General features: G+C 38.6%; 6 protein-coding genes across 7 annotated transcripts in view; 3 read left to right on the plus strand and 3 right to left on the minus strand.

The window, feature by feature from the left end:
• Positions 1 to 2685: 2685 nt before the first annotated feature.
• On the plus strand, positions 2686 to 22864 carry PYROXD1 (pyridine nucleotide-disulphide oxidoreductase domain 1). 2 transcript variants are annotated; one of them, XM_079774631.1, is made up of 12 exons: positions 2687 to 2865; positions 4971 to 5051; positions 5811 to 5930; positions 8109 to 8237; positions 10296 to 10369; positions 13240 to 13400; positions 14112 to 14212; positions 14567 to 14702; positions 15928 to 16040; positions 18852 to 18974; positions 21471 to 21608; positions 22612 to 22864. In XM_079774631.1, exons 1-12 carry the CDS (start codon positions 2782 to 2784, stop codon positions 22858 to 22860), a joined length of 1509 nt encoding a protein of 502 aa, XP_079630757.1. In that variant the 5' UTR covers positions 2687 to 2781; the 3' UTR covers positions 22861 to 22864. The 2 variants fall into 2 exon arrangements, with proteins under 2 accessions (XP_079630758.1, XP_079630757.1); XM_079774632.1 differs by lacking the exon at positions 21471 to 21608 and having other exon boundaries at positions 2686 to 2865.
• An 861-nt stretch (positions 22865 to 23725) lies between these two features.
• On the minus strand, positions 23726 to 50000 carry RECQL (RecQ like helicase). Its single transcript, XM_079774628.1, has 15 exons — positions 49927 to 50000; positions 47294 to 47341; positions 38486 to 38683; positions 37015 to 37194; positions 35008 to 35114; positions 33619 to 33817; positions 30981 to 31147; positions 30157 to 30238; positions 29026 to 29174; positions 28817 to 28934; positions 27966 to 28104; positions 26150 to 26241; positions 25154 to 25373; positions 24441 to 24570; positions 23726 to 23885 (listed from the first exon to the last, which is right to left on the minus strand). The coding sequence occupies exons 2-15, from the start codon at positions 47307 to 47309 to the stop codon at positions 23733 to 23735; spliced, it is 1950 nt and encodes a 649-aa protein (XP_079630754.1). The 5' UTR covers positions 47310 to 47341; positions 49927 to 50000; the 3' UTR covers positions 23726 to 23732.
• A 100-nt stretch (positions 50001 to 50100) lies between these two features.
• Positions 50101 to 67038, plus strand: GOLT1B (golgi transport 1B). The gene is made up of 5 exons (XM_079774633.1): positions 50101 to 50295; positions 59723 to 59814; positions 61036 to 61214; positions 62121 to 62202; positions 64524 to 67038. Exons 1-5 carry the CDS (start codon positions 50271 to 50273, stop codon positions 64560 to 64562), a joined length of 417 nt encoding a protein of 138 aa, XP_079630759.1. The 5' UTR covers positions 50101 to 50270; the 3' UTR covers positions 64563 to 67038.
• Positions 67039 to 72247: 5209 nt separating this feature from the next.
• Positions 72248 to 77648, plus strand: SPX (spexin hormone; the record flags this gene model as incomplete). The annotated part of the gene is made up of 6 exons (XM_079775527.1): positions 72248 to 72253; positions 72644 to 72724; positions 72935 to 72992; positions 73569 to 73631; positions 75149 to 75232; positions 76444 to 77648. 6 exons carry the CDS (start codon positions 72248 to 72250, stop codon positions 76500 to 76502), a joined length of 351 nt encoding a protein of 116 aa, XP_079631653.1. The 3' UTR covers positions 76503 to 77648.
• A 4232-nt stretch (positions 77649 to 81880) lies between these two features.
• GYS2 (glycogen synthase 2) lies at positions 81881 to 123505 on the minus strand (the record flags this gene model as incomplete). The annotated part of the gene is made up of 16 exons (XM_079774534.1): positions 81881 to 82102; positions 84401 to 84481; positions 85993 to 86156; positions 87152 to 87247; positions 88787 to 88913; positions 99456 to 99569; positions 100767 to 100845; positions 101913 to 101972; positions 102640 to 102746; positions 104850 to 104970; positions 105155 to 105272; positions 105770 to 105914; positions 111248 to 111430; positions 113686 to 113877; positions 116133 to 116314; positions 123385 to 123505. The coding sequence occupies 16 exons, from the start codon at positions 123503 to 123505 to the stop codon at positions 81881 to 81883; spliced, it is 2112 nt and encodes a 703-aa protein (XP_079630660.1).
• Positions 123506 to 135891: 12386 nt separating this feature from the next.
• Positions 135892 to 144179, minus strand: part of LDHB (lactate dehydrogenase B) — a 22287-nt gene continuing 13999 nt past the window's right edge. The window contains exons 5-8 of the mRNA XM_079775216.1: positions 142802 to 142975; positions 139232 to 139349; positions 137551 to 137674; positions 135892 to 136249 (exon numbers count right to left, since the gene is read on the minus strand). Of these exons, the coding sequence (XP_079631342.1) occupies positions 136082 to 136249; positions 137551 to 137674; positions 139232 to 139349; positions 142802 to 142975 (584 nt within the window). The 3' untranslated portion in view covers positions 135892 to 136081. The remainder of the gene's footprint in view (positions 136250 to 137550; positions 137675 to 139231; positions 139350 to 142801; positions 142976 to 144179) is intronic.

Raw genomic sequence — 144179 nt, forward strand, 5'->3', positions numbered from 1 at the left:
TGGGCCGTCCGCAGGCACCTGGGACCCGGCTTTGTCAGGAAGGACGTCCAGAATGATGTCTGGTTTATCCAGTCTAATTAGCATATTATCCTTTTATTAGTATAGATTATAAATTTTTTTTATTTTTATTTTTTGTCTCTGTTCTAATATTCTCCTCCTTTTGTATCTATAACCTAATCTGTTGTTTTCTTTTCAAATGACTGTGCTCTTAGATGTCTTGTAATTTGAGCCTCGGAGCTCACTTTACCCCAGAGTTGTTGGCTCATCTGTCAGGCAGTGTCAGTAGGAAGGGCAGACCTCATTTTCTATCAGCCACAGTTACACCAGAGGTGGGAAATGATGTACCTCTGGATATAGAATCCAACACACACACACAAAAACAAACACACATAATAAATATTTTATGTTTATAAAATAAGTCATCTTTTCCTCAGGTCAAGTTTCTGTTATTAGTTCCCCAAGCAAAAATAGCATTAGGAGTAAATAATTTTTAGATTATAATTTCCAAAACCTCAGAATAGAGCCAGCTTCATGGATGTGTGATCCGTGCAGTCACACAGGGCCTCACGCTCAATGGGGCCCCAGGCTTGGTTTAATGGTCTGCTGTCCCTCCTGAAATTTGAGCAAAGAGCCCCAATTTTTCATTTTGCACCAGAAATACGCATCACAAGTAAGGATGTAAAACAAGGAAAATAATAAGTCATTGGATTTAGGAGACAAATGATCCAACTTAAGTGAATGAAATTTCTGTGATGACGATGAAGAGAAATTCCCGTGCAGCAATAATGGAGAGTATAAATTATACTGGATCAGAATGATGAAATTTTAGGAGGAACATTTCCAAGGAACAAAACAAAACAATAAATTACTAATATATTTGAAATTATTGAGCTAGAATGCTAAGTGTTTGAACTTAGTGATTTAGAATATTAAGTATTTCAACTTACTGATCTAGAATGTAAGCTTTATGAGGGCAGTAAGTAGCACATAGAAGATACTCAGTATATATAAATTTGAAGACCAAAATCTAGCAGAAAATGTGATATAATATTAGCATTCAATCATTCAGCGCTGCTTTTGAGCAGGCATTTTTTAAAAAAATCTAGGATACATAATTGTAAAACTGATCTATTTCTGTGGAATGTGGGCATAAAAACCTGACTGGGATGTGCTACCTAAAATATTTGGTTTTTTTCCAGACATTTTAGTAGCTGAAATGGCCACGTGACACAGTTCTGGCTAATGACTGAGTGAAAATCCAAAGTGTATAAAATACACGCCCTTTCCTCAAAGAGGAAGCGCAATAGGGACACACCCAACTCTAACACAATAAACCTTCTTACATGCAATAAAGTACTATAAACATGATTATTTCTGCTTGAGAATGATGGGGAAGGTAGCATTTGAGCTTGCTGTTCTAGATTCACAGATTTCTATTGGTGGGACAAGAGAGCCTGGAATGGAAGAGACAAGCCTGGATGTATTCAGGAAACTGGAGTTATGCCAGAAGGAAAAGTGGTGAGGAGGAAAAGTAACCACACTTCCCTTTTGGTGAGGTAATTCTTAGGGTGGCATAGGAGTACATTAGAAGCAGAGGACAGAGGAAGCGAGGCCTATGAGGAGCCTCTCTTAATAGTCCAAGTGGGAGGAGAAGGCTTCGCGGAGGGCAGTCACAATAAAAACTAAAATAAGGGAACTGAGGAACACTTCTGAGTTGGCAGGACTCGATACATTGACTTTTGGGATGTGGGGGTATAGTTTAAGAAATGCCTCCAGTTTTCTAAAAGGCAAAAATCAGATATTTATAGAACAAAAATGGTATACCGTGGAGTTAAATGTGATTTTTTAGTTTGTTCTGTTCCAAAAGCTAATAACAACATAGTAAGTACCAAGTACACCAATGCCTTTCTCACAAGGTACTAGACCACGCTGAAAGATCAGAAAACAGGGGAATGCTAAGAGATTATAAAACTGGTTTTTCCAATGTTAGCCTATCATATTCCTCGAGGCTATACAAGGGAAAGGAAAGAATTCATTGATAAATTGCAGAAGAGTGCAATAAGGATCCTTTTGGAGAAAGGTGTATACATGCTTGTAGGAAACAATCTCCCTCACCCCTGCCAGCTCCAACACACTCACAGTCCTGGCATTGGCCCCTGTCCTAGCAGAAGGGAGGAAGACTTCAGGAGTGTATGGGGAGAGCTTTACCTGAAGCCCAGGAGCCTGAGGTCACAGGAGCTGGCACCCCATTCAGCTAACGGCAAAGAGATGTGGTTAGCTAGGTGGTCCGACAGCGGAGAAAATGCCATGTTAGGTTGGGATGCACTTTCAGCGTTTGCTGCGGGGGAAGGATGCGTGAGTTGCCCAAGAACCCTCTATGGACCCTGTGAGAATATCAGTGCAATTCATTTATTTTAAGAACGCTCTGCCTCGTGAGGTCATTGGTCCGTCTTCAGACACTTCGCTAAGCTTCTCTTGGCCACCCATCTTCTTTACTTTCTGTTTCCTGTCTTCTCTTTATCAAATGTACGTGGGGAAACTACATTCCGCTGTAAGGACCGTCACCGCCAGCCCCGTCACCAAGTAGACGCCTCGGTGCTGGGCAGCACGCAGCTCGCGGCCGATCGGCGAAGGGACTAAGTGTGACCCGCTCGGCACCCGTAGCTCTGGTTCCCGGGGATCAGACACCGGAAGCGGCGGGGCCGGCCCACGGCTGCTTTGGGAAGGCGGATTCCCGCAGCTCCCCGGCGGCCGTCAGCGAGCCCTCAGCAGTCTGGGAACATGGAGGCAGCGCGCCCTCCCCCGACGGCGGGGAAGTTCATAGTGGTGGGCGGCGGCATCGCGGGCGTGTCTTGTGCGGAGCAGGTAGGGCGGTCGGGCGGCTCTGCGCCTTCCTAGACCCCGGAGGTGGCGGCGCTGCGGGCTCCCCCCCCTTTCCTCCCCCACCCCCACCCCCACCCCCATCCCCAGCAGGTAGGAAGTCCGGTCCTCCTACCTGGTCCCTCTCTAGACGCTTTCCCCCCATCCCCACCCCCCGCTTTCTTTGCTCCCAGGTATTAGGGACTGCGTCGTGGCCCTTGATGTCCTCAGTACCTCGCAAGCTTCCTCTGAGGCGCCTAGCCGATTTGGGGGGGGGGGGGGGGGGCAGTGGGGAGAGAGCAAGTTGTTAGTTAGGGCCTGGGCCTAGTCCTGTCCGAGCAGACCCGAGGCCTTGTAACTAGTTCAGGACTTAGAAAATGCAGCGCCCTTTGTCCGTTTGATGATTGGAGGCAGCTTCCGCATTGGGGCCAGGTCCTTGGTGCATCGGAACCCTTACGTACGTTTCCTGTACTTGGAACTCCCGAGATCGAAGATATTTCATCTCTAAGTAATGTTTTATAAAACAGCCCGCCCGCAAGGTATATGCGGAATGCAGCTAGGGAATGCGTTTCTGCTTCTAGTGAATAATGAGACCATATGTATCTACACCTATATGTATTTTAATATTCTGAAAGGCACTAAATTGTCTTGATATAAACAGTCAATCTCAGAAGTAATAAGAAATGGTACAAGAAATTCAAGACTTTTAAACTTTTATATTGATTTCAGAGAGGGAGAGAAACGTCAGTGATGGGCGAGAATCACTGATTGGCTGCCTCCTGCAGGCCCCCTACTGGGGATGGAACCCGGGACCTCTTGGTCTATGGGATGACTCTGAATCCACTGAGCCATCACAGCTGGGCTAAACTTTTAATCTTTTAATCTTAAGGTGTATTTTCCATTTATTCACCAAGTTAACACCTGTGATCCAGGCACTGTACTAAGGGCTGATTGGTCAAATATAAACAGCATGGTCCCTTTTTAGGGATTCACAGCCTAGTGAAGAGGCATGTAAATAAATCATTTCATTGGTGTGTTTGCTATCTTAGGGGTGCCAGTTGAGTTGGTAGGGAGTAAATGAGGGAAGAGGTATCCTTTCTCCAAGGAGATACACTTTTGTCTCAGTGTAGAACAATGAGTAAAAGTTCACCACTCAAACAAGAAAAGACAGATGTTCCAAAGGGAAGCAACAGCAAGCCTCAGGTGAAGCATAGCATCTTCTGGGAGCAGCAAAACTTAAAGCACATGGTGCTTGGGGGAGGTGACCAGAGATGAAGCCAGGGAAGGTTGGTAGAGACCAGATCATAAAGGATCTTATAAGTCATGCTAAAAATTTACCAGGAACTTACAAATAGGTGATTTTGAGCAATGGAGTAATGTGATCCAATGAAGATATGTACACATGTAATACCTTAATAAAATGGAAAAAAAAAGGGATAGAAATAGAGATTGGTGGAGTTGAATTAGAGCATGAGTTAGGAAAATGCTTTCAAGAAGTGTAAAGTGAGAAAGAGAGGTTTGAAGCTAGAGGAAAATGATGAAACAATGGCAGGTTAAGGCTAATATTAAAATGGCTTGGTCTTCCCAGGATATCTGCTGGTTGGCATTTGGAAGAGAAAGGATGGGAGTGCCAAAGCGCTTGGGAAAAGGACTAAGATTCTAAATGTTTGTTATTGAGGGTTTGCTGTAATTTCATCCTACTGAAGGCAAATGAAAATATTTTACAATAAATAGAAGTTGGTTTAACTGTTAATTAGAAAGATAATTTCTCCTTAGCCTCTGCACGATAACTTTAAATTGGCATGTAAAATAGGTTAAGTAAATAAGGAATACCTCGTTATGCCACTTTTCTTATTCAGATCTTTGTTAGTATTTAGTATAAATGTATTACTCATTTTAATCAATACCACAGTATTGAACACTGCTCATCACTACTCTATAAATACGAACAAGGCTCAGGATAATGGAAACTTTAGATGAGGAACAATGATTAGTTTCGTAGGTTAATAACTTTATTAAAATTGTACTATCCCTTTCTCACACTCCATGCCATACATACTAATAACTAAAATTATTTATCATATATTTTCCCTACTTTTTTTTTTAATAAGTTGGCAATTCACTTTCCGTCAGAAGAGATTCTCCTGGTAACAGCTTCTCCTGTTATTAAAGCAGTTACAAATTTCAAGCAGGTAAGAATCTTTGTATAACTTCCTTACTATTAATTTTTAAAAATTGCAGTAACTTGCATAGCAGGTAGTGTAATTGTACTATTTTAATTTATTAAAATGACAAATGTTCTTTGGATGTTCATTTTAAAATTGTAGTTCAAAGTTTAGAATTATATATACCAAAAGCACCCAGAATGATATTGAATTTCTAGTCTTCTCTTTTTTTCCTCCTATCATTTCCCTCCCACTCTGAATTACTTTTCAGAAAATTTAAAATAAGGTTCTTTTGGGGAAAGTTGCTATTAAATCTAAATATGATTGCAAATATATACGTATATATGTTTTTATTATAAATATATGTGTACATGTGTATTTACAAATCAGAAGTGCTTCTGAGCCAAGTTTACACTTGTAGATAATTAATGTTGCAGATGTGTAATAAGCATCTCAGAATACTTTATAGTTCCACGAATTTCTATTCCACGTGTCATAACATTATAATAGGAGTCTAAGATAATTTGGGTCATAGTATGATAGAAGAGTGGTCTCCAAACATTTTTGATCCAGGAAACTAAGGTGGTGACCTAAAAGGCTTGCCCAAGAGTGGTAGTCTTAAAATGCGAAATCTTCTTTTCACTGTATTTTGTGTAGTTCACCAACTTTCTTGTTTTATGAACATAAAATAAGTAATGTATAGAAAAAAAAATGGAACTATTTTTATTATTTAAAATTCTTGAAAAAGTTTTTAACATATATTCTTACCTCTTTGATCTAATACAGATTTCTAAAGTATTGGAAGAGTTTGATGTTGAAGAACAACCTAGTACCATGTTAGAAAGCCGCTTTCCCAACATTAAAGTTATAGAATGTGGAGTAAAGCAACTGAAGAGTGAAGAACATGTAAGAGAATTTTTCCTTAAGGACGTTTTGCTCTGTTAAATCTGGGTGAGGTTTTTGCCTGACTTCCTTTTAACCCACCTATACCACCACCAAATTCCCTAGCATGCAAATTTTGTGACATTGATTTCCATTACTAGAAAAATTTACACTCTTTTGTGAGTTTATTGGGATTGTGTAATTAGTTTAGTGTTGCTATTGAAATTTTATATTTCAAATTAGCATTAACATTTATATAGTGTCCACTGTTTTCTGGGCACTACATTAAGTGGTAGGCACCATAATGTAAGGAATAAGCAATAATATAAGGAATCTATTCCTGGGAGCTCTCAGTGTCATAGGGAATATAGACATGCATACGTATAATTATATGGGCATGTGAAAAGCACAGTCATTGAAATATTACCAAAGTACTGCTAGTAGATATTTAGGAAGACTTCACAGATTGAGTAATATTTGAGCTGTGTTTTAAAATATGAGTGAATTAATAATTAGTGAAATAATAGATGTAAAAGGACATTCCAGGAAGAGATTGCATCTTCAAAGACCAAAAGAAAGGAAAAGGGGCAAAAAGGGGCAAGTGGAACAGTGAGGTGGTCAATGGGATTTGGGACTAAGTAAAGGAGATTGGCAGACAGGGCCTGAGAAATAAGTAAATAAGATTGTGAAGAGCTTTTTATGTCATGCAAAGAAACTGAGTTCAGTTTCTAATCAATGAAAAAAACTAGTAAAGAGATTTTAAGTGGAGGCAGGATGATGAAATAGATGTTCTTTTAAGAAGATATATAATAATCTCAATGAAGATTTAAAAAAGGAAGAAGATATATGTGACAGTAGTGTCAAGAATGAGTAAGTGGCTAGTAGCCAACAACCAAATTAGAAGGGGTTTGCAAGAGTCCAAAATGATATAAGGCCAAAACCAAGGCAGTGTGAGGAATAAGGCAGTCTCAGAAAAGGATATTATCAGGTGATTAACAATATCCTCAAATGAGCTTTTTGGCAAGATGTAAACTAGAGTTTGTACTTGTTTCTCAAAAGCAGCTCTAATAAGTGAATTCTCCCTTAGGGATAAAACACGTCACAGTTGACAGGAAAAAGAAATTAAGAAAAGGTACTGAGTTTTATCAGAAAATAATGAAAAATCTGAATCCAAAAACCAGAGTAAGTTTCTAATACTTATAGTGGTAGTACTTAACTCATTGTAACATCCACGTGAATTAATTTGCAAATTGAAGTAGGCTTAAAAGTATACTAATGAGTTGTGAGGAAATTTTACATTAGGACATTTGAATGAATTAGAGTGCTACCCATTAACATTTGAAAAGTGTCCCACATGAGGTATATGTCTGCATTCTCTTATCCATCCTTTATATTCCTTAGTGAATTAGAAATAATGTGTTTTATCTTTATTTCTACTTCCAAAAATTTAACAGTAGCTAATAAAGAGCTTTTGTGTTTGTTTTCATAGTAGCTAAATGAAAATTTATTTTTTAAATTTGGTCAAAGCCTATAACTAATAAGTCTTCCTTTAATGAAGGAAGACTTGCATTAAATTTCTATATGGATTACACTGTTGGGTTATTGATTTTATGTATTTGTTATGCAGCTAAAGAGTTAACATGGGTGGCAAATGTCTCAATGGGTAATAAGTGCTGTGTTATGATTTGCCAAGTTTTATGATTCAAACACATGGCACAAACGTTAACCCCTAAACCATTATAATGAAGTCCAGCATCTCTCATGTATATCTGCTTTCTAAATGCTGCTACTAATCTATAGATTTTCTTCAATATTAAGAAACAGAAACATGTGTTTTAGACTCATTGAGGTTATTAAAAATTAATATAAATATCTTTAAAGCCAGTACATGCTGGATTTAAGTTTAACATGTTTGTCACTTAGGTGAAAATATAATCCCCAAAGAGCGTATAGTTTGCTGGGACAAAGGCTAGTTTTCATCAGACTCGCAAAATAATTCATGGCCCTAAAATGATTAAGAACCACTGAATTGAAGAATGTATTCTTATGCTTACTTAGCTTTGCATTTACTGGGACAAAGTATTGAGTGCCACTAAGAGGCAAGCTTATACTTTTTGCTTTTGTGTTTTTGAATGTTTAAAGTGAAATTGTACCCACGTATAAATGCTTCTCCTTGCCCCTTCATTGCTTATGTTTTTACAGTGCATTTTAACAGAAGATGGCAGTCAGCATGTATATAAGAAACTCTGTCTGTGTGCTGGAGGTAAACCGAAGTTGATATGTGAAGGAAATCCTTATGTATTAGGAATTCGTGATACAGATAGTGCTCAGGTAATACTTTGGAATCATGGGGAATAAACACGAATATTTTTTTCTTAGACATCTTTTGCTACATTTGAATGAAAGTGTTTCACTAACAGTGCTAATTCCTAAACTGTAGGAGCAGAAGGGAGGTTTTTTGTTTTGTGGCCCATAAACCAGAAAGGTTATACGTTCTATTATAACCTATAAAAGGTTATAGGTTCTAATAGCTATAAGGTTCTATTATTGTCAATTTTAATTTGTTTTCAGTTGATAATTTATCTTGTTTTTTATTCATGGTGATGTTCTGTGTTCTTTCTGCTATATGATGTCCCAAATTTAATGACTCTGCTGAAGGGTACAGCTTATATTGTGCACACACTTATTCTTGTGATTGGGAATATGTGATTTATAACCTAAATAATATAATGATCTCTTCCCCAAAAGAATAAAGCGTATCCAAAACTTACTGAACTTACTCCTCAGCAAATAAATTAATATTCAGAAGATCTTTGTGGTACAGAATCATGACAGACCCTAAAACCGGAAAAGTCACTTGGTTTATTGTTCTGCTCAAGTGATAACTATCCCAGTAAGGTGAAACTCTATTGTGGAACCTTATACAACTTCTTTTGATAATTTATTTCAGGGTTTGTTGGCCTTATTGCCAAGAAGTTCTTCCTGATTTCAAATCACAATACTCTGTCTTACTTCAAGTTCCTTGTTGTTCTGTCCCATGAGGTGATCATTTTACACTTATGTAACAATATTTTGTGTCCTTGAAAATTGATAGTTTACTTTCAAGCTATTCTTGATTAAATAATTAGGAATTTAGAGAAAACTAGAACTTGGTTATCTTTTGGTAAACCTTTTGGGTTCATATTACCAAAGATTGCATTCATAACTAGATTCCAGCAAAGCCCTCTACATACATGAACTCATTGAATCCTCATGATAATTCTTTGTGACAGTCATTACTGCCACTCTTCAAATAGGTCATTGAAATAAAGAGACTAAGTAATTTATCATTACTAAGGTAGTTATTAAACTGTATAAGAAGTACAGTTCAAACTCATGCCATTCATCTCCATATCCAGTACTCTTTATGGATCTTTCTTAATTATCTACTGCCTTCAATGAAGGACAAACTAAAATTAACCTAAGGTGGGTTTTTTTTTGTTGTAGAAATTTCAGGTCAGCACGTATATAAGAAACTCTGTGTGCTGGAGTTAAACCAAATGTCAGTGGTTATTTATTGAATATTACAATAAGTTTTGGGGTCAATTTAAGAGGAATGGTAACTTAACATAGTAGGCAGAGGAATTGAGCTATTCAGACGTCATCCTGAAGCAATGGTACTATTCTGCACTTTTGAACGTCTCCTAAGAGTGACCCACTGGCTTTTCTCCAAGTATACTGTGATCTTTTTAGGGAGGGTGGTGGTAGTAATTAGCTGCCTTATAATGGTAATAACATTTTTAAAAATAAATGTTAGACATTATTATGTGTCTGCTACTCCTAACAGCCTTATCTACATCATCTTACTTGATGCTTACGGAAACCTCGAGATTTAGTCACTTCTTAATTCCATTTATACTTTAATATGAGGTACAAGAGGATAAGCAATTTGTCCATCATCCCGAGTTAGAAACTGCTAGAACCAGTTCCTCTAGCGTTTGTGCTCTTAACCACTATGCTGCTATGGCTCTCATCCTGCAATTTTAAGTGCTGAGTGACTGCAGAGAGTATCAGCTGAGGAACTAGAAGTGGAAGAATCCTGTTTCTAGGGTATAGATCAATGTTATGTTAGTAAATTGATTTGGTAAGTAGTTGGGAATTTAGTAAACTAAGACAGGGCCTCCTGCTGAAATTCTGAAGTAGTACTCTAAACGTAATGACATAAAAACAAGGAAAATCAGGAGAGGCATTGCTGTAAAGGCAGTGTAGGGTGAAACTAGAGAATTTGTATTATTAATTGGAAGGGTCCATCCCGAAAGAGTAGGAAAGTGAGATTTATTATCAGAGAAGCCTCTTGCTTCCACTATTGCCCCCTATATAAAACCCTGTGTCATTTTCTTTTTAATACAGGAATTTCAGAAACAGCTTACGAATGCTAAAAGAATCATGATCATAGGGAATGGTGGTATCGCACTTGAATTAGCGTGAGTATATTTTTTGAAAAATTGCTCTGTGATTCATGTGGTTGTTGGCAGACTAGAAAAGACCTTATTATCCTAAAAATCATAGATAATATCATTGTTTTTCATATATTTTCAAGAACAGAAATCCACTTAATTATTTTAGCTATCATGGGATACATAGTTGCAGAAATATTGTTAGAAAACATGAGTTTAGGCAGTGCTTTAGGTGTCAAAGGGTCATTAACTGGTAACTGGCTAGATTTGACCCATTCTATATAATAAAAGCCTAATGTGCTAAGTGTCCGACCGTTCGTTTAACCAGTAGCTATGATGAGCACTGACCACCAGAAGGCAGACGCTCTGACTGGTAGTTGAGCTTGCTGCTGGGGTCCAGCTGATCGGGACTGAGTGAGATGGGCCAGACACATCCTAGAGCCCTCCCGCAGCCCCGCCACAGCCCCGATCTTGCATTGGTGGGGTCTCTCAGTCTGGCCTGTACCCTCTTGCAATCCAGGACCCCTCAGGGGGGTATTAGAGAGCTGGTTTCAGCCCGATCCCCCCAGGGCAGGCCGAGGGACCCCACCAGGGCACAATCCATGCACCGGGCCTCTAATCCTACATAATAAAAGAGTAATATGCAAATTAACCATCACTCCGCTACACCCACCAGCCACGCCCACCAGCCAATCAGAGCGAGTATGCACATAAACCCAACCAAGATTGCTACAGCCACAGAAAACAGGAGGGAGGCTTGGGTTTCCCAGGCAATGGAGGAAGCCAAGCTTTCCGCCTGCCCTTGCCAGCCTAAGCCTCCACTCAAGGCTACAAAGTTTCAATTATAGAAGGTAAACAAATCCAAACAGAAATGGTGGCAGCCACAGAGCTGGAAAGAGCAGGAGGCTAGGGTTGCCCCTGGCAATGGAAGAAGCAAAGCTTTCCGCACACCCTGGCCAGCCCAGGCCTCCGCTTAAGGCTACAAAGTTTCAATTATAGAAGATATATACAAACCCCAACAGAAATGGCTGCTGGCCACAGAGCGAGCAGGAGGCTTGGCTCCGCTCCAGGCTACAAAGTTTCAATTGTAGAAGGTAAATAAATTCCAGATACCAGGGCCTCCGCTTGGGTCACCAGGGGGCGTGGCTGGTCTGCAAACCACCACAGGCCCCTTGTTCAGGCCACCCCATGCCCCAAGGGAACCCCCACCCTAATCCTGGACACCCTTCAGGGCAAATCAGCTGGCCCCCACTCCTGCACCAGGCCTCTATCCTATCTAATAAAAGTAATATGCAGATTGACCATCACTCCAACACACAATATGTCTGCCCCCATGTGGTCAAATATCCTGCCCCCATGTGGACACAAGATGGCCAGCAGGGGAGGGCAGTTGAGAGGGACCAGGCCTGCAAGCGAGGGCAGTTGGAGGCGATCAGCCCTGCAGGGGAGGGCAGTTAGGGGTGACCAGGCCGGCAGAGGAGGGAAGTTGGGGGCAAACAGGCTGGCAGGGGAGCAGTTAGGCATCAATCAGGCTGGCAGCGGAGTGGTTAGGGGGTGATCAGGCTGGCAAGCAGAAGTGGTTAGGGGCAATCAGGAAGGCAGGCAGGCGAGCAGTTGGGAGCCAGCAGTCCTGGATTGTGAGAGGGATCCCAGATTGGAGAGGGTGCAGGCTGGGCTGAGGGACACCCCCCCGCCCCCGTGCATGAATTTCGTGCACCGGACCTCTAGTGTTTTATAAGCATGTACTATATTAAAAAAGAATTTGAATGTGTACAACTTTAGAGATTCTAATCATAATCCCCACCACTTTTTATTGCTTATACCCATCCTGTTTCACTCAGTTATGTGAACACATTAATGAATATGAAATACTATTTTAAAATATTTCAAGTTCAGAAATCATTGAAGACTCCTGTAGTTTACAGAGCATTAATTCACTTTCTTTGTGATTTTATCTTCTAGCAGATAGCTGACATGAAATAGTATGGGCATTTTTCAGATTAGAAAATTGGGTCCAATTATAGATAGAACAAATTTATATTAAAATAAGGAATCTGCTCAAGCCCCGTCTTTGGTCAATTTTATCCATTCCAACTCTCAGACTAGGTTTTTGCCCCTCTTTTTTAGAGGATGATGAATACCATTGAAAGCCTGTAAGAGTTCTTCAATTGCCTGAATACCAGGAATGGCAGTCATTATTTTAATTATGAATTTTGTGGCAGCGTGCAGAGAAATGCAGAGGAAAAACTAGAGCATCAAAACCAGACTGGGCCTTAAGGGAGGAGACACAGATGTAAGAGGGGCTTCAAATTCTTAGTACACGAGACAAATTTTCTCCATCACCTATCGCCAAAACTATAACTTAATACTATTATTATTTACAGTGAAATGCTTTCTTACCTTAAAAAATGTTGAAATTCTCACATTTGATCTTATTCCTTCTGTAATATTTTTTAAATACATAAAATATCTGTTATCAAATAAGTCAACTATTCTCATTATGGTAGCTGTGTATCATCCATCCATCATCGATTACACTATAACCAGATAAAGCATTTCTCACTCCTGGGAACCCTGCGGACATTAAATAATAACTATGTTGTAGAAACTGAATACTTTGACATGATATTTATTGTAATGAAATTTTACCTGATGTCCAGTATATATATTTGTCACTTATATGTTCTTGGTAAACTGGTTACATTCCTTTTATTATTTATTCTCCTTTAACTCTTATCCTGAAAGAGTGTTACATTCCTCTTTATAATCATTTTTTCTGAGTTTGCCTCAAAATACTTTCTTTACCTGTGCCGTAGGGGAGGATTGTTATTTGCAAGTACAAAGATTTCTACTCATACTTTTGAAATTGTTCTAAGTAACTTTAATATTCCTTTTAGGTATGAAATCGAAGGGTGTGAAGTAATTTGGGCCATTAAAGATAAGGCTATTGGGAATACTTTCTTCGATGCTGGAGCAGCTGAATTCTTGACCTCAAAGCTCATTGCTGAAAAACCAGAGGCTAAAATTGCACATAAAAGAACCAGATATACAACTGAAGGTAAATATAGAATCTGACTCATTAATTCACAGATAAATCTCTATTTTTTTAACCATATAGAAAAAGACTATAAGAAAATTTAGTAAAATATATTTGGGTGCTAAGAATATAGATAAATATTTATTTCTATATAACCTTATGACTTTAGATTTTCTAGAATTTAATATATTTTATGAAAAATATGTATAATTAAAATGAAATTTAAAGTGAATTAAATAAACCAGTCCATCTGCATCTTTGTAAACAGATGCTACAATTAGATAAGACCTAAGGTAATTTTATAAAAATGCAATGAGTTTGAAAGCAAATACAAGCTTCATGATTTTTTACTTTAAAGAGGTTTAAAAAAAACCAACAACATAATGGCTTATAAAATTCAAGAATTTTATAAGTTTAAGGCATCCCAAAAACTGACCAAATTTTCAAAATCTGTTGGCTAATATTCTTACCCTTCATATTAACCAGTAAATATAACATCCCAAAACACTATGTTTATACTCAATACTCGATTGAAAGATTATCCATTTTATATCTCTACATCACAAAATATTAAAATAAATGAAAATATTAATACAGGTGACTTTGTTTCGTCATTTGGTATGTACTTATGCATGAGAATCATTATATTGCCTAAAAGCTGCAGAACAAGCATAATTATCTGCCTGGCAATTTTTATATCATTTGAATTTTGAATTGAGTTTATCTCTTCAGGAAAGAAAAAGGAAGCAGGAACCAAAATTAATGCTGGTAATATAGGCAGTGCCTTGGGACCTGATTGGCATGAAGGCTTAAATCTTAAAGGAACAAAAGAGGTATGTTTTCATATATTTATTAAACATGTCTAAATGCAATTTTAAATTCTTGAACCATTTTTTGAAGACTGGTTACAAATATGTAGTCAAAGAATTGCTAGGTCCCTTTCCTTAAACTCCATAGTGCTAAGAAAGGAGTTGGCCTACATGCCCACCAAAGGTAGGTGAATATTAAATTCATCTAAAACTCACTCTCTGCCTTCTAACTCCCCAGAAGTAGAGATTGCCATACACAGACCACAGTGAAAACACCTGTCCTATTTTAAATGAATGTTTTCTCAAAGGTTACTTCAGATGCATTTCAATATTTTAAAGGTTAATAGGTGGATTCTAAATAAAATATTTCTCTTTTAGTTTTCTCATAAGATTCACATTGAAACTATGTGTGAAGTAAAGAATATCTATCTTCAGAAGGAATTTAGAATCTCTAAGAAAAAGTCCTTGACATTTCCAAGAGACCATCATAATGAGTTAGTTACAACTGATAAAGGTAAGTGATAAAATAAAAAGCTATTTAACTTATTTAAAAGGAAGGCAGCTTAATTTTTATTATTATACTAGAGGCCTGTTGCACCGAGGGGAGGGAGGGGGGAGTGCTCAGCCTGGTCTGCACCCTTCTCCAATCCGGGCCCCCTCGGGGGATGTAGCAGTGTGGTAAGCAGCAGGTGGCCAGGGTAAAGCCCTGGCCCACTGCACCTGCCACAGCAGCTTGGTAGCGCTCCTGCAGAGTTGAGCTTGGAAGAAGCTCCCACTGCTGCAGCTGCGCACGCCAGTTGTAAGCCCAGCTTCTGGCTGAGCAGCGCTCCCCCTGTGGGAGCACACTGACTACCAGGGGGCAGCTCCTGCGTTGAGTGTCTGTTCCCTGGTGGTCAGTGCACATCATAGCGACTGGGCATTCCGGTCTTTCCGTCCGAATGGTCGCTTAGGCTTTTATATAGATTAAAAATCAACTTCAGACTTCCATATAAAATTTAAATATGAAAAGTAAAAATAAAATGATAATTTAATAAGTAATCTCATTTTTACAACTTAAAGTTTTCTAATAAATTGTATAGGGCTTTACTCACTGTATTTTGACTGTCATAACCCTGTGAGTCAATCAGAATATCTTGCAGATCAAAACAAAACAAAAACTAAAAACCTGATGTTCTCAGAGGTAAAGTAATTTCCCCAAAATCAAATAGGCTGAAAATGTATAAATTTGGAACTGAGACACAGTTCCACTCTTGTGAGAATGCCATTTGAAGAAAAACACTCAGCCAAGCCTAGTGTATGAGATATTCTAGTTCTAAGTTATTTGAATTTTTCCATAGGAAAAGAGAAAGTTTGAGTATGAATAGTTAGGGAAAACATCGAAAAGTGAATAACCTAATTGGACTAAACTCTCAGAGGAGTATACTCTATTAATAAAGATTTTTAAATAATTTGTAAAATGATTATCAATTTAAATTTACTTGGTTAGATTTCTGTGTCTAAATTTGAAGGAAAAATATTTAGAATGCCATAGTTCTGTAATCATACCCAAAACAAGAAGATGGTGTTAATTATATTAAAAATTGTGTTAACAAATGTGCCTTATACAAAATATTAAGGGATGTTGTTTTAAAGTCACCTCCTGCCTTTTTATTTTTCTTTGTTCTAATTATTATATTCACATATGTTGTAAACAGTTGGTGGTGATTACATTTGAGAATAAATTTCTTTTTTTTTTTAAGAAATATGGCCTGTGTATGTGGAACTGACCAACGAAAAGATATATGGCTGTGATTTCATTGTCAGTGCTACAGGAGTTACACCAAATATAGAACCTTTTCTCTGTGGCAACAATGTAAGATGAAATTTTTGGTCCCACTACACATATTTTTTTTTTCCCACTACACATATTTTTATTTTTTTGGGTTTCTTTGTTTTGTTTTTAAGTTAATAAATGTTTATTGTTCAGATTATTACAATTGTTCCTCTTTTTCCCCCCATAGCTCCCCTCCACCCGGTTCCTACCCCACCCTCTGCCCTTACCTCTCCTCCCCACTGTCCTCATCCATAGGTGTACGCTTTTTGTCCAGTCTCTTGCTGCACCCCCATCCCCTTTTCCCCCAAGAATTGTCAGTCCACTCCCTTTCTATGCCCCTGATTCTATTATATTCACCAGTTAATACTGTTCTTCAGATATTTTATTCACTTGTTGATAGATACCTATTTGTTATTCATAATTTTTATCTTTATCTTTTTCTTCTTCTTCCTCTTCTTAAAGAATACCTTTCAGCATTTCATATAATTCTAATTTGGTGGTGATGAACTCCTTTAGCTTTTTCTTATCTGTGAAGCTCTTTATCTGACCTTCAATTCTGAATGATAGCTTTGCTGGGTAGAGTAATCTTGGTTGTAGGTTCTTGCTATTCATCACTTTGAATATTTCTTGCCATTCCCGTCTGGCCTGCATAGTTTCTGTTGAGAAATCAGCTGACAATCATATGGGTGCTCCCTTGTAGGTAACTAACTGTTTTTCTCTTGCTGCTTTTAATATTCTCTCTTTGTCTTTTGCTCTTGGCATTTTAATTATGATGTGTCTTGGTGTGGTCCTCTTTGGATTCCTTTTGTTTGGGGTTCTCTGTGCTACCTGGACTTGTAAGTCTATTTCTTTAACTAGGTGGGGGAAGTTTTCAGTCATTATTTCTTCAAATAGGTTTACAGTATCTTGCTCTCTCTCTCTTCTTCTGGGACCCCATAATATGATGTTGGTACACTTGAAGTTGTCCCAGAGGCTTCTTACACTACCTTCAAGTTTTGGTTTCTTTTTTCTTTTTGCTTTTCTAGTTGAGTGTTTTTTGCTTCTTTGTATTCCAAATCCATGACTTGGTTCTTGCAATCCTCTAGTCTGCTTTTAGGTCTCTGTATAATATTTTTTATTTCCGTCAGTGTATGCTTAATTTCTAGTTGATCCTTTTTCATATCCTCGAGGGTCTCGTTAAATTTATCGGCCTTTTCTAGGAAATTCTTGAAAAACCTTATAACCGTGGTTTTGAACTCTATATCCAGTCTTTTGCTTTCCTCCATTTCCTTCATTTGTGGCCTGCCTCTTTGTCTCTGCATTTTGGCTGCTTCCCTGAGTTGATGGAGTGGCTTTGTGTGCTAGGTGTTCTAGCAGGGCCCAGTGGCTCAGCCTCCCAAGTTACCTGAGGTGGACACTCTTCATGCACCCCTTTGTGGGCTGTGTATGCAGTCTTGTTGTAAAGCCTAGATTATTGTTAGTATCACTGGGGGGAGTTGACCTCCAGGCCAATTGGCTGTGAGGATCAGCTGTGTCTCCACTGGGAGAGCTTCTGTGCTCAGCTTGGATGGGGCGGAGTCTCAGGGTGGAGCAGATGGCCTTGGTTTCCCATCAGCCCCGCCCTACGAGGCCCCTGTGTCTCAGTGTCCCTCGGCAATGGCTGCACGCACCTCTGAGAGAAGGCTGCCCTCAAGTTTCGCCTGCTGCCAGACAGTCCAGTTTCTCCCCGAATGAGTCTGGGTACCCAAATTCTCACCCGGAGCTGGATTTCAGTGCAGTCGGGAGGTTTTGTTTCCCTCCTGAACAAGACAGCTAGCCGCGTGCTTACTGCCCGCCCTCTCTGTGTGCCGCGAGTAAGCCAGCCGCGTATTCAGCTGCCTGCCCTTTCCGCGCACGCACAGGTCTCTGCACCTCTGTCTTCCACAGCTCCTCTGGGTCTCAGTGTCCTTTTATCTTTCCTTCTAGTTGTAGAATTTCCACTCAGCCAGCTTTCTGGTGGTCTGGATGATGTCCGCTCTGTCTTCCAGTTGCAGTTTTGAAATTGTTGTGTGAGGCAGCAGTATAGGTGTTTACCTATGCCGCCATCTTGGTTCCTCTCTACACATATTTTTAAAGTATTAAGTATTTATTAAGCTCTAATTTTCAAGCCTGAATAATTATTCACTGTGTGAGTATAAAACTGTAACTTAATATGACTGAAAAGAATTTTATATTCATATATTGATTTGTAATACTTTTTTTAAAATAAAGTTTTATTGATTTCAGAGAAGGAGAGGGAGAGAGAGAAACATCAATGATGAGAATCATTGACTGTCTGCCTCCTGCACGCCTCCTACTGGGGATCGAGCCTGCAACCAGGCATGTTCCCTGACTGGAAATCAAACATGACCTCCTGGTTCTTAGATCAATGCTCAACCACTGAGCCACAATGTTCTTAATCAGTTAACATGCCAGCATAGGTATCATTATTGATGTGACATAATGCATAACTTATTTATATAAATATTGGTAAGAGACTGATACCTCATGAATTCTTAAAAGTGCTATTTTGAAAAAAAACTTACAATTTTTTTCCTTTTAGCATTTGAAGCTTAGAAAAACTGAGGAATATTCTTGTAATTATGAGTGTGTTAGTTGTATGGTTATTGGGCATTTTTGATGTTGAAATTCTCAGAATTTTATGAGTTTGTGTCTCATGAGGAATTTGATTCCCTGGAAACTCAGCTTAGTTCCCTAAACTTTCAGCTATTTTTCACTCTCTCTTCAAAGATCAGCAAATCATGATGTAAAAATTTCACTTGTTCTTTTACTGTAGATTGAAGTCATGTTTCATTTTTCTTACCTTTTATGCTTATGAGGAACATTGTTTAGTTTGATCTAGGAGAAGACGGTGGCCTGAGAGTGGATGATCATATGCACACATCCCTTCCTGATATCTATGCTGCAGGTGACATCTGTACTGCTTCCTGGCCACCCAGCCCATTCTGGCAGCAGGTAAGCCGCATACATGATCACGTTTTTTCAGATACTCCATCTGAAAACAAGGAGTTGCTACCAGAATATCCAACTTTCTGGTTTTCCAAATTTTCTACTTTAAGTAGGAAGCTATCATAGAGTATTTTGTGACATTAAAAAAAAATCATAATGTTTCCCTTTTGGTGAGTTGTAATTACAGTGATAGAATAAACTGAGATATCTTTCCATTTAAAAAGTCATGTGCTGTTACTTTTTCATTCTCAGATGCTTATCAGCACTATCCAATGGTCTATGATGACAAAAATGTTCTGTACTTCCGCATTGTCCAGTCAGGTAGCCACTAACCACATGTGTCTGTTGAGCACTTGATTTTGCTTACTTTTAGTTAATTTAAATAGTTACATATGGCTAGTGGCTACCATATTGTACAGCACAGCTTTATACTAAAAAAATGAAGTTACAGAGATTATAAGCCATATAGATTAAGCATGCTGTTCCTGATGACCCTGTTCTGACCTGTGGGAATTACTACTGAAAAAAAATGTTCCTATAGTGAACAGCCTTGCTCAGCCTTTAGCCTAACTGCTGCTTCCAGCTGGCTCTAGTCTTCCTCCTGTCCTCACGTGTTATTGCCTACTTCCAAAAACACCAGAGGAAGATACTCAGTGGCTGTAGGTGTGGTTGACTTAGGAGCAGTAGAGACAGGTAGATGTTAGAGATAAAAGAACCAGTCAGTGCCTGTCTTGGTGAAAGACCAGCTCCACAAGTAGCGATATTATTCATTCAGATGAACTATGGAGTGTGAAGTATTGGGAGAGCTAGATGTTTTTCAAGAGGCAGCTTCATTGATTTGTGTGTTGTTTTTTATGTACAGCAGACATAACATCAGTGATACGAGAGCTTCTAAAATGCTTCAAACTAGCTTTTCAGTTTTCTCTACAGTCATCATATGTCATTTATGTGGCATATCTGTCCAAACTCTCAGGTAGGAATTGGAGTTTGGGGATTTACAAAACAACATTTAAAACCCTCTAGGACAGTGATGGGCAACCTTTTGAGCTTGGTGTTTCAAACTTCGCCAAAAAGCTGAGCATAACTCGGGTAGTGTGTCACTTTGAGGAAAAAACATTATTTCGCAAATGTTTCATCCTCAGGAGCAGCAAATGTTTCATCCTTGGCATGCGGCCGCCTCAGCGGCCGCGTGTCATCAGAAATGGCTAAGCGTGTCAATGTTGACACCCGTGCCATAGGTTCGCCATCACTGCTCTAGGATAAATCATATCTTTAATGTGCAACATTAGAGGAAAGAAATACCCAAAAATAAATGTCTCTTGTGTTGAGTAAATCTTAATAGATCCCATCTCTTAATTTGCAGGAGCAGTAAGTACACCAGTAATTGTTTTACATAGTCCGAGATACAAACTTAAGAGACTGAGAAGCAGGAATACGTCAATTAGTTAGTAGTCCAGCAGGGTGATATTGTAGGCCACTGCCTTTAGCCATCCTCTAGTTTTATTGTGCTCAGTTTACGCTGCTTCTTTACCAGAGACTGCCTCTTACTTCATTAAGCCTAACTTGTTTACATGGAGGAGACTGAATTTAAAAAAAAAAAATTTTTTTTTAAATCACTTCTATTAGAAATTCTTGAAGCTTATATCCATGATTGTGGTATTATTTTTACATACAAAAAGACAGCATTAGTTACACATAGGGATATAAGGGTATTACTAATTGCTTATTATAGGCTAACCTATTTAATTTTCCCAATAGCCAAGAAGGAGGGGGTATATGTTTATATTTCAAGTGAAGAAACTGAGGCTCAGAAAAATTAAATAGGTAGAGGAGTTGATATGCAAATCTACTGACTTCCAAGGTCAGTATTCTGTTATACTAGAGAATCCCAAAGCTTTGTAGAAATACAGTAAAAACAGAATACAGAAGAAATTAATACTGCTGTAGAGAAGTATTTTAAATGACTTCCCAGAATCAGTTGCTGAAATCCGAAATGCTGTCTCGGGGTTAGGCACCAAGTGATAAATCTGTCTGGCCACTGAGGTTAAATTGCAGGGTAGGCCTTAATGATCTGGCACCAAGATGAGGGTTAGGAGAAGGAACACATTTCTCAGTGATAATTTGGCATCTCTATTAATGCTGATGAGAAATTTATTCTGAAGTGGAGACTGGTTAAAATTTATCATATGGTGTAACCTGAAATATATTTTTAAATAGAAAATTTATTGAAATGTAAAAGTTGGTGTCATCTTTAATTTTTGAAGCAGTAATTTAGATAGAATTATCAGATACCAAAATCAAATGCCAATCAGAGTAGATTGGTGATTGCTTCTATGGCAGGTGATCCAACCAAACATCTAACCAATTTAACCGATCTAGACCTAATGAATCTCAAGGACTGTCAAACATTGAACTCCATTAAGGAATGTTACAAGGTTAAGTGATAACATTTTTCAAGTAATGATAATGAAACATTTTACTGCATTACATTTTTTATTTCAGATGAGGCTGTGGACCCAGGCTAGACAGATGGGATGGTATGCAGCAAAGTGCATGGCTGCAGCTAGTTTAGGAGACTCCATTGACATGGATTTCAGCTTCGAACTTTTTGCTCATGTAACAAAGTTTTTTAACTATAAGGTAAGATAGATAAGCAAATTAGTGCCTATTTCTTCTTGTTAGTAACTGATTTTAATCATCAAATTTTCTTATTTGAATACAAATTCATATGGTTTTAATCATTTTACCAAAAAAATGAAATATTTTATTTTAAGCAAATCAATACTTGGTATTATTGCTGATCTTAATTCCTAATTATCTGATAATCATTACCTCCATTCCCACTATACTGTTTTACACTTAATAGCACTTAATAGAGAGTGTTCCCTGGTGGTACATTTCTAATTTTTATTTGAGATTATTTCTTTGTGCAGGAAACTAATAGCTGTCATACTCAAGAGTGAACCAGGTTATTTTCCATAGAGTATCTTATTTAATCCTCTTTACATTAGTCTGAGGCTAGTTTTTGTTCCTAATTTACTGATAAGGAGAAACATACACAAATAAACACATATACAGGGTTCAGGGAGATTAAATAATTTTCCAAGCAAGATCTAACTCAGTTCCTTATTAAATCTTTAAATCATGATTCCAGGCTAATGTCCATATTCTACATATTTGTATATTCCATAGGTAGATATTTTAATCCTTACCTGAGGATATGTTTTTTAAATTAATTTTAGAGGAAGTGGGGGAAGAGAGAAAAACATTGATAGCTTGCTCCAGTACATGCCAACTGGGGATCTAATCCACAACTTAGGTATGTGCCCTGTCTGGGAAACGAATCCACAACCTTCTGATGTATTCTGGTGTACAGGACACCACTCCAGTCAACTGAGCCACCCAGCCAGAGCTTCACTAGATATTTTTAATGTTCAGGTAGATTGTATGGCATTATCGAATAAATGCATACCATTCAGATGTTTGGGGTTTTTTGGAACCTGCTCCAGTGACGCTTTTAGCTGTAAAATTTTGTGAACAGATTTTTCTGCTGGGCATTCTGGCATAACACAAAATAAGTGCCTATTATGTCTCCTTTTAGGCACTCACTAGAATAACTTTATCCCTACATGTATATTTATAGGTTGTATTGCTGGGAAAATACAATGCACAGAACTTGGGTTCAGATCATGAATTAATGCTGAGATGTACCAAAGGACAAGAATACATCAAAGTCGTCATGCAGAATGGACGAATGATGGGAGCTGTCTTAATTGGTGAAACCAATTTAGAAGAAACATTTGAAAACTTGATATTAAACCAGATGAATCTTTCATCATATGGAGAAGATCTACTAGATCCAAACATTGATATAGAAGATTATTTTGACTAAAAAGAACATTTCAAGAACCACATAGTTTCAAATAAGACAAAATGTCAAGTCAATGATGTGAAGGACTGCACTGATTTAATGGTGACCACACTGAAGTTAAAAATACAGAAGTGATAATGATTTTAGTGGGAAAATATTTAAAAATAAAATTCTAAAGATTAAATCAGTTTGGATAACTTACAGATAAATTTTTTTCTAACACAAAACTGGCCTCTCATGACCACTTACGTAAGAATTTTCAAGTTACTCATTTATGTGCTTTAAACATAGACACGTTCACTTGTGATTTAGTTTTGGAGCTAGGTTGGTCTACAAAGGGCCATTCTTTATGAAATGTCAAATTAGGGCCATGGTTTCAAGCTTAGTTTTATTTTACTTAAATAGAGACATAGCCGCCTTACTTACTAATATTAGTGTTGACACTTTATTACTCTTTTTATGTGGATTCTACATGTGTTATAACCTGAGGGTATTCACTTTTTGTGATGAGCCTTTATAAAATTCTCAGTACAATAACACTGCTGTCAAAAGATAGTTATGTCAAAAAAAAATTACAAGGCATAAAGAGCTTAAGATAGGTAAGGTATGTGAACTTATTCTCTTAAGTATTTTATTTTTAAAGGGTTTTACATTAAAAATTTATTTTCCCCTCCTTTCACACTGTAAATGTATGCAGTTCATGCTCTTAAATTTTCAAAAGTTCTCAAATTCTCAAGTTTTCAATACTTTAGAGAGAAGTTCTTAAAATATAGCTTCATGTATATAAAGTATTAATGAAAGTGTCTTAAAATTTAAGCTTCTTGTTAACTACAAAAATAATGGTGTATGCATGCATAAAACTTCTTTTCTTGGAAAATTTAGAAACATTCATCTCATGCATCATCAATTTTTCTTTTCTTAGCCACTGTATTCTTAGAATCAGATTGCTGAAGTATGTTTGCAGATTTCTTCTGGAAGTTGCCCGAATTTTTCCCTTCCTTCTTTTTATCAGATCCTTCAGAATGACAAGTTTGAGATGATTCAGTCTACAAAACAATGACAAACACTGGTAAAAATTCAGTTATCTCATGAGATTCATAATCTCAATAGTCCTTCTATATCAGTTAGCTCTTGAAGTGTCCAGTAGTCTGGTTTTTTATCTTCAAATTTCTACTCAAACATGAGTACCATCTTGAATAGAAGGGTCTATGCCATCAGAGAAACCATAAAGAACACCTAACGTGTCCTTAGACACAATTGTATATGGCATGCTTTTGCAGGCTTGATAGTACTTAGTTTATAACTGCCTTCCAACCTCTGCCACAGAGGCAGACTTCACAACCAACCCTGACCACCTGAGAGCAAGCAGGGTGTACCACAAAATTAGACATTGAAATGGAGTCTTCACATTTCAGAGGTTAGAAATTCCTCTATATTAAAAAGCTAGTCTAAATTCTCCCACGTAATAATGTCTTCCATACCCAGATTCTAAGAACACTGACTTACCTCTTATGTTCAACTGGACCTAGGAGAGTACTAATTAAAGAAAAGCATCCATAGGCTTTAATGTATTTTTTAAATATTTGAAAATAGTCAGTTACCCTGAAATAGGTCTGCGTGGACTTCTTTACTTGCATAGTAATAACATGTGCCTCGTTGTTCAGAAGATTAGCTTTAGGTCCTATTTTCAAATAGGAAATGGTAGCGTAAGCTGTAAAACTGTAGTCTTCTCTGTAGAAGATAAAGACCGCCAATCAGAGGTTTTGAGAAGTCACAGGAAACAAATAAAAAAAACCATATGTGCAATAATTCTAAGTCATATATTTATATGAAACAATGAGAATTACACTATAAAAATACAATTTATCTTTATAGAAAGTATTTTCATTTTGTGCTTTGACACTAGTCAATTATAGTTGGAGTTTAAGTACATTTTGTATAGTGTTTTAACATTCACATGAAACAACCACAAAACCATTTGTTTTGAGGCAATTAAAAAATGAGAAATAATCATAAAGACGCATTTTGTTTTGTGGAAGAAAATATTTTCCCATTTTTGATTCTTGTGATTGAATAAGTCATCATTCTTATGGTACTGGTTTCGGGGCACATGCCCTGGTTACAGCCTCAATCCCTAGTAGGGGGCCTGCAGGAGGCAGCCGATCAATTATTCTGTCTCATCATTCATGTTTCTATCTCTCCCTCTTCCTCTGTGAAATCAATAAAAACATTTAAGAATAAATAAAACCGTGTACTGTTTAAAAAAAAATTATAAAAGAGAACATGAAAAGACAAGAAGTGGGTTGGTATATACTTAAGATACTGCTGTAGAAGAAAGTGCGCAATAATCTTCTCCAGGTCTTCACGAGGAAGTGTGGGAGGAACAACACCTGCTACTCTTAATTTTGCTGCTCCCTTTCCCATCCAAGAATCAATCAGTTTCAGTGGAGTGAGCTTTTCATTCATTTCCTCTGCCTGCTGCAGGATTTTGATTAGATCTCTGCAGTAGGCTGTTACATTCTTTCTTTCAAATGCTATAATGAAAGAGACATGGTTACAGACAATTGGGATTTAGAAATTAGGGCAAAGATAGTCTATCCTAAGTGGTTAAACTGGTTTCAAAACAAGTTATCATTGTGAGCCACCCTACACATTGGTTTATTAATGTGTTCTGAATTAAAACTAGGCTATTCCCCAAGTCTGGCACTAAACTAAGTTGTAAGTTCTTTAAAACACTGGCATTTACAGTGGTGTAAAGAAAATAACCTGTATCAGAAGGCTTTGGGGTATGCTCTGGAACCAAAGAGTGTTTGCCAGACATGATGAAATAAAGTTAAAATACAATTCTAAAACTATTTTCCTAATCAGTTACTATCAAGTATTAGAGATTATCATGAGATTAGCCTTTTCTTATATAAATAGCATTTCTATTCAGACAACTTATTTCCTTCATTTCTTAAAAATTTCACATGCCTTCAGTAATAGCAACCTAAAATATATACACACAATATTTGCTTTTGTTTCAAAACCATGTTGTTACTTTTGAATCTGGCAAATTCTATTCACACCTTGTTTAATCTTTTAAATCTATTTTTAGATCAAATACTGCCCTCATGTATTCCTACCCATCTATAATAATAAAAGTGTAATATGCTAATTAGAACAGATGACCTTCCGGACGAAGCTGGGGCTGCAAGGGCCGAGGCAGCCGCCATGGCTGTGAGGGCCAAGCCCCTTGCACAAATTTTGTGCATTGGAACTCTAGAATATGTATATTAGCCTATAAAGGTTTAAAAAACAATGAACTCACAAATGTCTTTACAGCAGTTATCACACATTTTGTTGCATGCTTCTGAGTTCCATACTTCATCAAAATGTTGAGCTATCAATACACGGCGACATCTGCCAACACATTTAGAGATACAAATTAAGTGATCTAATAATGTTTTAAGGATCCCTATTTCAAAATACAGGATTAAATCTTGTACTAGTAGCCCTGCACATGAATCCAGGCGCCAGTAACTCTCTGCTGCCGTCCTGTAGCTCTCCCCCCGCTGCCCCACCCTCCTTAGCGCCCCACAACCCTCATAGCTTGCTGCCCTGCCACCTCCTGTAGCTCTCTGCCGCTCACTTGTTTGTAGTTTTGATATCCCACCCTCCTGCAGATCCGTGATATGGTCATTACTCGGTTGGTTGTTACGCCTCACAGTATAATGGATAATTAGCATATTCCTCTCTTACTATATAGGATAAGTTTCCTATTGCTGCCATATCATTACCACAAATTCAATGCCTTAAAACAATGTATTTATTATGTTACATTTCTATAGGTTGGAAGTCTGACGTGGGTCTTGCTGGGTTAAAATCAAGGTGTAAGCAGGGCTGTGTTTCTTCTGGAGGTGCTAGAGGACAGAATCTGTTTTTTTGCCTTTTCCAGTTTCTAAAGACTGCCTGCATTCCTTGGCTTGTGGCCTCCTTTCCTTCATCTTAAAGTCAAGCACACTGGGTTGAGTCTTCACATCACATCACTCTGACCCTTTCCCCTCTCTGCCTCCTTCCAAGTTTAAGGACCTTTGTGATTATACTGGGCCCACCCAAATAATCCAAGTTAATCTCCCTATTTTAAGATCAGCTGATTAGCAACCCTAATTCCATTTGTAACCTTAATTCCCTTTGGCCATGTAAGGTAATATACTCACAGGTTGCTGGGATTTGGATGTAGATATCTGTGGGACTTTGCCCACCACATATAATTTTTTCCACACATACTTGATAAACATAGCTTTCAAGAAGTTGCCTGAGATTCATTTTGAGATTCAAAATTTTACTATTAAAAAATCTTCCTGATAGCAGTTTCTTGTACTTTATAGTATCCATTTGAGTCTAAACCCCAAAATATGCTTCATGGGGATCTACTGGACATCTAAGAAAAATGTTCTTTTTCTCACTTCTTTAACTAGATTATTGTAGCATCTATAGGAAAGAAATACCATTTTCTGTCACTGTCTGGTTACTGCTTATATAAAAATTTTGAGTCATTTTTATATGATGGGTAATAGGAGTACAAAGATGACTAAGACAGAAAAGCCATCAGAGAGCTATATGGTCTTATTAAATCTACCCTAATTAGATTTAAACTTATTTCTTAAGGAGAAACTGGACCCTGCTCTCAATTATTTCATCAATCCATCAGCTGGTAGGATGGTTGGTGCTCAACTCTCAAAACTCCTCTTTTACACCTGTACATAATTATTGAAGCGTACAGCTATACACCAGTGCAGCGGGGAGGGGCTGGGGGAAAGGCTTGAACTCACTATCTCAATCAGACTCTTCAGTAAAACAGAGTTTTGGAGAATTATCTCAGAGAGAGAGAGAGAGAGAGAGAGAGAGAGAGAGAGAGAGAGAGAGAGAGAGAGAGAGAGAGAGAATATCTTTTCTTGGATTAAGGCAGATCTTGAAGGTTCATGTACTTGTTCTTATACTTCATACACCTGCTTTTACATGTTTGCACTTGATGTTTTACCAATGTACTTACTGACTTTTCTAAATACTCAAAGGAACATCATATACTTTCACGTTGTATTTGTCTTTAACTGACAAAAGTTATGAAAAGACATGTGGCTTACTTGCTTATGTTTTGACAGTATGACACCATCTCATAAAGCTTTTGTTGCCCCACATTTTCCATCACCACCATTGAACTGATTCTGAATATGTCACCAAAGCCATAATACAAAATGCAGTCTGCTTTCGTGTCATCTCTACCTGTAGTAGGAAAGATCTTGGGATTGCATAATTACTTTAAAAATTCAAAGCAAGCAAAAACAATACATGCAAAATCAGCAGGTTATGCTTCACTGTCTAAGTATAAAACATCTATAAATTTCAGACAAAAAAGAAAGTTAATTTGTAACAAATTCCCTCAAATTTTTTTTAAATGACTAGAAGACTTATTAACATTCAGCTTTATTAATTTAAAAATGTGTCCAGCTCTGGCTGGGTGGCTCAGTAGGCTGGAACATCGCCCTGTACCCCAAAAGGTTGTGGGTTCAATCCCTGGCCTAGTGCATACAAGAGGCAACCCATCTATGTTTCTCACATCAATGTTTCTCTCCCCCTTCTTCTCTCTCTAAAATCAATGAAAATGTACCCTTGGGTGAGAATTAAAAAATAATGTGTCCATAAGTAATCCAGATACTTAAGTTACAGAGTTGAAACCACTAATTAAAAACTCAGGAGGCAAAGATGGATATCAAATTATCTTAGCAAACAGAAGAAACAATTCATAACACTTTAATAGAACATACACAAGTAAAATTTCTCCATAGGCAAATAAGTATAAAACTGTGAAAAAGACCTGTTATTCTAAAAGCAGTAGCCAATAGAGATTAAAAATACAGAATTATTAAACATCACTTATAGTGTGTTTTCTGAAAAAGCTTTTTAAAAATGACTTCTGGATTTGAGTTATACATACCTGCACGTCCACTCTCTTGGTAATAATTTTCCATAGATTTACTCATTGAATGATGAATAACAAATCTCACATCTGGCTTATCAATTCCCATACCAAATGCAACCGTTGCCACTACTACCTAAAATGTTTTAACATTTCATATGTTAATTAAGTCAAGCGAAAATACTCTTAAAGGTGAATTAGGTTTCTATTGAAGATATATACCTAACCTGAATTTCATTGGCTGACCACCTTCTGTGAACCGTGGTCTTATCTTCTGGTTCCATGTTGGCATGGTATGCACCTGCACGAATTCCCAATTTCTGTAAACTAGCTGTAACTTGCTCAGAGTCCTTCTGAGAAAAGCAATAAATGATTCCTGTAGTAAAATATGTCCAATTGTTAGATTTATAAATATAGCATATTCCTGGAAGAGAATTTTTAACACTCAAGATAGTGATTAATACAGGGGACAATAATTTATGAAAAATTTCAAGGCCCTGACACATATTGATTTTTTGGTACAATTCACGATTTGATCACGAGCAGACATGAGCCCTGAGCCACAGGTGTTGGATCTCATTGCCCCTTTCCTCTCTCCAACTTTATTTCCCACTACAGAGTGTTTCAAAAACTGATGCCTCACAGCTCCATAAGAGGTTAGCAAGAGTTCTGTGAAAAAAGTTCCAGGTGCAAATGTGTTTGGGGAGCAATGCATTGAACTAAGTTTGTAGGGCTGGTTAAAACAGATACACCCCGTGACTCTCAGGAGAGAAAATAGCTATTTGCAGCCTTTTTCAAACTTATTTGACCCTGGAACTCCCTTTACCTGGGGTACCCATTCCTACTTCCTGAAAATCTATAGAGCAGTTTTGAAATGCCGCTTTTATATCTTTGCTTCAGTAAAACTTGCCTGTTCATTAATCCTGAAACACAGTTATACATATTCTGAACTCCATCTATACTTAACTCATTCAATATGTTCTTTTTATTTCTTTAATATGTCCTTTACTATAAGGGACTACATTTTACATCCCTTTAGATCATCAGTGGTTACTTCTATCTAATACACAGTGGATACTTACTGAATACGTGCTATTGAAAATTAACATTATGACATTAGGTCCATTCCTTAAAACAATTAAGTGTAAATAAGCAAAAATAAATCAGACAGTTAGCAAATACCACATATAGTTTCTAAGATGGCCAAGCAAATTAATTTTACCATAACATGTTCAAGCATCTTCTGCCATGCATTACCATAATATTTTTGGTGCTAATCATTTATCAGTATATCAGTGTAATATTATTACTTTTTGAAAATTCTCTCTGTCTACAAAGTTGGTTTGTTATTTTATTACCTGATTGCCCTTTGTATCTCCCATTAATGACCTTTACAATATCCTCAATAAAATCTTCAGTGTTTGAAGGCTTTTGACGAACCTAAAAAAAGCTAACTTATTAAAAAGTAACTTAATGAGTACCATCCAAGTAGTCACTTACTGACATCTTTCAAGGTGTGATTCTTTCATGAACACTGTGTTTTTTCCTATTATTCTTTCACTTATTCTTTCACTCACCCCATCAACCTCACCCCACCACCTCCTCCTAACCTCTTCTTCATCCTTATTTTTTAATTTCCCAGAGATGAGGCACAGAAGCAGTGAATAACTTATAAAGATGGAGACTTTATTTTCTGGTGCTACTTTTATAAAAACACCATGGAATAACTATTCAATGAAAACTCAGAAAAATATTGTCTATTCTTAAAAGAATTAAAAAAGAAAGAAAAAACAATTGTTAGGTTATTTAACTTTCAAAGTTACATATCAAATATAATCTAAATAGGGGGATTAGCAAATCTTGAATGGCATACTAACTTTGTATTATTTCATAATTAATTTTAATAGGATGTCATTAGGATCCTTGGTGTCAATCTATGCTTTTTCCACCCTTACACAAGAAAAAAATGTACATAAATTTAACAAGGCAGCATCTTCTACTTAAACTAACAAAGAATATGCAGCACAAGAGATATCAGAAGAAGGCATTAATTAATGAATCTTATAATTACCCCCTGATTTTAAAAGCTTTTTAAACATAGTTAACTGTTACTCAGGTAAATACTGGTAAGCATAATGAAAAGGTACCCTCTCTGCCACAACCCTTCACAGAAGTTACGTACCTCATAATAAAGATTTGGCCGATTAAAAGAAGCTGTAAAAGTAAAACACTTCTCAACACACAGTATTTTTTGAGCGTCCTTCAAAACATGACTGGTTGCAGTAGCTGTCAGCCCAATCAGTGCTGTGTTCGGGAACTGGCGCTTTAAGATACCAAGAGCCTTATAATCTGGAAAAAAGAAAATACAAAGAGGCCCTTTTTCTGTCCTTTAAGGAATAGAGTAAATTAAACCTCTTAACAGGATGGAGATAATCAAGGATTGCTGTAATTTGATTTCCATAGCTAGCTATCTCAGTAAATCTGCAGTTGCAGCCTAGTCTCTTTGAATAGGCGGGCTTTCTTATACTTTTAGTTGATTCTTTGAAAACACGGTTCTTGGTCACGGGTGGAACTCTCTGTTGAAGAGAGGAAATACCTAACATTTCTAGTAAGCTATGCACTGGTCCACACCTGGTGAGCAGGGGATTTAAGAGGCAGTGGGAGTAGCCACAGTATTTGAGTCTATTACAACTGACAAGAGATAAAAGAGGCCATCAGCCTAAAGCCTTCTATCACCAGAAGCATCCACGAGTGGCAAGTTCAGACCAGAAAAAGCTTGGTGAGGGCACTGCTTTTTATAGAACCATTCTGGGCTCATACTTGTCATACACATCTACATCGCTAGATAAGTTGTCCTTAAATACGTAAATTATTTGGAAAGAAGTGAAAAAGAAATTGCTAAATGCTAAGGTAGAGGACTATGAAACTACAGAGGAGGAAGTAACCATTTGAGAAGTTGTGAAGGCTTCCAGGAGCTAACATTGAACTGGGTCTTGAAGAATGAGCAGAGTTCCTAGGAAGGGAGGAGGAAGACATCAGGCAGAGGAAATAGCACACACACTGCAGACACACTGGCATGAAATTACTCGAGAAGTTGCGGTAACAGCAAGCAGTTCAGTGGGGCTAAATCACAGGGTGATGTGATGCTTGGATCTATTGCCAAGGCCAGTAAGTAGGGAACTATATTCCTCTATGGTTGTGAGTTAGAACTGAAAGCTTTCCCTCTAAAACCATGAACAAGGCAAGGATGCCCACTTCCTCCACTTTTATTCAACACTAGAAGCCCAATGCATGAAATTCATGCAAGAGTAGGCCTTCCTTCCCCTGGCTGCCAGCACCGGCTTCTCTCTGGCACCTGGGACCCAGGCTTCCCTCACAGCCCCGGCTTCGTTCAGAAGGACGTCCAGTCTAATTAGCATATTATGCTTTTATTATTATAGATAGTACTGGAAGTCCTAGCCAGAGCAATTAGGCAAGAAAAAGAAATAAAAGGCATCCAAATTAGAACACAAATAGAAATATATACTATACTCATGGATCAGATAACTAATATTGTCAAAATGTCAATAGTACCGTAAGAGAGCTACAAAGTCAATTCAATCCCTTATCAAAATACCAAGGGCATTTTCCACAATACTTAGAACAAATAATCCTAAAATTTATTTGGAACAACAAAAGAACCTCAGTAGCGAAAGCAATCTTGAAAAAGAAGAACAAAGTTGGAAGTATCACACTTCTGAATTTCAAACTACACTACCAAGCTATAATAAAACAGTATTTTACAATTTACTCAGTGGAGTAGTCTGGTTAAGATAGCAGGGCTCTTAGTAGAAAGGACAGTATATATACTGCCTGAAGCATTTAAATCAAATTTTTAAAAAATACCTGTGCTTCCAATATTTCTGAAGGTAGAGAATTATCTTCAGGCTATGAGTCTACTATCCTTAGGGAAGTAGAAGAAAAGGTGAAGACAGATAAAAACCAAAGGGAACACTAATATTTAAGGAGGTGGCAAAGGAAGAAGAATGAAGGAGGTAAGAATGGAAAAGAACAAAATAAAAAAAGTTACATATTAACCAAAAGAAAACAAAGTGGCAAGGTGAGAGGTGAACAGTATTAAATGCTATTGCAGTTAAATGGGAAGAGGAATAAAGATGAGATCACTGGATTTAGCCAGTGGGAAGTAGGGTCACTGGTGACCTCTGAGTAGGGTGGAGAAGAAGGAAGTGTGATTCAATAAACTCAGGAACCCAGGGGTCCATGTGAGTGTGAAAGTAGGTTCAAAAGGAAAAGAGGTTGAAATCACAAAGCAGGATATTTTAATTTAAGATTTTTTTACATAGAACAAGTCTGAATAATCTGCTTCAGGCTATGACTGTAGGATTAGGTTGCAGGAGTAAAGAAAAGGGTTATTAAAATATCCCTGGAACTTTACCACTGAGGAGTCAGTTGAATGTAGGTCCTGAAGTGGAAGCTAACGACTCAGAATGACAACTAAAGACAACTTTGAAGCAGATGCAAATTCCTCAATAGATGTGAAGAAGAACCTAGAGGTCAGTAAATCTTTATGGCTAAAGGTAGAACAGTATTTTTGCTAACAGACATATGTTTTAAAGGACAAAGACAATTAAGCTAAACGCTACCTTAGAGGGAGTAAAGAGAAAGATTTTGCCTCTTAACTCTCCTTATATTAAGGCAAAAGAAAAGGAGTAATAACTACCCAAGAGGATAATTTTAATGGAAGCAGGAATTTTCCATCATGTAAACCTGAGTAAGAAAATAGTCCCCAGTATCAAGTTTTCCAGCTACCACATACATACCGGGTCTGAAATCATGACCCCAGTGACTACAGCAGTGAACTTCATCCACAGCTATTCGGGTAAATCTCCTTGCTTCATAGGCTTTCTCTAGTCTTGACATAAACATTTTGCTTTTTGCAATTTTCTCTGGAGTCACATAAATTAGCTTTAGCTTGGAGTTTTTATTTACCATTTCAGCATGAACCCATTTCACATGCTCCTATTGAAAGGAAAAACAGACATGATAGTAGAACTAAGCTAGCAGACTGCAATACTAAGTGGTAAAAGATGTTCATTACTCAAAAGCAATAGCCTGGGGCTGTTTAACAGCAGATATTTAGTTCATTAAAATGGAAACCATGTCCCAGTACTAAACTTCATGGCAGCTGTGTAAATAGAATTTTAGCTATTTACTTACACCCAAACTGTTGATAAAAGCATAATCTCATTTGACAAAAAAAGAATAAGAAATGAATGTCAAGATACTCAAATAAGCATTTGTTCTATGATAGCATAATTCTAATTTGTTTGTAATAACTATGATTACAAAGGTGTGTTTTGTATTAATCTTATCAGACATTTGTAACACTGCATATCTCTGTGAACATAATTTATTCTTGATTACCTACTTTAATGATGCTGTCAAATCTACTAATAATCTCTTTATTTAGGTTTTATAAAGTATCTTATTCATTGAATTAAAATTTTATAATGTGAAATATATATTTATATGCTATATATAACAATAATAAATCTTAAGAGGTAAGTTATTAGGTTCTTAGTGCTTTGTTACTATTTTATATAATATTTTGCCCAGTAGATGTCATAATTTCCCTTCTCATTTGATTAGGACTCAAAGAAGTGTAAAGAAACAATGCTGAATGTGATAGACAGAGAAAGTCAAAACTGCTTTCATCATCCCAGAAAGCAGTGTGTTAACTCCTTGAGAGAGTCCTAATTTTGTTAAGAAATAGACAAAGTGTATTAAACATTTCAACTGGTCCTAAAAGTCCCAGAAATCTTAGGGGAGCAAACATAAAGCTATCTCCTCAGAAATGGGCCGATGCAAAAATAAAATACTAGAACTTCTGGCAGAATAAGTGTAAATGAGTGAGCATGATTATGTTCCAATAAAACTCTACTTATGGACACTAAAAACTAAATTTCATATAATTTTCACACTTCACAAAATGTATTATTTTTCTCTTAACCATTTAAAAATATAAAAATCTATCTTAACTCATAAACCATACAAAATAGGCAATGGGCTAGAAATGGCCCATTCGCAGTAGTTTACAACTCCTGATATAAATAGTAATCAGTTTTAATTTTATAAGCAACTCAATTGTAGTTAAGGCCCCTACTTCAGTGAAGAGTTAAAACACAATAAACAAATAATACAGACCATACCTTAGAACTAGAAGCATTTAACATGGTAGCTGAAATTTCTAATTGTTTTAAAACCATTAATTGGTCTTCCATAAGAGAAATCAATGGGCAAATCACAAGTGTAAAACCTGAAAAAGAAAAATCTACTTTCAGTTTTATACCACCACCAGAACAAGTTTCAACGAGTCACCTTCTTTACCATAACTTGTGGGCACTACCCATTAATTCAGACTAATTTTCAATGCAACTTTAGCAGTATACTATCTATTTCTTACCCTCATTAATATAGGAGAAAGATACGAATAAATGATCCTAAGCCAAATAAGCAAATTTAAGATTAAGCAGAAATCTCTTCCCTTATTCAGTCCTACAAACATAAGGATAGTTATTATCATTTTGAATTTTTAATTCACTATCATTTTTAACAATCAGTATTGGAAACCACAATAAAATGATACAAATCAAGTCAAATACTATCCAGTTACATCAGGGAAAAGTTATTCCAAAGCTGCCTACCTCTCCATAAAAACTATAGCAATCTATAGAATTGAAAATGTTTCATGGGTATTCATCCACTTACTGCACCAGATTAATTTATTCTGAATAGAAATCAGTGAACAGTGTATTGACTAAATGAAGTTCTGGCAATACATCGTTTCTCTTATAACTGAAAGTGTTGACAGCTATAAGAGCTATCCTACATTGTTAAAAGCATATGACCTCATGTTCCTATAGTTTGTTCCTTAAAATAACCGCAGAAAGAGGGTAGTCCCATGTAACTATTTTTTTGAATACTTAAAAATATATTAAGAGAGCCCTGGCCAGTGTGGCTCAGTTTGTTGAGCATCATGCAGAGCACCAAAAGGTCCCTGGTTCGATTCTCCATCAGGGCAAATGCCCAAGTTGTGGGTTTGGTCCTGGTCAGGGTGCGCAGGGGAGGCAACCAATCAATGTTTCTCTCTCTCTTTCTCTCCTTTCCTTTCTCTAAAATCAATAAAAATACATTTTAAAGTATATACTGTGTGTACACACACACACACACACACACACACACACACACACACTGAGTGGCCAGATTATTATGATCTCTGAACGCATAATAATCTGGCCACTCAGTGTATATCTTACATAATAAAAAGGTAATATTTAAATTACCATCACTCCGCTACGCCCATGATTGGGCCAGCGGGTGACACAGGGGGCGGGACTCGGGGTGGCTGGGGTGGTGATTGGGCCGGCAGGACGCTGAGCTCGCGTTGCCAGCGGGCCGAGCCGGCGTTTTGGAGGTTTGGAGGCGGCGGGCGGTGGGCGGGCGGCGCGGCTCCCCGGGGAGGAGTCTGGCGGCAGTTGGGCCACAGGAGCACGTGGCTGCGGCCCCAGCCTTCCTGGGCGGGAGGCAAAGGCAAGACCCTGGCCTGGGCTCTGGCCGCAGGAGGACCACGCCCCCGCCCCGCCTCGCCCTAGGGGCCCAGGGACTCCGGAGCTGCCGACCAGCGGACAGACAGCTTACACGTGCATGATTAAATCATGCACTGGGCTTCTAGTCCTATATAATAAAAGGCTAATATGCAAATTTGTCCCCTTGACCAGGAGTTTGACCAGCAGGCAGGCCAGCCAACCGCCCATGTCCCCTCCCCCTGGCCAGGCTGGCCAGACCCCACGCATGCACGAATTCATGCACCGGGCCTCTAATATATATATATATTAGAGGCCCGGTGCATGAATTATATATATATGTGTGTGTGTGTGTGTGTGTGTGTGTGTGTGTGTGTGTGTATACACACACACACACACACACACACATATATATATGTATACACACACACACACACACACACACACAGAGTGGCCAGATTATTAAGCATTCAGAGATCATAATAATCTGGCCACTCAGTGTATATATATGTGTGTGTGTGTATATATATATATATATATATATATGTGTGTGTGTGTGTGTGTTTGTGTGTGTATATATATAAAGAGAAATAACATTTCTTCAATTTAAAATCACTCTTTATTAATACATACCATCTGAACATAATGCTGGTAACTGGTAGCATAAGCTCTTTCCACCTCCTGTAGGCATAACAAGAAATATATCCTTTCCAGACATTGTTACATTAATAGTTTCAAGCTGAAGCATTCTGAACTTCTCCAGTTTAAAGACATTTTGCAGAACATCTTTAACTTTACCAGACCATGGAAAATCTAGAAAGAGAAAAATAAGCTAAATATATTAGATTGTTTAGGACTATAATGAGACACATGTGCATGGCTGCTTTTATAAGAACAGGATCAGGTAAATATATATAAGATTTTTAATACTATGGACAATTTAACTTTCATAAGAACAATTTTGAGATTAGTGTAAGTCACAAAACTAAAGCAAAAGCAAATTTAATGATATATTGTAAGAAATAGTACCTCAGAAAAAAAGCTAGTGTATCAGGATAAAATCAAAGCATATGCCAGTTGAGAATTAACACAAAAGAAGATACTTGAAAAACCATCTGAAAGGCAACCAAGGAATTCAAAGTATCATAAAAAACTCAAATATCATGAACAAAGTTAACAATTATCTGGAATTTTTGGTGTAAATATCTTGTTTACAAGTGAATCACTAAAAAACAAGGCCCACAAAAGCACTGCAATTCCTTCCCAAGTTATAGTATTCTTTTTATTATTTTTTTTGGTTGTTCACCAATGGTTTATTTTTCAATTACAGTTGACATTCAATATTATATTAGTTTCAGGTGTACAGTACAGGGTGAGACATTTATATAACTTACAAAATGATCCCCCATAAGTCTAGTAACCACTTGGCACCATACAGTTATTACAATATCATTGATTATATTCTCTATGCTGTGTTTTATACTCACATGACTATTTTGTAACTGCCAATTTGTACTACTTAATTTCTTCACCTTTTTCACCCATTCTCCCAACCCCTGTCCTATCTGACAACCCTCTGTTCTCTGCATTTATAAGTCTATTTCTGTCTTATTTTAATTTTTAGATTCCACATATAAGTGAAATCATGTAGTATTTGACTTTCTCTGTCTCTCACTGTAATTAGTGATACACATGATGCTTTGAAGGAACTTAAATCAAAAAAGGTTTGTTCAGCAGAGCAGGGAAATGAACTAGACTTCGGCAGAAAGTTTGAACTTTTTTCTTAACTGTTTAATTTTGTCTAGTGAAAATTTAGAAAATTTAGTTAAAATAAATATCTCACTTTTCCAAGCATTGATTCATGTTGTTAACATTAATGTTGTTAACCATATTTGGAAAAAAGTAATAGTCTGAATAATAAAAGCTTAATTTTAAAAGAGTACAGAACATGGGTAAAGAATGGTCTGCCTCTAAGCTTCCTTTGCCACGTAAGGAATGGCCAGTTTTACCTCTACACTTACTGGAAAGTACTGACCCTGGTACAATGATTTGACTCCAGTTTAAAGAAAGAAGAAAAAAACTAGCAAATAAAAAAAGAATAAACCTTCTTTATTCCAAGAGGCAGGTGAAGAATCACATTCATTGCTTCCCCCAGCATCAGAATCCTCCAAACACTGCTTTATTCTGTTTGTTAGGATGTTTTTTTTATGAGTAAGCTCTTGTTGCCTCTCCAGAAGTTCCTGAATTTGAATGTCTACTGCATGTAGCTCGTTGTTTACCGAATCCAATTCCTCAGTTAGAGCTATGAGGGAGGGAAAAAGATACGATGACGAGACAGTCAATTACAATTTTAAGTTTCCCTAATAATTTTTTAATATTCCTCACCATTGAAATCAGAGACAAGCTTATAAATTCTGCAGTGTGGTTAAGAACATTGTTTTGGAGTCACACAGACCCAACTTACTAGTAAATCTCAGGTCCTCCTCTTACCTGCTGAGGTACTTAACTAAGCCTCAATTTCCCCATCTGTAAAATGGCGATAATACCTAGGTTTCATAGCACTATTGTACAGAATTAAGTGAGATAACATATTGACGGTTCATGACACAGTACCTGGTACAAGTTAAGCATTTACAAATGATATCTATTTTAATTATGTTGTAGGGCAGTGGCCCAACAATCTCCTAAATCAAGCGATCCAACTATGAAGCAAACGCAAGCTATTGAAAAGTAGTCCCCTTACTTCTTAGCTATTATTTCACAAAAAAACATTCACATTAAGGCTCATATAGTGGCATGATAAGGAATCATTAATTATAAACAAGATGATGTAACAAGTGAAAAAAGGAATCATGTACTATAGCATTACAACTTCATCATTAATTTATAAAGAAGCCTTAATGTATGATTCTAATCAGACAAAGTCAAAGTGAGATTTCTTTTGATACCCTATCAATGGAAACTGTAAAAAATTTAAAGATGTTGGTGTGTCCAAAACATCTGCCTGCATTATTCAGTGTTCATTTTTAATGCCTTTTCATGAGATAAAGTCTTATGGTTATGATTTAAAATAGGATGTTGTGGTGACTTTGTATTGTACCAACTGCCAGAATTCCCTTCCCTGTAGGATTCTGGGTTAGGATTGGCCACAAGTGAACTCTGCATGAAATCTGGAGGGTGGAAAAAAGAGCAGGCAGATTCACATTCAGGTGGTTGGCATAAGGTCAAATGCTGTTGCAGCTCACTCATGTCGTCATGGATCTTCTGCCTCACCTTGTTGGTATGGGGCAGAAGCCAGTTCCTCCAGCCCCTGAAGAATCTCCCCGGGGCAGTAGCTTGGCCCACAGCTTCTCTGAGTCCTTGACCAACTTCATGTGCAACTTCCCGTAGCAAGTACACCAGATCTTTGGCAAGGCACCACCATCCATGAAGTCAGATCCTTGTCGGCAGTGACACACCAACATGATTCCCAGTGAGAAACAGGAGGGTTCCACATAGTCCTTGTGGGTTTCAGCTGATCCTCACCCACCCACACTTCACATCCATCTTCCCATCCCTAATGCTGGCACTACTGACTTCAGGTCTAGCAGTGGACTGCTTAACCAGCTCCAATGATTATACAGGAACTAGTCCCTATAACAAATCCCTTATATATGATTGAAACCTAGCCAACACCCAGTGCTATTCCAGATGAACAGAAACTTAAGGGTGGGTTCTCTGAATTGCTTCTGGGCCACCATTAAATCTGATTAGATTTAAAGATATTGATGTCCTTTGTTTGAAGTGATAAAAGGGGCAATGGTATCCATGGCATGCAGTAGACAAAGTTATTTAAATTCTAATCTATAGACACCAGTATAATTAAGTATCACACTTATACTGGTGTCTTACTTAAGACTTAGCTGGCCAAGTGTTTCCTGACACAGAACATTTTGGTGAAAATAATGGGAATGACTGGTTGCTTTGAAGTATGCTGGAGAACTTGGGTAGAAAAATGCAGGGCCTCAAAGTTGCTACAATGTCAAGATTACTGAATACTAACCCTAAGTCTAAATCCTGCAGATAGCTGCAATATAGTGTAAATTGAATTCCCAACTTTGCAGGGACTTGTATTAAAGTTAAGGAAAAAGTGTCACTGCAACTGGGATGGGAACATCTGGGCAGATTCCAATGAAACAGGGGACCTTGAGCACTAAATCTGCCAAGTCTCCTTTGCCCTTCCCTTTCTGAAGCAGCTTTCTCCTGCCTGAATGTCTATAATGGTCTTTCCTCCTGAGGTGGTTGTTTTGCAAAGGATTGATCATCTCCCTAAGGATCTCCCTCCACCACCTCTTAGTGCTTCCAGACCCAGGAAGCCCTAGAGGATGAGGTTTAAAAGTGCAACCCATGAGAAGACACAAAACACACCAGAGTTGCATTTGCCAATATATATCAACAGAAACCTAGGGAATAAATATGGGAAGAGATTCTAAGGGTATTAAATCAGGGTGGATGGGAAATAATATTAAATAAAGGTTAACTTATTAGTATGGACTCAGTAAGGAATTCTGGATTTAGTGTGCTAAAATAGTGCCCAGGAGTAGCTCTAATAATTTACTTAGTTGGTAGCCAGAAACTGGGCCCCAGAGATGAATATAAGAAAGTTGGATGGAACAACACAAGTGTAAATTCTAATGAAGTTGAAGGGCCAGAACTTCCTGGGTATACTATACAGGAGGGGATCCAGAGGCTTGGGGAGATGGGAGTGCTAGAGTGGATTATCAGGTAAATTGATCATCCACTCTCTTGCTGTACCCCCAACAGGATCCAGAGGATACTCCCTTCACCAAGGTCATGAGAAATACATCATGAGGGAAGCCTCAGCATCCCTGAAGAGCTCTGGAGTGGCTGTTCTCTAAGTCAGGAATGACAGTGGGAAGTACTGCCTTTAAACTAGACAACATAATCAATGAGAATGATGGATTCTAAGATACAGGGACTAAATGGTGGCAATTCATGACCAAAGAAAAGATAGATGCGGTGGCCATAATAGGCAACAGAGCAGCAGTAATCTGAATAATCTGACTCTCAGAGGTCTTTGGCATTGGCTAGTTGATCATGATGTTGCTGAGATGGAAACAGCTGATTAGATTTGTATAGGTAGAATACAAAGCCCTGATTCTGGTAAACATAAGTCTGATTTATGATTTAAATCATCACAACAGAGTCGCCATCCTTCATCCAATTTCCAGAAATGAGCCAATTTATAGACCCAGAGTCCCTTGAATAAAGTGGAGGTTGGGGCCCTTTGAGGAAGGACTCTACTACACAGCTAAAAATTTATGTAGTAAATCTTTCCACTAGTCTCCTCCAGAGAAACTTATCAGGGCAATTGTGTATTGGGAAAAGGAAAATAACTTCTCAGAAATTATTGAACATTGGCAGTAAGAAATAAGAACTGTAATACCTGTAAGACTTTCTTCCTTATTTTGATCCTATATAATAAAAGGCTAATATGCAAATAGACCAAACAGCGGAACAACCAAACAACCAGTTGCTATGATGTGCACTGACCACAAGGGGGCGTGCACGGAACATAGCAGGCGTCAGCCATGGTGGGATGGTGGAGCAGGTGAGCAGGGGTGCCAGACCAAGGCGAGGCACCAGTCCCTGTCATCGGGGCAAACCTCTGGTGGATACTGAAAATTCTTTGCTCCCGCGTGCTGCGGTTCTGCCCGGCGCTTGCACCCTGCTCTCACCTGCAGCCAGCGCCAGAGCTGCTGCTCATACCCGCTGCCGGTGCCCAGCTCCGGTCCCAAATCGGTTGGCGCCGTCAGCAGGTGCAAGTGGTGGCTACCAGCCCCAATTGCCCCTGAAGGCTTCACCTCCACCTGCTCCAGAGGGGTGACAGGGGCAGCAGCCACCACTCGCACCCGCTGCTGGCACCGGCCCCAATCACTCCACGCCTTCAGCAGGTGTAAGCGGGGCCAGCGCCATCAGCGCATGGGAGCGGCGGCAGGCGCGGGGGATTGCTGGCAGACAGGGGACTGGGGGCCGTGGCAGGCGGGGGCGCGGAGGATGGGCCAAGACCCGCTCCTTTGCCCAACGCAGCCTCACAATCCACAGTTCCTTTCAAGGTGCACAAATTCATGCACTGGGCCCCTAGTATTTGTATATAAACCAAGTTTGGGGTTTTTGTTCTTGTTTGTGGGTTTTTTTGTTTTTGTTTTTGTCCCTTCTCCTATTCCTCTAACATCAAAAAGAAAAAAAGTGTCAATAGTAGCTACCTTCATATCTCAGGATTTAGGTTAGAAAATTATCAAGGAGGATGTGATTCATCAAAAAGAGGAATAAGCATCATCAAAAGATAAGTAGAATTTGTGCCCTCTTCTGTAGAGATCAGTTTGTATCTGGTTGTGTACAGGATAGTTGGTGACACATTAAGCAGAAGCATCATTCTGCTACTTCCTTTATTTGAATATTAAATATAATTAAATTAAAAGAGAAGTCTATGGATACCCGGTAGGCAATAGGTGAAGTCTGGTGGCTTTGTACTGTGATAACTTAGCTAAGCTAGGACTACATTTCCCCAAATTCTTTCCCTGCATAGTTCTAGCTTAGGGCACAGAGAACTCTGCCAAAGCTTTGGAAGGTGGAAGTGATGCAGTGGCCATTTTTGCCATATTTAAGAAGGTCACTGGCAAGATCAGGGCTGGTGGCCTCATTGGCATAGGACAGCATCTGTGCCCACAACTCCAGCTGCTGATAGATATCCTGGGGAAAACAGCAGGGCTTGCAGCTCCTCCAGGTCCTACTGGTTCATCTTCTTCAGCTTCTCTGAAGCCTCAGCCAGTTGCATGCAACTTCATGTGAAGTACACCAGCTCTCTGACATGCCTTCTGCATCATCCAAATTGGAAGATTTGAAGCAATGAGACACTAATACAGATTCTAGTAAGAAACAGAAGATCATCTTCATAGGTAGCAGTTTATTTTTGCCCATCACATCTTCTTTTCCTGACTGCTGATTCTGCCAACTTCAGGCCCAGTGCCAGACACACAGGAAACATATATAAAGCAAGAACCTAACACTTCCTATAATCACATATATCACTATAATTCCTATAATCCCTTTATCACTCACTCAGAGTAGCTCTGCTTCTCTGATCAAACCCTACCTGACAGAGATGTTAATGTCAATCCATGGTACAAAGTCATATCGTATCTCTGACAAAATCATGATTGCCTAAAAATATTAAAAGGCACAGCTAGTTGTAGTAAGTCGGGGTATTTTAATTTTTTTTGTCCGAAATTATATCATCTCCAATGCTGGCATATACAAGACTTTACTATATAAAATGTGATTGAAAAGTCAAGTGTATGATTTTAATCAATAATGAAGAGGGATTACAAGTACACAGGGCTTATTACAGCAACTGTATCTCAAGAGCTCACTGAACTGAGTGGGGATCGCACTGCAGTGTTTCTAGGCTCACAGCTGATGCAGGGGAGGTGCCATTCCTCAGAAACAACTCATTTTCTAACAATATCGCAAACTAAAGTTAACACTGAAAGGAAAGTGACTTACCACCACGGAAGCCATCAGATCCAAAGTAACAAACTACCTGAAGGCAATCTCAAAGAGCCAGTTCAAATATAGTTCAACAAATGGATAGAATAGAAGAGTTCGATTTCTTTGAAAGGGGTACAACATTATGAAAGCAGTTATTTGAAATAAGCATCTCTACTTAAATAAAATTTATCTATTTCATTGTTCAGTTATTTTAAAGTCATACTCCACTGATAAAGCTGAAGTGTGAAGTAAAATAACATATGCAATCCAAAAATGATCATGCTGAACTGAGCTGAGGTTCAGTGACATCTCTTAAACCCTCATTTTAATCTCTAAGTAAAGACTGCTTGGGTTAGCATTTAACGTAACTTAAATTTTGACCATTTATTATTAACCCTTAGAGTATGAGAAGGAGGCATGAGTCAAAGCCAAAACCTTTGGCCTTACTTTTTCATGTTTATCCTATCTAATAAAGAGGGAATATGCTAATTGACCCTCACGCCATTGCAAAGATGGCGGCGCCCACAGCCAATAAGGAGGGAATATGCTAATTGACTGCCCTGCCCTCAAAGATGGCGGCGCCCAGTCCCCTCAGCCCCCCAGCCGCCCAGGGCCGGCCCAAGGCGCAGGCAAACCTCAGATGGCAGCTGCCCAGCCGCCCAGGGCCGCCCGAGGCTTAGGTAACCAGGGCCAGCTGAGGCTTGTGCTGCCAGCAGTGGCAGCAGCAGAGGAGTGATGGGGCATCACCTTCCCCTGATCGCCGGGTCACCTCCTGCCCCTGAGGGCTCCCGGACTGTGAGAGGGGGCAGGCCGGGCTGAGGGAACCCCCCCTCCAGTGCATGAATTTTCATGCACTGGGCCTCTAGTATTTAAATAAATTATAAAGTTGTGTGTGTGTGTGTGTGTGTGTGTGTGTGTGTGTATGTGTGGTGGGGGAGGTGGGAGGGGAAGGGACATGTCTCATATTTAAGAAAGCCACTTCTTTAAAGTTTGAAAAAACTAATCTTGTCACCCTACTGTTAGAACTAGTTTATATACACAACACCCCTGCCACCACCTCTTAACCGAATAAATAGCAAAGTATCACTACAAAGCACAATAGAATCTGGTCAAGTTTACAGGAACAAATAATGAATAGACATATATCAAAATACCAAGCGTATCTGCCTGGAAAAGGTAAAACGGATGTTTTTCTTTTACATTTTAAAGACATTTGAAATAACTCCACTTATAGGAATGTATCTTAAAGAAATAATCAGAGGAGCACACAAAGCTTTCAATTCATAGATGTTCAAGGCACCATGTATTTTTATTTTAAAAATAAAAACAATATAAAAGTTCAACAATAAAATTAATATTATTCATTTAATGTCACTTCAAAACAACAAAATACAGTGCAGGTATTAGAATATTTACAACATAGAATTTATTTAATAATATGTCTATATTCTGTATTTGCATTATGTTTTTCTTAATCACATTACAAAACAATATGTACAAAATGTTTAAAATTTTTAATAATAAATTAAATGTTATAGTATTAATCTCAATGTAAGATTAGAAGTGATTGGTATTTTCCACTTTACAATTTTTAGGTTCCTAGAATTCTATCAAAAAACATATATTTTCCTTGCAACCCCTATGTATTGCTGGTGGGAATATAAAATGGTGCAGCCACTATGGAAAACGGTATGGCAAGTTACTCAAAAAATTCAACTTGTCATCTAGCAATTCCATTTCTGGGTATACACCCAAACAGCTGAAAGCAGGGACTCAGATATTTATACACCAATGTTCATAGCAGCATATTCACTATTAGCCAAAAGGTGCAACAACCCAAATGTCCAGGGACAGACAAATGGATAAAGATGTTATATACATACAATGGAATATTATTCAGCCTTAAAAAATACGTTACAAAATGGATGAACCTCAAAGACATTATGCTAAGTGAAATAATCTAGACACAAAAGGACAAGTATTATATGATTCCACTTAAATGAAGTGCCTAGAATAATCAAATTCCTAGACAAAAAGTTGGATAGTGTTACCAGGGGTTGCAAGAAGGGGAAATCAAGAGCTATTGTTTAATTGGATACAGAGTTTCAGTTTGGGAAGATGAAAAAGTTTGGGAGATGGATATTGGTGATGGGTGCACAACAATGTGAAGGCACTTAATGCCACTAACTTATACACTTAAAAAAGTTAAAATGCACCCTGGCTCAGTGGTTAGAGTGTCAGCCCTCAGACCAAACCCTTGTCGGGTCGCATGTAGGAGGCAACCAATTGATGTGTCTCTCTCACACTGATGTTTCTCTCTCTCTTTCTGCCTCCTCCCTCCCTTCCACTCTCTCTCTGAAAAATCAATTGGAAAAATATCCTCAGGTGAGGATTAAAAAAAAAAAAAAAAAAAAGTTAAAATGATGCCCTGGCTGGCATGGCTCAGTTGGTTGGAGCGTCATCCCATATACCAAAAGGTGATGGGTTCCATTCTAGGTCAGGACACATACACAGGTTGGGGCTTGATCCCCAGTCAGGGCACATGAGGCAATCGATGTTTCTCTCTCTCCCTCTCCCTTCCTATGTCTCTAGACTCAATGAAAATCATATCTTTAGGTGAGAATTACAAAAAAATAGTTAAAATGGTAAATTTTGTAATGTATATTTACCATAATTTTTTAAAATCTGAAAAAAACAAACAAAACAGCCCAGCAGGTGTGGCTCAGCGGTTAAGCATCAACCCATGAACCAGGAGATCACTGTTCGATTCCCAGTCAGGTTGCAGGCTCAATCCCCAGTGGGGAGGTGTGTGCAGGAGGCAGTCAATTAATGTTCTCTCCCATCATTGATGTTTATGTCTCTCCTTTTCCCTTCCTCTCTCTGAAATCAATATTTAAAAACACACACACTTTTATTAATCTAAAAAAACAGCATTTCTAGAATCAGAAATTTCTTAAATTTTTTATTTATTGATTGACTTTAGAAAGAGCGTGGAGGGGAGAAGTGGAGGGGGGGGGAGAGAGAGAGAGTGAGAAAGAGAGAGAGAGAGAGAGAAACAGATTTGTTGTTCCAGTTATTGATGAATTCATTGGTTGTATGTGCCCTGACCAGAGATGAACCCACAACCTTGGCAAATCGGGACAATGCTCTAACTGGCCTGGGTTATAATCAGAATTTTTAAAACAAATATATTTTAAATTTATTGTATTTATTTATTTTTATTAAGACTTTTAGTTAGAGCAGTTTAAAGTTCACAGCAAAGTTGAAGTGAAGGTACAGAGAAAAGCAAGTATTTTTTTCAAAGAACATACAAGTAGAAACAGAACAGAATGAAAAACAAAATGTAATTATTTCCACTAACCTGAAACAGATGCCATTCCAACACTGAATTAGAGATCCAAATTTCTTTCTAAAAGTGAAAGAAAAATAACAGCAACATTTTTTTAAAACAGTACTATTGATTATGCTCAATCAATGATATTCTGACACAACTAAGCACAAAAAAAGTTAGAAAGTAACACTTACATAAGGACCCTTTAAATAAGAACTACATGGTTCTTACACACTAATTTTTATGGAAAATTCTCTATTTTTTGGAGAAGTATCCAAAGTGACATAAACATCCTATATAATAAAAGGCTAATATGCAAATCAACCAACCGGTGGAACGAGTGGTCACTATGACGTGCACTGACCACCAAGGGGCAGATGCTCAATGCAGGAGCTGCCTCCTGGTGGTCAGTTCGCTCCCACTGGGGGAGCGCCACTTAGCCAGAAGCCGCCACTTAGCCAGAAGGCGGGCTCATGGCTGGCAAGCGCAGTGGCGGGAGCCTCTCCTGCCTCTGTGCAGTGATAAGGATGTCCGACTGATGGCTTAGGCCCACTCCCTGCGCAAACTTCGTGCACCAGGCCTCTAGTATAACAAGTACAAGGTAAAACATCAAGAATCACCAGATACAAAGTGATGTAACAAAAAAGAGCAAATATTTGAGATTTAATAGTTATAGTACTAAACCACTGTGTGATTTTAGCAAAATTACACACCCTCTTCCTCTCAGCTTCTTTCCCTACTTGTAAAATTGGGATAGAACCTATCTTATAAATAACAAGTTGGATAAATTCAAATGTCCCAGGTTAAGCAAAATCTATCAACATAAACACCCAAATTAATCGTTTAACCTTTTACTGAATACTTGCTTTAAAGACTTACAATTTAGGCTCAATCTTAAAAAAGAATTTGGCCTTCTATGGTGGGGGTGGGGAGTTCATAAATTTCAGAAGAGAACCTGAAAAGCTCAGAAGTAGGAAAAAACAACAACATGGTTTGTATTAAGGACATCTAAATACCTATGAATGACTAAAACATAAGAAAGAGTACATACAAGCAAGTGGAAGGAGATGCGGCTTGAGAGTAGGGACTTTAGGTTGCCCATAATCCCCACGAACACCTCCCCTAACTCTAATATGGACAATCAACATTTTCTAAAAGTAACTTAGAATGTTCCCCAAAGGTTACTTCAGCATGACTCTACCTTAGCCAGAATGCTGACCTTATGCCCTTCCTAACACAGAATTCTGAAACCACCACTAGGCTGGAAAGATAGGCAGGATCGTCTTTGCCTTGCTGAGATTGGAATATAACCTGATGAAGTAGGAGGGTAAACCAAAGACTTTTAATTCTTTATCTATACAAACATCTCTTGTGGAAATAAAACTCTCCTTCCCTAGAGTGCAAGATTTTCCCGCAGGGCAGGGGTTGAGTCTCTTTCCTTTGTATTCACATAGCCTAGCAAAGTGTCTTGCATATAGTTCAGGCTGAAGTTTGCTGAGATTGAAAGCAGAAACTATCTCTACTCTTAGGAAAGAATATATTCTATAACACCTCCCCCATCCTACCCCACTCCCACACTGTTTTAAATTACTTCTTTGATTATATTGTCAAAAAAAAAACCAACACTCATAAATTCCTTCCCCAAGTGATGTGATTTAATATTAAAAGATGCCTCAATATATTCAGAAATTAATGAGCTACAGCAGGTCTGTCAGTCAGAAGTATAGCTAGGCAATGTTAAAACCACAAACAAACGAAGTCTAGCCTTGAAAACTACCTGAGCATAAAAAAAAAAAAAAAAAAAAAAAAAAAAAAAAAAAAAAAACCAGTGTAGTCACACAAGCAAAGCTTAATTTGGCTTACTTTGTATAACTAACTTAACCTGGGTCATTTCTCATTTAGCCTCTGGAAATGTAAGTGCACCTTAAACAGTTTCCCAAGGCTGATATGGGGTAACCACTAACCAAATTCCCTATCAATTTAAGAAAACGTTAATATTATAACCAATCACTGTGAAGATAAGCAGCCACTACCTTCTCACTATATAAGCTGTTTTAACAACACACCCCTGAGCCTCGTTACATGTTTTGGTTGGAGTGCTCCCTGCTAGCGAACTGTTTGTTAGTCAACAGTAAGCTTTCACTACTTCCATGACTCATCGGTTTCACTTCTTGAGGTTTCTGAATTTTTGACAGCACCCACAGGAAATCTTCTACCGTGTCACACCCAGTCATCGATGCTGGAGGAAATGCCACCGAGGTACCACCGGTTAAATCAGACACACATCCATCCCCCTTTCCCCGCCACCTGCGTTTACAGACAGCAGCAATATAACAATACCCTCCCTTAACGCGCCCCGAACGGTGTTCCCAATAAACCGATGGCTTCCAATCAACAGGCGCTGGTGACCAAGCTCCCTGCATGGAAAAGGCTGGAGACAGCATGATCGCGTCCTCAAGGCCTGAATTCCCCTGGTTTCTCCCCTGCCAATGTGGAAGGGAGTGATCCCCAATAAGACTGGCCTCGCCTTCAGGCAGGAAAAGGAAAAAATTAGCCCTTTCCAAACGTAACCGGAGAAACCGTGCCTGAACCCCGCACCCGGGCCTTCCAGGCCTCCCCAGTCTCCGACCCCAAAGCGCCCCGAACTCAGAACCACTCCTCACCAGCGAAAAGTTCCCGCCACCCGGCTTGCTTTGCACTCCAGCCGGGTACATCCACCCTTCCGGGTCGGTCCGTTCCACCAATGGCGAGTAAGACCCGTCTCTAATTGGTCAAGGGGTGTGGCCGCCATCGCGTCACCGAACAAGACTCCACATCATTGGTTGATATTGGGAGCGGGTTGAGCCAATCGAAAGCCGCCTCCAAGCTGGGATGGGGATGGCTGCGTGTTTCCGGAAGACGTGGCGGCTGTCTCTTGGGCTGTTTCCCGGCTTCAGACTCGCGTCTTTGCTTCACGCCCCGGGCTTCTCGAGGAGCTGTCCTCACCCCAGCAAGGACCCCAGCAGCCATGATCTCCTTAACGGACACCCAGAGTAAGCGCCTGCCCCGGGGTGCCTGCCTTGAGCCCCACCTACCCTTGGCTGGGGCGGGGGATCTCCCGCCGGTTTCCCCCAACCACCACCCCCCCCCACCCCCGGTGCGGGTAAATGAATGAAGCTCCGCTTTGGGAGCGGCGGCCCGCGAAACGGAGCTAGGGCTGTGGGAACCTGCGGGCGGCCGCGAAGGGGCGAGGGCTGGACTTGCGGGGGCGGACCTGGCCTGGGAGGAAAGGCAGCGGGGTCTGGGGAGGCGCCCGAGCCTGGGGAGGGGGAAGCCCTCGCGGAGGGTCTGGCTCGCGCGGCTCTCTCGCCCCCAGGGAGATGGGCGCTTTGTTCCTGCGGACCGTCCGCCACTGGAGAAAGTTTGCTGTGGCGTCCGCGGCCCGCTCTTGAGGACGTTTCTGGACTTGACTGTCGTGGGGTCCTCTGCAAGTTGCTGGCCGGTTGTCTGGGAGGCGGAATTTTAAACGTCACCCATTGTAGGCTCTTTTTGAAAATAATGTCCACACTTAAATATATTGAATGTGTGCCTTTGCCAGCAATGGAAACAACCTTCCCAAAACCCCTTGAAATGACTTCACTTTTCTACCAGCCAATGCTTCCACAATAGTCAAATGTCACTTTGCGTTCATTAAAGGATTTCTTTTGTTAATATTGTATATTGTGCTTCGTGGCTTGTTTTATTATTTTTAGCATATCTTTCTGCCTGCCTCGGAGTTCTTCAGGTCTATCGTATCTCTAAGGTTGGCATTGCTGTGTGTGCCTTTTTCTTTCAGTATAACATCTCCACTTTTCTACTTTTTACCAACCTTAATCATTTTTTTATTTACATTATCTGCCCAACCCTATGCTATCCTTTTTTGGATGGTTGAGATTGTCTTTTTGTCTCATTTTGCTTTATCAGCCACGCCTTTTATTTCTTATTCTGGTTAACTTACTTGGATTTTCAAGGTTTTAAGAACTAAACAGTCTGTCTGTTGAAGTGAAAATAATACTTCACCTTAAGTGCCCTCTTTTAAAGTGGAGTGTTAAGGTTTGGATTCACGCCACAGCTGACTTAAACTTTACAGAGCTCATAAGGTCCTACACACACACTGCTCCCCAGTCAGGCTCTCTTCCTTCCTGAGATGGGACCAGTCTGCACCTTAGGGCCACCTGCCCTGGCCCAGGAAGAGTGCTCATTTTAGTCATTTGGCCTCATGTGTTCTGATCAGAGGAAACCTAAGTATAGTTCTTTAAAAAAAACAAAAAACTTAAAAATTAGCAATATGTGCTTTCATATAAATCATTACAGGTAATTCTTATAAGAGCCTTATAAGGTAGAGAGGAGTCTATCTTTTTTATAAATTAAAGGAGACAAAAGAAATTCAATGTATGGTCATAAGTGAAGTTACAGAAACAAGACTTGATCCCAGCTCTGCTGGCTTAAAAACCTTTGTTGTTCTTACTGTACCCTACTAGCATATAAAAGACGATATAAACTTTGAGATCTTAGAATGATGAAATTCTTCCATAGCAAAAGTAGTTTCAACAGTAATATAGATACTTATCTTACAGAATCATTCGTTTTTTGGAGAAATTTTGTAGGATATTCAAGGCCTATTTTCTTTATGAAACACAGTGCCCCATTCCTATTGATTAAAACCCAAAATTAAAATTAGGTTGCCCAAGGAAATTAGCAGAATTATGTACATTAATTGCTAGAATTTATTTCTAATTCTGATTACTTGGAAGAAGTACTTAAACTCTGCATAGCTTTCCTATCTAATTATAAAGTACTAGAGACCCAGTGCACGAAATTTGTGCGGGGTGGGGGGGGGTCCCCTCAGCCCAGCCTGCACCCTGTCCAATCTGGGACCCCTTGAGGGATGTCCAACTGCCCATTTAGGCCCGATCCCAGTGGATCAGTCCTAAACAGACAGTTGGACCTCTCACAATCCAGGACTGCTGTCTCCCAACTGCTCACCCCTAACTGCCCTCTCCTGCCGGCCTGGTCCCCCCCAACTGCCCTCCCCTGCAGGCCTGGGTCCCCTCCAACTGCCCTCCCCTGCTGGCCTGGTCACCCCTAACTGCCCTCCTCTGCCACCTGGTCCCCCCCAACTGCCCTCTTCTGCAGGCCTAATCGCACCCAACTGCCCTCCCCTGCTGGCCCGGTCACCCCTAACTGCCCTCCTCTGCCACCTGGTCCCCCCCAACTGCCCTCCTCTGCCAGCCTGATTGCCCCCAACTGCCCTCTTCTGCAGGCCTAATCGCACCCAACTGCCCTCCCCTGCCGGCCTGGCCCCCCCCCCAGTTCCCCTCCCCTGCAGTCCTGGGTCTCCCCCAACTGCCTCCCCTGCAGGCCTGTTCGCCCCTAACTGCCCTCCTCTGCCGGCCTGTTTGCCCCCAACTGCCCTCTGCCGGCCTGATAGCCCCCAAATGCTCTCCTCTGCCAGCCTGATCGCCCCCAACTGCCCTCCTCTGCTGGCCTGATTGCCTCCAACTGCCCTCCCTACCAGCCTGGTCCCCCCCCCCCCAACTGCCCTCCCCTGCAGGCCCGGTCACCCCTAACTGCCCTTCCTTGCAAGCCTGATCGCCCCCAACTGCCTTCCCTTGCAGGCCTGGTCCCTCCCAACTGTCCTCCCTGCAGGCCATCTTGTGGTGGCCATCTTGTGTCCACATGGGGGTGGCCATCTTGTGTGTTGGAGTGATGGTCAACTTGCATATTACCTCTTTATTATATTATAGGATTATTATTCCTCCTATCTGAGTCCATGATTATTACCTAGATAAAAATGTGAATTATTTATCCTATGTATAGGCATTCTCTTATGATGAAGACTTATTATAATGACAAGTGCCTGATTTACATCCTTCCAAAGAGAGTTGGGTTGGAATATGGGCAGGATGGTACATTCTCCTCACTTCATTAAATTGATGAGGAAGATGATATTATGCTCTTTGCTGCTTTTCTGCCAAATGTTTTGGATAGAACAGTGGATTGGAACACAAAATGATTAATGAACCAAAAGCTCTTTGGACTTCAGATGGTGCTTGTATGTGTGTTTAACTGCAGGAATTGGCCATCATTCAAGTGATTTGCCAAGAATATTTTGGGATTCTGATTCTGAGAGAAGGTGACCAACTACTGATCTCTTAAAAAATCAATAAAAACTTTTTAAAAAGGCAAAAAACAATTCAGGACTGTTTTAAGGGATCCTATAATAGCATCCTCCTTTTCCCCCAAAAGATAATATTTATCAAATGGGACAGAGTGGAGCAGTGCCCTTGCTGACACTAAATCTTTATTATGTCACACTAGGGACCCAGTGCATGAATTCGTGGAACTGTAGGCCGCCTGCCGTGGGCACAGGGGCACAACTCGGCCCATCCGCGGCTCCAGTGCGCTGATGGCACTGGCCCCACTTGCACCCACTGACAGCACAGAGCGATTGGGGCTGGCACCAGCAGTGGGTATGAGCAGCGGCTGCTGCCCCAATCGCCCCTCAGGAGCAACGGGAGGTGGAGAAGCCCTCAGGGGCCATCGGGGCTGGCAGCCACCACTCGCACCCACTGACGGAGCTGAGCGATCGGAACCGGCACCGGGTGCCGGCTGTAGGTGCGAGCGGCAGCTCCGGCACCATCAGCAGGTGCAAGCGGGGCTATCGCCAGCAGCGGGTGTGAGAGGCAGCTGCTGGCCCCTGTCACCCCTCAGGAGCAGGGAGAGGTGGAGAAGTGATCAGGGCTGGTGCCAGGTGCCGGCAGCAGTGTGAGTGGCGGCCCTGGCCCTGGTGCCGGCAGCAGGCGGGAGCAGGGCCAGTGCCGACAGCAGGTGCAAGTTCCGGGCGGGATCACGGTGCCTGGGAGCAAAGAATTTTCAGTAACCACCAGAGGCTCGCCCAAATGACAGTGACCAGCACCCCGCCTTGGTCTGGCACCCCCACTCACCTGCTCCACCATCCCACCACGGCAGATGCCTGCCATGTGCCGCGTTCTGCTGCAGACACCAGCCATGTTCCACACGCGCACCCCCTGGTGGTCAGCGCATGTCATAGCGACCAGTTGTTCAGTTGTTCTGCTGTTTGGTCTATTTGCATATTAGCCTTTTGTTATATAGAATAGCCTGAAATTCCACCATGATATTCATCTGAGTTAAATTCAGTTGATATTCACTTGAGTTTTTTATTCTGACATTTTCTATTTTTAAAAAGGCATAGAAAGAAAGTGCTGCTTTAAAATACTTAAATCAGATACCAAAATGCTAACAGTAATTGCCATTGAATTAAGCATATCTTTTCCTAGAAAATTTCTACAATAAGCTTTTTATTTTAGACAAACTCATTTTATTAGATTGCTTTTATCAGATTGTTCATTAAACACATACACGGGCAAGAGGAATGAAAATTTGATAGGGCCTAGGACAGTGATGGCGAACCTATGACACGCGTGTCAGCACTGACACACGTAGCCATTTCTGATGACACACGGCCGCTGAGGCGGCCGCATGCCGAGGATGAAACATTTGCTGCTCCTGAGGATGAAACATTTGCGAAATAATGATTTTTCCTCAAAGTGACACACTACCCGAGTTATGCTCAGTTTTTTGGCGAAGTTTGACACGCCAAGCTCAAAAGGTTGCCCATCACTGGGCTAGGAGGAAGATAAACTTATTTTACTGGGTCTGATTCTGGTGGTGAGAGGGCAGCTCTGTGTAGGGGTTTAATAAACAGTGGGCATATGAATGCACAGGCACAGGGAAGATGAGAAACAGGCACAGTGAGGCCAGTTAGAGGCTTTTGACCCCTTTAGATCAGGGAATACTTGGCAACATCATGCTAGTGCTAGTTTTGGAAAAGATTACAAAGATCTGCTTGACTACATTGGCTAAAGTGGTAGGAATGTTTTGATTTCCATGTTATAGTTGTTCAAACTGTGGAGTATTATAGACTGGATTTGAATTCCCAGCCTGATGGCACACCACCACCACCAACTGCCATTCCCCACCCCTGCACCTTCCCCCACATACACACTTACTGATTCTGTGGTCAAGGGTAAGTTACAAATCTCTGTGAGTCTCTGGGTGCCCATATGAAACTTGGGGCTGGTGCTACTTTTTGTCTCACAATTTGTTAAAGAAATTACAACATAATTGTACAGACATTTCATTAAACGTAAAAACATATTTAGACATTGTCCTTTTTCACTGAAGTCAATTTTTTTAAATATGATTTTATTGGTTTTTAGAGAGAGAGAGAGAAACATCAATCGGCTGCCTCCTTCTGCACATGGATTGAGCCCACAACCTTGGTATATACCCTGACAAGGAATCAAACTGGTGACCTCTTGGTGCGCAGGAATATGCTCAACCAATTGAGCCACACTGGCAAGAAATGCAGTCAATTTTTAATAGTTTTCCTAACACCTACTTAGTTATATTAGGTAAGCTAATTATATTAAACTTGAATCAACTTAAGACGATTCCCCCAGAAGTTCAGTGTACTCTAATGACCTTGAGTTTCATCTAACCAGACATATTTAACCTGAAAATACTGTGGGAAGCAGGATGGTATAACGGTTAAGCACATAGACTTTAGATTCAAATATACCTGAGTTCAAATGCTTAAGGAGAAGTGTGACTTTAGGCAAATTAAGTCAGTTCTCTAAATCTCAATTTCTGGCCTAATAGAATTTAATGACACCTACCTTGCAATCGTATTGAAAGGATTAATTTATGTAAGGTATGTAAAGCACCATTTAATGGCTACTTCTATAAAATTCTCAATACATAATAGATATATTTCCATATAATTTCCTTTCTGAACAAACATCTCACAATTTTGATGTAATTAGTATAATTTGTGAAAAGATAGGAATTAGTCATTTTCATTTAACTCAGCTGCCAGTGATTAAATCCTAACTAGTCAGTAGTTATTTAATGATATTTTACTTGCTCTTATGTCCATATTTTTCTCTGAAAAATTATGTCTGCCATATAAAGTTATTTTGGTAAATTTTTTAAGATCATATTTTTAATATTTCTTATTTGTTTGTTTTGTTTGTTTGTTTTTAATCCTCATCTGAGGATATTTTTCCATTGATTTTTAGAGAGAATGGGAGAGGAAAAAACAGAGAGAAATAGCAATGTGAGAGAAACACATCGATTGGTTGCCTCCTGAATGTGCCCAGAGCAGGGCCTGGGGAGGAGGTGAATGCACCCAGACCAGGGCCCCAGGAGTAGCCTGCAACCTAGGTACGTGCCCTTGACTGGAATTGAACTCGGAACTTTTCGGTCCGCAGACCAACGCTCTATCCACTGAGCCAAACCAGCCGGGGCTTGGTAAATTATTTTAAAGCATTTAAGCATGAAAGTATCAGCCTCAAATTTTCATAAAATATCAGTATCTGTGGAATACTTCTGAATCCTTTTAGACTATGGGAGAAAAAGATGGCTTAATGGAAGGCAGTAGTTAACTGTAAATTGAGGAAGTAGAAAATGTAGAAAAAGGTATTGATATAAATTTTAAACTCATCAAAACATTTTACATGTCTTACAATTTTTTTAAGTAGCTATGACCTGAATTTTACCTTTCTGGAGCCAAGGCAAAGTGGTTAAGATCAGAAATCATTAATAGTGTATTTAAAATTGTGTTTCTAAAAATATTTCTGCCATAATTCATTATGTTATGCTGGTAGGGCTTCTAGGTAAAATGAGGATTGGTAACTGTTTCCTGAAAACAAAACTAAAATAATCAAGGAGGTGACTTAGTGGATTGATTGTGCTTGGTAGTATTAATAGAAAAGTACAACTGTAACCTTAGAAAGTCTATTCTTCAAACTATAAAAGATAAGTCCTGGAGAATGTAAAGACAATAAAATTATTAGCTTTATACACAGACTTCAATGCTTACACTTTGTTCATTAAACACATACATGGGCAAGAGGAATGAAGGTTTGATAGTGCATAAGAGGAAGATAAATTTATTTTGCTGGGTCTGATACTCAGTACTTAAAACAGTTGCCTGCATCTAGGAGTTGATCAACAATTCTTTGTTTCTGAATGAAAGAACAAAAACCCAGAACATTAATATTAGATGAAACAGTGTTCTTTTAAACGTTGGCGAGGTGATTTAAGGACTCAGACTAAATATGGGAATGGATTCATAGTTTAGATAAGTTTGTAGAAGATAAGTCCATAATAAGCCACCAAAATGTTAAAAGTGATGTCTAACCTTTTGAAACTTAACTTTTGAGGAGACCACTACCTGATTCTCAAAATATTTCCTATTTCCACTACCGTATTTTCCGGCGTATAAGATGACTTTTTAACCCAGGAAAATCTCAAAATCAGGGGTCTTATACGCCGGAAAATACGGTATTTGGGTTTTAAGCAATCTGATATACATTGTCAGAGATTTTTCTAACCTACCGTATTTTCCGGCAAATAAGGCCCCCGACTTTTGAGAAGATTTTCCTGGGTTAAAAAGTCGTCTTATACGCCAGAAAGTACGGTATATTATTGTACTGACCTACTATAGCAATTTCTAATGGGTTATAGAAGGAATTAATTTTAGAGGGGAAAGAAGGAACTGCAGATAACGTCTATATAAATAATAGTTATAAAATATGATAAATAAATAGGGATTCTTAGAAGGGAAAAAAAATATATAACCAAAGTATTAGAATTCTGATTTATCTTTCTCTATTACGGTGCTTTTAAGAAATGTTCTCTTATATAAGAACTAAAGGCCCGGTGCACGAATTCGTGCACCAGTGGGGTCCCTTGGCCTGGCCTGCGCCCTCTCGCAATCCGTGACCCCTCAGGGGATGTCGGACTGCCGGTTTTGGCCCGATCCCCACAGGCCAGGCCGAGGGACCCCACCAGGCCTCTAATCCTCTCTAATTAAATGGTAATGTGCAAATTAACCATCACTCCGCTACATAAGCCACGCCCACAAGCCAATCAGGGCGAGTATGCAAATTAACCCAAACCAAGATGGCTACAGCCACAGTGAGCAAGGTTTCCCAGGTAACAGCAAGCCAAGCTTTCCATAGCCGTTGCAGGCCTAAGCCTCCACTCAAGCTACAAAGTTTCATTTATAGAAGGTAAACAAATTCAAACAAATGGCGGCAGAATGGAGCTTGAGAGAGCAGGCCAGGGTTGCCGCAGGCAACAGGGGAAGCAAAGCTTTCCGCATACCCTGGCCGGGCTCACCCGCTTAAGGCTACAAAGTTTCAATTGTAGAAGGTGAATTAACTGCCACAGAGATGGCTGCCTCCCCGGAAGGAGCAGCAGGCTTGGCTCCGCTCCAGGCTACAAAGTTTCAATTGTAGAAGGAAAATAAATTCCAGATACCAGGGCCTCCCCTTGGGTTGCCAGGGGGCGTGGCCAGCCTGCAAACCACCACAGGCCCCTTGCTCAGGCCGCTCCACGCCCCAAGGGAACCCCACCCTAATCCGGGACACCCTTCAGGGCAAACCAGCTGGCCCCCACCCCTGTACCAGGCCTCTATCCTATCTAATAAAAGAGAAATGTGCAGATTGATCATCACTGAACACACAATATAGCTGCCCCCATGTGGTCAAAGATCCTGCCCCCATGTGGACACAAGATGGCCACCACAAGATGGCCAGCAGGAGAGGGCAGTTGGGAGGCACCCGGCCTGCAAGGGAGGGCAGTTGAGAGGGACCAGGCTTGCAAGGGAGGGCAGTTGGAGGTGATCAACCCTGCAGGAGAGGGCAGTTAGGGGTGACCAGGCCGGCAGAGGAGGGAAGTTGGGGGCAAACAGGCTGGCAGGGGAGCAGTTAAGCATCAACCAGGCTGGCAGTGGAGTGGTTAGGGGGTGATCAGGCTGGCAGGCAGAAGCGGTTAGGGGCAATCAGGAAGGCAGGCAGGCAAGCAGTTGGGAGCCAGCAGTCCTGGATTGTGAGAGGGATGTCTGACTGCCCGGGATTGGGCCTAAATGGGCAGTCGGACATCCCTCCAGGAGTCCCAGATTGGAGAGGGTACAGGCTGGGCTGAGGGACAACCCCCTGCCGTGCACGAATTTCGTGCACCGGGCTTCTAGTATGCATATAAGATCTTTGGTTAATCTCTTCCCTCTGAGATTCATCAGTCTGTCCCATGTTTCCATGCCTGTGTGTTGAGTGTCTGCCCCCTCGTGGTCAGTGCACATCATAGCCACCGGTCGAATGGTTGAACAGTCGCTTAGACTTTTATATATGTAGATTAGAAATTTCCATTTATACTTTAAATTTCAAGGAAATTGTTGGTGTTAATTTGTTGTAGATCTTAGTGAATGTCATTATAAAGTTAATCTGCAGTGTTGGGGACCTTTTTTTCTTATATCAGCCAAAAGAAAAACTAAAGAATTATCTTAGTTTACAAAGATTTTAATGGAACTATAATGTTTCTCTACCTTTAACCATATAACTTATATTGCAGAAATTGGAATGGGATTAACAGGATTTGGAGTGTTTTTCCTGTTCTTTGGAATGATTCTCTTTTTTGACAAAGCACTACTGGCTATTGGAAATGTGAGTTTTTCAATATATGTTTTAACTAACTTCCTAAGAAAAAGTTAGCTATAACTGAATTCTTGCCTGCTATTGAATTTAGGTGAAATGATTCACTACTACTCATGTAAAAATTTCTATTACATTCTCTGTTTCCATCAGGAATGAAACCCGTTAGCTTTCTGTTTAAACAAAACGTAAACACTTAATGAGGTTTTCTAATTCCATGACTATGTTAAGTGTTTGATATGTGATTTACAATAGAATAAGTCAAGGCAGCCTCTAAATAGAAGTTAAAAATAGATGACTTGGGGACATCTGTAGTACTTTCAACAATAAAGATTAAAAAAAAAAATAGATGACTTGATAACCCCCATTGACAAGTGTATATTACCATTGGGCTTTTAATTGACAAGTGTATATTACCATTGGGCTTTTAATTGCAAATTGGTAAATATAAAGGAGAGCAAAATTATTCAAAATTGATGTTACAATAAATAATGTAAACAGCATTGGTATCTCAGAATATGAAGCTTAACCATTGACTTACTAATCAATATATATATATATATATATGAAATATTTTTCACTAAAGAAAGTTAATGAAGAAAAACAAGGATTTGGGAATAAAACTTGGGGAAAAACAAGTTTTCTAATAGATCACTATTTCTTGTCCACTGTCTGAAAACATGCAAAATATATGTATATTTGAGAATACATACCTGTATTTGTATTCCTGCTGCTACCAGATATTCTGGCTTCACATGGTTTCTTCTTCTATCACCGTGGCCATGTCAGTATTTCTCCCATCCACAGGAGTTCCTATAGCCCAGGGTGAAGTTTGCAGAACTAGGAGTACCTTTAGGTGACATATTTATGGGCAGCTTCCCTCTTTTGTCTTGCCATTCATCTGTTTAACTAAGCCATCTCCATATAGCTTAACCCTGGGAAAACCACTGCTGATGCAGATGCTGGTTGGTAACCTCTGATCTTTCCTTGTTTCTCTTTTTCTCCATTTACTCAAGATAGAGGAGGATTGAGAAGAGTGCAGTACTACTACAGCTTTCACATGCTTAGCCCACTCCTTGGTTCTGCTTCTTGGTGTGCATTGTAGTTTTCTCTGTCCAGTTGTCCACAGTGAAAACTAGATGTGCTCCTTTTTTTAAATATTTAACTTTGACCTTCAAATTTATGTAGTATGCTTACTTACTTTTTCTATGTTGCATTTTCTTTCTTCTTTAGGTTTTATTTGTGGCTGGCTTGGCTTTTGTAATTGGTTTAGAAAGAACATTCAGATTCTTCTTTCAAAAACATAAAATGAAAGCCACAGGATTTTTCCTGGGTGGCGTATTTGTAGTCCTTGTTGGTTGGCCTTTGATAGGTATGATCTTCGAAATTTATGGATTCTTTCTTTTGTTCAGGTAAGGAAGTCATTTTATTTGTTTTCTTTCAATAAGACAGTATGTCAAATAATTACAAAACCCAGATAGTTATATCAGCATGAGTAAGAAGACTATAATTTTCTTAAATGGATTTTTGTTTATACTGAATCTTTTATTAATATAGTTTTAGATAATTTAATCAACTATAAAATGTTTTATCAGGTGTGAATAATTGCCCTTTTAGGGCTATGAATTATCTTGTAAAATATTTTCAATTTAATAAAATTAATTTTATTGGCCTTTTAAGGCATTGTCTTTATGTTTGCTATTTGAATCAACTAAAAGTGATAAATAGATATCTAAATATACCCAACATTTTAATATGTAGAACCTGATACTGCATAGTTCCTGCCACTTGATGGCAGTTTCTTTAGTGCTTATACATATTAGAAAATTTTGTACTATATATGCTATGGGAGATTTTGGTCAGTTAATATTTTACAAATGCCAAGTGAATAAACAATAGAATGTAATATAAGAAAAGTGAATAAACAATTGAATGTAATATAAGAAAATACCTTTAAGTAAGATTGGTTTAAAAATTTGTTCAGGGAATGTATATTGTCTTCTATCCGTCAGGCACCATATTACCCACAGGAGACGTAAATATGAATTAAGTGCCAAGTTTGCTTTAGAGAATCTCATTTTTAATATAGAAAATACATAAAGAAACTAGTAGGACATAGTAGTAATGCTATATATAGGTATATATGTAAAATTTTATAAGAACATAAGGAAGGAAGGAATCAAATCCTGGGAGAAAAGTTAACTGAAGTTTAAAGTCTCTAAAATATTCAAATTTTGACAGGTTATTTTACTTAATTAGCAATTTATTTTGGTAGTGAAGAATGTACAAGTACAGAGAACTGTTTGTTCTTCTCCCAGGGGCTTCTTTCCTGTGGTCGTTGGCTTCATTAGAAGAGTGCCAGTTCTTGGATCCATCTTGAACTTACCCGGCATCAGATCCGTAAGTAATCTGTACTTAAAAATATAGTCTTTAAACCATCAAAATAGTCTTCAGTGCTCTTTACTTCCAGAGATTAGAGTAACTGATACATGATTAGTTGATGTCTTTATTACAATATAAATGGTTGCATCACATAGATCACGGTAACCATGAATACCAGAGAAAATAGTCATTGGTAAATCTATAAAGCCTGAATTTTGTTTCACTGTATTCCTTTTTAATACTGTTCTCTATTTTTTAATACAACTTGGATTGATATGCTACCTTTCACTTTGAGAGTTCAAGGTACTTTTCAGGTAACTTTTATGTCCTCTCTAATTTTAGAAGCAATAACATGAAAATGATATCATTACTTCTTATGAATATATTCTTTCTTAGACCATCTCACCAAATGAGGTGTATTAAGACAACTAAATGGAGCACTGTTATACTGAAAGTCAGATGATAAAATTCTGTCCCCAGCTCTCTATGATTTGAACACTCTTATCAAAACTGTTTCTCCAGTGTGAGCGTAAAGTTGTTTATAGACTTTTGTAGATGTTTCTAGAGAGACAGGCCAAAACATTTACTGAATTCTCAAAGAACTAAAAGGTACCACTATAAGCCAAAGAAAATTTTTTAATCCTCAAGTCAATTGTAGAGTCAAACTTGCAGCCCACACAACCTACATATTACAAGTTACCTTTGAAGAGGGAATGTTGTGCTTTCTCACCAACTAAATTTACCTTAAAATTCTAATGAATCTATGAGTACTTTCAGAGCAACTTTTAGTTTCAGGGTACCAGTCACTTATTTAGCATGATATAAAATAACATAAAAAAAGATGTTGGAACCTAGGCTTGCAGGGATATATCCTGATTTTATTGGCATTGATCTCCAAACTCATACAGAAGTCAATGCTGTTTATAATTAGCATGGCTTTTGGAATTACTAAAACTTCTAGTTGTAGAATTATAATAATTATTCATGTCCTTAATTTAAGGATTCTTCAATATTTGCATAGATGGACACCCAATACTATAAGTTATGTTTCCTATCAGTATTACTTCATTATAATAAAACTAGAGGCCCAGTGCACGAAATTCGTGCATTGTGTGTGGGGGGGTGTCCCTCAGCCTGATCTGCACCCTCTCCAATCTGGGACCCCTCGGGGGATGTCTGACTGCTGGTTTAGGCCCGATCCCGCAGTCGCACATCCCTCTCGCAATCCGGGACCGCTGGCTCCTAACCGCTCACCTGCCTGATTGCCCCTAACCCCTCTGCCTTCCTGCCTGATCGCCCCTAACTGCCCTCCCGTGCCAACCTGATTGCCCCAACAGCTCCCCCTGCCGGCATGATCACCCCTAACTGCTCCCCCCTGCCGGCCTGATCACCCCTAACTGCCCTCCCCTGCTGGCCTTATCGCCCCTAACTGCTCTCCCCTGCCGGCCTGATTGCCCCTAACCGCCTCTGCCTCGGCCCCTGCCAATGTGGCTTTGTCCAGAAGGAAGGCAGAACAACCAAAAGATGTCTAGTTGACCCAGTCTAATTAGCATATTACACTTTTATTAGTATAGATGCTTAAGTAAAAACATGATTAGTGAAATGAAAGAGTTAGATGATTGCTAGATTTGATGGTATTATAGATTTGATGGTTGCATGACTTTTAATATCTCCACTATTACTTTGCTTCAGTATTTGTTTGCATCACCATCTGGAATGCTTAATATTTGGGGTGAAGTAACCAAAGCAAATAACCACTTACATGTATATGTATTAAAATTATAAATTTATGCTTGCATCCTTACATCTATTTTTAATGTCATTGCCACTTTCAGTCCATAGTCCAGTTACAGATTTAAAGTATTTTTAGTCAATAGCTGCTGTTAATTATTGTACTTAATGGACTTAAATCTGTTTGTTCAAAGACTACATAGGCCCAGAAGAGATCCACAGTCATGGTCAGTTGAAATATCTTATTGGGTTCATTAATGAATGAATGGCTGTGACATTTCAGCTTTTTAATTTTTTATTTTTTTGTTAAGCTATCAGTGTTAACGTCATTTTATCCTGTGTTTTTATTCATTGTGTTGTATTTCTCATGTTGCACCCTTAAAGTCATATGTATAGCATGTCATGCAAAAATAACTCTTAGAAAAAAATTTTTTATACACATTTACGTGTCAGAAGATGGTGGTGAGTAGTACTGGATTAATCATTGTCAGTCATACCTTAAATTTCCACAAATCTTGTAAAGCTGAGTTTTTAAATTAACATTTAAAATGTTGATGTAATATTTAATAATGCTGAAGGCTTTCTTTTGTCTGTTTTTCTTCTTGCAGTTTGTAGATAAAGTTGGAGAAAGCAACAATATGGTATAACAGCGGTACATTGAAGACTCATTTAAAATATTGTATTATTTATAAAATCTTTTGAAGAATATCCAGGACAGATTAAATTACATGAAATAGCTTGTAATGTTCTTTACAGACATTTAAAATATATACCTACAAAGTACCAACAACAGTTAACAAAGAAGCAGTGACAACAGGCTTCTAATCAGGTGATGTAAGAAGTCAGCAAGCAAACTGAAGGAGATGAAATCTGTTACATTGCATATTGAAACTCTTGAAGGCGATTTTTATTGTTTTTCCACAATGTGCGAAACAACCATCCTCAGAGACCTATGGTGCCTGATTCCGTTTTTTTATTATTTTGAAGATTCAGGGGCACCCATAGGCATTTGCTTTTTAGAAATGTCCACTGCAACTGGAAAAATATTTCCACTTGCACCGTGTCTCCAAAAGTGATGCATGAGTTACATTGGATTATGTCATGTCATTTTAATGTATTAAAACCTAGGAAAACCCAGTTTTGATGTATGGATCACTTTTTTTGGTAAACATGGTGAAGATAAAACTTTTGCCATTCTTCTGAGTCTTAGTATTTTAAAGCCAGATGAAAATATGAACTAGATATTCTCTGTTGGAATATGCAAAGGTCATTCTTTACTAGCTTTTAGTTTCTAAATTATAGCTGACTAAGCACTTCTTTGGTCAGCAACACACTCTGGAAATACTCTTACTTCTTGGGAGTCTTAAGACTGTATTTGTATCGTTTGTTACATATAGGCATTTAACAAAAAGCATTCTTGACCATGAAGTAGTCTGTTACGTAGTTTGTTTCATTGAATAGGGTGTTATTTAAAATATTAATTGCAAACCAAAAGAATTTTCCTGTCATGATGTAGATTTTTTTCCTTCTATTTAAAAAAAAAAAATTAGCAGTGGTTTATTATGTTTTTTACAAACTAAAATAACTAACTTGGTAATGTTTACTTTAAAACATGTTAAAAGGTTCAACTTACGGCTATTTTTTTAAGGGCTATCCATGTAAGCTGAGTATCCCCTTATTTTCAGCTTTTTCATAACAAAAATCAATAGGTATGCTTCATATGATCACTCTTCATCTTAAGTCATAGAGAAAATATCTGAGTTCACATGCTGAGGCTGTTTTACTATAAATGAACTGGTTATTATTTCTTAAAAAATATGACACTAAAGAAATGATGTGTTGTTCTTTTCTACCGTTGCTGCTTGACAGGCAGAAAGAAACTGGTTGTTTCTTCATTAGTAGTTTTCCACAGTGGCAACTTTTGTGGTGGATGTAGGAACACATTTCAGCAGCCATAGTACTATCTGTTTTACCACTAATGAGTGCACTACTAGTATTTACTTTTTTTTTTTAACGTTAAAGCTTTTTAATACATGAAATCATAATTGAAATTTGTGGGGTTTATTTGCAAACCTGTCTACAAAATGTATTACAGCTTATTTTACTTTTAGTTAAATCTTTTGATGCACAGGGAACTCCCAACCTAGCTCGTTTAAAGAAGGACAGACTTGGTGTATAACCTAATGGTTCAGTCTTGTGGATTACTGTCTTTTTGGTACTGGCATATGATTTAAGATATAATCTGTGAAATATAGATGATATTGATGAAATAAGACTCCTACCTCAATAGTTCATGGAATATTAAGAGACTTAGTATTGTGTCTAATGTTCTTCAAAAAAATAAAATCCTCACTTGGAGAGTGTCAAATATATTTTGGGGATTGACTTACACAAGTTGCCCTGTAGGACTCTGTTATACATATTTTTGACTGACCCATACTATTTACAAAGACTAGATCATTCTACCTTTTTAAGGCAAAAAATAGTATCTGTTAATGTAAGGAACATCTGTATTATTTAACTCTTTTGTGGACATGAATTTCTACCAAAATGTTCTTTGCGAAGTAACAGAGATCTCTTTTTCAGCAATCTTATTTCAGAAAGCATTATCAGACAGAAACATGTAAAGGATTTATTAATCCACTGGTCCTTAGTAAGATGGAGAGGCTGGAGCAGTTTTTCAGTTTTATGGAGTCCATGTTTAATCTCAAATGTGAGTTTGGGACTGCATGGCAGCATTGTGTATTTCTTATTCAGAACCATTGAGGAGGCTTTATTTTTAAACATACTAGTCCTCCGCTATTTCAGTTTTTCTAAACCATGTTGTTTTTTCCTTTCCAAAATTAGCCTTCTGTCTTAGTGACAAAAAAAAAAAAAAGATTATTGCTATAAAGATGGAGGAAAAGGTGTAATTCTACTTAGCCTTAAGTGTATCTGTCATTGTTCAAATGTATTTTCTGTAACAGAAACCTATTTGGAATGTTTTTCTTTTCCCCTTATAAATTGTAATTCCTGGAATACTGCTGCTTTAAAAAAGTCTCACAGTCAGACTGTCTGATCTAACCATTGAATATTGTAAATACACTTGTCTTATCTCTCAATAAAAGGATACTTTTCTATTAATTGCTTGTTGTCTTACTGAGCTGGGCTCCTACAACAAAATTCCATGGACTGGATGGCTTAAACAACAGATATTTATTTCTTCCAGTTATGGATGCTAAGAAGACCGAAATCAAGGTGCTGGCAGATTCAGTTCCTGCTGAGGACCCTTTCTCTTGCTGGCTGCCTTCTCATTGGGTCCTCACATGGGAGAGAAAGCCTCTGGTCTCTCTTCCTCTTCCTACAAGGACACTAATCCCATCATGGAGGGCCCTACCTTTGTGCCTGCAACTAAACCTAATTATCTCCCAAGACCCCATTCCCAAGTGCTATCGTATTGGGTATCAGGGCTTCAACAAGAATTTTGGAGGGGTACACTTTAAGTCTATAACAGTGGTCAAATGTATCATTATGAGATTCTAAAAATTAATTTAGCATTACACAATAACCCACCCTTTTTTTAATGTAATTTTTTTTTTTTATAAAATGGTCATCACATCTTCCATTTAGAAATTAGGCGAGCAATGCTTAAATATTTTTTTCCTCAAGGTAGAAGTAATATATACTTGTATTATGTAAGTATTTGTGACTTAAAACCACTTAATATCTGCAGTGTTTTGCACACAAATTTTGATAAGGCCAAAACAAACTAAAAATAAAAACCTTGCCAAGTCTACCACTTAAGGTACCCAATAAGTGTTTGTTGAATCCAATCAAACTGCAAGTCTTGACTATTGTCTCGTGAACTCGAAGTCTTGAATCTGTTTTAAATATCCAGCATATCTTTCCAGCTTCGTCCTCGGGGCTGAAAGGTTCCAGCCTGGGCCCTTTTGCTACCTGTATCCATGTAGAGGTTGTACACAGAAGTAGCATGCCCCCAAATCCTTAAGACTCACTGACACACTTTTCCATAATCTTACCTTTACTGCCTCGCAAGACATGATTAAAAGCTCACCTCTATTCACCTTTTTTGACCCACTAGGCCAAAACAGCTGGTCCTCTCATAGAACTTTCTGCTTGTTTTTGTCTTTATTTGGTTATGGAAAAGAGATTCTTGAGGTTCAAAGCCTTAAGTAAAAGGGCAGTGGTAAAGACATTGGCCAATGAATGGAGATTTTTATTTTATACAGCAGGCCTTCTCCGTGTCCCTAGAGCCCCTCCTAAAACTGGTAGCCCTTTGGGGAAATTACTGCTTCCACCTGTTTGTGAAACAACTAGCCTGTGGGACAAACTGACCTTGGCACAGAGTCAGGCCAAAGGAGGAGCTCAAACCCAATGACGTCATTCATCTATTTCAAATTCCTCTCTCTTCTTTCATCAAAGAAGTGATTTGGATATTTTAGTAGTATAATAGCCATATTGCCCAGGTAACCTAACCTAAGATAGAGGCTGTTTCTATGTGAACACAATAACCACTGACCTTGTAAGAATGCGGTTTCAGCAACAGTTATTGTTAACATGGGGCCTGAGCACCCTCTAGTCAACTAGAAAAATTCAGATAACATCAGCTGTGCAGGCAAAATGGTCTCCATTGAATATGCCTATTCAAAAGGCTTAGGATCCAATTTGTTCAATGCCCACTGCCTGGTCAGCAGAGTAAATGTCAGCAGGATAAAATTCAGTGGTTAAATCCATCGACTTTTTAAAATCAAATTCCTTAGCCCATCTCTAGGTTTACACTTGTAAAAATCTTAAAATTTTGTGATTTAACGGAAACATTTTATTAGAAGTCAATGCCCTTTTCCAACAAACACATTCTGGCATGCTACTTTTGATAAGACTACAATATTGATAATCTGTCAAAGCTATTCTGTTCACTTGTGCATATTATACTGAAAATGGCAGTGTTGACGTCAAACATCTGCCTGTGAATTCATTAGCCAAACGGTTATAAACAAACTGCATTCATTTATTTTCCTTTAAAATTGGAAATTCAAAACAGTTTTGGCGGCAATTCATTTTCCTGTTTCCCTTTATAAAACCTTTGTGTGTCTTTGGTAAGGAGAGAGGAAAGGGGCATTTTACTTGTTTGTTAGGTAACCTAGTAATTGGGTTTCATTTAAGAGTTCATTTAAATCATAAACGCATACTTCTATTTATTTTATTGTTCTTTTTTTTTTTTGGAAGTTGCTACAATCCCTTGAAATTAAATCCTAATATCTAATATTTAAAGGAATATTAATATTTTATCCAGTTTGAGTGTCAACCTTTTAGTCTTTTTTTAAATCTTTCCCCTCTCCTAAGACAGTGGAAAACATCAAAAGCGTTGACTCTTTCTTGTTGATTCTATAAAGCAAGTAAATATTCCTCAAGTTTCTACTTTCTTTATTCCATTCACATTTACTGACCAAGCTCCAGTTTTCTTGTCTGCACATAACCATGAAGTCTAAATAACAAGTATTAACAACAAATCTTTGTATTAACAACAAAGATTTGCAGGTAGCATCAGCCCCTCAAACTTCAAGCCCCAACCAAACTCATCTGTTCTCTCCCCATATTCCAATATTTCTACTGCTAGCCATTTTCCCAGCCACACAGACTCTAACGTTTATCTTTTATCACTTCTCGTATCCTCTAAAGCTTTACTACTCAAAATGTCCAATGATCAGTAGAGCAGCAGACACCAGCATCACCTGGAAGTTTATTAGAAAAGCAGAATTTCAGGCCCCGCCCCAGCCACACTAAATCAGAATCTACATTTTAGCAAAATTCCCAGGTGATGTATTAATACCTGAGGACAACTGGTATAATTTTAGAAGAAAGGAATCTCTCTCTTATCCACTGTATCTTAGCATAGGTGGGTACTCAGGTCCTTGTTCAATATCTGTCTATATATTAGTATATAACTTTCAACTGAATATTGACATACTTTGGATCCTATCCTCTTGCCTTCTATGCATTCTTTTTTGCAGATCTCTTCTGCATCATCCATTTATCCTTTCCACTGATCATCTCCATCAGCATACATGTCCTGCAAATAGTCTCTTAGTTGTCATCAGAGAAACCAACAAACTGGCCTGATTTGAGCAAGAGGACTTCATTATAAAGACCCTACAGGTGGTAACACCATCTTGGAATCTGCTATTAGTGTTGTAGGCAGTATTTCCCCCACAAATTCAAGCTTACTACAACTACCGCTGTACCAGTTTCTCAAGACCTCCCTTGCTTTCATCCTATCTCCAGATTGCCCAGCAAGGTGAGTATATCAGATTGGTGAAGCCTGAATCATGTGCCCACATCCTACCTGAGGCTGGGAAAGTGAGGATCTGGCATTTTCAGCTTCTACAATAGAAAAAAGAAAGTCTCTGCTTCCCACCAAGAGCCCCATTTCCATAATTCATAATTTAGAAAATTTTAGGAATTCCCTAAAAGTGAAAGGATTCAGATATTACTGAGCCCCACAAAAGTAACACTTCTACAACACTCAAGCATCTTATCTTTTAAAAAGATTCATTTTTCCTTTCCCCCTTTTAGTGAAATTCCTAAAAGGAGTTATCCACACTTGTCTTTATGTCCTCATACCTTATTCACTTTCATCCCAATCCAATCTAGCTTATGTACTCAAATACAAACCCAGTATACACTTCTCAGCTCTCATCTAGTTTAACACAATGGATAGTTTCCTGGATTCCATTGTCTCCTGAAATTTCTCCTTTCTTTCCAATTGCTTCACCTCAACTTCCTTGCTGACTCTCCCTCTGCTCATCCTCTGCATATTTATTTTCATAGCTCTATCTCTGCCTCTCTTCTTTAACTCCATTCACTCCCTAAGTGTTATCATTCAATCCCAATCTTTTTCCTGCCTTGAAATTCATAGAATTCTTAAAATTCTGAAATCTGATAATTCCTGCCTTCAGAAAAATATCGATAGGCTGATGACCTCTTCGCTGAACTCTATAGAGTTTTGCATTTCCAATTGCCTACTTCCCACTTGTACTTGGATGTCTGACATACATTTTAATTTCAATATGCCCAAAAGACAGCTCTTAAGTTCCCTCTCTGAACTGCTTTCCTTAAGAAGTCTCTCCAACTTCAATATATGGTTTCTTCATTCACCCAGTGTTTAAGCCCAAAACCTAAGAATCACCCTTGATTTATTTTTGTCATACTCTCATATCCCACCAAGCTCTATATTTTCTACCTCCAACCTGCACCCCAAATTCATGTGCAGCTCTTCATTCCCTGCAAGTACCATGCAAGCCTAAACCATCATCATCCTTTGCTTATAACCATGTTCCCAAATGAACTGGCCCATTTCTTCCTCTCCAACCTCATTTCAAAGTGCTGTGCCTTTACCCACACAACTTTCACTACATTGGTTTCCTTCCTGTTCCTCAAACAAGCCTAGTTCTTTGCCATCCCAAGATTTTGCTTTACTTTCTTATGCATATAAAACTAATTCTCAATTCAACTTATACCATCTCTGATTCCACCTTAACCTTCCAGACCCCTCCCTCTATTTTTACCTTCCTACCACTTACTTTACCTCATCATGTTGCTTACTTTTACTTTATAATGCATTTAAAACATCCTGTAATTACCTTGTTTACCTGTTTACTAGTTTAGAGTATTTCTCCCCTGACTAGAAGGTAAGCTTGATTAAAGCAGAGACTGTGTCTCTTTAATGCCTGGCTGTGTCCCTTGAACTAAAAGGAGGAATGTCTAATGCATCGCAGGCATTCGAGAAAATGAATAACTGATGTCAAATTCCATTGAGATCCCCTAACCTTTTCATTTCGGCCCAAATGATTCATCATGCGTCATCAGTGATAGCTTGTAGCTAGTTACCCAAACAAGTTTCCTTACTTTATTCATTTAGTTTTGCTTGTGCCAAAAGTTATTAATCATTTTCTTTGATGATGATGATGATAAAGAAGAAGAAGAAGATGATGATGACCATGATGATGATGATACGCTGGGAAGTTAGTGGGGAAAACAGGCAATAAGGCTGTTATTTTCAGAATATCTCCCAGTTGATGTGGTCAGTACCCAAACACATGGTGTCCACCCATCAATCATTTCTCTACTTCCTGCAATTGAATCTTCCTGGAGGAGTCATCAGATCCTCTCACTCTTGAAGACTGACATGAAGTCCCTGGGGACTCCCTAACTCTACTGAAGCCTCAAGGAGGGGTCCTTGATGCTAAGGTTTTAAAAGCCTCCCCTTCAGAACAAGATTGGAAAACTCACAGGTAAAGTTATAGTTCTCGCAGGTTCTGGAAAGGAGCAGAGCATGAAGGCAAGTAATGTTTTTACTTACTTAACTTTTAAACTGTTTTATAAAACGCTTCAGAGCAGTTTACCTATTATTGTGTACTTAATAAGCATTTTAGAGGATATTTAAATAATATGCCTTAACATATTAGAGTCATTTAATATTAGTAAGAAAAAATTCACTTATTCACACATTTGTCATTTGGATTAAATAATGAAAAAAATATATTTTTTTTTATAAAAAAGAGAACTCCCATGGATTAAAAGGCAGACTGGGGACCCCTCACCCCATTCTGAGTATTAAAAGAGAACACAGCAAAAAGTAAGGGGTTGGTAACTGTCCGGGCGTCAAGAAAGAAAGCAGGAGATCCTACAGGCACAGAAATGACTTTCTTTGATTTGTGGTTTCTTGTAGGGACTCAGAAGTCTGGCGGCAACAACCCTGGCTCTTTTCCTGGTGTTTTCTCTCATGGGAAATTCCAGCAGTGCACCACAGGTAAGCAAACGCAACAGATAGAAAGAAAATCAAGCTCCTGAATGTTTTTTTATTTTCTCTTTCTTCCCTTCCCTCTCCTATTTTTCTTTTCTGCTTCTTCACCCTCCTTTCCTTTCTTCTTCTTCTTTCTTTCTTTCTTTTTTTTTTTTTCCTAATAGAGGGCTGCGCAGCAATGTCTTATTAACTGCTTTTCTCTTTTCGGGGTTGCAGAGACTCTTGGAGAGAAGGAACTGGACTCCTCAAGCTATGCTTTACCTGAAGGGCGCACGTACGTTCCAAATGCTTTGCTCTTCCTTGGGGAGTGAGGGGCGGGGGAGGTGCATGGGTCCATGGAATAGATGGAGAGCTGCGGGGAGGGGATAATATCAAGTTTGTTACCTTCAGGAATCGAGGTCAAGGTCATCCCGGTGTCAGTTAATCAAGGGAAAGGGATGACAGTGGGGTTGGGGGTGGGGGTGGAGACTGCTGTTGGCAGGGGAAGACTCTGAAATCCTGATCCTAATAAGGATTGCTGGCTCTTGCCACAAAGGACTACTCTGGGGCTGCCTGGGGACATCGCACTGGCCGGTGAACCAGACCCGCGTTCCAAGGCCCACTCACGGCGGCGGGGCGCGCGGGGCGGGCAGGGGCGCGCGGGGCGGGCAGGGGCGCGCGGGACCTTCCCCCCGGTCTCTCTATTCTGGCCCAGCCCGGGGTGGCCCGCCGAGCGCCCGGCGGGTCTTCCCTGCGGCGGCCGCCGCGTCCCCGCTTCCCGGCCCGGAGGCTGCGAGGCGCGGGGCGACTGTGGTTTACCCCGATCGCCCCGGGCCGGACGGGCGCTGAGTCCCGCGTCTCCCCTGTGCAGAGGGACGCCGCTTCATCGCGGACCAGAGTCGGAAGAAGGGACTCTCCGAGCGGCCGCCGCCGGGTGAGTGACCGAGGCAGGGAGGTGGAGCTGGAGCGAGCGGACCGGGCGCACTCCACCCGCGCGGAGGGAAGTGGGCGCGCAGGGGCCGCGGGAGAGCCGGCCCGGGCCCAGCCCAGGGGGGCAGAGCGCAGAGCTGGGGGCTCACGACGCCCCGCCCTGGCCCGGGGCTGCCACTCCCAAGCTGGACTTGGTCGCATCTGCTGGAAGTGTCGCTCTGGCCACCCCGGTGTGCAGAAACCCTTGCCCAAGGCCTGGGGTGCAGCTCCGGAGGGTTGGGAGGGGTAGGGAAAACTACACAGCTTCTCCCAAAATGTACTTCCCCGCTGTGACAGGACCTTTCCACAGTTTCCTCTTAAACACTGTATTATTGTTGTTGTTGTTAAAACAGTGATTTACCTAGAAACTTCAAATCTATGCCTCTTGTGTTACTAGAAAGAGCTATCAAAATGTTCCAAACCAGAAACAGTTAAATGGAGGTTATCAAGAATGGTGCTAGGGACTGTTATTCTTTTCATGATAACCCTTTCCATGCTACTGGATCATAAAAATACAACGAATTTTGGTAAGATTTAAAGGCTGAAATGCTAAAATTAAAAAGTATATTTACTTTGCCCTGGCCAGTAGGTTCAATGGTTAGAGTGTCGGCCGATGCACAGAAGGGTCTGGGTTCATTCCTGGTCAAGGACACCTCCTGGGTTGCAGTTCTACCCAACTGGGCCTCAAATCCATGTGTGTCGTGCTCACCTCTCTCACTCTCTCTCTCTCTCTCCCCCCTCCCTTCTACTCTCTCTCTAAAAAAAAAAAAAAAAAAAAAGGAAATTTAAAAAGTATATTTATTTTGAAAAAACAAACTCTGTGTTCACCACCTATAGGTGCTTAACAGGTATTCATTTACCTTTTTCAATATTGCAGTGTAATTAAGCTTATTTACTTTACCAGGGTAAGCTATGTTTTCCGACTTCATTTGCTCCCAAATTAAAAACAGTGGTTTGTGTTGCATCAGGATGTTTTGTCTTCTGTCAACTTGGACTTGACATAATTTTGAATATTTAGCAGATATGCATTCCTTCCTTCAAATAATTGCCTTACATGTGGCCTAGAATGTAGATGATCTCAAGTTGCTCCGGAAGGAATGACAGAAGAGGTTGTCCAGGCTCCAAGCAGAGTCACATGTCAACCTTCCTGCCCAGACATCCCATATTAAGCTCTGAAGGGAGACATTTCTCATGGGCTCCTTCTCTTAATCCTCCTTGCTTTCATGAAGTTCTGTGTCATGTATAGCTTACCTTCTCTTCCATCCCCTGCAATATACAGCATAACCAATTGTAAGTAATGTCCACGGGAAGTGTGAAATGTTTCAATTTATGAAAATCAGTCTTCTGGGTAAGGACCCTTTGCTGAGGAATCACAAATCTATCTCATAGAGGTTTTTCTAGTGTCATAGCATAATGGGGTAGGATTAACCTATATGAGTAGTTAAATACTAATGGGATCTTTATACATTTTTGTGTCTCCAGAAAGACGAAGTCCAAATGCCCGACTACTAACTCTCCCAGAGGCAGCAGCTCTGCTATTGGCTTCCTTGCAGAAACCACAAGAAGGTACCAGTATAGTGACCTCTTTCAACTGCAGGACAGAGAAGCTTTGATTACTTTTGGGATTCTGTGTTGAGTGCAACAAAGTTGCCTTTATGAATTCAGGTGTTTTTTAAAAAATAATTAACATTTGCCCTCTTCCCCTCCCCCCCCCCCCCCCAAATTCACAGAATGTTGACTATTTAAAGGCTAGTATATTTCTCATTAAAGTGACTACTAAGAACATAAAACTATTTCCTTGGGAAGACTGGGGAATTTCATATGAATTACCCAGCCCATAGCCTATTGTAACCTTTATTTCTTTTAGAACTTTAGAACTGAAAGAGCTCAAAGTCCAGCTTTATTATTCTATAGTTGAAAAACCGGAGGCCCAAAGAATTTTGAATAATCACAAATCCAATTGCTCACTATTAAAGGTTGAACCAGGTGAAATTGCTGAAAAACGATTTTTCTTAAACTTACAAACACAGCAGTTTCCTATGGTTCACCCTAATAGATACAGGACAGTTCTGATTCTAAGCCTGTGTACTTTTCACTACATTAGACAGCTTCTTCTAGGCCAAGATTAGGTGTAACCTTCAAATAGAGTCCTTCTGCCTTCGTAGCATTAAAACTACTAGTTGAATTAAGAGACGTCTTGATAATGGATCAGCCACGGCTTTTGGAGTCTATAGCAGTACTTGGTTCAAATTCTGCCTCTGCTGTGTTACTACCCGGGTGACCCTGAGCTTACTATCAATAGGTAGAACGTAATAATGATATCCATGTGCAGGATTGCTAAGATCCAAATGAACAAGGTATATAACTTTTATGACTATTAAAAATAGAGGTCATCAAAGCATAATAAATAAACCTAGACTTTTCCTTCTCAAAAATTGTAATGATGCAATATTTATGACATAATTTAAATGTTAAAACGTATAAAAAATACCGTGAGTATTCTGGTGGTCAGGGCACAGGCTGCTGGCCCACAGCTCTGACGCTGTGCTCATGGAGAGTGAGGTGTGAAATGTGAGCTCTCCGATATGTCTCACACTGAGGGAAAACATTTAAAACTAAATCAATCAATCAAATCTTCTCTTTTTTAAAATTTTCAGTAGCAGAGTGCGTGAGTTAACATAACTTAGGAGATTAAATAGTTTTCCCTTGGTTCTCTCTCTCTCTTTTTTTTTAACCATGGAAAGTGTGTTCATTTTCTATAATTTTTTTTCTTACAGATGGAGAAGAAAACCTTGATCCAACCAGATTTCTGGACAACAGTCTGCTACACTGGTGAAAACACAACAAATTGAATGCAGTTACAGTTCTGTTCTTGTTGAAGACATGAGCTTATAAATAAAACGCGTGGACCCTTTTCGCTTCATTTGCAGTCTTAGGAACAGGCACAACTAGTTTTATTCTTCTGGAAGCAAAAGTAAGGTGGAGTTCCTAGCTGGGAATATCATTGCCTTTTATTATTATTATTATTATTATTATTATTATTATTATTATTATTGCTTCAGGTCCTTCTGTCTTAAATCACCATCTGTCTTACTCTAGAATTTTTTTAGATTATATGACTGAATACTCTTTATGGTGTTCTTATTGTTACAACAAATACCCTCTTGATTTAATATTATTAGTTGTTGGTTTTCTCATCCTGCCACCCAACTTGCATCGTCTTGTCACTCAGTAGGGACTCTCCTTCTCCTTGTCCCCCTTTCCCACCTCCAAGGAGGCGGGGAGGGGAAAGCATGGCAGGATGAGAAAGAGTAGAGTGTGATTCTCTTAGCAGTTCATCCAGAAGGTAGTTATGCAGGGAAGGGCGTGGGGATGGACAGGAAAGAAGCCCTGTGATCGGAACACTTCAGTGCCACGGCTGGGAGAGGGATCTTCCGTGAGGCTGGAGAAGCTTGGAGCGCCCCCTTGTGCTCTCTGGGATCTCCCTGAACTCAGTTTAGAAACGTGGATCTAAAAGTTACTGGAAAATAAGCAGATGAGACACACTCTGTTCCTCTGTACCCCAGGTTTTTAGAGGTAACCCATTTTCCATGGCTAAACTCAAAGACTGCTTACTCCAACGGATTAGAACTCTAAGCTTTATTTGACATCAAAACATTATATAAAGACACCCTGATAATGCATGGTACAATGTCTAATTTACTTCTTTTTAAAGTCAACTTGGGTTCAATACTATCTGAAAAATATATACACATATACCTACAACAAACATAGTGATATATTTATTTGTAAATGCAAAATGGCCAACTTGTTAATTATTTCTGACCTAATTAATTGAAAGCTGTCATTGATAAATGTCATAACTAGAAAGTATTGTTAATTCTTATTGTCATCAATATATAGCCATTATTCAGCAGCTAAAGAATATCCTTATGTGAATGTATGTAATTGGAATTACAATTTGACTGTGTTAAATAACTAAAACCCTGCTTATAAGGTTTGTCTGTAAATTGTTTCATAATTGAAAATGCAACTATATTCAAGTTAATGTAACATTGATCTCTGACAAAAAATATGCTAGCATTAAAAAAATCTATGTGGCATCATAGTAGGCACCTGTCATTAATTATGATTTGATTTTAAAGTGGATTTTCTAGAAAGTGCATGTATCCAGTTTATTGATAATTATTTACTCATCTGACATAGATTTGCACATATTGGCTATTTAAACATTATGTCTATTCCCAGACCTTTTTAAAAATGCTTATTGATTTTTAGAGAGGAAAGGAGAGAGAGAGAGAGAGAGAGAGAGAGAGAGAGAGAGAGAGAGAGAGAGAACAAGAAACATCCATTTGTTGCCTCCCATATTTGCCCCAACCAGAGAATTGGGGACCGAACCTGCAACCTAGGAATGTGCTCTGACCGGAAATCGAACCCGCAACCTTTTGGTGTATGGGATCGGGCTCCAACCAACTGAGCCATATCGACCAGGGCTATTCCCAAAACACTTTTAAAATCTATCTTATGAAGTAACTAGAGGCCCAGTGCATGATTGAATCATGCACGTGTAGGGTCCCCTACACGCTTTCGCTTTTCGCGGTGAAGCTGGGTGCCTGTCCGCTGGTGCACCAGGCCTTTCAGAAGCCTCCGGCGTGGCGGAGGCTTCTGAAAGGCCTGGTGCCGGAGCAGACAGGCACCCAGCTCCCCCACTTTTGATGGTCCGCGGCCGCTGAGGGGGGCTACCCTGGCCGCTGAGGGGGGCTGCCGCGGACACCTGGCTACCCTGCCGTTGAGAGGTGCAGCTGGGTGTCCGCGGCAGGCTCCCTCAGCGGCCGCGGATCTGGCCTCTGGCCTTTGAGAGGCACAGGGGGCGGGAGTGTGCCTCTCAACAGCAGGGTAGCCCCCCTCAGTGGCAGTGGATCCGTGCCTCTCAATGGCCAGATAGGCCACCCCGAGTCCCGCCCCCCAGCCTCCCGCCACCCAATCGTGGGCGTAGCGGAGTGATGGTAATTTACATGTTACTCTATTATTAGATAGGATTCTCCCAACAGTGAACTAAAACAATCTCAAGTATTTTGCCCCAAAACAGAGTTTTTAAAAGCTGTCTAAATGACCAGTTAAAATACTACCAGCTCCATGTATTACAAGTAGTAGAATTCTGCTGCTGTACAGATATGCTGATTAGCACAGTCATTGCCTAAAGGCCCCTATGCCCAGTTTGCTGTAACTTTCTATCTCTCTTTGCAATCCTTTTTATTTCTGGTGTGTGTGTGTGTGTGTGTGTGTGTGTGTGTGTGTGTGTGTGTGTTGTTTTTCAACACTGAAATGAACAAATGATCAGGGATCAACATTTTTCACATTGTGTGGCTTGGATTTTAAAATTGGGAAATATCTGCCTCCCGTGCATGCACTAGAATACCCCACCTCCAGGTCGGCCTTTGAAGCCACTTTTAGCACAGTTCCAGTTGCTCTTGCCCTTTTTGCCTCTCTATCCTATCTCCCCTGTGGCTATCCGGGCATTGTTGACACATATAACCTCCAGTGTGGGTTCTCAATTACTCTTTGTTTCCCTGGGTTTCCCCAGGGGATACCTCCTCTCCTCCCACACCACCATTGGGATCAGGAGAGGGAAGAGAAGGCGAAGAGGCCCCGACTTTAAAATAAGCTTCCAATTCACATTTCTTTCTTGACCTGGTTGTGAGAAATGAAAGTCTATCTCCCGTCAACCTTGAGTTACAGCATTCTACTTCGGCCTCAGGAGAAAGGGGAGTTGAGAATGTAGCCTGGTTAGCCTCCTGGTTCTGGACTGTAAGTTCCTTTGGGAAGAGTTCATTTCTGTTTTGATTTGATCTTTACAACGGCCATGTGAAGCAGGCAATTGTATCTCCCATATTACTTCATAGAAAGTTAGGCTCATCCTATGAAGCCTCTTGGGACCACCCCCCTTCCCCCTCTCCACACACACCTGGCCAGTTCCTTTTCTTAGTGCCCCTGTGCCCTGGAAAACGAATAGTATTGCACTTGTAATATTTTATATTCTCGTCTGTGTGTGTAAAACCAGCTCTGTTAACCCTAACTCTCACCATGGAAGGAAGTGTGGCACAATGCAGAAGGAAATGTCTTGCTGTCAGCTAGTCAAGCACACACAAACTACTTCCTATAGTTCCTGTCCTCCACCTGCTGAATACCTACATTCTTTAAAAGCATTGTTTTTGTACCTCTTTCTCCAAATAAGACTAGTCCTTTATGCACCTACTGTGTATTAGGCACTGTGCTAGACACATAATCATCTAAAAGTCCTGTTTGCTCCTCATCACCAGGATTTGTTAATCTTGGGGAAAGGACAATAAATTATTGGGACTAGGGGAAGGAATCAAGTGGCAGCAGCTATCTGAACAGAAGGTCTGGTGCAGGGTAGAAACTCTGACGCTGACACATGCCACTCAAAACCAGGTGTTTGCACATCAGTTAATTTCCATGTGTACTCTCATTTGTACTCATTTCTAATCAGAGGACGCGTCTTTCATTTTGTAAAAAGCACTTGAATTTGAAAGTTTTATATTATGAACGTATTTTATTATATAGCTCATAAGTGACCCAACCAATTACCAATCAAGAGTATTATTTGAATACATACAGCATGTCACTTTACCAGGGATATTTTTTATGGTTATTCAATAGTGAAACTCCTTTTTAATCATGAGATCTTTCTGGTACTTCAGCAAAAGAGCATTAGTATTGTAATACAAGTCCACCTCATATTTTTCTATCTTCCGTGCAGACTGTCCAAATTGCTCTGCAGACACTGAATTAATTGGCAACCATGAGGCATTATTCAAGGGTTGGGCTTTAGGTAATTTATTGCCCCCCTTTTTTTTTCTGAACCTCTACATGAGGCGAGCTTGCAACTGTCTTCCGTTTTGGCCTGATTTGTTGTTTGCATCTACTGTTCTACTTTTTCCTGACAATGGGACAATGGGAAAGCTGGATTATGGTTGCTAGCTGGTCTTGAGCTATCTGACCCACCATCATTGTTATTCCTCCCCTGTTGCTATCAACATTATAGCACTGAGAAAACCAAAACGATTTTAGAGCCTCAGTTGACCTAGAACTGAGATACCAACCAAGGTATTCACTGTGATGTAAATAATACTCAGTAACAACACTCAGTTGTGAAAAAAAAAAAAAATCCAAGAGCGAGTGTAGATTTGTTTTTGCCAATTTAGTTTTAGTTACATTTGAAACATAAAGATGCTTAATTACATTCAACAAGGTCTCTATGCACAGCATGAATGTGTTAGAGATGCTGTCCTTACTATAGACTATAAATTTTCTTTTTGTTATTTTTAAAAGGTATTTAAAAATTTTGTCCTTTGGAAGGCACTATTAGGTAGCAGATGCTTTATACATGTTATCTTATTTAAATGTCTAAAAGAATTTTAACAAAACATTACCAATGAAAGTTAAATCTTTAAATATTGAGATATTTATTTATTTGTATTTAACAAATTATCATCTGTGGATGATTGAACAACTTTTCAATAAGTTTTTCTTTTAATCAATAAAAAAAATTGTTACAGTCAGATGCTACAGTACAGGTGGTAACATCTTCCGATCATTAATTTGAGAAGTGCCCTTGTAAATATGCATGAATATGTATCAATATCTGGATTTAGGATAACTACTGTATTATGGGTTTTGATTGCCTGCAAAGCTAGATATAAATTCATGTTTCTGACTCATGTGAAAATGAAAATAATCATTAAAGAACGAGTTATTTAACATATGTAGGTAGTGCACATTCATAGCTGAGAACAGAATCTTTGGGGGCGCGGAATGAGAGACCTGTTTGGTAAGTATGGAAGCTGTATAAATAATAAGCAAAAGCTTATGGTGCTGATAATTTTAAAAACACCAGTAAAAATTGTTATTGCTTAAATTAACCATTTAAAAAGCACTTCCAGTCTTCCTTCTTTAATTAACACTCTTCCTCATGTCTAAATTTACTGGAGAAAAAGTAATTTAAGAAAATAGCTTGGCTTTTATTTTAAAATTATAAAATTGCTATTCACTTAGTCTCCACTTTTTAGGCAGCAATAAATCCCATTGTGATTCTTAGAAGAAGGAAATGAAACTGGTGGCATTTTCATTGTTTTAAATAATCATTCTTACTCTGCTCTCACTAAAGGAGCTCTCGTTTCACTGGGGTGGAAATCAGTTCTTATATTCACCATGCAGCTTTTTCTTCCCATGAGGAACATGACCCAGAGAAAATGGTGACTTAATATTTAACCGATCCCTTTCCGCCTCCTCTTCCTCATTGTATCTCTCATCTTCATCTTCATCTTCCACATCACTGCTCTGAGGACTGGAGACCTGAGACCCTGTAGGAGAAGGTGGTACTGAGGAAGGCCTGGGGTATTTAAATCCCTCTGTCTGCCAAACACAAAAATAAGATACAAACATTAAACAACTTCTTAATTTTCCAATATGTAAACATTTTGCATGTGCATTTTATAAAAAACATAGTTGGATATTTTTTGTGGTCTGTTCAGGAGCTTTTAATTTTTTTAATGAATTCTTTTTTTTTAAAATTGATTTCAGAGAGAGGAAGGTAGAGGGAGAGATAGAAACATCATTGATGAGAGAAAATCATCAACTGATTGCCTCCTACACACCCCCTTACTAGGGATCAAGCCTGCAACCCGGGCATGTGCCCTGACTGGGAATTGAATGGTGACCCCCTGGTTCATGGGTTGATGCTCCACCACTGAGCCACACTGGCTGGGCAAGGGGCAACTAATTTTGATTCTGGTACCAACAAGATCAAGAGAGATTCATTAAATAAATAGTTTTATTTTATTAATCATTGACTTGTGGCAGATACTATATATATGTTATTGTATTTAATCTTTGTAACAACACTCCAATAAATTTGTTTTCCACGTTTACATTAGAAAATTAAGGGTTAGAGAGGCCAAATGACTTGCCCAAGGTCATATAGCACATGTGGTAGAGCAAAGATTTGTACCGGCGTGAGAAGCTCTCCAGAACTTTTAATCTCAACTGTAACATTACACTGCTGATCGTGTTAGTCTCTATGTCATCCTTTAGATTTGCTTGATAAAATTGCAGGATATGGGCAGCCACCACTACAGAGAATCCCGGAAACGGGGCCACTGAGCTAACTCCGAAATTCCACCAGCTATTTTTAGTTCAGTTAATGAGAAAGTATCACTAGGTTTTAATCAAATTGTCCTTCCACCTAAGATTCATTGAGATAACTCATTTTATAAACAAATATTAAGCACCAAATATGGGTCAGGCATAATAATGGCACTGAGAAAACTATCAAAAACATGATCCCTGCCTTCTAGGAGTGTACATTCTTGAATGGGGAGACAAATGTATAAAACTATCACAGTACGTTACTGTATGTCAACTACTTTTATACATTGTTATTATGTCATACTTGTACAGTCATTTCACATTTCAACACTCCATCTGAAAGCAACACAGAAAAACAGCTGAGTCCTGCACTTAGGACTTGACTCAGAGGAGATGCTCAATACTTAATAGCTGAATAAGTAGATTAATGGAGGAATATAGCTGAATTACCTTCCGCCTCTAAAAAAAGATAAGCACTTATTCTTTTAAAATCATGAACATGGGAGTGAAATTTCCAGATAGGGGGATTTACAAAACCCTTTCACCTTCTCTGTAGGCAAATTTTACCTGTGTTAAAGTTCTAGATCTGTTCTGGACATCTAACATAGGTGGAATTTAAATTGTATTAGTAGACAAAATTGTTTAAGGTAAAGTGATCCTTGATTGAGAAGTTAACACTGAACTTGGAGGATCTATAACTATTAAATAAGGGTCCTTAGCTTTGGAGAATCCGTGAATTTGATGAGTTTTGTATGTGGGCCTATTTTTGCTGAGACCATGGAAAATGTCTATGGAAATTTACACGAGATATTGGCTCCTGTGAGTCACAGAAGCTAAGCTGGATCTCATACCCAATGGTATGGTTCTCATCTTCTTGCACCTAAACTATCACCTGAGGGGGACAAAGAAGTTTAGTTCTTTGACTACTATGTAGACTGCTGTAAGGACAATCCCACTGAAGAGAAATCTTGATGCTGCCTGCTTCAAGCAGTGTTTCCTATCTTACATCCTTCTAAGTGAATCTGATGCTAAGTGGCTTATGTTGTCCCATAAATAGAGTGTCTAGTTGGACTTTCGAAGACTCCCTGGTAGACACTGCTGAATGGAACATAAATGTCCATCCTGTCCAATCCCTCCTGTGGTGCTTGAATTCGGTCTGTATTACTCTTGCCAAGCAGTCACCCTACATTTAAACACTTCCTTGTATAGCAAATCAACTTCCTGTGGACGCAGGCTACTTTATTTTTGAACAACGCTCAAAAGAATGGATGTGTAATGGAATGGTTTCGAGCAAGAAGGCCGAGAGAGATTTCCTGTGGAGGTGCTTCTCTCATGACGTGAGTTAGCTGACTGTCTGCTCATCTTACACATGAGGCTACCTCGGAATCGAGGGCTTCAAGTTGGTCTGATTTGTCAGTTCCTCTATTCTTTGCTTTGATGCGGCACTATGACAAACTATAGTAGTCTGTGTATGTAGCTACTTCCAAATTAAAAGGTATTGTTAGGACTTACTGTAAAGAAGAAATTTAGCTTTCAACACCAACAAATCGTACATAGGATACTTACCGTTGGTGGTGACGTGGATTCCACATGGAATTTATCTGGAAACGCTCTGCTTAATGTCAGGAGCCTGGCATGCTGGTAATACTATGATAGAAGACCGATTCGCATATTAAAAAAAAATCTATATAGTTCAACAACCAAGTTATTATGTAAAATGTTTTTCTTTTAGTTATGAAACATATGTTTTTTAAGTGACAGATTCTATTCATTCTAAGTTTGAAAATCAGAAAAAAAAAATGACAGCTTATAGTTTTCTTATTTATCAATGACTGGGTAAAGAAACACTACAGCCCGGCTGGGGTGGCTCTGTGACTGAGTGTCAACCCAGGAACCAAGAGGTCACCAGTTTGATTCCTGGTCAGGGCTTGATCCTAGTAGGGGGCATGCAGGAGGCAGCCAGTTGATGAAGTTTCTCTCTCATCGATGTTTCCATCTCTCTATCCTTTTCCCTTCCTCTCTCTCTAAAAATCAATAAAAACATTTTTTTTTAAAGAAATGCTACAAAACATGGGAGGGAAAAGCCAGACTGGCCTTACTGAACTTCGAATTAGTGCTAAGGGGACTGAAAACACTGGGTTCATTCTACAGAGAAGCAGTATGGGGGGGCGGGGGATGACGAGACCCGAATAATCAGACAAACTAAATTTAAATCCCACTTTAGACCATAGGTAAGAAATGTAAGTCCTAAGAGCAGCAATTTTCAACTGGTGTGCTGCAAGAATTTTTAAAACATGCAATATCTAACTATTTAGTCAAGGGTACTGACCTCTTTTTCCTTAGATTGTTAAATGAAAAAAATGACATCAGCCAACACAATCATAGTCATCTAGTTTGTGAATGAATCAAAATTATATCTGTTTTTTATCTGATTGACAAAAAATATACTTTTTGCTGCAGAATTTTTATAATTAGTTTATGTGTGCCACTAGATGAAAATCACTGCCTAAGAGCCTTATCATGCTGCTTTCATTATAAAATGAAGACAGTAAGATGAATCACCCAGGGTTTGTAATGAGCACTCTGCAAATGGCAGCATCTATCATTTGTCTGGGGAAGTTTAGCAGTTTCTAAGCAGATACAATATACGAAGGCAAAGTCAGTTCATCTTTTACTAAATTATCCAGTGCTAAGATATATGAGCATCTGAGTATTTATAAACCTACTTCATGAAAGAAGGTGTTACCCTCTGCACTTGTCATTTTGAAAAACAATATTATTCCCATAACCCCTGAGCTGAGGATTAAAATCAGATTATCTCTTAGAGTGAAACAAAGTAGGGATCTTCTCTTGTTTTTCTCATCTTCATTATTTCTGCTTACCTGTAATGTATCAAGTTAAGCAATGACAATAGAATGACTAGTAAAATCAGTGTTAGATCCTGATGGACTGGCTGTTATAGGCTCGAATGAAATGTGAAGAATTGAGTTTAGGATTTTGCAAATTCATAATATGTAAAAAAAAGTACATGAAAAGTCACTGCGGTTTTAACAATTATGATACCGAGGTGACTTTACAGACTATGCATAGGATAAATACGTTTGTGGTCCAGTGGAATTTTTAAAGGGGTCCTCTGTGTTGATCACAAATTTGCTTACTCTGCCTAAGTATCTCCAGTCCAGAAGATCTGAGAGCCTCTCAGTTCGGTTCCTCTGGATAATTCTTTGGCGACGTGACTGTTTGCAAAATCCATAGAGAAACTTGGTCAGCTGATTGCAAGAATCATCCGGAGAGCGGAACCGCCTGTCAACAATGTAAATACCTGAGGGGCACAAAAGCCAATGCACAGGTAAAAAGTAGGGTTCACCTTAGAGCATTTCTTCTCCCATTTCTTAGGTTCTATGGTAGATCACATGAATTACCTATTTCCTAGCTCCCCATTGCCTCTACTTTATCTTTTCCCTTCCAAGTCTGTGTATCTTTCATCTCCTAACAGTTTATAACTGTCACCAACATGCAGCCAACAAAATTTAAAAAATAAAAATAAAAAACATCTGGCAATATAGGAGTACCCTGAATCGGTGATTCTCCCTGGACTTCTCACTAGCCAGAATCTCTGGGGTGAGACCTGGGTGTCAGTGGTTTTTAGACTCCCCAGTGTTCCATGTGCAGGACCAGGGAATTAATTGGCAATGTGTAAGCAGAGGATCCACTCATTGGAACTTGGCTTGTTGCTAGGCAACATTGACATAGAGATGGTGATAGGCAAATTCTCCAGCCATCTTAAATAGTGCAAGTGAATTTTGCTAACTTGGCATGGATCTTTTAAATAATTATGGTGACCAATATAGTTATTGTAATATTACCTCTAAGACCATAGTTATTGTAATATCCCGTCTAGATAGTAGAGGGCCAAAGCAATTCAGAAAAAATAAAAAAAGTTAAGGGCAGATTTATTTAAGTTTAACACTTCTTTTGCATTTTTTTTTCTGTTTCAATTTCATTTGTTCATTTAGCTCCTTTTGTAGTTTGTATTTTGGACAATGTATTAAATATTAATAGCATTTTTATCCTTTCTATAGATGACATAATTACCGTATTTTCCGGCGTATAAGACGACTGGACGTATAAGATTTTCCTGGGTTAAAAAGTCATCTTATACGCTGGAAAATACGGTAAAATATTTTATTGAACAAAAAAAACTGTAAACCTTCATTTAATCAGGTTCGGTTTAGAGTTAGACTCTGTAAAGACCCTGCACTTTGTTTGGTTAAGTGTCATTTATCTCTGGATTGGGTTCATGATGAAAAATCTCACCGTAGGCAGTAGGATCAGCCACATGCTCCTGCATGAAACAGCCAAAGCCAGAGAGGTTGGTTGTCACACTGGGGATACCCATCACAGTGCACTCGGCTGCCAGGGAAACAGACAAAGGCTTGGCTTTAAACCAGCTCCAGTGTCCTCTGATGCACGCAGAGGAGGAAAAAGCCCCCATCTATCTAGTAATAGCAATGTTTACTTTGTGCCAGGCTCAGTACTCAGCTCTTTACATGTATTAACTCATTTAATCTTCTCAACAACCGTGTGAAGTGAGGCTACCATTATGTCCATCTTACAGATGAAGCAATGAAGGCACAGAAAAGTTAAATAGCTTGCCCAAATTAACAAAGCCAAGGGACAGGGGAGAGGTAGGATTTCCAGCCACGTGCCCAACTCCAGAGGCCTTGCTGGGAACGGCTACCCTGTACTGCCTCTCTCAGGACTCGTTTTGCATTTCACTCCATTTCTACATATTTGGCAAGTTAATGGGGTAGGTAAATATTTTGGACATGTTTTTGAAATCTTCCTCCGCACAAATCCCTTCCACTTTCTCAGGTGCTCAGTGAACCCAGTGTCTCTCTCAGTCCTCTCTACCTTTTGGTCAAAATTTGTTTGTTTTTTGTTTTGTTTTTCAGGAAATATCAGATATGCCTTGCGAATATTACCACTCTCAGGGATATCTGCATTTGTAACAAAGACATTGTATTTGATTGTGGAATAACTCTTGGTTGGCTAGTGGGGTTGGGTAAAAAAAAAAAAAGAGAGAAAAGAGATTTCCCCATTACCCATGAAGTAGCACAACTTAAACAGTGGCCCTTTCTCCGGCTCTGCCAGTATTTCATCTTGGTTTATCTCTAGAGAGCAGTGGTTTCCTAATTTAGGATGGGGAGGGGTAGGTGGAATGGGATTATTGACCCATTTGAGAATCTGTTAAAAACTCAGTAACTCCTCCCTAGAAAAATTGTGCCTACAATTATATGAAACTTAACAGAACCTTATTTTTATTAAGTACTCATTAAGACACATGTAGTAAAATGCCAGGTATCCATGTAAGCTCAGTATATGTTCATTCAGTGAATTTAATGAAATAAGCGCTTATATTCATTGTGCTTTCTCAAAGCACAAACTTTAATGAATACTTTCTGGAGTGAATTCGAATGTGTCACATAAAACGATTATTCTTTTAAAAAATTAGAGATTTATCTAATATGCTAACACCAACCTTATAGCACTAGAGGTTTCATTATTCCTGTAATTATAGGCCTGATGAGAAGTGGCCAACTTCCTTGGGTTAATTCAAAACTGAATGACTCATTCACTATGAAGTATTTCCCAAACTGTTTCTTTCATCTAATTATGTTTTATAACACCTTAAAAACTAGATGTAACTCCTCTATCATTTCAGGTTAAGTTTAACTCTGTCCTGTAAAGCGACATTTTGCTGGAAAGTCTGCCATGAGTTATAAATCATTCTCTTTACCCAATATTAGTGATCTCCCACATTCCCTCAGTCACTTAAGCTTTGGTTTTGTGCTTCTCTATCCAATAGTAAATTAAATGTCAACTTGGAATATCACACATATATGCATGAAATAAATTCCAAAACATTCCACATCTATACATGTCACATACCTGGAGTATAACCCCATGGTTCATAGTATGACGGGAATACTCCGAGGTGACAACCTCGGACGAACTCCTCATAATCCATGGGTAACAAGGGGCTGGTTGAGGATAGGAACTCTGGGTGCAAAATCACCTAAAAAAGGAAAATTCTGATGAGAAAAAATAGGGAGAAAAAAAATTAAAGCCAAAAAAAAAAAAGGCCTACAATTTGGTTATTATAATACTGTAAAATCCTTGTGTTCTAAATTCAGGGGAGCAAAAAGCCTGGGGGTTTCTTCTCTGTTCTCAACATTCTGTGTCAGTATCTACTCTGTGGACTGTCTTTCCCTCAGACTCCAAGGTCTAGACTGGAGGATAGGGAGTTTGCATGCCATCGTTGTTCTCATGCTAAACTACACTGAGTGGCCAGATTATTATGATCTCTGAATGCATAATAATCTGGCCACTCGGTGTATATCCTATATAATAAAAGGTTAATATGCAAATTGTCCCCTCGACCAGGAGTTTGACCAGCAGGCAGGCTGGCCAACCGCCCATGTCTCCTCCCCCTGGCCAGGCTGGCCAGACCCCACCCATGCATGAATTCATGCACCGGGCCTCTAATATATATATATACTGAGTGGCCAGATTATTATGCTTTCAGAGATCATTATGCTTCTATTTCACTAAGGTCTTAACACAACACAGAATGAACCTTTAAAAATGTCAGCCACTCCCCTGCTCAAAATCCTTCAGCAGCCTCCTATTTCACTCAGAGGAATAGCCAGTGTTTACCACAGCCTTTAAGCAGTGGTGTGCTGGTAAATGTTCAAACACCAAAAATCAGAAGTATAAATATGTATTTGTACATAAGTTTATTGTCAATTTTACTGATAAAAAGATATCATTATAGTATACAATTTCCAAACTATAAAAATGCACATGCAAAAAATCTGCACACAGATGTCTATTATCGAATGTATTCATAATTCTTAAAACTTAGAAGCAACCAAGATGTTCTTAAGTAGGTGAAAGAATTAATAAACTATTAATCCAGATGGTGGAAGATGTGCTATCAAGCCATGAAAATACATGAAGGAAACTTAAATGCATATTACTAAGTGAAAGAAGCTAATTTGAAAAGGTCACATACTGCATGTTTCCAACTATATGACACTCTAGAAAAGGCAAAACCATACAGACAGTAAAAACATCAGTGGTTAGCAGGGGTTGAGGGGAAGGGAGAAATAGATAGGGCACAGAGGAATTTTAGGGCAGTGAACTATCCTATACAGAGTATCTATATATATATATAAAAGCCTAAGTGACCGTTAGGACCGGTCAACTGAACGACTGGCTGGTAGCTATGATGCGCACTGACCACCAGGTAGCTATGATGCACGCTCAATGCAGGAGCTGCCCCCTGGTGGTCAGTGCACTCCCACAGCCAACCTCCCATGGCCAGTCAACCTCCTGTGGTCCCTCCCCCTGGCCGGCTGGCTCTGATTGGCCCTAATCGTCCTTGATTGCTGGCCAGCCCGAGGGACCCCACCCGTGCATGAATTCGTGCACCAGGCCTCTAGTGATACTATAATGGTGAGTACATGTCATTATACACTTATCAAAAACACATAGAAGGTACAACACCAGGAGTGAATCCTAATGTAAACTATGGATCTTTGGTGATAGTGATGTGTCAATGTAGGTTCATCATAACAAATGTATCTCTGTGGTTGGGGATGTTGATAGTGTGTGTGGTGGAGGTGGGGGATTGGATTGTGCATGCTTGGGAGAAGATGATCTATGAGAACTCTCTATACTTCGTGCTAAATTTTCTGTGAACCTGAAACTACTCTAAAAAATAAAGTCTTTTAAAAAAACATATAGCCCTGGCCAGTGTGGTTGCTCAGTGGTTTGAGCATTGTCCTGTACACCAAAAGGTAGGTAGGGGCTCAATTCCCTGTCAGGGCACACATCCCCGGTTGTGGGTTCCTTCTCTGATTGGGGCTCGAACAGGAAGCAACCAACAATGTTTCTCTCTCTCTCTCTCTCTCTAAAATAAAATTTTTAAAAAGTTAGTTTTATAATATAATAATATATTTAATATAATATGTAATTAAATAGTATACTTAATATTTAATGATAGTATAATATAATATACTTAATATGAGATGTAATTAATATATGTTTATTATATTAACATATAATATACAGGAGCTGCAAGAGTTCAGGAATCTGGAGAAGGGCTGCGCGTAAATTGAATAAAGAGACTAGACATGAAATATAAATTTGGGAGGCATGGGGGAACTAGAGGAGGCTCCACTTTCTAGTGAAGTGGGCTCTCCGAATGTCCGGACCCACGGCTTTTTGTTTGCTGGGAAACACATGGGCTCTTTAGGAATGCAAACAGATAAAGGCTGATAAACAGGAAAAGATGATCAGGTTAGGGGAAATACCTACAGCTGTTCCAGCAGCAGGTAATAATATGCAGATCTTCAGCCCTGCTGAAGCCCCAAGATCCATCAGCCTTCTGATGAACTTCTTGCATAATTATGACCTGCTGGAATTAGCCTCCAACAGTTTATATTATTTTATATATAACTAGGGGCTCGGTGCACGAAATTCATGCACTGGGGGTGTGGGGTCCCTTAGCCCAACCTGCCCCCTCTCACATACTGGGAGCCCTCAGGGGATGTCCTACTGACAGCTTAGGCCCGCTCCCCCTAAGCCGCAGTCTGGCCTCCCTTTGTGGGAGGCAACCGGGCTGGTCAGGGGAAGGCACCAGCCCCATCACCCTGCTGCTGCAGCCACTGCCAGTCACCGCAGCCACCAAGGTGTTTTCATCAACACGACCCCAGTCCCTTCACCATGAAAAAATGACAACTTTCTTTAGGCATTTTCAAGATGTGTCTTTCATAGGCTATGACATTTCTTTCTTTCTTTTTTTTTTTTATCCTCACCTGAGGATATGTTTCCATTGACTTTTAGAGAATGTGGAAGAGAGAGGGAAAGACAGAGAGAAACATCAAAGTGAGAGGAACACTTTGATTGGTTGCCTCCTGCATGAGCCCTGACCTGGGCCCCGGCCAAGGAGGAGCCTGCAACCTAGGTACATGCCCTTGATCAGAATCAAACCTAGACCCTGCTGTAGGCAGGCCAAGGCTCTATCCACTGAGTCAAACCGGCTAGGGCAGGATATGACATTTCTTAGCCCTCCAGCAGTGGACCTTCGTTTTTTTCTCCAGAAGTGTGGTAGAAAAACCCTAGATCACCTTTTTGGATTCTTATTACCCAAGTTACTAAGAATATTACCAGTGGCATACAGGGAACTTAGCCAATGAGCAGTCAGAAAAGGTGTTTCCTCTGTAGTTCCCACCAATTGCAGGCTGGGCCCTGCCCAGGCCTAAAGCCTCTGGCCGAAGCTTTAGGCCTGGGCAGGGGACCCCCAGCTCCCTCTGATCGCCGGCTCTGCCCCTGCCCAGGCCTGCCCAGGCTGAAAGCCTCTGGCAGAGGCTTTCAGCTTGGGTAGGCGATCCCCAGCTCCCTCTGATCGCTGGCTCCGCCCCTGCCCCCTCGGCTCTGATTGCAGGTTTGGCCCTACCCAGGAGCCCCCTGGCTCAGGCCCTTCCCAGGCTACTCAGGGCCCATGCGGAGCTTACCTCAGAGTGACCTGGGTGCCAGGATGTTCCCGGGACCCAGGCACTGGGCGCCTATGTATACAAATTAACCGCCCTCTTTGTTGGGTTAATTTGCATACTCACTCTCATTGGCTACGGCGTAGCGGAGGTACAGTCAATTTACATGTTTGTCTATTATTAGGTAAGATTATATATATATATATATATAATATATAGTAGTGCTTTATAAAAGGGGGAGAGATCCCTGGCCCCTTCTCCCATGTGAGGACACAGTCAAAAGCCTCCATCTATGGACCAGAAAGAGGGCCTTCACGAGAACTCAACCACACTAGCAACTTGGTCTTGGACCTCCTCGCTTACAGAATTGAAATAAATGTCTGTTGTTTATAAGCCACCCATTCAGCCATATTTTGCTAGTAGCCCGAATGGACTGAGACAGTTGCCCTCTATTTAACTTATTTAACTCATGTCCTCCCACTGCCACTCCCTCAGTGCACAGACACCCGCCTCACTGCATCTGCCTCCACAGCTGGGCCGCTCCCCACTGTGTGGCCTTCCCCACGGTTGGGCTCTGACTCCTTTCTCTGGACTACCGGTCAGTGTAGACGCCTGCCTTGTGTCGTCCCACCTAATGGCTTTCGAACTGAATTGTTCGGGAAGGGAAAGGAAAAGAGAGAAAGTGGAAAAAGAAACTTCACTTTAATAAGCACACTACATTTTTTATTTTTTTATTTTTTTATTCACAGAATAAGTCTATATTCTTCCAAAGAGATTACTTTGAAAAAAAAACCCTAATTTGGATATGTAACAATACTGATAACATTAGTTGTATATAATACTTGATACATTATAAATAATTTTCTTTGCAACATTGTGAGATGAGTAAAATAGACATTCTCAATGTCCTAATTTTAGAAGTAAGGAAACTAAGACTTTACAGGCATTGGTTATATATATCAGTAGATTCATAAATAGGAGATATATTAAACTTAAGAGGACATAAAATGGTAAATGTCCAAAACCAGTACCATAAAAATGACTTATTCAATCACAAGAATAGCACATTGGCAAAGTAAAAATGGATAAGATATTTTTTTCTAGAAAGCACGATTTGAGTTTCTATTATTACACTAGGAAAAGAGACCAAAAAACACAGATATGACTGTCTGGGCAACCATCAAATCAACAACCCATTATACCCTCTTGACATATATTAGGAAAGGGGGATTAAAAGGCATTCTGCCTAGTTGGCATGTCCACACTTAGGAAAATTTGTACTCTCCAAAGCCCATTTTGGAACATGAAAACACCATGGCTTGTTTGTTTTGTTCCCAGCCAAACAGAATGATCAAATGACTAAAATAAGAAGACAGCTGCTCTGGGCCCTAAAACAGGCGATTGCAGAAGCCCAAGGTGGAAGAAAGGATATTAGAAGTCAGCCCAAGGTTATCGGGGGGATTAAATGAGATCCTGTATACAAAAGCCCCCAGCAGGGCACCTGGCTTCTAACAAGCCCTGGATCAGTAGGGGGAAAACAAATGAACTAAAATTTGTTTGACTGCATTTATCTTAGGAGGGAAGTAAGCTCCCAGGAAGTGAGTTACTTTCACAGTGTCAGTACAGAGCGATGGCCTGGAATCTGCAGTCTAGGCTTTTCTCACTATACCCCACTGCTGACAGAGGATAAATTCAAAGTCAAAATAATCTGCAACGTTTCCTGAATCAAATGGTCACATTTCTATAAAAACTTGTCAGTTCACTCTGAGAGTTAAGAACTACTCTATAGAGTTCTATAAATATACAGGCAATCAAATAGGACTTATATTATTAGCACAGACCCCGAGTTACTAGTAATGTCAAGCTTTCAAAGGATATCTATATAATAAAAGCCTAATCAACCATTATGGTGGAACGACAGGAACAACCGGTCACTATGATGCTCACTGACCACCAGGGGTAGACGCCCAATGCAGGAGCTGCCCCCTGGTGGTCAGTGCGCTCCCACAGGGGAAGCGGCTGCTCAGCCAGAAGCCGGGCTCATGGCTGGCAAGTGCAGCGGCAGTGGCCGGAGCCTCTCCTGCCTCCGCGGCAGTGCTAAGGAGCAGCTAGCTGAGCAGTAAGGACCCTGCCGCTAAGGAGCAGTGAGCTGAGCGGTAAGGAGTGAGCATGTGGGCAGTAAGGAGTGAGGGATCCTGAACTGCGAGAGGATGTCCGACTGCCAGCAGGATCGGGCCTAAGCCAGCAGTTGGACATTCCCTGAGGGGTCCCAGACTGTGAGAGGGCACAGGTCAGGCTGAGGGACACCCCCTGCCCAGTGCATGAATTTCATGCACTGGGCCTCTAGTTATTAATAAAACACAATACCTAATTCTGAAACCACCAAAGTTTATCTCAGCGCTTTGAGGATATATTGTTAGGAAGGGTTATTCTTTTATTTCTTTTGCATGTCTGTGTTTGCTTTATGATATAAATGAATATCTCAAAATACTGGTGAGTTTAACTGCATAAACAATTTGTATGAGATGAACTTCATCCTCCATTCACTCTTTGTAAGCCATGTGCCATTGTATCTCTATGCCTTTTCATCTAGTTCTGCTGGGTGAGCCCTCCTTCCTGTTATTTGCAGATAAACTCCTGCTCACCGATCAAGATCTAGCTCACTTGTCACCTCGTTGATAAAACATTTTTTCAAATCCTGCAGGAAAGACAAATCTTCCATCTTCTACTGGCCTAAGTACAAATAAAAGCTAATTTCATTAGGCATTGCCTGTGTGCCAATATTGTACTAAATGCAACATCTGTTACTTTTCTAAACCCACAACAATTCTATGAATGCGGGCCTATATTATCATTTTAAAGATGAGAAGATAGAGGTACAGGCAGATTAAGTAACTTATAAACTGGATAAGTGGCAGAGATTTGAAGCCGGACAGTGTGAGTACCGTCTTTAAGGACTTGGTATGTTACCTTCTTTAGTTATGAGGCCGTCCTGAATTTGCTGTACAGATTTCCTCTAATATATCCTGGACTGGGGACCTTGACTGACAGCCCCAACTGCATCCACTCTAGACCCACCATAGCAGCTGCTCCTGGCCCATAGACAAGCAGACATGGGTACTAGTGCCAACCCACCTCTACCCAGTGGGTGATTATTTTAATGGGTAACTTTTGTTTGGGGAATCCCTGTTGCTATTCATATGAATCCCCATTAAAATGGTCGCATCCAGCTGCTCATAGAATAAGGCAGCCATCTGTTTGAAACTGTTTTGGTAGGTGAAAGATCAAGAAAAGGCTCCTAAATGCAGCAAAATGTTGTATGTTGTAACACTAATATATTTAAAATAACTCAACAGCAAACCACAACACACACACAAAGACATCTTCTGTATTAAGGAAGGACATCTTTTGTATTAAGAAAGGAAGCAATTTGTAAAAATAAGATGAATTTGGGTTGGCCTTTGAAAACTTTCTTCTTGTTTTTGTGTTTCTTTTTGTGGGCACATACGTACCCATGTGTATGTGTTTTTTCCACTAACTGACAAGCCATGTTGTCTTGGTTCACTGTTTTCCCCCTTTTTGAGTCACTACATGGTGCTGCTATGTGTGTACATTTTCATGTATTTGTTCCTCATTATGAATTCTAGTTTTTTTGTTAATTACATTTGACTTTCCTTTCTGTAAAAAAAAAAAAAAAGGCTGAGACTGTTTGAGAAACAGGCTGCCGTCTGTGGCTCTTCTTACCGCCCCTTCCTTCCTGCTTTCTTTGCAGTGTGTGACTGCACCTCCCCGCCTGCTCGTGCTCTCACCTCGTTACCCTTCACACATTTCTTCCAACAAGCGTTTTCATATCTAGTCCTGTCTTAGTGTCTACTTCTCATATATATATATATATATATATATATATATATATATATATATATAATCTGGCCACTCAGTGTATATATTACAATTTGATCATTCCATTAATTTCAGTAGGCTTAGGAATTCAGATAAGGAAAGATGTGTTCTGTCTGGAGTAGATGAGTGTATAGTAAGGAAAAGTGCAAGGAGGAGATGACTTTTAGGTTGGATCCCACAGCCATAGCTAGAATTACTGAGATAAGGGTATTTCAGAAAGAGAGAATAACATTAGTCAGCAATGACACAGGGGTATGAAAGTGTTTAGTATGTTCATTATATGAGGTTCTTGCCCAGTTCTGGGAAGTTGCCTCACTGTTATCACACTTTAAAATAAAACAAAAACACATAGATCAGCAAAGTATACTTTGTTCAAAACTTCAAGGGACCTCAAGTCACAGTCATCCCAAGAGCAAAGGAATCCAGCCTCATCTCTCCTTTTCCACCCTCCCACATCCTCACGTCTATCTGTATTTATTGCACATAGCACGTGCCAGGCACAGATGTGTTGTCAGAGGAAGATCCACAAATATGGTAGGACATAAAAGGTTCTAAGAAAAACAGAAATCTACAAAAAAATAAGAGGCTTTCTTGCCCCCACTATTTGTTTCCTTTCCGAGAGACAAAAATTACATATACAAGTAAATAAAATGAGAAGCACCGATCGAGGGTAAATTATATGAGAATGAGGCCAAGCTCCTGTTAATATACTCTGTGATGAGTCTCTGTGGATCCAATCCGGCTGAAACACGTAAAGGAAGGGGCATCCTTGGCAGAGACAATCCTGCATTTTCAGGGGAAAACTTGTAGCCTGACTATCCTATATAATAAAAGCCTAATATGCTAAGTGTCCAGCCATCTGTTCAACCAAAGTGTAATATGCTAATGATATGCTAAGGCCACTCAACCGCTCACTATGACATGCATTTACCACCAGGGGGCAGATTCTCTGACTGGTAGGTTAGCTTGCTGCTGGGGTCTGGCCAATTTGGACTGAGCTAGAAGGGCCAGACATGCCCTGGAGCCCTTCCATGGTCCCTCGCTGGCTGGCCAACCTCCCATGTCCCTCCCTGGCCCTGATCATGCACCAGTGGGTTCCCTTGGCCTGGCCTGCGCCCTCTCGCAATCTGGGACCCTTTGGGGGATGTTGGAGAGCCTGTTTCAGCCTGATCCCACAGGCCAGGCCGAGGGATCCCACTGGTGCACAAATTTGTGCATCGGGCCTCTAGTTTATTATAGAAGGTATGCTAAGTGTTGAAAAGTTTGGGAATGCAGAAACACAAATGAGAAAAGACAAACGACCCATAATTTTATGGCACAGGGCAATATATGCATGTGTGCATGTGTGCATGTGTGCATGTGTGCGTGTGTGTGTGTGTGTGTGTGTGTGTGTGTGTGTGTATGTGCATATGTGTATAGTAAGGAAAAGTGCAAGGAAGAGATGACTTAGTTCCAAAGGCTAACACAGCATGGAACATTTTATAAACAGCTAGAGAATTTCTTCTGCTTGATTTCTGCAATATTTTCCTTTTCTAATTCTCTGCTCTTTCTTTCTTTCCCTGACTTTTCACCTTACAATCCTCCTCTTAAATCTCCACTCATTCAACTTTGTCTTCCAACATGGCAAAGTGATCATTCCCTGGTCTCCACTACTGTCCATGCACTGGTAGCTTCCTTTACAACCGGCCTTGTAACCCCCAGGCCTATGTTTTCTAAGTAACATCTCAACTTAAATATCTCACATGTCACTTACAGTCATCCTATAAAAACTGAACTCAAGTCATGACATGACATGACTCTCAAACCAATTTCTGTTAAAGCTTTTCCTTGGTTTTTAGAAACTGTTGGTTAGATACTGAAGCCAGGCGGCTATTATTCTTGCCTTCTTTCTCTTTCTCACTTCTAATGTCCATTGGTCACTAAGTATGATCTTTCCTATGTGCAACCGTCTCTCCCATTGTTTCATCCTCTCCAGTACATCTGACATGGCCTTTGTAAGGGGCCCTCATCAACTCTCACCTGTACTGTTGCAGTGAGTCCTTAATTTGTCTCCTTCCACTACACCCACCCAAGTCCACATCAAGGACTTAATAAAACATAAAAAGTGAATATAAGAATAGACTATTTTTTCCAGAAATTTTGCAGAGCAGGAAAGATAGAAACATTTAAGAATATCAAAAGGAGACCGGGTTAAGGCAAAGTTGTTTTTTAATGTAGAGAAATTCAAAGAATATTTGTAAACAGCAAGGAAAAGAGTTGTCTTTTATTGCCTACACTGTAAGAGGGGGTAAACAGGCTAAGTTTCCCAAGAATGTGGGAGGGAATGAGATACTATAAAAATCCTTAGGACCTCAAGGAAAGAAACCCAGAATAGGTAAAAAAAATAAAAAATAAAAATCTATAGTTGAGGCCAGTATAGAGGGACACTGAAGGAGTTTATACTTTTGAATTCTCAGTTATGTCATCTGCTAAAGGTGAAAGAATGAAGGGAAAGGGAAACCTTTGAAAAGATTGGTAAAAGCTTGCGACACCTTGATCCTGAATACTGGTGAATGAAATTGAGTAGGGTTAAGCAATTATTTGTCGACATGTTCACCAATGCCAACCACACTTAGCAAATGCCTGGAACAAATAGGCCCTCAGTAAACATCAGAGAGGTTAGGCACCACAGTGGTAGAAACCAGGTCTTATTCATACATTGGGCACTGTGCCTAGTCATTGCAGAAACTCGAGTCAAAAGTATAAATTGGTCTATAGAAAATTGCATAAAAACATCATTAGCCACATTCTTTAAAACTGGAAACTTCTCATATTTCCCCTTTAAGTTGAACATTATCAGAAAGAAACAAAGATAATTCATGTAATCTCAGAGATGTGTTAATTAATTCTTAGAACATATTTAAATCATTAAAAAGTAGATAACCTCCTTATGCTTACTAACAGATTGTACAGTGAAAATAAATGCTAGAATTATGAATCAAAGCCATAAGTATTCTTCAGTTCTCAAGAATGAAACCAAAATAGTCATTATATTTTAATTACCCAAGAGAGGAAACAAAATTAATTTCCTTAAGAAAACAAATAAGGGAGGCTTCTAATAAATTCTCAGTAAATATATTCTATGTTACCTGGAAGTGACCTACAGAAACAATTAGTTCTACCTTAACTCTGTCTGTGCGGCTGTTGAAAAGTCCAATCCGTCTAATGGTGCTGAGGATGGGGTCAGTGGAGTCATCCATCATGTTGTGAGTGGTCACTGGAGGCAAGGACTGTCGCTAAAGTAACGGAAGAAAAATGTCAATTATGGAAAGAATTAATGTGTGACTAATTTCAACAACAGGTCATTGGCAGCATGTCACACAACCTTCCTCCAGTCTTTTGAGACGACACTAATGAGGATGACTAAGTGTTGTGTGTTTCAGAGGAGGAAAATGGGTTCAAGCACTGCCTTTGTATATGGTGAACACGTGCTACTTTTGTCTTCCACCTGCAGCCACTATACAAAAGGCCAAGGCAGCCCTGGCTGGTTTGGCTCAGTGGATAGAGTGTTGGCCTGCGGACTGAAGGGTCCCAGGTTCTATTCCGGTCAAGGACACATGCCCTGGTTGTGGGCTCGATTCCCAGTGCGGGGAAGGCAGGAGGCAGCCGATCAGGGATTCGCTCTCATCATTGATGTTCCTATCTCTTTCTCTCCCTCTCCCTTCCTCTCTGAAATCAATAAAAAATATATTTTTTAAAAAAGGCCAAGACATCTTGCCTGCTCCTGGGACTTACTTGGAATATGAATGTCCTGAAATCTTGCCTCGAGAGGAGGTCCTTTTTTAAATCCTTTCGTGGGGCTACCCTCCATGTCTGATCCCTCACTATTATGACAAGAGTTGGCTGTATGCCTAACACAACACTTACCTTTTCTTCTTTGCAATGATTCTACTTGTCTGAGAAACATTCACATTTTCTCTACTGTAACTCAAAATTCTATGCTTTTTGAAAAAATTAGGTTTTTATTGTCATTGCAACATACACTGCTTTTCAATTGGATATAATGGTTCCAAATTATTATTATTATTATTATTAATTATTATTAGTGACAGGGGAGAGTGCAAACACAGTCCCTCACTACCACAAATTATGCAGTTGAGTTTTCTACATTAGGGGAAATCACAGGGGTCGGCACACCCAGAATGCAATGGGTGAGCCTCGCCCTGGGAAAACTCTTAGGATCATGGCATCTTCCCTGATAAGTAAGTATCAAATAAATTTTTAAATTGGATACAAGAAAGGCCCTGTATCCAATCTCTTTTATGAACCACTCATAAAAGAGAATACAAAGTTGACATTTAGGTGAATACAGAAGAATGACTTTCCAGTTCTTGAGTTTAAAAATTCCCCAAATTAGCCCATTCCAATAAATTAAAATATTGAATACATTGATTTTAACAATGGGAAGTGGTAGGCACTTTTTTCTTTACTACCTGAGTTGAAAAGATGGCTCTTTTCATTATTGTTAGATCATCTCGATCCAAAATATTGTTCAGATCAGGAATTTCTCCTCTGTGGGAAAAACAATGTTAATAATAAAAACAACTGGCACTAATTTGGTGCTCCTTTGTGTCAGATACTGTTCTAAGCACTTTAAAAATAAACTATGTTTATAGTTTCCAGATGAAGCTCACAGACAAATTCCTAAAGTGTGAAGAAGTTTGATAAAAGATATCATTGCCCCAGCCAGGTGGCTTAAGATGGTTGGAGTGTTGGGGCTATACAGGAGGCAACCAATCGTTGCTTCACACTTCAATATCCTCTCTCTCTCTCTCTCTCTCTCTCTCTCTCTCTCTCTCTCTCTCTCTCAAATCAATAAGCATATCCTCAGGTGAGGATTTTAAAAATATCATTAAAAAATCAAAATTGATTTTTATAGCATTCATGTTCACCATCAGGGGACACTCTCATTATGTTTTGCCCATTTCTGAGTACTATATTCTAGAGTGGCCAAAACTTGTCCATCTATAAGTTGATACTTTTACTGGTAAAGAAAAATGATGTTCACCTACTACCATGGGTCAGGAGACAACATAGTTTTCTCTTCAAATCACAGAAAAAATCATGAATTTTAGTATTATTAGGTTATAATACATTTAAATTTGATTTTGTTATTTAGTCTTTATTATATCGGTAAATTACATATCTTATTTATTATTTATTAAGTAAACATACTCAGTAATATTGATATATTAATTAATATTCATTAATATGTTTGGTTAATAAATATTTGCTGATTTAATATGTCAATATAATTAATATATTAAGTCAATATACTGTATACTTTGACTTAAAATTTCATGAACTCTTAGCTTCAGATTGGCATACTAACATTTAACAAGATTTTCATTGAATTAGAACCTACCTGCATATATAAATATGTTCTCATTTATAAAACCTGTTTACAAGTGTTTGTCAGATGAAGGATAAAAGAAAACCTACTGATATGATGTCACACATCTTCAAAGGTTATGAATTCCTTTATATTCAGAACAACATAAATATATTATACCATTGAAACTGTTAAGTTGGAATGTGACATCCAAATGTTTGAGGTGGTAAGTGTTCCAAACACCTACCTTAATAAGGCATCATAGAGTTTCTTTCCAAACTTTTCCTTCACAGAATGTGCAATGTCCCTGATTGGGGGAAAAAAAATCTATAAATTAAATAGTGTCACAATTTTAAATCTTTATTCATCCTGATAACGCTGTTGTTTTGTTAGTGCATTGTTAAAATTATAGTTCTCTTTTGTATAGACTCCTCTATTATCTTCGCATTTGCCAATTTAGCTTGAGTTAAAACCTTCAGAGCTGAGGCAGCAGAACCCTGACCAGCCCACATTGTTTAACTTTTTTTTTTTTTTTTTTTTTGCTTGATGATATTTAGGGCAGGGCTGAGGGCTGGGAGGGGAAGTGGATGCAGGTATAGATGCAACAAGATTGGGAATGTGTTGATAATTGTTGAATATAGGCCTATGGGCATATAAGAGGTCATTATACTAATTTGTTTACTTTGCCATGTTTTTATTTGCATAATAATTTTTAAAAAATTCAACCCATCTTTAAAGAGTTCTACAGAGGCTTTATCCTTCCATGGTAGCCTATTCCAAAGTTTTTATTGTAACCCAGTTGTGTAGCCATTACATAATCTAGCATCATAGCCCAATGAGAAGAGAACCAAGTAGTATTTATGCTATAATAATCTTAAGGAAAAAATATTTCCGCAATATATATCAGAAATCATGCACATAAACATAATCCTTTACAGTCATTGCTTGAGAACATTTACAAGACGTGAGATTACCAGAGCTGCTTTCGCACTGCCTGGCCTTTCAGGGTTTCCACGTTGAAGTTGTTGGTCTTGGCAGGCATAATGAAAAACACCACCACTGTGACGTCACTTTTATGCATCTAATGAGGGATCAGAACACACAACAGAGTCAATGACCAAAGATGAAATAAAACGTGTGGCAGATAGACCTTCAATTTTGAGTAAACAGTGTTTGAAAACATCTTTTGGTGAAAAGAATACTTTTTGTGATTCACAGAAAAATTGTACCCACCTTCCTAAGGCCTTTTCAGAAAACTTATTTTAAATTGGGCTTTCAGTAGATGTTTGTTGATTAAAAATTTTAAAATTCAGACAAAATATTTTCATGGCATGAATCACCTAAAATATCTAGCCATTGATATTGTTATCACAATCTTCTCTGTAGTTAAAAAAGTAATACAAATTTGAGCTAATACTACAGGGTCAAAATTCACTCTTTAAAATTTAAGATTGGAAATTTAATGAGGATTTAGTTTTGGTTTATTCTATTTTTTTTCCCCTTAGCTTATATACACTGATTTACACAAAAGATTATTTACATTTTTTGTCAAATTTCTTGATTCTCATGATGCCGCATTTTGGTTTTTTAGCACTAAGGTAAAGAAACAAGCATATGTTCAGCAATTTTGTTGTGGCAGCCACTGTGCTGAATGCTTTAAATCATAATTCACCCCAATCCTTGAAATCGCTGTGCGCAATAGATGTCACTCTCCTTGTTTTACTGACATCAGAGAGGCATGGAGGTTCCATATAGACATCTGACCCCCTATCACAGATTACTGGCAAAGCTGAGATTAGATTGACTCTAAAATCTGTGGGATTTATTTTTCCTCTTCCCACAAATACCATTGGCCTAGCATCTCTCTCAGAAGGAAATGACATATCAACAGCCATGGGAATGAAAACATAAACTCAAACCATGAACAGATGAACGCTCATATGTTCTAGAAATTACTATCTCCTGAGTGCGAGGCATTTTACCACTTAATCTGCCACCTCTGCACTCTAGGGCCTGACAATCTATTCAAAAGTCTATGGAAATCTTAGTGATTGTAAATTGTGTTGCTATGAACATAGGGATGTACATATTCTTTCTGATTGGTGTTTCTGGTTTCTTGGATATATTCCTAGAAGTGGGATTACTGGGTCAAATGGAAGTTCCATTTTTAATTTTTTGAGGAAACTCTATACTGTTTTCCACAGTGGCTGTACCAGTCTGCATTCCCACCAGCAGTGCACGAGGGTTCCCTTTTCTCCGAAACCTCGCCAGCACTTGTTGTTTGTTGATTTGTTGATGATAGCCATCCTGACAGGTGTGAGATGATACCTCATTGTCATTTTGATTTGCATCTCTCAGATGATTAGTGACTTTGAGCAACTTTTCATATGTTTCTTGGCCTTCTGTATGTCCTCTTTCAAAAAGTGTCTATTTAGGTCCTTTGCCCATTTTTTGATTGGATTGTTTTGTTAAATTGTATGAGTTCCCTATAAATTTTGGAGATTAAACCCTTATCGGAGTTAACATTGGCAAATATGTTCTCCCATGCAGTGGGCTTTCTTGTTGTTTTGTTGATGGTTTCTTTTGCTATGCAGAAGCTTTTTATTTCATAGCAGCACAATTTACAGTAGCTAAGATTTGGAAACAGCCTAAGTGCCCATCAGCAGATGAGTGGATTAGAAAACTGTGGTACATCTACACAATGGAATACTACACTGCTGTAAATAAAAGGAATTCTTACCATTTGCAACAGCATGGATGGAACTCGAGAGCATTATGCTAAGCAAAATAAGCCAGTCAGAGAAAGATAAACATCATATGATCTCACTCATTTGTGGAATATAATGAACATCATAAACTGATGAACAAAAATAGATATAGAGACAAAGGAGCATTGAGCAAACTGTCAAACCTCAGCAGGAAGGCAAGAGAGGGTTGGAGGGGGCGGGGTAAGAGATCAACCAAATGACTTGTATGCATGCATATAAGCATAACCAATGGACACAGACACTAGGAGGGTGAAGGCATGTGCCAGGGAGGTGGAGGGGAGGCCAGGGAGAGGTCAATAGGGGGAAAAGGAGACATATGTTCTACTATTTGTAATACTTTAAACAATAAAAAAGAAAAAAAGCCTATGGAAGCCATTACACAGGAAACATGATGTAACATCATAGAGCTTCCTTACCCTCAGCAGGAAATTGAGCCTGGATAAGGATTCTAGGAAGATGTCAGCTCCTTTGTTGGAAAACTCATACCTCCCAGCAATGAAAAAGAACAAAGTTTTTTCAAGATCAAAGTCCAGATGACTAAAACAAAACAAAACAGTTTCAAATGAAAGAAAGCACCAGCAACAAAATGTACACAGGAATCCTGTGAAAGTACAAAGGGGATGGGAAAGATAAACATGTACTGTAACAGCACTGTTTTCTCTATATTAGAGATCCCTAAAATTGCACCCTGATTTTTTTTTAAGAAAGAAAAAAAACATACCCATAAAAATGACCTCGAACAAATTCTTGTATCCTAGCCTTGTACATTGCATGTAGATTTTGAAACTCATGCATTGCTGAAAATTTCTTAACATTCAAGCCATTTGGAGTAACTACATCTGGAAAAGCAAAAATAAAATAGTTATGAAAATGCTCTTTTAAAAGAGGATACCATTGTAGAAAAACAGCGTGTTTAAAATTTATATAACGTTTGATTCTATTAACATCTCTAGGTTATGACTATCATAGAATTGAAAATTCATAAATGTTCACAATAAACTGTGGAAATAGTAAATGAGGAGTACATGACCAAAATAACATTGGTACAATGACATAGTAGAGTTAAAAGCAATAATGATGATTATTATAGTTTCATTGCTTACTATGTACCAGGCACGGCTCTGAATGCTTCACAATGTAACTCATTAAATCCTTGTAACAACCAATGGAGTCGGTGCTCTCATTTGCATTTTCAGCGGGAAAACACTTTTTTCTCTCTCTCTACTGTTTTATGCTTTTTGTTTGTTTGTTTGTTTGTTTGTCTGAAGCAAAATTCTCATGCTCTCTTGTCATTTGGAATTGAAAGATGAGTGGCAAACGCAGGGGTAAACATTACCAGGCTTTCTCTTCAGCATGTGCTCTGCCTCTACGGCCGTTATTTCAGAAACCGTGGTGAACACGTGCGCACAATGGACCGAGGCCCGCTCCATGCAGTACCGGTGGTAAATCTGCCTTTCCCCGGCCTCTTTGTCTATGTTAAACTGTTCAAAACAAAACGCAAGCACATATACATTGGCGTACACTGATTCTCCCACACAAGCAAAACAAAATCACACATTGTTCATGTTGTGTTCCCAAAGGGCCGCGTGAAACTTGATGCCCACATAAAAGGAATGAAAATTTTTATTTAAACCCGTTACTAAGTGCAGAGCTACTTATGCTTAAACAGGTACTGCTGGCCTCATTTCTGCTTCTAAACTGCTATGTAAACCCCTGAGTAAACGACATTTCCTCTTTGTTATAATCACATAGAAATCTTGATTTTCTTTGGCATTTCAATTATACTTTTTACTTATCCCACATTTTATAAATACTGAGCTGATTTCTTCCCCCAAGGTCCTTATCATGTTTTGCCCATAAACAATGAAGTAAAGCTGACATTAAACTTGATACAAAAAATTAAGTTAATTATTATTATTCCTAACTCACTGGAAGGAAGCCTGGCAAAGAGAAAAGACAAACGTTTTTCCATGACAATTGTAGTCCTACCACTATATAGTCATTTCTAGGGTGTACAGTTATTTTAATTAGATAGTGTGATAGATTATTCTGGGTATCTTAACTTAAAAATATACACACAATAAGCCAACTCCCCACAATTAAATAGCTGGCAACAGTTGCGGACTCTTGCCATTTGGCTTAGTTACTGAATATTATTTCTAATATAGTTGCTATGAAAGTAGCAGTGTCTAAGAGAAAAAACTATATAGTTTCTGGCCTTGTATCAGCAATGAACTTTTCATATTAGAAGCTTTTCAACACTATGCATCAGACATTCTTCTAAGCAGGACATCATATTCAATCCTCATAAACCACTGCGACACTTATTTTGTCTTCATTTTATAGAGGGGGGGGGGGGATCGAAACTTTTAAAGGTTAAAGAACTTGCTCAATGTCATACTTGTATCTTAGCAGAGTCCTATTGATCCAAATCAGTCTGACTGCAAACTTGTGCTCTCACCTGCTTTTATATCATTTAGTCTCAAACTCAATCAACAAGTCAGTCCCAATAATGAATGCACCACATAGAGGAAAATACTAAAAAAATATTTATTAGATGAGTCTAAAGATTAGAACAAGATAATTTTTAGAATAGTCTCTCTTGACTGTAATATTTACAAACATCTCTCTGAAAATGTTTGAACCAGGGCTCTCTCTATATGGTATCCTTGAATCAGCAGAAGTTTTTCTTAAAAGCTTTTTGGCTGGTCTTATTTATTCAACCAAATCTCTCATTCAACCAATATTTGTGGAATAGTTCATGTGTTTCTGTTACCTTCAAATAGCCTATAACTTAGTAAGCAAATGAGTAAAAATCAGGCAGAAATGAGTAAGTGCCTGAGTAAGGTATAAGATCAGAACAGGATAGGGAAAGTATCTCATCTTCTTATATAATAAAACCCTAATATGCAAGTCGACCGAATAGAGGAACAACTGGTCGCTATGACATGCACTGACCACCAGGGGGCAGATGCTTGACACAGGATCTGCCCCCTGGTGGTCAGTGCACTCCCACGGTGGGAGCGCTGCTCAGGCAGAAGCCAGGCTTATGGTTGGCAAACGCAGAGGCGGTGGCAGGAGGCTCTCCCACCTCCACTGCAGATGGGCAGTAAGGAGCCAGGGGTTCCGGACTGCAAGAGCCCTGGACTGTGGGGATCGGGCCTAAGCCGGCAGGCGGACATCCCCCAAGGGGTCCCGGACTGCAAGAGGGTGCAGGCCGGGCTGAGGGACCCCCTCCTCAAGTGCAGGAATTTTGTGCATCAGGCCTCTAGTACTATATAAGTGTTCATATTGTCAGAATCACCTCTAGAATGTAAGATTTTCAAGGATAAGAACCATGAGTTATGCATAAAATAGCATTTGGACTAGGACATGAAAGTTTAATTTGGGGAAAGATTATTTTAGGCTGAAAAATTAACTGCCCTAACGAACAAGTATATAAAGTCAAATGAAATGTGCAGAAAATAGCAAAATGTCTGGTGTGACTGTGGCATTGGGTGTAGAATGTAGGAGACATAGTAGGGCGACATCCCAGTAGGATATAATAGTGACAGATGCCAGAATTTTTTGAAGACAAGGCTAGGAATTTAGCCTTTGTCCTGTATACAATAGAAAGACTGAATGGGCTTGTTTAGAGAGATGGTAAAGACACAGCCTATGTTTAAGAAAAATAACTCTGGAAAAGTATGTTTCCTATCTCACTGAGCTTTTGTAAAGAGCAAATGAGGTAACAAGTCAAATATATATAAAATTGCCTCACACATAAAAAATGCTCAAGAACTTTAACTATTTTTATCATTTATTGTTGTTGTTGAGAATAATATGATTTCATGTACGGGGCAGCATTTAATATTTAGACATGTAGAGATGGGATGATAGGTTTTCTAAGTGAGTAAACCAAGTACATAAAGATGCATAAGATGCGTGGCTAGGTGAAGACAGGCACTTGTGCATGTTTCTGTCTTTTCCTGGCCCCTTATCTTTTAGGCCTGTAGTATGTATGCCTGGTCACCCATGGCTTCACAGCAACCTTATCTATTTACACATGCTGTCTACTTTCCCCCATATTCATGACAGCATGTTAAAATCTCTGTCTGGTCATTCTGACATCTAAAACGTATCTGGGCCTGGTTCCTTTGACAGTGGTACTTCCTTCCCTGGGTTTTCCTGTATCTCATAGCCTTTTATTGTATTCTGGATAATGTGTATAAAAGAACAAAGAATGAGGTATAAGGTTACAGTGGAGGGTAACCTTATAATTGAAGTTCACTAAGTCAACCTCCTACCATCACCATTTATCCTCCTTTTACTCTCTCTGACCTCTCCCCACTCCCTCTTAGTTATCTAGCTATTTTAATGGAGGGAAAAGTTGACCCATTATTGGACTAATAAGAATAAATTTAAAAATACCTTGAAGAGTCTCAGAAATTCATATGCTGGCTAGAAATGGTTGGAATGCTATTTCAGCTAATACATTTAACTAAAAACTTAAACCAACTTCAAGGTCTTTGTGAATTGGCTAGTAACAAAAGATGTTTTCAGTTAGCAATTATTATTTGAGTCAGTAGTTTTACTTTCTGCTCTTAGAGAAGTTGAATATTTTTATTTTTATTCTCATTTCTCCACTCCTACCCCATGTTCATCTGCCTGAGCCAGCACTTACTGAGGCAGATATTGGGTCTTGTTTCAAAGACTAAATTCTGACTCATTTCTTATGTTGAACTTTTAAAAACTTTCCATGTATATAATTTGGTATTTTTTTTAATGTATCACCCAAATTCTAAACCCAATGTGAGCATGGGGAGAGGGTCTACTATGGAAAATGATTATAGGGTGTGTGTTTTTTCTGTAAGAAATGGTTATGAGTTTAACTCAAAATCTAGTTCTTAACTACTTGTTATTTACCAGTCACTCTACTAGGCAGGGCATTTTACTAGAACAATGGGCTGGGGTCTTACTTCAATCAGTGAGGGGCTTTTAGTTGGGGAATATATAATCCTATTTGAAGACAGTATGATATAAGTACTGACCTTTATCAAGAGGATAAAGTTGTAATATATAACTATATATACTACCATGCATTTGTTCCTTTAAAAAAATAATAGCTGAAGTATATTTTTAGTTGTTTTCTTTAATTACTATATAATGCTCTTAAGAATTCTGCAGTAAAATATTTGATATGCCTCTCTAACATTTTCACTTTCACAAAAATCAAAGTTTTCCCTTCTCCAGGAAACATGGTTGGTGAGCTTACCACAGATCACTGGTTTGCCCTTATTAGTCTACCAATATCTTATGCCATTAAAAAATTTTCCAGCTCTCCTGACTTTCTGAATCCTGTGGTGACTTTATTTTAAATGTACATCTTATGCTTACAATTAGAGGCCTTTAGAGTAGGTTGACCTTTTTATAGGTCAACTCCCTTTAGGACCATTCATTGTTTTGCAAATGTTAAAGTTTGTCAGAAAAAAGCTTTTCTGCATTCAATGACAAAGTGTCTTTGAGATAGTAGTATAACTTTTCACAACCATTATCTAAATGTTATTTGCGTAGTAGAGGCCCGGTGCACGAGATTTGTGCACTGGAGGGGGGTGGTTCTCTCAGCCCAGCCTGTGCCCTCTTTCAGTCCAGGACCCCTCGGGGGATGAAGCCAGCAGTCAGATATTCTCTCGCAGTCCAGGGCTCTCTCAGTCTGGGACCCCTCACTCCTTACCGCCCGCCTGCAGCAGAGGCAGGAGAGGCTCCCGCCACCGCCGCTGCGCTCGCCAGCCATGAGTCAGGCTTCTGGCTGAGCAGTGCTCCCCCTGTGGGAGCACACTGACCACCAGGGGGCAACTCCTGTGTTGAGTGTCTGCCCCCTGGTGGTCAGTGTGCCTCATAGCAACCTGTCGTTCCGCTGTTCGGTCGATTTGCATGTTACACTTTTATTATATAGGATTAGACACACACACACACACACACACACACACACACACACACACACTATTTCATAGAATCCTAACACTTTTTAAAACTGGAAATTCTTTAGAAATCAACTTTCCAACGTACTCATTTTCCTGACAGTAAAATAGAACCTCTAAAATAGTAAATTGATTTGATTGGCAATATAGAAACCAAATCTACAAAACCCCTGACTTAGTGGTATGCACATGCTTTGTTGATATTATTGGCATATGATGTAAAAGATACCCTTTAACCTGATTTACGGGTAACTGATGGGAAATAGAAGGAAGAAGTCAAAACAATGACCTTGGGTCATAGAATCGGGCAGTGTTCTCAAATGAGCAGACATAACTGGTCACCAAGGATCCACATCCCTGTTTTTAATACCTTCCATCTTATTTGACCTTGACAAAAACCCCACGTAGGCATTGCAGAGTTACAGGAGAAATCTGACCATTTATTCACTGGGGAGAGAGAGGAAGTAAGGCTCATGCTGCAAGCTGTGTGTCTAGAATCCTGGTTCTCTACCTGCCATTCAGAGCTGTGTGTGATACAGGATCCTCGCAGCATTTCCCAAGCTCCAAGGTAGACAGGAGCCCAACCTGTGTCCGCAGTCTTACCCTCCCCACCCCCACTCCTTTGACTCTTGGATCTATTGCTCCAAAATAGACACACGCGCCTCTCTGAACAAACCCTTTGAGTCTCTGTCAAAGGGGCGGCTTTGTCATGCATATTGATTAGTTAAAAGGGCATTGCTGCCATCTCGCTGGCAGATGAAATGTCAAGATCAATACTTCTCATCCTTCGGCTTCCAGGATCAGAAAAAAGGTGGTGAGGGGGAAGGTAGTAGGACTATTTACCAACTATTTACCTTATCAAGATGGTTGTAGAAATCAATGTTTGCCGCGCAGAGATACCTCCCAAGCAGTGTGGCGTGAGTGGTAAAAATTGTAGCGATAGGAAGGTTCCGGGCTCGAGAAAGGATCAGTCCAGTTCCGGCCTGCCATTCGTGGAATTGGGCAATGACATGTTTACCGTCTGCATGGTCTGTCACCTACATCAGGAAGGAAGCATTTAGAAAAGCTGTCGGTGAAAGTGAATCTTGCTCATGGCCCACAGCATCAGGAAAGTTATCCTGCCTGTAAGTTTTAGTTCAATTTGAAAGGATCTAACTATGAAGCATGCAGGTTTAGCAAGAGTGATTTATAGGATTCAGTGGCATAAAGCCCAGGGGTCCTCAAACTTAGCCTACCTCAGGTCACCTGGAAGGCTTGTTAAGCACAGACAATTGGGTCTCATTCCCAGGTAATCTAATTCAATGATTCTGGGCGGGGAGGGGGCAATAATTTTCATTTCTTACAAGTTTGCAAGTGATGCTGCTACTGATGGTCCAGGAAATACTCTTATTTTATTTTATTTTTTTATTGATTTCAGAGAGAATAGAAACATCAATGATGAGAGAGAATCATTGATCAACTGCCTCCTGCACGCCCCCTACTGGAGATCTAGCCGGCAACCCAGGCATGTGCCCTGATGGGCAATGGAACCATGTCCTCTTGGTTCATAGGTCCATGCTCAACCACTGAGCCACACCAGCCTGTCCGGGAAATACTCTTTGAGAACCACTGACTTAAGCTAAAACCTTTGTACTTGCAAGTATCTGCTCTTGCCTTGGCCAGTGTTGTTTAATGGTTAGAGCATTGGCCCTTGACCTTCCGGCCCTGGTCGGCACCTATGGAAGGCAACCAATCAGCGTGTCTCTTCTCTTTCTCTCTCTCTCTCTCTCCCTCTCTCCCCTCGGTTTCTTTCCCTTCCCTCCCTTCCACTCTCTCTAAAAAGCCAATGGAAAAATTATCCTCCAGCGAGAATTAACAAAAATAAAGTATCTGCTCTTCACAAAGTTTTTCACAGCTATGAACAGCACAGATCAATGGTGCAGCAGAAGCAGGTGACAGCAGAAACAGGACCTGCCCAGAAAAGCCTTGGGGTTTTTTCCGTGTCTCTGTTTACCCTTTGAATAATAGACAATCTCTATTTCCGGAACTGCTTTACTTTAGAGGAAGTTGAGCTCTTACTTTCTTGCTTCTCTCCCTTCCATTCCCTTTAACAGAAGGATGACAGCAGACACAAACGCATGTGCACACACGCACACTTGAGGCTGACTTCCGCCCTGGGGGCAGCGGCTCAGGGAGGCAGTTTGCAGACAAGGACACTAACAGATACTAAAACAAGATTTCATGTTGGCCATTTGCCCAGATCTGCCAGCACCCTCACCCTCCTTCTCCTACTCTGTCACCAAAGCAATAGGACTGCTTCTCCACCCTCTCCTTTACTTTGAGGCAGCCCTTTATGGCTATGGACTATGATTTAATCAGTAAGAAAGACTGGCCAGATGGAACCCACTCCCAACACAGATCTGTGATTTGGCTTTAGACCACACCCCACTTTGCTAGGGATGCTCGTCCTTCACCATCTGGTTTTCAGGTTAGGCATCATCATCTTGAGGTAATGCAAAGAAGGTGAAGAAATCTTACCGCCAAGCTTGGAGGACTTAGGAGAGTGCAGGCTTGGCACACTGAAAAAGGACTAGTTTGGCCAGGCTGGCTTGGCTCAGTGGTTGAGTGTCAACCTATGAACCTGAGGTCATGGTTTGATTCCTGGTCAGGGCACATGCCCGGGTTGCCAGTTTGGGGCATGCATGAAGCAGCCAATCAATGATTCTTTCTCATCATTGATGTTTCTCTCTCCCTCTCCTTTCCTCTCTGAAATCAATAAAAATGTATATTAAAATAAATAAAAAGGACTAGTTTCTAATATTCTTTTTTTTTTTCGTCTATGGGATATTTCACTGCTATGGACTCCTTAGCACCTGCTGGGATCACTTCAGCACTTAGCTAATGATAAAAATATCTAAAAGTCACTGCAATTACACAAGAACGCATGCATACCAAAACCAAATATTTCAAGCTATTTTCTATTCCATTGGACCTATAATTCATATACATAGTCCATGAATATACTATTTTTTCTTGCACATAGATTGAGTATCATCTATGTAGTAGCAAATATAATTGGATTTTATACACATCATTCTATATATTAATAAGCATGACTATTACCCCAGTCCAAAGGCTGATATTTAATTTGAGGAAGGCAGAACGTTTTCTCAGAAATGTACTAGGACAATCAATAAAGGCATCATCTCAAAATTTACTTAATCTAAAGGTGATGGGATCATTGCTGGGCAATGCTGGGCACAGAACACAATAGTGCTGCTCCTCTGTTGTATCACTATACAGTGAACTGTACCTCTTTTAAGAACCAGGCCGTTAAAGATCCAAATATCAACATGTCGTTGGCTTCTCGGTCGTGGTAAGGAATGCCGACACTGCACGCTTCCCAGAGGTCACCCTTCCACCTGTCCAAATTCCAAGCTGAAAACCCTATGTCAAAGAGCACCACGTAAGGACTCCCCTCTATCAGCCATCTTCCAAAATGTACCTGCCATGGAAAGAACACAGAGCCATGTAGGAATGCTAGGTAACTCAGCTGCAGATGCTGTACAGAAAACCATGGTGATACCACAAAGCACCTGATATGGAGTTAGAATGGGCTTGCATTCATTCATCTAAAAAATTTCCATGCTTGGGAAATGCTTTTCGTTAAATTCAGTCATTAAAAAAAAAGTATCATCACTCCTTTGACCTTGAGCTCACGGTTTTAGGATTTAATATTATAGTCTATGTTTTTATGATAGAATCAAAAGTTGAACTGCTCTATATCTTGAGCAACTCGCAGTTGGATATACTTTCTACTGTGCCACTTATTTTTCTTTATGCAACAGGAGTTAACATATTTCCTGCTAGAAAACGTGTTTTTTTTTCTGTTGACAAATGTATATGATTTCTCCGATTTCTCCTATAAAAACGAATGTTACTGGAAGTCTTTCTCAGTATGGCTGCTGCCAGAAATCTTAATTAAATATAATGCCTAAGATACATTATCTCATTAATGTAGCAGCCCAAAGTCTAATCCTGTTACGTTCGTCAAAGTGACTGTCCATCAATTCAGTCAATTGCACAACTACCCCCAAGACATTTGCTGATTTGCTCCATTGCACAAATGCTGAAATTAAACACCATCTTCATCTATTCATCTTCCTGCACTTTCACTCAGGCTTCTGATTGCTGCTGGAGAGAGTCACGGTCACATACATTTGTGACATTGAAAAGTCATGACTGTACATCAGAGATGTCCAGATATTCTTTCTCTCTTCCTTGAACAGTTTTCAGAACTTCTTCCTTCAAATTTCTTACTTTAACACTTGCCTCCTAACTTTTGTAAGATGACCTTTAACTCCTACTTATTAAGATCATCAAATACATTGAGTGAGACCACACTGAATCCTTCATTCACCCCTTATTACCTGTTTAAGTGAGAGGAGAGAAAAGTGATCCTCTCACTAGTGCTTTGGGTCTTGTTCCCGCTCCCATTCTCAGTGGCCTTCCTTTCTTCAATCATTCATTTCTTCTGAACTTTCCACTTCTCCCTGTCTGCTAGATATTTCTTTTTTTGTCATATAAATATGCTCAGATCTCACTTACATTTAATAAAACACTAATTCTCAAAATCACACCACTCTGAAACTACTTAATTTATCTCAACTCTTCAGAGAAAAATCTCATAGCCACAGCTTTCATACTCTTTTCTCACCATTCACTCATTCCTCAACCCACAGCAATCTGATTTAATCTCCCCTTCCTTTGATGCGTATCTAACAAGGTTACCAAGAATGACCTTAATATTGCTAAACCAAAATGTCCCTGGTTCAATCCTTTGTTGACTTGGTTCCTCCTTCATACTTAAAACTCTTTTCTCCCTTTCTTGACCTCACTATTCCTGTTGTTACAGCAACAAATTCTCAGAAATCTAGTGGCTAAAAGGACACAAAATAATTATTCTATAGGTTAGAGGGTTGTAGTGTGAAATCAATCTTGTGGGTTAAAATCAACATGTTGGCAGAGTTTCATTCCATTTGTCGTCTCTGGAAGATAATCTATTTCCTGGCCTTTTCCAGCTTCTAGAGGCCACCTGCATTCCTTGGCTAGTGGCCCCTTCCTCCATCTTCAAAGCTCATCATGCCAACCTCTGTTTCCATTGTCACATCTCTCCAAGTCTGATTCGACTGCCTCCCTCTTATAAGGACCCTTGTGATTACATTGGGCCCAGCCATGTAATTTCCTCATCTCAAGATCCTTAACATAATCACATGTGCAAAGTCCTTTTTGCTACATAAGGTGTCATTTTCTTAGGTTCTGAGGATTAGGATTTGAACATTCCTTGGTTCTACATTGCTAGCTGTGCTTCTACTTTTGCAATCTCTGACTTCTTTTACTGTAGTTGTTCTAACATGTTGACGTCCCCAAGATTTGGCTCAAAATGTGCTTTTAGTCTATAAACGTCCACAGAATAATACTATGAACTCGAATTATATACAGTTTAGACACAAATGACTTCCCCAGAAATATCTTTACCCTATAAATTCTGCTGAGCTCTAAACCTATTATGTTACTATATATTTATATTGCCTCAAAATGTACCTACTTATAGTCAAGTTCATCATCTTTCTCACAAACCTGCTCCTTTTTTCTAAGTAGAGGGATGGTCCTGTCTTGGGAGTTGATGTGAATTGTGTCTGCTTGCCCATTACAGTTTATTGAGACTTGTCAAGTGAAGTGTTGGTCAGCATTCCTTACCTGGCAGCCATGTTTATTCATTACGTCCACTGCTCTTCTAACAGCGTCATTTGCAGGTTCACACTTTTCTACCTGAGTCTTCATATTTTGCTCAAAATATGGACCAATCAGAAAATAATTGTCTCCCCATTCATCTGCTGTTGTTCTGGCCTTTGTCTGGATCACAGTATAGATGCCACCAACTGTTGAAAAAAAAAGGTTCCATTTTCATTCAGCTTAATAATTCATTTAAGTGATAAAGGCATGGAAGTGAGTTCCCATTTCTTTGTTATTTAGGAAACATCAAGCACAAGGGTTCATTTAAGTTTCTAAAATAAAGTTTTTAAAGACACTAACAAATAGTCACTATTCGTTCCATTCGTGCATATTTTAAAGCCCCTTCTGGGTACATGTCAGAGAATAGCAGATTGGCAACAGTAGAGCAGTACAAACATTTCAAAGAAATCTGAAGAGATAATTGGAATGAAGCACTTGGCTTACTGCTCCATCCACATTGAGGTGTCAAAATGGGGCAAATAGCCATTGTCATGCCATTAGCCCTCAGCAGCAGTAGTCACCTTTCACCCCTTCTCTGACAGTGGTCCAAGAAGGGGCTAAGGTATATCCAAGTAACAGCCACTGCTGAAATGATGAGCAAGTTTTCCAAAGTAAAGAGCCACTTCCATTCCAAGGAACAAAGTGAGATCAGTTTTGCCAAGAACGATCTGATAGATTTTGAGGGGGAATGTTTGGCCCAACTCTCATGTCAAACCCAATGACACAAATACAAATTTTCATATGGTATGACCTTTCCCCCCTCCTCTGGCATTGTGGCCACCACTATTAAAACACAAAGCCAAAAAACATGTGTACTATTGGAGAATGTATATGCCCTTGGATCCAGCATGTCCACATATAGAAAATTGTCCTGGAGGAAAACAAAAAGAGTGCCAAAAGATATATGTAAAAGAGTATGTATGGAGCATTAGAATTTTGAAAATTATAACCAACTTAAATTGAACTATTTAACTCACTTAACCTAAGGCTCAATTAGCTCATCTATCCAATGGGAATTTGCAAAGGCAACTAAAAAGATTTTTCTTTAAAGTGTGACTCACATTTTAGCAACATATTTATATACATATACATATATATATATATATATATATATATATATATATACTTTCTTCAAATAATTTTTCATCTTCAGTTGACATCTTTCCTTCTTTCCTTCATCTTCATCTTATCAGGGAGAATACATTCTCAGGTTCTGATGGCACATGTTTATTAAATGCCTTATTCACACTTCTACTCTTATTTGCAACTGTGCATCTTGCCCAGAGATCTTAGAACATCCTTGTTTGTTAGATTATGTGTTTAAAATTTAAATACACTTGTGTACATGCAAACACATTTTTATTTGCTAAAGGACACAAGGGGGAAGAGAAATTCTTTATTTGAAGAAAGTAAATGGTTAGATTTGGGAATTGAAATGGAAAGATAAACACAGTTAATTAATTTGCTACTTCCTTTTCTGATTTGAGGCCTTCAGTCTTCATATAGATAGTCTCCAAATAGCCTTACAGTGTTCATAAATACTATGGCTATGTTATTTCAGTCTATCAGGAATAAAAACACAAAATTTAAAAATAAAAGTCCATGCCATCCTGGTTGAGGCCCGATTGTAAATAAATCTTTTCTCCCAGACATCTCTCTGTACAATCTTTCTGTGGAGAGGACCTCTTATTGCATTTCATATTCTCAGGCACCAATTTAGCCTCTCCCTGCTCTTCCCATATTCATATGCCAACTAGTTTCCCTTGATTTTTACTCATTTTCCACAAACTCCTATATTGGCATGCTAGTTATAGATGAGTGTGACAGCGTAGACATAGGGTCATTCCCATTTTCAAATTTGAGGTATCAACCAGAGGTTCACCAACACATACTTTTTATTGAGTCATTGTTTTGTCATAGCATAAATCACTGAATTTGAACTTACACTTCACTTTCAAACATGTACTTTGTATTTTATTGATCTTCTTTTTTTCCCCCGAAACAACATGGGAAAGTATCTTTAGTGTGAGGGCAAAGTATCAAGCCTTTCATAAGAAAGAAAAGATGAGCTCCCATGGCATATATGTCATTGAGGTAGCTACAACCCCAAGTTTCCATCTAGAAACTGCTGATGTTGCTAAAACCAGGATTCTGAAGTAGTATGAGATATGGACAGCAGCCAATATGACATTTTATATAGGAATATAAATTAGGAGTATCTTCACTATTTGATAAATGTTTAAAGGTTACAGAATTTGAAAGTCATATGACTTCAATATGCATAGCTAATAATTGGACCCTTCTGTCTTAAGACACAGTTGCAGGAGGAGTCATTATACAGTTAGAATATCATTCTTTGAGGCAGCAGGGCTGATAGGATAGAAAGTAAATGTTACTGGTGACAATGGTCAACAAATGTTTGTGTGCCCAGCACTTTGCTGAATCTGTAGTTCAAAATCAAAGCAGCTTCAGTCTCAGGCAGTGGGAGGTGAGACACTTAGAGCAAGACCACATGCACACCCCTCCCCGATCATACATAGTGGCAGCCCATGTTTTATACAGGAGGCGCTCAGACATGGCAAGCAGGATAAAAAGGAACTGAGGAGACTAGGTCTCCTCTGAAAGCTATGTGTGCATCAAGCATGTTTTTTTCCATAGATTGTGTGTTTCATGTGGTGTCGTTTAAGGTTCCCTTGACATGATCACTGCATGTTCACACCAAGGAAAGGAACCTCAGCCCCAAATTACTGTGTCACCAATGACTGTAGGGACCCTGTTCCATATCTTTTTGTTCACTTTCTGCTTTTGTGTTTAAAAACTGACTCATGGAATCACTCAAAATCAAAGCAAATATGATCATGAATAATCCAACACACTCCTTTTATGCATAAATTTTTATCCTATATGATAATCCTATATAATAAAAGGTTAATATGCAAATTGTCCCCTTGACTGGGAGTTCGATCAGGAGTTCAACCAGGGGGTGTGGCTGGCTGGCCAACTGCCCGTGGCCCCTCCCCCCCGGCTGGCCCAGCCCGATCAGCTGCAATCGGAGTGGGTGGGCCAGACCCCACCCATGCACGAATTCGTGCACTGGGCCTCTAGTGAAGAATAATAAGCTAACACCTACAAAGTGTTTATTTAATGCTAGGTGTTATTCTAAGTGATTTACAATTGTTGTTGTTTTCATTTTCACAATATCATTATAGGTAGATGCTATCATTATCTTTATTTGTAGATGGGGAAACTGAGGCGCAAAGAGGCTCTGAGGTGAATCCACCATCACACAAGTAATGACTAGACTGGGATTCCAGTTCAGTCTGACTCCAGGGCCCATGGGCTGTGGACAGCAAGACTGTAAGTAATATTGCTGAGCAACATATTGATGGATCTTTAAAGATGATGGTAAGAGGGACAGAGGAAGAAAAGAGCAGTGTCACAAAAAATAAACTCCTTCAGATGTTGAGGAGTTTCAAAGCCACTTGGAAAATAATACTTAAAGAAAATCACTTTTTAATTTCAGCTCTAGGCACTTCAGAGTTAACAGAAAAAGGAGCCCAGGGGTTTAGAGGAAGTTAGAGCAGTGGTTCTCACGTTAATCATTGAGGCCTTTAGAAATCTGATGAAAACGTTCTGCCCTCTTCTCCAAAACAGCACTTACAGGTAGGAGCACATATTTTCAGATACAATATTCTGAGGTTTACCAACGCTTTGAAGTCCACTTTTATCAAGATCCCCACCTTTAGAATACCTGCCTCAGAACATGGACTTGCAATCATGCTCAGTTTCTACCAACCCCTTTTTGATTATAGTTTTCTGAGTTTTTCCATGTGCTATTCATAGCATACCATGTGACCCAGAGCTAGTGATGGGGCCTAGCTTAAAGGAGGGAGCAGGCAGAATTATGTCCAGCAATATTCTGGCTTAGGGCTAAAACAAATTGTTTTTAGTTGATTTTAAAAGAGAAGCATTCATTTAGTAACTAAATTACAGAAATGTTCACATATATTACATTAGCATTCATTCTTTTTGACAGTGTTCATTAAACTCTTTTTAATGACCCTAAACATCCTCAACATGGCCATTGATCCATAGTCTACAATGATTTGGGCAAGTCTGTGCAGGAGAAATGATTGTGGTAAGAGGTTTGCCACAAACCCCAAACTAGTTAGAACCCTGCCCCTACCCTCCTCCCCACATACATTATGCAGTCTTAGAGCATCTTGTACTTATTCTTACACTCATCACACTTGACTATAGTTGCATGTTCAATGTCTACCATCCTGCAAGTTTGCAAATTTTGGAAGACTGGGAATCAATTTTATATTGTTCAACTCTATGCTCCTCATCTCTCAGTGCCTGACATGTAATAGACACTTGATGAATCTTTATTGAATAATAAGTGGATTATAATAATAAATGGATAAAGTGATAAAAGCAACACATTTCAAGAATAACATAAACAAATGGAAAAAGTTATTTTATGGTCAAAGAATCAGCATCCAATAATTTAAATATAACTCTTTCATTTGTTATAGTTTACACATTTTCATTGTTTGCTGGCAAAAGTTTGCTGGTAAAGGATTTATTTTTCCTTTCTAAGAAATCTTTTCTGTTCTTGGATCTAAATACATTTCCTGTTTGCCACTACAAGCCACTGTAAGATGGCTGAAGCATATTACGCTCATTTCATTCATGAAGAAACTGCTATTCAGATAGTTTACTCGAAGGGGTGGGGAACATCAATCAGGCCTGCAGGCCGTAGGAGGTCCATGAAATCATTTGGTCCGGCCCTGCCAAGGCATTAGAGGTGAGTTAATTAAATGTCTGACCAAATATAGTGGGCTAATTTTCAAGTTTATGATTTTGTATGGCTCGCAAATGATGGTATAACTAACCAAATGGCCCTTGGCACAAACAAGGTCCCCCAACCCTGGTTTAAGGGATGTTTTTACAAAGTCTCAGGAATCTATGATCTTTGACTGCAAGTCCAGTGCTCTTTCATCTGTAGAAAATTTCCTTAGGCAATGGATGTTTTAATTTTTATCTTTGTGTGGTAATTAAAAGAGCAGTGGACTCAGAGGAGACCTAACTGCTGGTCCCAACCCTGCAATTTACTTGCTCATTAAAGCCTGTGAATGTCTGTTTCATCTATGAGGAGTTGGGCTCGTGATCGCTAAGATGCCTCATATCCTGGCTATGAACTGGAGGGGAATAAAAGTTCAAAGTAAAATTTAAAAAGAAACGATGGTGTCAATGTATTATCAGAGGTGAACACAACAATTGTCCATTCATATAAACATCTCTAAAAAAAATCAGCCTGTAATAGATATTAAAATAAAGTTATGTTGGAGATGATATCAACTTGGGTAAATCACATTGTGGGTCCCTTGGCAAGACAACAAAATTCCCTTTCTCTTGCATAGGAACTAAAAGAAAATAAGTACAAAGGAAGTGTAGAGGTTGAAAATAAATGTATTGCTTCCTTCATTTAAAAGAAAAAAAGAATCCCTTTGAGCATTTTCTGTGTGCCAGGCACCGTTCTAGGCCTGACATCAGCATGCATGTCATCAGGATACGAGATCCCTGGATAACAGCTTTCACCAGTGTGTGCCCAGCACCAGGAGACAGTGTTCCATTAAGGTTCGTTAAATGGAGAGACCAGGAGGAAGCAGAAAGGGCTGTCTGCTTAGGTGCTGGAACTCAAGCAGACATCTCCTGAACTGTTTCCTGGTGCTAATAAGTCCCTCCCATTTTTCCACCAACAAGCTATATTCTTGAGTTCCTGCCTACTCTGTAGAGCAAACCTTTATTTAAAGGCACAGTCTTAGATGTATGTGTAACAGAGATGGCTCTGTCCCCAGGAACATGGGGCATATTTAAAAACCTTGAGACTGGAAAAAAGAAACAGGTATTTGTAAACAGGTATTTAGAAACAGGAATTCGTAAAACACTTCCCTTCTCCATAATATGGTTTCTGTTCTCTTTGCTTTCTCCTCACTAAACTGCAAAAACAAAAAAAGACCGTGCTTTGTTCTCTTACGTTCATTCTGTGCATTTCTACACAGGCAGACGTGATTTTTAATTTTGATGGTATGATTTTATGAAAGCACACACATGAGAGCTTTGAACATGTAGCATAAGGTGAAAATCTGAACAGATGCCAAATATAATTCCTCCACCTTTGAGGTTATGCTGGCTCTGATTAGCCAAAAGGAAGTAATATATCATATTCATGTTATCATTTCAGATCCTTTAAATTCCACAAGTTGCCACTGACTTTTACCCATCAATCATTTGGCCTGGTCCTTCATGATCTTGAAGAATTCAACCTTCAAAACTTACTTTTTCTTACTAATATTCTAGATTTTTAAACTAGAGAGTATCAATTCATAAGGAATTTCTTTTTCTATAATTTTACAGATTCCTTTCTTATTAAAATCATTTAGGTTGAATACTCCATTTTGCCTTCTTCAATCTGGCACAAATGAGATTATACCTTATTGGGAAATTATTTTAATTTTGTTAATTTGATTTCATTTCTTATTTTATAATTCCTATGTATATGTTATTGAAAATCACTTTTGTTCTTCATAATAGGAGCTCAATATTATGCTTTCTGAGATGCTTCTAAATTAAAAATAATTCCAAGCTAATCTTGAATTATAGGAAACATTAACTATTTAATAGAAATGCTATCAGTATATGGAGTTAAAGCTATTAATTGATCCTGATCAGGTACAGTCCTCCCTAAAACAAAGTACGAAGTTGTGTTTTTTGTTGAAAACAAAATCATAAAACCAAAAAAAAAGCAAATATTAACTTTTTATTTTTCCATAATATGGATTTTAAATTTAATGCACATTTCCTAGCAAAAACTAATATTTTCAACTTCCCTTCAGCACATATAGGGTGTCCCCAAAAATGTATACACACATTTTCAATAATTATAAAGGCAGCGTTTTTTAAAATACATTTTATTTTCAACATTGAGCTATCAGCTACTAAAGTCTGTATACATTTTTGGGGGACACCTTGTATACACAAGTCTAAGTTTTCATTGCCTGTTGAAGTAGACACAATTAACTATAACCTAAGCTTATATTCAGTTTGAATGCCTACTTAATCACTGGCAATTCATTTGATTAATTCATTGTCCTAAATCTACATTCTTCAGCAATCTGTCAAATAGCCACCTTCAGGGGCCAGTACAAACCTTTATTGGTCACTTCCCAAGCAACTTCAAAGAGAAGCAAATCTTCCACGGGAAGTTCTTCAACTTCCCACTGGGGAAGCCCACTCAGGGATGTCACAGATAGGGACCGGCCTCGGAGCATTCTTCTTCCAGTCCACTGTTGGATTCACTCTTTCAATTAACTGTAGGAACCGTGCGCTTTAGAGAGTGGAGGTCCAAAGCTGGTAGATCTCAGGCTTGGATAGCTTTTCGTAGGAGTAAACCAGCAGAATAAAATCTCATCTGCTTCCCAGAGAACTCACAGCTGAAGGGGGAATTGTCCAGTTCTCTTTGCAGTCTTCCTAGGTGGGTCCACTGAGGACAATATCTCCAATCAGAATCTACGCAAAAAACCCAGAGCTATCACAAGTAAAACCCTCAGTCTGGGGCTTAGGCAAGCAACCCCTCTGATAGTGCCATCCTCATAGGCTGATCATGGTACATGTCCAGACCTTTAGCCCTTGTCCTTTTGACCAAATTCCTAGACTCACACGGTCACCAATGCTTATTTCATCACTTCCAAAGGGATCCAAGATTTTAGCAATCCCCCTTATAAATTTTGCGGAGCATTTTAGATTACACACAGAATTGACTGGGACATATTTCTATACTTCCAATCACTTTATATTTCTTAAGTATTATTCTTTTTTCTGATTCTCATTTCTAGAGCACTAAAAATTATTCCTAATTATTTTATTCTACATCTGCAAATTTAATTTTGAAGATAAGTATAGATTTTGGCTTCCCTTTTCTTAATTACTTTTCTTTAAAATTTCCCTATGAAAAAATATAAATGCAAGTGTGTGTTTGGGTATAAAACACAAAGAATATAGTTTTGCCTGATCAATGATTATCAGATCATCATTTTAATGAGATAGTAGAAATTAATTTTAGTCCCATTTGTACATTTACCTCAAATAGCTTCAAACTGATAAAGGCTAATTTAGTGGGTATAATCATGTTCAAATAGGAGAAAAATGCAAAATATATTAGGTTCTGAAATATAACCAGGATCACCTTGTCAGTAAATGCCATATATTTACTTTTTCATGTGTTTGTATATCTATGTGTGTGCTAATTTATATACATACACAGAGAGACACATTCTATATTGCATCTAAATGGAGTAACAACATTCTCAAGCATGCTTACTTTTGAAATATCTTACTTTATAGATTTAGCTTACAATCCGTATTTTTACATTTTCATTCCATATAGCGATAGAATTGAAATTCACACAAAATATCCTTTACATTTGAATTACAAGTAGAATTCTGTTAAAATAATTTGTTACTTGTTTGTGCTATCACTATTTTATTTTTGCTATTTATTGTTACTATTTGTTACTTATTAGTAACTTTTTATTAAGTATTTAGCCATTGTTTGTACAGTTGGCCTTAATAACTCAAGCCCTATATTAATGACTTAAAATAGATAAAAACATACTTCATTATCTGATATTAAATCAATGTAAATCAAGTAGATTAAATGTCTTTCATGATTATCAACATATTTGATTCTTATCCTTGTCTATAAAATAAATTTAAGTACATAGTGTATTATTCATTCAGTTGGTAAGAAAAAAACTATATGGTTAATAAAAAAAATCGACCACTAAAACAGTAAATATAGGAGCCCAATTTATCAAAACGACTTTCTCCTTTACAAAATAATTTGCTTGTGTTGACATAACCTCTGTTGAGTCCTGCAAATACAAATTCCAATAAAACCAAACAGAAGGGCATGCTGACAAGAAGTGAGAATGGGCTGACAGGGTGATGACAGAGAGTCAGGTTTGCAGTGTTCAGTCTCAGCAACCCTGTGATTGGTTCTTCCAGGGGTAAACAAGCCGGATAGCCAATTCACAATATCCAAATCACATGTGACACTTTATTTATTTATAGCAAGTTCCAGGTACCATGTGCTTGGTTGTAAAATAATCATTCTTGGGGGCGCATCCAATCTGCCGCTTATCAGCTATGCAAACTCAAGCCAATTTCTTTACTAAGTTTTGGTTTTCTGACAAAAATAGGAAAAAGACCATTTACATAGGATACTTAGTAGAGTGCCTGGCACTATATTTACCACTTTAGTAACTTTCAGTCTTATTTATAAGACATAGTAGTCTATTAAAAGCATTTCTGAGTAGTTACTATTGCAGAGGAAATGAAAGAGAGTCTTATTTTTCTTTAATTTTTTTTTAATATTGTGCCACATGCATATGTTATCTGCTCAAATAATTGTATTTTGAGGGAAAAATGACCTTAAAGCAATTAAAATATTTCATGACATACTAAATAAAAATAAGTAACATATAAAACAAAATAAATAATACAATTGATTCAATTTTTTACAAAAAAAATAGATATGCATTTCTCCTAGTGAAATATATATAAATATAAGACTGAAATAGATGCAAAATTCTCACAATTGTTTTCTTTAGGAGGTACTGATAATGATTATTATTTATGTGCTCTTTTTCTTTACTAGTATTCTACAAATTTTCTGCAATAAACATGTATATAAATGTATATATGTATATGTATTTACACATATATATATGTTTACACCATACACAGAATAAGTAAACCAGTGTTTGAAAGTTTAATCACATCACCTCGTGATTATTTTATTCATTCTCACTCTCATTATTTTGCTATTTAGAAAATTTTGATCTCTGGCTCTCACTTGGGCTTTTGCCTCAGGCACAGGCACTCTCAGCAACACATCATCTCCTAATGACCCCTCACCGTAGACTTATATAACCCTTTTGATCCTATTATCCCAACAGGAGGACATTTTGCTAATTCTTTGCTTTTCAGTGATGAATGCCTTTTTCAAAATTGCTCCCTGAGTCAACAAAGGTGAAACAAATGGAACCACCTGAAATACTGGTATGTCCGTGGGATCTTCATCTGTCCGTGATATCTGGATGAATCCCCCTCTTTCCAATGTATGTGAAAAGAAAGGCATTCACATATGCAATATGATCTGGAGGGGGATCAGAGACCGTTCTCTGCTTCCTTAATATTCTGAATATCCCTGAATTCTCTCCTCTAGAATTTATATTAAATTGGTAAGCTAAGAGCATAATGAATGAGAGAAAGGGGAATGGGGTTTCCCCAAGATGGGAGAAGAAATCTCAAAAATTCCTGATTCCTAATTTCACACTCACACTAATGTGTTATCATTCAATAAAAAGACATGAGAGGACAACTAGAAAAAAAAAAAAAAGATTTGTGTTTGGTTTCCTCGGTAAGTATTCCAGCAGAGGTCACTAGATACATGTAGAAAATCACTCTTTGGTTTTCACATTTCCCAACCATCTTGGAAGTCTTTAGGATTTTGAAGGCTTGATTGGCCTGCTCCTGCATATCCAGACAGGTTCAGTTAATGTATTTATGAGTACCTATGTGTTACTTACTATTCTAGGAGCTGAATATATTTTCAATCAACAGTAGACAAGTTCCTCCCTTCAGTGAACAGATAGACATTAATCATGTAAACAAATAAATAAATTATATTGTTTCAGGTGCTGCTAAGTTTCTGAAGAAAAACTACAAAATGGCACAAAGTGCCATTTTATAGAAACTGGTGCTTTAGCTGGGGATGGCAAGGAAGACTGATTGGAGTAAGTAATATTTGATTTGAGACACAAATAATGAGAAAGAGGCAACACTTGAGATCTGGGAGGAGAGATAGCAATGCCTTTAACACTTACAGAGATAGAAAGACCAACGTGCCTGGAGCCCAGAGCATAATGAATGAGAGAAACTCTGGTGGGGAGGACGTCAGAGAGGAAAGCAGGGAACACATTACAGAGAAGCTGGTAGACAGCTTGCATTTTATCCTAGTTGTGATAGGAAGTCATTGGATGGTTTTAAGCAGAGGAGTAATGTGACTACTGAGACTACAGAAATAGGATTAAAATTAAGAATTAAGTATGTAGTCATAACCCTTGACTTCATGAAGTTTACTTTGTGGCAGGGAAAGCCAGTATTAAAGAAGTAATTTAAGGATTTGAAGGTGGTGAATTATATATGGTGCTGTGAGAGTGTGTAATAATAGAATTAATGTGATCTAGGATATTAAGAATGACTTCTCAAGAAAAATAAAAGGCATCCAAATGAGAAAGGCAAAAGGAAAAAATCACTATTTGAAGATAGCATTTTATTATATGTAGAAAACACTAAAGACACCATAAAAAAAACTGTTAGAACTAATTAATTCAGTAAAGTTGCAGAATACAAAATCAATAAGCAAAATCTGTTGTATTTCTATTTACTGAGAAAAAAACTATCAAAAAATTTAAGAGAAATTCCATTTGTAATTGCATTCAAAGAATAAAATACCTAAAAATAAACTTAATCAAGGATGTAAAAGACCTGAACACTGAAAACGATGAGACATTGATGAAAGAAATTGAAGACAAATAAATGGAAAGATAGTCTATGCTCCAAGATTGGAAGATTTAATATTTTTAAAATATCCATATACCCAAAGCAATCTAAAGATTTAATGCAATCCTATCAAATTTCCAGTGACATTTTCACAGAAATGGAACAAATAACACTATAATTTGTATGGAACCATAATCACAAAAGACTCCAGTAGCCAAAGCAATCTTGGGAAAGAGGTGCAATGCTGGAGACATCATACTTCCTGATTTTAAACTGTATAACAAAGCTATAGTAATCAAAAAATGATATTGCCATAAAAACAGACACATAGACCTGGGAACAGAATAGAGAGCTCAGAAGTAAGCCCGCACATATAATCAATTAATTTATTGATTGAGGCTAAGAACATGCAATGGGGAAAAGATAGTCTCTTCAATAAGTGGTACTGGGAAAATAGGATAACCACGTGCAAAAAAAAAAAAAAAAAAGAAATGAAAGACGACCATTATCTTACACCATACACAAAAATAAACTCAAAATGAATTAAAGACTTATACATAACACTTGAAACCATAAAAATCATGGAAAAAAAATTTTAAAAAGCCCCTTAACATTAGTCTTGGCAATGATTTTTGGGATTTAACACCAAGCAAAGGCAAAACAACAACAAAAATAAACAAATGGGACTACATCAAGTAAAAAGCTTCTGCCCAGCAAAGGAAACCAACAGAATGAAAAGGCAACCTACCAAATGAAAGAAGGTATTTCCAAATCATATGTCTGATGAGGGTTTAACATTCAAAATATGCGAAGAACTTCTGCAACTCAATAACAAAAATATCCCAAACGATTCAATTAAAAAATGGGCAGAGGATCTAAATAGACATTTTTTCATATTTGATTATTAAAACTCAAATAAACTTACTACTAATTATATGGGTTGAGGCAGTGGAGGAAAGTGTTTATAAGCCATTTAATCTTTAAATGATGTGTAAACATATTATTGAGCTTACAATGTGTTCAATATTAACATATAATAAAATGCCTTCTTATCTATGTATATGGATATTACATAAAAATAATATTTACATACTAAATTGGTCTTTTTAACTTTATTTTTATTGTTGACACTATTACAGATGTCCCCATCCCATTCCCCTTTGCCTACCTCCTTTTAACTTAAAAGTATATTCTGCTCATATACCACTAAACTAACATTTATTTATAGCCTCCTTGTATCAAGCATTGTGTTAGCACTCTTCTCTCTCCCATTTCCCTCACACTATTATTAAGAATAAAAGCAAGCCGAAGCCGGTTTGGCTCAGTGGATAGAGCGTCGGCCTGCGGACTGATGGGTCCGGAGTTCGATTCCGGTCAGGGGCATGTACCTTGGTTGTGGGCACATCCCCAGTGCGGGGGGGGGGGGGGGGGTGCAGGAGGCAGCTGATCAATGTTTCTCTCTCATCGATGTTTCTAACTCTATCCCTCTCCCTTCCTCTCTGTAAAAAATCAATAAAATATATATTTAAAAAAAAAAGAATAAAAGCAAAATGTAATAAATCTTTAAATTTTAAGTAAGCTCATGATGTCTCCTTGCAAAGCCCTTGACAAATATGTGTGTGTGGGTGTGGGTGTGGGTGTTATTTTTGTCTACTGTTAAAAATATCCTGTGCATTGTTCTTAGAATTATATAGCTGATTAGAAATGTCTATGTAAGTGTTCTTCGTGAATTGAAAGCACCAGCTGCCTGGTATCAGGTGGGAGGCACAACTTCCAGGCGACCATTTAGTTCCTCATTGCTAAGAGGACTTGCCCGGCAACCCTGAGTGTTTTGTAATGTGGGTAACCAAATTCCATGTAATTCAAGCAAACAAGAGATAACTTGGGAAGTGAGTTATCAACACCCCCTGATTGATTTTTTTTCCCCCCTTGGGAGAAAAATTGCCTGTATTACTTAACCTTTCTACACTTCAGGGTTTTCTATTTTTTCTTAGAAAGCTGTTTTCACGCCAAACTAAATTCATCTCAGAATAATTTCACTACCTATATATCTGTTCTTCTCTGATCTCTAGTAATAAAATTTCTTGATTGTTTCAAAATACACTAAATTAAATCTGTCTTCTGAGGATGTAAGAATTTGCATTTTTCTACTCCATATCATCCTGTTAAATCTCTTGTTGTTTTTTACATTGTAAAGCCTATTCTCTATTATCTGCAGGCAAATACATTAATATAGGATATTTAAAGAGAATGGTGGTTCTTCCATCATTAGCCTTTATGCGTTTCACGTTAATAATCTAGAAATAAGGAAATACATGTCTTGATGCTAGATCCTGAAACACTGTGCCTATTCAGAAAGAGCTTGTTTCATTGCATGGATTTGAAAAGAGACACTGAATTTATTTCTTAGTAATGCTTATTACGTAGTATACAATGAAAATATCTTACATAGTGTGACATTTATTAGAATCTCAAACTTTCTCAAGGGAAAATTACTAGACCATGAAAAAAACTTGGGAAACTGATTTCTATAAACTGATTTCTAAAAAAGCATGTCGTTCTTACAATCTAATGACCTGGTTGGCACAGATTGTTTTACTTTATGATCCAGCAAGAACACTAAAAAAAAAATCATTGTTAGAACATTCAGAATGTTTGTAAAGGACACTTGATGAAAGAATAAAGCTTTTTTGTTTTTTTCCCACAGTGTAGGAGGCTGGGGAAAAAAAGTGAAACAAGAAGACAATTTATCAAATTTCTGAAGAAGTTAATGTTCTTATTTTTTACATTGGAAGCAATTGTTAACATTTTTACTTTAATAAACAATACAGTCACCTGCTTCATAAGCCATAGAGTATAAAAATTATACCTAAAATACACCCTTTCATCTGTTTGGATCTCATGACACTCATCTTCCCCAACCATCATCCGTTAACTCTAAAGGTACATAGGCTTTTTGTTGCTTTACAGTTCCTTAATGTACAAACAATCAAATATTAAATATGCTCTTTCCCTCTCCATTTTTTTGTGGACAATTCTTTTCACTTATCACTATGTCTTTCTGAATTGATATGTGGCGAGCATGCTCATATTTGTACTCTATGGACTATTATTTCATTGAATGAATAAATATGTTCTATAGATGGGTGTTTCAATTGTTTAGTATATCTTTCTATTATAAACAGTGCTGCCTGGCTAAATGGACATATATATTGTGTTGTTCTTGTGCTAGTATGTAGGATTAACTCCCCAAAATGGAACTTCTGAATCAAAGGCATATACTTTGATAATTTGAGTAGATATGGCTCAGTTGCCCTCCATAAGAGTTATATTAATTCATGCTCCTTGCAGCAGTATATAAGTTTCATTTCCTCACAGTTATGCTAATGCAGTGGTCGGCAAACTCATTAGTCAACAGAGCGGCAAACTGTGGCTTGCAGGCCGCATGTGGCTTGTGAGCCGCAGTTTGCCAACCACTGTGCTAATGGAATGTGTTATCCAATATTGGGTTTTTTTTTTCTATTAGGTGAAAAAATGTATCTGGATGTTTATAACTTGCACTTCTTACAAATAAAGTTGAGAATTTTTCACATATTTCATAATAATTTGTGAATTGTCTTTCTTGTGAATTGTCTATTCACATCCCTTTGATTGTTTTCCTATACATTTAAAAAATCATTTTCTAAGAAATTCCATATACATTTAGCCTTTGCCTGTGATATGAGTTGAAATCCTCTCCCTTCCCTCCCCCTCCCAGTTTGGTGTTGTCTTTTGGCTTTGCTTATGTTGCTTTTTCCAGGCAGGCTGCTCTGTTTTTGTGGTTGAATTGAATTGAACCAGTCTTCCCGCCCCGCCCCCCAATGACTAGATTTGGAGACTTAGTTACAAAAGTCCTCCTAAGTTCAAGGTAATAAAGAAATTATCACATTTTCTTTTAGAACTGACATATATTTCTCTTTCTGCTTTTAGTCATTTTTTTTTTCTAGTCATGCTCTTGAGTTATTCATAATTCTTTCCATTTGTCTAGATCTTATTTTCAAAATCATCTCTATAAAGTGTCTCAGTCCATGAAGATTTACTTTTCAGAACTGTCATGTTATTTTCTGCGTGTAATCTCATTTATATCCTATTCACTATATTTTAAGTAAAGAATCTGACATTCTGGTCATATGAATTTTAAGAAGAACCAGGATTCTGCAAGTGTAACATTTGGACACATATGTAATTCTCGGTGACAATATTTAACATACAAATATCATATTACTATATTTCTACTGTATATGTTTCATTTCCCTGAAGACATGGACAATGTCTTCTGTCTTTCCACCATAGCAACTAGAAAAGTTATTTATACCAGACACTCAATAGACATTTGTTTATTGGCTAAGTTAATATATTATGGCTTCTTTTGTTAATTCTCTGCTTGGTTTTGTTCACATAGGCTGGTTTGCCTAAGGATTCCTGCTTTCTTTTAACTTACCAGCTTTCTAAAGCTATGACTAGTGTTTCTATGTTGGAGTTTCAGCAATAACAGAAATCAAGTTGAGTCAGACATTAGAATGGAAAATGTAGTGGCTTTCCCTCAAAATACCTGTATTTGGTTTTATTTTATTATTTTTAAATTTATCTTTATTGTTGAAAGTATTACAGATGTCTCCTTTTTCCTCCCATTGACCACTCTAGTGCCCTAGCTCTAGGCCTTGACCACCCTATTGTCTGTGTCCATGGGTTATGCATAAATGCATCCAAGTTCTTTGGTTAATCTCTTCCCACCCACCCACCCACACCTTTCCTCTGAGATTCAATAGTCTGTTCCATGATTCCATGTCTCTTGATGTATTTGTTCTTCAGTTTACTTTGTTCTTTAGATTCCACATGTGAGCGAGATCATGTGATACTTGTGTTTAAGTGAAAAACAAACACCTTCACTACAGCAGAATCCAGACACTATAACTAAAATAATTTAATACACAGTGATGGGGGGACCGTAATACCAAGTAATAAAAAGAAGTTGTGGAAAGGATCACAGATCGGGTGTCAGGATTTGAGGATAGTTATTATTTTTATTTTTCCCACTATCTGATAATAATACCTTAAATTTCTTCTGTAACCCATTTCTTCCACCACTCTCAGTTCAAGGGCTTTGGATCCAAGGAAACCAAATCATTAGTGAGAACACTGCACCTCCCAGGCCATGGAGACAGGTGGGGGATGCGCATTTGACTCGGTGCGAACCAATAAGATGAAATGAGATATTTCTGGAGTTCCCAGGGAAGCACTAGGTACGGTTTTCTACTAGGCCTGAACACAAGAGGATGCGAGACTAAACTTGCTATAGACAATTAACCACTGCACAGAACCTGAAAATCAAATAAATATAAAGAGGAGAGAAACGTTAGGGAGTTGGAGAAAATCTTGATAAGTCTGGTGACATATTTTTGTTCCTGAATGTAATCTTGCTTAATGTCAGTTCCATTTCTAGATTTTTGGTTAGGTGCACCAATAAGTCCTCTTTCCTTTTGGTTTGTTTTAACCACTTTGAAGAAATACTAAAAATAAAAATAAAATCTTCAAACTTGCTTGTTTGCATCTAATTGAATCAAATCAGTTTCTCTTTTGTAAAATAGCTTGCATCAAGCTCACTTCCAATGCTAAAATTATATGAAATAAAATCTCCTTTATGACTAAATGATCTTTGTCAATCCCAGAAAGTGTGATTTTCACATTTTGGATACTGACCTATGGCATATCTGAACCCGTGTAGTACCTGGCCAGGTGTCCCTGTGCACCTACTCTCTTTGAAAGGAATGTGGGCAGTTCCATTTTCTGTGTTAGCCCAGAGAATAACTAAAGCGCTCTCAGTGAATATGTGAGCACTCAGTGTTTTCTTGATTTTACAGCACCCTGTCTTGCAATTTATCATTCATGTCTCTCTACTCAATCAGATAAAAGGTTATTTGCTAACAGATACTTTCCTTATGGTTGATTGTTCCCAATAAAGTCTATTGTTCCCAATAAAGACAGAGTGTCACTAAGAATTAGGTTTGGCTGGCTAGCTGTGAAAGACAGAGTGATAGGAGTTTATTTCCTCGTAGTGTAAAGGCAATTTGGATGCAGGCAGTCCTTAGTTGATAGAGCTGCTCCAAGAAAACAAGGATCCAGACTTCTCCCAGCTCTTGGCTCGGCCATCCCAAGGGTTTCACCTTTCTGCTCATGGTCCAGGACAGCTAATAAATTTGAGATGATGGTATTCCCATACTTTGGGTATTAAAATGTCTATTCTCCTAGAGGATGATGAGAACATGTGGTTGGTTTTTTTCTTTGTCCTTATTTGGCAAAATAAAAAGTTGGCAAACTTATTTGAGGGCCCCGTAGCTCCCCCCCCCCACAAGTACTCATTTCCCATCGCTGACAGTTTCAAATATTTTAAACGGGTCCATGAAAAGTCAAGCTTGGAAACCACTGGCTTGGAAACCAGCATTCATCTAGAAACTGGAACAATGAATTAGAGACATAAATGAAAATAACCGTTCTCCTATCTAAATATGATCCTCATACCGAAAGGTGGAGCCATTTTGGAAATGTGAGCTGAGAAAGGTACTTAACAGGTGCCTGACTCAGTCTCCCTTTCTGTAATACAGGAATATCTTCGTAATATGCTACAGCATTAAATGAAAGGATGATTTCAATATTGTTTTATGAACTCTGATATAAAAATGAATCTATAACTAATATTTACTGCACTGTGTATACTGTGCTCAAGAGCACAGATTAAGAAACTACATGCCTGGGATAAATCCCAGCTCTGCTTGGTGGCTGTGTGACCTCTGTGTGCCTATTTCAGTTTCCTCATCTGTAAAATGTGATTCAAATTATTTACTTTAGAACAGGGATTCTCAACCAGGTGTGATTTTTGCTTCCCAGAAGACATTTGACATGTCTGCAGACATTTTTGGTTTACACAACTGGGGCTTAGGGTGTGTTGCTGGCATCTAGTGAATAGATACTAGGGATGCTGCTAAACAGCCTGCAACAGAATCACCCAGCACCACATATCAATAGTGCCAACACTGATTTAAATGAGATAATATATGTAGAGCACTTGGAACAGAAACCAATATTCCAATGTAACTATTATGACCAAGCGTTGTACTATGAGCTTTATTTTCTCATTTTATTTACACAACTCCTGTTGTAGAGTTACATTATCACTCTTTCATAGATGAAAAAATTGAGGTTTAGGTTGCCCCAAATCATAATTAATCAATGACTGAATCAACACAGAAATCCAGGTTTAACTGAAAACAAATTTCATGTTTTTCACACTACCTAGACTGACCCCTAGTTTATAAATTAGAATCCTTGTTAAAGGAAGTATGCCTTAAGCTGACCTACTAAATCCCATATTATGCTGTCTCCCAGTAGCCTGTATCTGGATAATTCAGTCCAAACTGTTTTTTCATTAGGAAGTAGATCTAACTCTAACAAAATTAATCCCAATTTAGAAAGCTGTTTTAGAGTCTGTCTTTCAGAGAAATAAAATGGACTTCCTTGTAATCACTGGCTACAGATCCTTCTTCAGTTGTAACCCTAAAATGGTAACACGGGATTTTTAGAGAGCAGTGATAATGCTCTTATAATGATGATTACATGTCCTTATAGTTTGTCCAAACTCATAGAAAGTACAACACCAACAATGAACCCTAACATAATGATAATGACGTGTCAATGTAGGTTCACTGATTTTAACAAATATACCACTATGGTGAGTGATGTTGATAATGGGGAAAGATATGCATGTGTGGGAGCAAGTGCATATGGGAAATCTCTGTACTTTCACTTTTGCTGTGAAAAAAAAAATCAAATCCCTTAAAAAAAATGATAACCATATTCTCAGGACAACAAAATCATAGCACATGCTGTGACCAAATATTTTTGTGCTGGTTGGTGGGAGGAGTATAAGAAGATGAAATGCAGATCACAGAACTTAAGGAAATTTATGATGTAGGAGAAAAATTATTTGCAAAACTGACTGAAATCTTTCAGAAACCATTAAAGAAAAAATTCCAGAAACAGAAGCACACTACCATCGTTAATTTATTTGTTCAAGGACTCATGTTGCAAGCATTACACCAGGTATGGGCTCTGATTCTGTAAGCCCAGATTCACATATTTAGGAGGATAAAAGCAAACTGTGATCCATGTACATGGATGGAAACTAAAGGCTCATGGTTAATCACATTGTAGTTCTTACATTTCTACAGCCTAGAACCCTGTAGTCACAGGTCTTTGAGGTCCTTCTGGATGTTCCAGAGAGTATCTGCGCTTTTCTTGAGTTGAGCAACCTCATCATCCTTCAGTTTCTGGTTGATAACACTGGTTAATCCCCGAGCATTCAGGATACATGGGAGGCTCAGGAAGACTTCATTCTCAATGCCATACATCCCCTGCCAGACAAGAAGAGCATTTAGATTAAAGAATAAAACCAGAGGTAAGAATGATCATCGGTCCTACCTTTGAATAGAAAGAATTGTAGGAAATTTGTAAGCACAAACTCATTCTTTAGATTTCATTACTTACAGGCTCAGATTTCCCTAATACTTCTGTTTTGAATTAGATTTTATACATAGAATAGACAAATATACACTATGATGAAACCAGAAATTTATTAAGAAAGTAATAAGTGCTTTATTGGACTGTATGACAATTCTCTCTCTCTCTTAGGTAGACTTTAACAGAATTTGATATATGTCTTCAAATTAAATTGCATTCAAATGTGGTTCTTAATGGGCTACTTTTCATGAAATCTTAAGTTTCTTAAAATTCTTTAGTTAAGAAGAAAATTTCAGGTGGTAGCCAACCTATAAGATCCAGAATAGTAGTTGGAGGTCACTCAAAGGCAAAATTCTTATAATACCCAAGAGTTGCTGGAAAAGAAAATAGTATAATTTCCAAAAACTTTACCAGTTTGTATAAACTAATTTAATTCACAGGGTAAATTTTACTACACAATTAATTAAATTATTTAATTATCAAAACAAGTTACTTTAATAAAATTTTAAACTTTTTATTTCCAAAAATTTCATACATATACTAAAGGATAGAGAAAAAACAAATTCTTACATATGCACTCTAAAATTTGGCAATGAATCTACTTTTGCCATATTTGTTTTTTAAGAAAATCTGACACCATGTTTTACTCCAAAATGCTTCAATATTTATCTTTTTTGTATGCTTCTTTTAATCTAATGTACCACCCTCTTTACTTTTTCACCCTGGCCATTGACTTGTGGAAAATGAGTTTTCTTACAAAAATTTTTAATGCCATTTTAGTTTCATGTGAAAACAATCAATTTCTATTTAACTGTTTCATAGCTTTTAAATTAAACTAAATTTACTTAGGTATCAAGTGCTACATCAGATGCAATCTACCAATTTGAAATAAAACTATTATACACTTATTTAAATGACCATCAATTGTGAGACTATGCCAATGAGATTCAGAATTAATACTTAATTTGCCACATCACACAAAAAGAACTATAAAAATTTATTGGATGTCTTAGCCTCTATAAGTTTATGTTCTTATTGTCCTTGGATTTCTGTAGAAAGAGAAAAAGTCTCCATAAAATTTTGAAATAAGAGAAATAACTGTGGACTGAGACTTTATCTTGTCCTTTCTTAAATGACTCTATTTATAGACTACAACTCTAGAAATCACTTTCTATTTTGTAATCCTTTGTCTTACCTTCACCATCGTTGATACTGGATGAATCCTGGATAAATTTTTAAACATGGATTCAATGAGATCAGCCACACTTAATCCAATAGCCCAATTGGTATATCCTTTTAACTTGATGACTTCATAGGCACTAAGAAAAAAAAAATGTCACAAAAGAGATCATTGAAATCATACTCAATAGTTATTAAAACCAGATTCTGGGTTTGACTCCTGCTCTGTCTCATACTGTGTAATCTTGTTTAAATTATTTAACCTTCCTTGTCTCGGTGTCTGCTTCTATAAAATGAGAGTGACAGTGGATCTATTGCATAAGTTTATTAAATGAGTTAATATGCATGTAAAATATTTAAAGTATAAACACATTATGGTAGGTGCTATGTAAATGTTTTGATAAATTTAAATAACGGTTAGATAAGTGATTATAAAGTCACAGTGGTAAAAATGTACTTTTCCCAACCAATCTTCTTATTCATAGACATGAACATTTCCAAAGATATTAATGAAACCAGGAAACAATGAAAGTAAATGAATCTTCATATTCAAAGGACAAAATACATTTTGATTTTGAGGTCCCACTTACCAATGTCACCTAAAATACTATGACCAACTAAATTAAGAGCTAAGTGATAGCAATATTTTGCCTGGAAATTTTCTGAACACAAATTGTATACCACAAAATGCACAAAGGCACAGGTCCTTGAGAGGTGGGAGGAGTAACTGAGTATTAGGAAGTTGGGATCTATCTCACTGACTAGAAGACCATGTGCAAGTTACATCACCTGAGTGAGCCCTAGTTTTCTCATTTGTAAAATAAAGGGAGGGTCTATATTAATAATATTCTAAGGACCCCTTCAACATTTAAAAATTCCTTTTATCATTATATAAAATTCCTGGGGAGGGGGAATTATTAAAATTTATCTAAATAAAATAATTTCAGTTTGAGATATCAGTTTTGTTACAACAATTCTCTGTAATTAACAGCTTAACATTTATTAAAATCTTATCAATAATAAGTATGTGCATAGGTGTATGTGCTTTTATTCAATTTGTACAATAATACTATTATCATTTGACTTTACAGAGGAGAAACCCGTGATTCAACTTAAAGGTTAAATGGATTCCCTAAGACTATACAGTTAGTGTTAGTGTTATAATTTGAATCCAGGGCCAATGACACCTTGTTTTATGATAAGCATAAAGGTCATAGAAAGAGAGACCGGTTGCTCTTAAGGGAGTTTCCAGAAAAAGAAAATGGAAGGAATGGGGGACATCTTTATCTGAGTGTGGAAAGGTAAATATAGCAGAGCTTAAACACTTTCAACAATCAATCAGCAAGTATTTATTTTAGGCAATTTAGGAGACTAGTGGAGTCTAAGTTTACTTTCTAAATAGATCAGACTTATCTATGGACAGGAAGCATTTTGAAAGCCCTTCTTACTTGTTAATTCTATGTATAGTTTCTGTTACCTCTACAACAGAATTTCTCTAGAAAAATATTTACTTTCCTTATTGCGACTGGCATAGCAAACCTGACCAGTATAAGTTAGTCTTGTCTGTTTCAGCAGATAACAGCTGCATATTTACTTTAGTAAGAGTTTATCTGAGCAGGCAGCCGTGGAAAGTGTTTATAATTTTATGTAAGCAAAGATAAAATTAATTGTCTTAAATCAAGCCCTCTTCCACTTACCTTTCAACCACCATCTTATGCACTTCCTTCCAATTTTCACTATCATTGTCCGTTCCCATTGCTGGATTCAGTTCCTGGAGAGAAACGCCTGCCACATTCACTCCACTCCACACAGCCACTGGAAAAATAAAAATAACTAAAATAAACATTTTATATGTTTCTAACACTATTTTCAGAAACCTTTTCTTCACTTAGTTCAGATTTCACCTCTGATGCAAGCTACCCACTTGAACTGCTCAATGACAACTGTCTCCAGTATATTTCCCCCTGAAGGCTGACTTTAGCATCAAATAGCCACACATCTGAACTTTTAACTTTCAACCATTTGGGTACAAAACAGAATTATTATGTCATAATTAGAGAATATGAACTTCTTGTTTTTCTCTAGGTTTGTGAAATCACAAGGGATTCTGGTTGGGGCTATCCCAAACTTTTGGCTTGAGAAATTTTTAACTTTCCTCCTATTTATTTTTCTAATATAAGCCCTCCCCCCTTTTTTTCTGGAGTGAGGTAAAAACAAATCTCGGGTAGTCAGAGTATCTCTTCTCATGCCTCAAGTTCAGTCTATATCTTTCTTGATGTTGTTAATTCTCACCTGAGGATATTTTTTATATTGATTTTTAGAGAGAATGGAAGAAAGGGAGAGAGAGAGAGAGAGAGAGAGAGAGAGAGAGAGAGAGAGAGAGAGAGAAATCAATGTGAAAGAGACACATGGATTGGTTGCCTCCTGCATGGGGATCTAGCCTGCATCTGAGGTATGTGCCCTTAACCGGAATCGAACCCATGACCCTTCAGTCCGCAGGCCAATGCTCTAATCACTGAGCCAAACTAGCCAGGGCCAGTCTACTTCTTGAAAGAAAATTTGTGTAACCACAATGAATTTTTCTGGTCTTAATTGGATCAAATCTTTCCTTCCAAGAATGCCTCCAGAGGCATAACAGACAAGGTGTGCGTCTATCATTGGCTATATCTCTGGAGGCTTGGGTGCACCAAAACAACTCCCTTGCCTATTCTTAACACCTCCAGCCTCGCCAAAAGCATATACTGAAGACCTAGGCATACAAAGATGAAAAAAGACATGCTCTATGACATGGACAAGCTCAGAATTTATGGGGAGAATCAGACAAGTAAAGGAAACAAAAACAATGGGATAAGCTCTCACAGAAGTATGGAGAAAGTGTAATAAAACATAAATGAAGGGTCTACTTAATGTAGGGGGGAAAGGAGTGACCAAAAGGGGTACAAAATATAGGCATTGGAACTGGTCCTCAAGAAATAACATGGACTTTTGGAGGAAAGCACTGGAGACTCAGGAAATATAAGCAAAGGCATGGGGTGAAGTCTAGCTCGGCTATGAAAGGAGAAGTTGCCCATGGCCAAACAAAGCCTCTTTTAGCCCCAAACTTTTGCAAAATCAGGCCAATTGTTGAAAAACAAACATTTTCATGGTTTTTGAAATCTATGAGGTCTACATAAATCATTCAATAATGAGCATGATTTAATTATTTTTCATTTTATGTACATAACATAGGGGAAAAAGATGTTTTGGAAAAAAAATGACATAGTAATGAAGGAATGGAACCTTAGTCAAGAGTCTGAAGATCTGATTCTAGTTGTAATTATGCCACTAACTACAATGGATCTTTAACAAGCCACAATGACTGCTTTGCTCCATTTCTTCCTCCTCAAAATGCAAGTCTTGAACTAGAAGATATGTAATGTCACTTCTAGATTTGTGGTTCCAGAAATTGTATATTTGTAATGACTAGCATTTATTAAGCTTTTACTATACATCAGACACTATGCTAAATACTTTATATAGGAAATAAATTCAGATAAATGCTTGGATATGAAGAATTCTTGAATCAAGTAGTACAATGTGTCACACACAAAAAAAAATCAGCCTCATTATATAAAAACGCACAAATGCAATAATTGTAAACCAAATTCTTATAATACGAAGGTAAACGCATTACAAATATCACATTACAAACTCCAAGTAAATCCAAAGGAAAACTTATACCTTAAATTTGTATAGTGGGCAGAAATAAATTATGTAAAACAAAGGTCATTGTTATCATTATTATTAATATTAAAATTTTGTATTATTATAGTTTTATACAATAAGCCTACTCAATGTATGAAATTCTATGTTCAATACATAGGCTTAGGGTTATTAAATACAATCACAAGTGTCATATATGTTTTTAACACAAAAATTGTTTGGAAAATATTAATTTCAATGAAAAGAAAAATATCAACTTAAAATACAACATTTAAAATAAATAATGTTTAACTGTTTCAGAATAAATCATTATAAAAGAAACAGAAGTGCACTATTATTTTAATGTTGGTATTGTTGCAATTATTAATTTATGTCCAACATTTCTATTTAAATTCATAAAAAATATTTGAGATTTACCATATGCTCTCTTACTACTTAAATGATTGATAGTTATTATTAATGGTTTATTAAAACTCAGATTTCATTTGAAGCAAGATTTATTTTACATTATTGAATAGTAGACACTGGTTATTGAAAAGCTTTTGTTACCCAATTCATCCCTCTTTCAATCAACATGATGGCTATCATAGCTCTGTCCACTGAAAGGGTCTAGAAGCAGACATGCCAGGGGCAGCAGCACACCTATGCCAGATCTTTCTTTCTAAATACCATTCCCCTTAGAAGGAAACAGAGCTCACTGGAGAAAGAGATGATTCTAGTCTGGGAAAGGGAAAGTACAAGATGAACCTGGTGCACTTTATTGCTAGAGAAAGCAAGAAAGGGCTCAAAAAGTGGCGAGACATCAAAAAGACACAGGATGTATGTAATACTTTCAACAATAAAGATTTTAAAAAATAAAAAAAAAATGAGTCACAGCACTGAAAAAAAAAAAAAAGACGCAGAAGTCAGCCTAAAGAGCCTGTTCTTTGACAAAGCTGAGACAATTGATGCATTATGACAATGGTGACAGAACTTTTGTGGAATAAAATAAAAATCTGAGTCTACATTGATATAAATAGATGGATAAGTAAATGGAGAAGAGAAAGCTTTCTCTTACACTTGAATACAAACAAGAAATACAGAAAAAAATGAGGGGATTAGAATATGGCATTTGACATCATTGTAGTAATAATACATTTAACCAAGAATAATTAGTTAATACTAAATTTAGCAGGCAAAAAAAATGATGAGGAATCAATTATTTCCCTAGTCTATATAAAGTTGTCCTCCACAAATTACTTATTTGTACTGTTAGGTATGTAAAAATGCATAAAAATAAAATTTAAAAACAAAAAAATTCAGCCCAGGCAGTGTGGCCCAATGATTGAGCATCAACCCATGAGCCAAGAGGTTTCTGATTCAATTCCTGGTCAGGGCACTTGCAAGAGGGGACATGCAAGAGGCAGCGGATCAATGTCTATCTCTCATTGATGTATCTCTCTATCCTTCTACTTTCCTCTCTAAAATCAATAAAAAATCTTCAAAAACTTCAGAATGTCAAGAATAATACCATAAAGTAATATACAGTAAATATTGTCTGTTTTTTATATTAATTTTTTTTTTACCACTTGAGTCTCCATGTTCTCCCAAAATCCATCCATGGCAGCTGCTGGGATGAATACCAAGTTTTTCAGCCATAAGGTAGCGAAATCTAGCAGAATCCAGATTACATCCACTTCCAATCACACGGTGCTTGGGTAATCCACTTAGTTTCCAGGTAACATATGTGAGAATATCCACTACAAATTTTAGAAAAATATATGTAAGTAAATCAAAACTGATTTCGACTGCTATGTAAATTAGTGGGTGCCCAGCTTCCTCCCTCCTCTCCCACTTCCCCATTCTCCAAATGAGATGTGCCTATAAAAATGTACTTGGACTTTTCATATTTGAGATAATGGGGTTTAGCAAGACAAGAAAAATGCAGTATTGTGCTTTTTATTTGTTATAAGAAATGAGAATTTGTTACTTGAAATGAAAATATATAAGAACCTAGCAGATTAATTTACTGTATGTGAAAAGAAAAAGGGTTGAATTAGATCATCCCTTAAGTTTCGTCTAGTTCTAACAATCCATGACTGTTAGTGACTGTCATCATAAACCAAGAGGCATTGGTTACCAAATTACCAAGGAATGCTACTATAAATTTCCCTGGGAACAGATACTATTTAGTAAATAAATAGTTGTTTATATACAAGTTATAATACAAGATATTAACATTTCCTACTATTTAATAAAATGATTTCTATGGCAGAGCCTTCATTCTGATGTGGCACAGCCTTGAGGCTGCACAGAGGAAAAACTTGTAGGTCACAGTACTTACAAGCTAAGCCGTAAAAGTGCACACAAGCAAGGCAAGGGGTTAATTTTGCAGTCTCCATCTCCACAGTCATATATAGACACTGGCTGGCTAAGATATTTTAAGGTCATTATGGACTAGATATTAGAAACTCTTCCTTGGCAACTTGGATTCGGGCCAGTCTGACTCCTGGGAGAGTTAAAACTTTGAAGCTACCCCTGGGAAGCTGTATAACCAGCTATTAATGTCTGCCTTAGGTACAGGATACACCAACTTCATTATGTGCCAGGCATTTGTCATTCCTGTCCTACATCTATCTGCCACCGTGAGAAGATTTAGATGCAGGATCCTATATAATAAAGAGCTAACATGCTAATTAAGACCGAGCAGCAGAACGACCTTCCAGACGAAGCCCTGGCTGCGAGGGCCGAGCACCCGGAACTACAGAGCCCCTTGCATGAATTTCATGCATCGGGCCTCTAGTTGATTTAATAAACTGCGACCTAGAATTATCCTACCTAATAAAAGGGAAGTATGCAAATAACCATCACTCCACTACGCCCACGATTGGGCCTGCGGCAGGCTGGGGGCGGGACTTGGGGTGGCCAATTGGGCTGACAGGATGAGCGGGGGCGGGGACTCGT

The sequence above is a fragment of the Cnephaeus nilssonii genome, assembly GCF_951640355.1.
Source record: "Cnephaeus nilssonii genome assembly, chromosome: 6".
NCBI classification, from domain to species: domain Eukaryota; kingdom Metazoa; phylum Chordata; class Mammalia; order Chiroptera; family Vespertilionidae; genus Cnephaeus; species Cnephaeus nilssonii.

Coding starts and splice junctions, on each gene's coding strand:
- PYROXD1 (XM_079774631.1), top strand. CDS start 2,782: ATGGAGGCAGCGCGCCCTCCCCCGACGGCGGGGAAGTTCATAGTGGTG. Junction 5,052..5,810: donor CAGTTACAAATTTCAAGCAG/GTAAGAATCTTT, acceptor GATCTAATACAG/ATTTCTAAAGTATTGGAAGA. Junction 8,238..10,295: donor GTGATACAGATAGTGCTCAG/GTAATACTTTGG, acceptor TTTTTAATACAG/GAATTTCAGAAACAGCTTAC.
- RECQL (XM_079774628.1), bottom strand. Junction 28,935..29,025: donor GGTCAGCCAATGAAATTCAG/GTTAGGTATATA, acceptor AAAACATTTTAG/GTAGTAGTGGCAACGGTTGC. Junction 25,374..26,149: donor TAACTGCTGTAAAGACATTT/GTGAGTTCATTG, acceptor CTTTCATTATAG/CATTTGAAAGAAAGAATGTA.
- GOLT1B (XM_079774633.1), top strand. CDS start 50,271: ATGATCTCCTTAACGGACACCCAGA. Junction 50,296..59,722: donor CTCCTTAACGGACACCCAGA/GTAAGCGCCTGC, acceptor CTTATATTGCAG/AAATTGGAATGGGATTAACA. Junction 62,203..64,523: donor ACTTACCCGGCATCAGATCC/GTAAGTAATCTG, acceptor TTCTTCTTGCAG/TTTGTAGATAAAGTTGGAGA.